General features: G+C 37.9%; 5 protein-coding genes across 17 annotated transcripts; 2 read left to right on the top strand and 3 right to left on the bottom strand.

The window, feature by feature from the left end:
• Nucleotides 1-2,851: 2,851 nt before the first annotated feature.
• On the bottom strand, nt 2,852-31,403 carry musk (muscle, skeletal, receptor tyrosine kinase). 3 transcript variants are annotated; one of them, XM_040053262.1, is made up of 17 exons: nt 31,104-31,403; nt 26,356-26,482; nt 25,747-25,898; nt 25,466-25,593; nt 25,022-25,163; nt 24,812-24,936; nt 21,774-21,933; nt 21,238-21,247; nt 19,238-19,501; nt 16,459-16,652; nt 14,768-14,791; nt 14,523-14,611; nt 10,085-10,259; nt 9,686-9,869; nt 9,395-9,589; nt 7,181-7,329; nt 2,852-3,660 (listed from the first exon to the last, which is right to left on the bottom strand). In XM_040053262.1, the coding sequence occupies exons 1-17, from the start codon at nt 31,216-31,218 to the stop codon at nt 2,954-2,956; spliced, it is 2,940 nt and encodes a 979-aa protein (XP_039909196.1). In that variant the 5' UTR covers nt 31,219-31,403; the 3' UTR covers nt 2,852-2,953. The 3 variants fall into 3 exon arrangements, with proteins under 3 accessions (XP_039909196.1, XP_039909193.1, XP_039909194.1); XM_040053259.1 differs by having other exon boundaries at nt 9,686-9,872; nt 31,104-31,402; XM_040053260.1 differs by having other exon boundaries at nt 9,686-9,872; nt 21,238-21,244; nt 31,104-31,402.
• A 2,442-nt stretch (nt 31,404-33,845) lies between these two features.
• rassf6 (Ras association domain family member 6) lies at nt 33,846-47,197 on the top strand. 7 transcript variants are annotated; one of them, XM_040053265.1, is made up of 12 exons: nt 33,847-34,003; nt 38,664-38,790; nt 39,535-39,606; nt 39,785-39,863; nt 42,086-42,246; nt 42,698-42,789; nt 43,043-43,242; nt 43,327-43,428; nt 45,042-45,093; nt 45,183-45,301; nt 45,446-45,543; nt 45,950-47,197. In XM_040053265.1, the coding sequence occupies exons 3-12, from the start codon at nt 39,548-39,550 to the stop codon at nt 46,023-46,025; spliced, it is 1,038 nt and encodes a 345-aa protein (XP_039909199.1). In that variant the 5' UTR covers nt 33,847-34,003; nt 38,664-38,790; nt 39,535-39,547; the 3' UTR covers nt 46,026-47,197. The 7 variants fall into 7 exon arrangements, 6 of the variants coding, with proteins under 6 accessions (XP_039909199.1, XP_039909198.1, XP_039909202.1 ...); XM_040053264.1 differs by having other exon boundaries at nt 39,532-39,606; XM_040053268.1 differs by lacking the exon at nt 38,664-38,790.
• A 1,675-nt stretch (nt 47,198-48,872) lies between these two features.
• si:busm1-57f23.1 (uncharacterized protein LOC368621 homolog) lies at nt 48,873-54,282 on the bottom strand. 2 transcript variants are annotated; one of them, XM_040053271.1, is made up of 5 exons: nt 54,149-54,282; nt 53,772-53,971; nt 50,631-50,782; nt 50,432-50,533; nt 48,873-50,243 (listed from the first exon to the last, which is right to left on the bottom strand). In XM_040053271.1, exons 2-5 carry the CDS (start codon nt 53,848-53,850, stop codon nt 50,148-50,150), a joined length of 429 nt encoding a protein of 142 aa, XP_039909205.1. In that variant the 5' UTR covers nt 53,851-53,971; nt 54,149-54,282; the 3' UTR covers nt 48,873-50,147. The 2 variants fall into 2 exon arrangements, with proteins under 2 accessions (XP_039909205.1, XP_039909206.1); XM_040053272.1 differs by having other exon boundaries at nt 53,772-53,995; nt 54,149-54,272.
• Nucleotides 54,283-57,888: 3,606 nt separating this feature from the next.
• il11ra (interleukin 11 receptor, alpha) lies at nt 57,889-112,069 on the top strand. 3 transcript variants are annotated; one of them, XM_040000228.1, is made up of 12 exons: nt 57,889-58,057; nt 93,537-93,633; nt 97,601-97,667; nt 99,372-99,538; nt 100,197-100,311; nt 101,073-101,233; nt 101,912-102,075; nt 102,471-102,615; nt 102,877-102,969; nt 105,011-105,113; nt 105,295-105,374; nt 107,657-112,069. In XM_040000228.1, exons 2-11 carry the CDS (start codon nt 93,537-93,539, stop codon nt 105,371-105,373), a joined length of 1,191 nt encoding a protein of 396 aa, XP_039856162.1. In that variant the 5' UTR covers nt 57,889-58,057; the 3' UTR covers nt 105,374; nt 107,657-112,069. The 3 variants fall into 3 exon arrangements, with proteins under 3 accessions (XP_039856162.1, XP_039856161.1, XP_039856160.1); XM_040000227.1 differs by having other exon boundaries at nt 105,945-112,069; XM_040000226.1 differs by having other exon boundaries at nt 57,890-58,057; nt 105,966-112,069.
• A 1,085-nt stretch (nt 112,070-113,154) lies between these two features.
• On the bottom strand, nt 113,155-118,965 carry tmem267 (transmembrane protein 267). 2 transcript variants are annotated; one of them, XM_040000233.1, is made up of 3 exons: nt 118,839-118,965; nt 116,709-117,173; nt 113,155-114,500 (listed from the first exon to the last, which is right to left on the bottom strand). In XM_040000233.1, exons 2-3 carry the CDS (start codon nt 117,114-117,116, stop codon nt 114,165-114,167), a joined length of 744 nt encoding a protein of 247 aa, XP_039856167.1. In that variant the 5' UTR covers nt 117,117-117,173; nt 118,839-118,965; the 3' UTR covers nt 113,155-114,164. The 2 variants fall into 2 exon arrangements, with proteins under 2 accessions (XP_039856167.1, XP_039856168.1); XM_040000234.1 differs by lacking the exon at nt 118,839-118,965 and adding an exon at nt 117,806-118,819.
• Between the last annotated feature and the right edge of the window lie 576 nt (nt 118,966-119,541).

Below are 119,541 nucleotides of genomic sequence, written 5' to 3'. Positions count from 1 at the left end.
TTCATTGGTGGAGAAGTGATGGAGATAGGGTTGAAAGACTCTGAGCCAAAGTGTAGATCAAGAAAAAGACGGATGAAAGTGCAAGGCCAGACTCCATGCAGTCTAATCTAAACAGTTTACACTTAGGCATCCCCCACAACGCACACAGATGTCCTCCATTTAACTTGTATACACACACACTTTTGCACTGAGATGCAAACGCAGACATTTTGAAGAAGTTGTACAAATGCAAATAAACAGGGCTTATTGCAGTCACATAGAAATTCATGGTGAAAATGCTTTGTGTAGCACCATTTCTCTAATGCATCCTCTTGCACTGAGACATAATAAGATACTAAGGGCCTTGTATAAAGAGAGACGTGCAATGAAATAAAATAAGATATAGTTTGGGCTCAGAGAGAGAAAACTCTACCAGTGATAATGTCAGTAGGAGCTCCTGAACCAGAGCAACACACCTTTGAAAGTGATTGTGGACATTTTTGGGTTTTCTTCTTTAGAGAGGTGTTTTGGGTTAAGTATGATGGCAAGTGTAAATATCCCTTTCTAACTGCCTGAATTCAGATGCATGCAGACCTTGTGAAAAAAGATTCATTGTACTCTAAAAAAAAAAAAGTCACATTTAGATCTGACGTACAAACTGTTCAATAATTCTGTTTATTTGCAAGCAATACAAAGAAATATACTTAATGTGAATTATGTATGACAAACAAAAGGGAAAAAGCCCCAAACATTACTGATATAATGCAACAAATACAGCAAAAAAAAAAGTAACAACATGGCAAATTTTAAAAGACAGTTAAGTCAGCCATTCTTAGACAAAATCAACATGTTTTTTTTTAAGATATGAATATCTTAGCTTTTTTTATTCTATTAATGTAACCAAAATGGAATTTTTACCAAAGAAAAAAGGTTAAAGAGTACAAGCACTAAGTATGATCTCTAACCTAGCTGACCTAATAAGCTTCCATTCTAGATTTATATTTTTAAAATAAGGATGCAAAGACATGTGGGCAGTTTTTCACTTACAAGAGTCTATTTAAGTCAGTAGAACGAGTCCCATTAATAATTCTATTCATAATATGTGAGTTTTAGTGCTTCAGTGAGGAACTGTATGAGAAATGTAAATGAAAGTGAGGAGAATTAATGAACTTATGCCTACTGTAATTTGCTCATATGTTCAAGAAATATCAATAACAAGCTAAAACACATCTATAAAACAAAACTAAAACCAAAGAAACACAAATAAAAACAGAATGCCCCATAGTGGAATACCAACTTGTCTACAAAACAATCATCAGTGATTTAAAGTGACTGTGTGCCACTGTGGAATAAGCAAGCTGACTTGAAGAGAAATGTTGTGTACAATCTTATAATAAATATTTCATCAATCCCTTTCTACGACACTGTTAAAGAAAACACCTTTCAAGTGTAGATTCTCTCTTTCTGTCCAGCGAACTTTAGGGTCACATTGAGCCTATTCAGAGCATTTGCTAAATTTTCATCAACGTTTACAAAAAAAAACTCTCAATGAGAAAAAGAAAAAAACAGATGAATGAGGTACAAGAGCAACTACTGCTAAAAATGACCATGGTATATCTGTATGGCTAGTTTCCAAGTATTTCAGAGACTTAGGGTCTGGGGTGAGTTAACTGATTCAGGTTTAACATTTTTCAAAATTAAAGTGAACCTGTCAGATGGAAAGCTCCCGGTAAACAGTCAGAAACTGAAATCCTGAATTCTGAAGTAGCAACATACAAATGACTACAATGTGGCCATGTTCAGTCTCCTGAACAGACAAGCTGCAAAAAGAAAATGACTGCAATTACTTAACCAGCTGAGCATGCAAAGTACAGTGCTGCTGTGGACTGCCTTTTTATTTTAGTTTTCTCTCCTTATCTTATGTACGGAGGTCAGTTATTGCAATTTGGTTATTTATTTTTTTTGCTTAGGTAAGTTTGATAAATATTTCAGATCGTTTCTTTTTGTTTGTTGTTTTGGTATAAAGGCCACCATGAAGTTACACTCAGCTCCTTATTAGTGTTCCATCCTAAAGAAATAACATATTATTAAAAACATTTAAAAATCATTGTAAAATTGTACCAACTGCGTGATGTGGCTGCTTGAAGTCTGATTAGGATGGGTCACCTTTATGTTGTGGTCTGGCTGGATCACACCAGACATGTTAAAGAAAAAAGAAAAAAAAACTTAACTAGAACCTGTTTGACTAAATGAAATAGGCTATAAGTCCTTAAAATGAAATAATTCATACCTTGATCTCAAGAAACCCAAGAATAAATGTGAACAAATTCACTGAAAAGAGTGAAAAGAGTTAAAAAGGGATTTCTAAGGCTTTGGGACTCCAGCAAATCACAGTTAAAGCCATTATCCACAAATAAAGAAAACTTGTCCTGACACTTACTAAGAGTGGCCAGCCCACTGAGAGCACATAGAACGAAGGTTTTGGAGTGGTATAGGATTGCCTTAGACTGCTCATACTAGAAAATCTTCCAATAAATTAAGTTCTGCAAAGAAAAGTGGGCAAAAAATTCCTCCACAGTGTCGTACAAGTTCTTGCAGCCAAAGGTGGTGCAACCAGTTATTAGGTTTAGGGGGCAATTACTTTTTTACATAGGGCCATGCAGGTTTGGATAGCATTTTCTGCTTAATAAATGAAAGCATCATTTAAAAACTGCATGCTTTGGCTATTTCTATTTAAAATTAAAATGTGGTTGATCAAGTGAAATATGTAAGTATAACAAATATGCAAAAATGAAATTAAATAAAGTAAATAAAATAAAATAAGAAATCATGAAGGAGACAAATAATTTTTCCCCAGCACTGAGTGCTTGGGCCCAGTGCTGGGCCCAAGCACTCAGCACTCAGTTTTAATGATTTAATGATTCATTAAATCATTAAAACAGCAAATCAATGCCTTTTGTACAGGGAAAACCAGTTAACAGTCAGCATCAGCTTCAGTGTGAGCATTCATGCTTAGTCTGTTTTGATGCATACGTTCTAGTATCCGATGTATGCTACTGAAGCTGGGCCTGTCTGATGGGTGTGTACTCCAACAGAGCCTCATCAGATTATAGAGCTCCAAAGGACAGTTCTCAGGACAGGAAAGGATGTGACCATCCCTCACATAGTAAATAACCTCCTCATGACCCATACCATAATATGGCTGCATCCCATGGGAGAAGATCTCCCATAACACCACACCATAGGCCCACACATCTGACTCTGTAGTATAGCGATTGTAGAATATAGACTCTGGAGGCATCCAGCGAATGGGGATGGCATCATTTTCATTGGCTTTGTAGTAATCAGCTGAGTAGATGTTTCTGGAGAGGCCAAAGTCTGCAATCTTTACTACCATTTCCTCTCCAACCAGGCAGTTCCGTGTCGCCAGGTCACGATGGACAAACTTGCGCTCAGACAGGTATGCCATTCCTGCAGCAATCTGCTTGGAAATCAATAACTGCTCTGTACAAGAGAGAAGCCCGGCCTCCAGCTCAGAGGAGAAACTGCGACCCGACAAGCTAGCACGACTGAGGGTGCGCACTGACTGGGTTGGAGATCTGCGACGCAGGAACTCGTTGAGGTCACCATGGGCCATATACTCAAACATCAGACACATTGGTTTACCCACTGCACACACACCTGAGGAGAGAGCACACAGGAAACTATTTGATGGCCTATTATATAGATTAGCAGGTAAATATTTGTGTTAGAACAAACACAAATATTTACCATAAACACATCAGTCCCATCAATGAAAACACTAAATTAACAGTTTTTCTTCTACAGTATCACATAATGAGTTCATTTACCTTAAAATGCCAAAAAAAAACAAAAAAAACTATTACCCAGACATAAACACAGATGGGCATGTACTCACAAATAAGTCATGCATAAGTTCTTACATCTACTTTAGTGGATCTTTGATATAAATATGATATATTTATTTTTGGCAAATTAAGTTTCTACTTTTTTTGGACTTTTTTCCTGAGCTGGGTTTGGGGAAATGATGGCAAATGAAGGCAGATTATTAAATTGAGAGTGTAATGACTGAGGCTGCTCATGTTATAAATATCACTTGTGATTAATACAAGTTATTTGAAATGTTGTGTTTACATTTTTAACAGTAAGGGCTTCCACGGGCTTTGGATGTTTGATGAGGACAGCACAAACAGTGCTACAGTATCTTTAAAACGACATGGATTTATTTGTTAAATGCCAATTTATACTGAATATAGTGGGCATGCGACCTTTATTTGACAGAACTTCCATACTTATTGGATAAAAACTTAAACTGCAGGAGTGAGATGTCAACTTTAAAAAACAAAACAAAAATCAAGCATATGAATGAGGTCTTTGGTGAAACAGGATCTTGGCAAAAGTGACAAAATTCATCCTACTTTATTTCCTCCTTATTTACTACAACTCTATAAAAGAGTGTCTGTCTGTTTGTTTGTTCTTCCATTCCTGTGAGTACTTGTTGCAGCTTGTGAGCACACACTGCCAAGACTAGCCCTCCGATCTGCCATCCGTATGGTTCACAAAAAAGTTTCAGTTCTTTTGAGCAGAAGTTAAAAAATATATTTATAGATGAACAGAAATACACCACTTTCAAACAGTGCCTTCAGTTCACTCTTCTTTTCTTCTCACTTTAGTGCACGAATAGTGTAATTTATGCAGTTAGTGCATTGAAATGTACCAACTTATTATTGGCCGCAGTTATAATTTTGATTGACTGCATTTACTATTGCTTCTGTTTTTCAATGAAAGAAATTGGAAGCTCAATGGCCCATTGGTAGGCCAGTTATTTTAAATCAGTTTAAACTTTGTTCAAACCCAGTAACATTTATTTCCCCTCCTTGTTGAGGTTCCAAAGCCACACAAATTATGAAATGTGTCATGCTGAATTCTGGGGAAATCAATGAAGGGCCTTATTTAGCTAGACGGAAAATCACTGCACAGTCAGCCCTTGGACTGCATTTGGCACTGCCCTCCAGGGATGTCCACTGCAAGTAAGGGAGCGCTCATATAGGTGCAGCTCAGTGGTAGAACACAGAGTTGGAACACTGTACTTCAGCGCACAGTTGGTCAGATGTAATCTTTTTTAAAATCTGATTGGATCAAAAATGTTGAAATAGATTCAAAATTTTCAAAATTGTGGAATGAGACAACCTTATGTAATCCAATCTTTTATCATTACTATTATTATTTCTCTGTTATTTTGAGCACACAGTTATTTCAGGAATTTAGGATTGAGAAAACTTGGATCCAGTTTTATTTTATGTAGCATCATTTATGAAACATCCATTAATCACATCGTTCTAATTATAATGACACCATGAACTGAGATAATCCCAAGCACAGTTTCTCTTCCTTAGCAGATGAAAGTGCACTGAAGACATTTTCAACTGGTAAAGATAAAGAAAAAAATTGTTAAATGAAGAAATCTGAATCTTTTTTGTTTAATTGAGTGATGAACTTTTTTTATTTATACAAATCAAAAAAAATTTAAAGTATGCACTCATTTGTTAAGATAATTGTACAGGCAGAAAAGTGGGACTGAATACCTGATCCTGGATCGTGAAATGTGAGATTTCTTAATCCAAATCCAAATTATTCTGATCTATATTAAACCATCTGAACAACTGAAGCCAGAAGCTAAAGTATTTGTATTTAGTTGTAGTTCACTTTTTTTGCGATTGCAACATGCTTCCAATGAACTTTAGGGGCGAGGAGGAGGTTGGAGGTCATGTTCACTTAATTCATATCCTGTGGGTCACTAGATAGAACAGCTCACCAGAGAACAGTTATCGTGTGTGTGTGTTTGTGTGTGAAGGTGGCTGGGTGTATATGCTTCTGTGTACAGGGTGGGGGAAACAAGTTGTAATTTAGTGCTAGTGACCTTTGCTAAAGGACGGTAGCTGGATTAAAATGTTTCCCTCATTGCTAAATATATAGAAGACAGAAGCCACACACGGTACAAGACACATGTAGACTTATGGTATATCTAATTCTGACGCATTCGTGTTTTGGATGATGTATATATTCCTGCACATGATTTACGGCTGTATTATTAGTCTAGAGGGTAATTAAAGGTTAAGGAAATAATCTAATCAACTCCAGTTTCATGCACACCAGAGTCTTTGCTGTTAGTGTGTCACTCTCCAGAGGAGTCATCTAAAATGAATGCCACTCAGAAAATGACAAAAAATAGTGAGTGAGGGAGTGACTGAATGCTAATTTTGAAGAAATATATTGCACAACGACTGGAGCTGCAAAAGAAAACTTATTTGAGCACAGCCAGTGATCAACAGCTCTGTTTACTCGCTGACCGCACCAACTATGCTGTATCTCCAAATGTCTTCCTGGAAATATATTTGGATGTGAGCTGTTTGTATTAGATTAGATAAGCTGCATTAGTGAAGATACGGAATTTTAATAGAGCACATTTGTTTTATGTTGGCCAACAAAGGCACAATAGTTGTCAGTCAGCACTTGTTTACTGGCAAACAGCACTATGTGGATTATTCTCGGACTTTGATAGGTCCACAGCGGGAAACAAACAAAAAAAAAAGCATCTGAGGAGAGTGAATTCTTTCAGAAAAATTGCTGTTTGGAAAATCAGACTCAGGGAAATACTAAGAGGCAATCCTTTCTTTTTTATTTTATTATTTAGTTCTTTTTAATGAAAGCTCTACAGTTTTTAGAAAGTTTATTGTTAAATTGTTGCTTAACATAAGCAGGTGAAAACTAACAACTGAATAGAAATATTATTTTAAATGACCCAAAAGACTCTTCTATGAGTTGAAAAGCATTCTTTTCAAAAGCTCTTTGTTTGGTCCTGCTTCTTTTAAATAACTGATTTATTTTAGATACCTAAATGCACTTTCAGGCCATAAAACTCTGAAACCAAATAATAAATGTTGATTTCTATCAGTTTTTACATGTCCAATTCTGTCTTTTCAATCTTGTTGGAGTTTTTTTTCTTCTTCCTCCATTTCCATGTTTCTGTTTTTCCACTTTACTTTACTTCTCCCTGAAGTAAACTCAGGGATTCGGCAATTATTCAATGTAAGCTCCATCTGTGACCGTTGTCTCTTTGGAAATCAGATTTTTCGTTGCACACTTTTTCTCTCTCGTTTGCACACAAGCACACACTAACCTAAGAGTCGAACTATGTTTGGATGGTCAAATGCGGCCATGAGTGCTGCCTCTCTCTGGAAGTCATTCTGCATGTCAGCTGAAGCTTCCTCCTTCAACATCTTCACAGCAACCATTGTGAAAGACTCCATGGGTAGCAGGCCTGGAGCTCTGAAACAGACACAAACAAAGATATTCATGAACTGAGCACAAAAATATTATATTATCAGTATTTGTATTGTATTGTTAATGTTTTTGTCACTAATGCATAAACCAGACTTTTGTTACCATATGTTTCAAATGTGTATTTTAGCTTTACCCAAAAGTGTCTAAGTAAACAACACAGCTATTTAAGCGTTAGAAATATGAATGAAACACATATATGAACACATATTTATGCTAATAGGTCTACAGAGAAATACTTCCTCTGTTGGCTCAGGCGCACAATGATGTTTCCTAAAGTAGATATAGTTGGGACAATAATAAAAACAATAAAACAATGATATCACACACACACACATACTGTAGAGTCACACAAAAAACAGACTGAAGCGCTGATGTCAGAGAAGAAGTTATTTTTTTCCTCAGGTCTATTTAAGTAACTATCTTTCACGTGGCTGTGTGTGTGTGTGTGTGTGTGTGTGTGTGTGTGTATGTGTGTGTGTGTGTATATGTGTGTGTGTGTGCGTGTGTGTCACAAATGATTAAGTGCACTCTATAGTCATGTATTTACTGAGTGAATGTGCACACAGGAAACAGCCTGTGTTTGCTTTTGATTTAGATTGAGATGCATACATTACATTGTACTAAAGAATGCACATACATACTGTGTACTTCATGTGCACACGAGTTTATTCCTGTGAAACTTCTGTTTTGGAGGTTTCATATCATAGTTGTATAATCATACAAGTGTGTGCGTTAGAGTATGTATTTGTGTTCATGTAAGTCAGTGTGCGCATTATGGTCCCAGAGGTGTCTATATACTGCACCTTTCTAGTTTTCAACGAGGGATTATCATCTAGCCCTAAGGACATCTCTCAGATTTGACTGACTATGCACTCAGGTGCTATAATGCTGCATGCTATTATTGTACTGCTCTGTGATCAAGCTATCATATGATGTGATTTGATGCCTCCGTTTATCTATTGCATTATATTTATGTGGCTTCTTAAATGTTGTCTATCATGTGTTGCTTTGAGTTGACTTGTTATAATCATGTTACTTACAACACAATAAGAAATTCTATTTAAATTGAGATTCCTTTTTTCTTGTATTAATCAAATATTTTTTTAGTTTTCAAAACAGGCAGTTGAGCATTGAGCTTTACATTCTTTATTTTGTAGCACAGTCATGGACGTCATATGGGTGACAAGGCTGTGGTGCATGAATAACAGGGAGTCTAACAAAGTTGAAAAACCTACATCTAGAAGATCTAAACTGATTTACTTCTGCTGTCCTGAATTCTTGGGTGTGACAGCAAACAATTATAGATAGCTGTGATTGTGAAATCCTGTATTCAGTAAACCTTGTAAAATACAACCAACAAATAATTGGATGTGGGTTATTTTAGTAAACTACAAAAAACTGTCAAAGACGTTTGATAGGTTCAGTGGCTCTGCTATATGTTTGCTTCATGGAGTCATGCCACTGTATGTCATAATGAATTTAAGCAGATTACACCAATATTACAACATTCTGACTGATAACGAGCGCTACAAACTTCTGCTATCTATCAAGCCTAAAAAAATTAGATTCATGCTCATGACCGATTTATGACTTTTTAGAAATATGACCCAGCTCTGGTATTGAGTGTGATTAAAGAGATAGGTTTGCAACATTCATGTCATGCTGTAAACAGGCTCTGGGTGCAGTGAAAGTGACACCTGTAACAGCTTGCCTTGTGACTTTGTGAATGACGCAGCAGTTCTCAAAATGACCAGTGACCTTGTTTAGCCATGTCATCCTTCTCAGTCCTGTCTCATTCCCTTGCCCTTTCCCTCTGCCTTAGACATATCAGCATCATCAGCTTAGTCCCTGGATGCAATTATGATTATGACATGGCAATATTAAATATTAGTGTGCAAAAGCAGTGCTGCGCTGGAAGAAAACATCCTTTTAGATCTCTAACCATTTGATGAGAAATACTCTTGCTTCCCCTTAATCTCTCTTTTTATCATATTTGTTCATCTCTTCTTTTGTCCATGCTGTCTTTCCCCAGTTCTCTCTTCTTTCTCACCTGGCTTGGAAAACTCGTCCAAAGGCTCCTTCCCCGATATCTCGGACGTATTGAATATTATTTCGGGGATACTCAAGGGCCAACAGTTTTGAGTTCAGCAGCAGAGGAACGCGCTGGTACATGGGGTTAGGGTGGAGTCGATCGAGCAATAGCTCTGATGGAAGGGCGTTCAACATCGGGGTCTCTATTACTCTTCTAATAAAAATAAATAAATATAAGCGTGAGCATTACAAGGATAAAAACAGACACTAGATAAAGAAACATATTCCATCTTTATCATCTTTCTTTTACCTCTTCCGATTCCTCAGTTGCTTCTTCCATCTGCGGCAGCCAAGAATGATAATGGCAAGAAATACTGCAGTTGCAAGAGCAGTCAGGATAACGACGATGACAGACATTGAGTAAGCTGGAGATGATGTTGTGGTCACGGGAGGGAAACGAGGGGTCTGGAGAGGGTCTCTAGACTCTGGCTTCACTACTTAAAAGCACAGATATAGGAAAAGTCACTAAACTTGGACAAATGACAAATCTAGAACTCTGTTGTCTAAAATCCAGATTGTGCAGTCAAAGTTTTGGCTACTGGGTAGCTTTTAGTCTACTGTAGGTGAAGTGTTGGTTTCAAGTGTAAGAAAAACAGGAAGTGTAAACAGGTGAAGTGGGGAAAAAAGTTCTGAATGCAGAGGGCAGTACCTGATGCTATGCTTGTTTCCCCACACTGTGGAACAGCACAGTACTCCCAGCGTATGTTCGGATTTAAGGTATAACACCAGGGCTTGTCACTGATTCCTCCTGGGTTCCTGCAGTGATTGCCTGAATTCTTCAACTCTGGAATGACATCCACTGACAAATGGTGCTGGTGGGGAACCTGCAGGATAAAGCACAGTAGTAAGGATCAAAAAAAGAGAAACACTTTCTCAGGCCTTTCCCACTAAGAGGAATAAAATAGAAAAAGAAAAATCACCAACATACATACTGCAACAAGGACGGTTAAGTATATTAATTGGTGAATAAACGTGGTTTGCAACCTGTGAGTACAGGGCTGGAGTCTGTGTAATGCATGATCTCTTTTCTGTTCTGCTGCTGACCCTGTATTCCGAGGGGGTAAAGAGGAAATCTACCTTTGCTGAGGGATCAGTTCTAGTGAGTTTTCTGTGAAAGAAAGAATTGATTTGGATGGATAGTTTTTAAAACTTGTGAGTCTCAAATCAAAAGTGAAGCTAAGATGACCTTCCAAATATTTCTTCCAGGTTCTGTTCTGTGTAGTAAGGTTACAGCTCCATAACCATGGGCTATTGTGAGGGACATTAGGGGTTGCATGACTGTTCCTGGAATCTAGACTGCCAACTTAAATATGGAACATCTGGTGGGCTTGTATGTCATGAGCTTTAATCATGAAAAGAGCAATGGCCAACTCTATCCCAAGAGACATGAAGACATGAACTGAAAATGTTGGGTTCAACACATGTTGCTGTAGCTGAACGTGTGAAGTCAACAGCATGGGGTTGATTCCTAACTGGTGCCAGGAATGCTTAAAACAACAGGTCTTCGCACTAGAATGACAAGTTAGGCCATTTGTCATCGCCTTTCAAGATAATACACTGACATTTGGCAGGAAATGGGATGCAAGCCTCCATTGTCAAAGTGTAACACTTTATACAACCAACCATCCTCCCCAATCTTCTTCCTGCAGGCATTTTGCATTTTGCAACACTATTCTGCAACACTCTAGATCCATAGAGAGAGGGGATTTCTAGCAGAAAAGGGGGTTTTGGAGCATAAACAAATGATTTCTGCTGGTAAGTAATCCCCAGCAGTGGATCAAGTTGCATTTCCTGCAGAGAACTCGACCTTTTTTAATGTTTAATTAGTGGCCACTGTGTTATTATTTTATGGATGATTCTTACGCCGAGTCATATATATACCATGAGAATGACAGTGTTGTATAGTATGTTTAGTTCGTTAGCAATGTTTTCCCCTGCAATAAAGTTGTGAATCATCGTCTGCAGTATTTCTATGACTCAGCACAAAATGGCACCAAAGTTACTCCATTCATGTATCATGTACATTTACAGTTTACATGTTTGTGCTGAACGGAAATGTGATTTTTATGAGAGACACAAGTCATTCTAAGCAGAATAGCATATGTTGTGGAGCATTACAGTGTTCTGCTCATTTCCTATAAAACTCATAGAGCTGATTAGGGATCATTTGTATTGTGAAAATATTTATGTAAAGCATATGCTCTCTGATGTGTGGAAGATAGAAGACAAAGCAAAGGGGTGGGGCTAAAGGCTAAAGCCCCAATCTTTGGGGCAATGAAAGCTACTGATTAAAAAAATAATTCACAACATTTTTTTTATTTATTTTTTTATTTTGAAAGATGGACTTTGGCATATGTACCTCAGTGGTTTGGTCAGTTGCCTACCATTCTTACTTTCCAATCTTTAAACAAAGGATGTGTCAGACCATACATACTGTTGTAACCAGACTATATTTTTTTTATTAACTCTTTACTCTGCGTCTTGTACTTCAGTGTGGCTGTCATTTTGTTATGGGACAGCTACTTTGCCCTATAATGTATCACACTTTGGGTGTGACTCTTAGTTTAACACCCTCTGATTTCACTCTTATTTTTATATTTATATATATAACACAAATCTTGTCTGATTTTCTATAATAAAATGACAATGAGATGCAAGTAAATTTATGAACTTGTAAAGTACACATCCCCAAGCACCAAGGTCTATCTGAAAACATCTACTGAAAAAAAAAATGGTTGTTGAGTTCAAAATTGTGCAATCACATCAACATTGCCTTGGGAGAATTGTTACAAGAGACATTACCCCAATAATGGTGGTATATGCTGCTTACAAGGAGGAAATGAAAGCTTTGGTGCTGGCCAGGAACTTCAGCTTAATCATCAAAATGATTCCATCATGTTTAACAGCTCACCTTCTGACTTATGTTCAGCCAGGACATTATATCAGAAAGTAACAGTCTTTTCCTGGAAGCAGCATGGACTAAAGCCTAACTTCCTGATGTCACTCTGTCTTCTTTATAGCTTCAATCCTATTGTCCTAGTGCAGACAACACACAGCACTGGTTTGCTAAGCCCTGCTCCCTTTAGTGCTTCTGCACTTACCACTTGCCAAGCCCTCTGTTTTCCGGTAACACTTACGAAGTTTATGATGTCAATTCAGACCTGCCTCTCAAATTTATGAGTAATTTGATGAGTCTGTGGTCACAATTCAAGATTATGGTATTAAAAAACACACTCGGAAAATCCAGGCTTCTTCATTTGTACAATATCATGTCTAAACAAAAAATTACACTAGTCCAATCTGTTGTAAATGGCTATGTAAAGGAGCTAACATTTCCCCTAATGTCTTAAAGATAAGAATTTAAAAAATCTTCTGGAATGAATCTAGAATTTAAACAAGACTATCTTAGAAAAGGAAAAATAAGGCTGGATAAGCATATATGTGGAATAGACTATTGTTCTTATCATAGTGCCATGCATAGAGCTTAGATGATTAGAACATTCTAATTGAAAGGACGGTGTGCATTGTTATTGAAACTATGCTATAACAGTGCAAAGCTAATTTTAATTCAAATTAGCAGATAGGATGCAAACTAAAGGGTATTTGTAAAGTCTTACAGTTCAAATAAAAAAAATAAAACAGTCAATGCCACCTTTTTACTTTCAGTATTCAACATTCAATTCCACGGGATTGTCTGCATTTTTCCCCCACAAATGGTCACACTTCATACAGTGCAGGTAATCTTATTATTCCTACATAACTCTCACCAAGCTCAGGCGTGATGCGGCGATTCTGTTTTTGACATACATTGAAATTTACCACAAAAGAAGATGAGCTCATATTACAAGTTGACACTTGTTTGTTGAATGTTTTATGAAATGAGCCCTTTACCACAATAGGATTCTGGAGAAGGATTTTTTTTCTTTTTTTGGTAATTTTTCCAGTGCCTGCCTTTAATTAAAATACATTTCAATTTTGCAGAGAAAGGGTGTTAACATTCTGAAGCTAAAATAACTGCACATTTAGTGGTATAGTGGTACTAGTCTTGACTTTCCCATAAATACATGTAATATACAGTGACTATATTTCTGCACAAACCAATCCATGCACACAGACACACAAGCATCTCTGGCCAATGTCATCCAGTATCGAGAACAGTAAACATGTCACTGGTTTTAAGAGTGAAGATGGTTGAACTGAATATAATTCTTGTAGAATACAAAACCGAACCTATGTGTTTATGTTTACTTGTTTACATCAGACACGGTTAAATGTGGTATTCATATGTTTTCTTCATGTGGTCTTATGCACACATAGTTTGGGGTGTTTACGAAGAATAAAACAACAACAGTTCAGTAGTAAACATAAGTGTAAGTACTAACATTTGAGAACTGCATTAGAAAGCAAGCTTTTTCGCAGTTAGCAGATAGTAGAGTTTATGTGCGTGAGCAAATCCAATATGCTGAAGTGGGAGTGGGTGTGTGTGTGCGTGTGTTTTAGTGACGAGCATGTGGAACATATGCGTGTGAGAGCTAATTGCTTCCAGAGGCAGGATGTGACATAATGAGTCCCTCCCTCTCTGCTGACCTGGCACACACACACACACACACACACACACACACACACACACACACACACACACACACACACTGCACAGGAGAGTAGTAACAGTTCACCCAAACAGACCCTCTCACTGAGCAAAGCCATAAAAACATAAAGGGGCTTTTGGGCTACAGGAAGAGTGTGTGTGTGTGTGTGTGTGTGTTTAACACATTTGTGTGACTCTGTATTTGCTGGTGTTTGCACATGTAAGCATTTTTGTATGCTTTTCTGCTTCTGAGTAAGGGAAAGGAATGTTTTAATATAAAACTGAACATACACAAAACCTAAAACACACACACACACAAAATATCAGTGAAGCATCTTTTCTTGGTTAAAATCAGCTGAAAACACTCAAGGGTGTACTGTTTTTTGATTACATGTGGTTATTTCATACTTTTGCTGGTTTTATACTTTAGTTATAAAATATCTAAGTAGTTTTGTAGCTCTAGGAACGTTTACACAAATGTACCCAAAGACAACAATACCTGTTGGTTCCATGGTTGACATGGTGTCCCAGACCTGGTTACATTCACACTACCCTGGTAGAAATAACCTCGGTCATTGTAACATGTTCCTGTTGATGTCAAACAGAACAGTTTACCGTAAGATAACAATGTTAACTGTAGCAGTTACTTTTTAAAATAATAGAGTAATTCATTTTTGCATTGGACTAATTATGGCAGCTAGAAACAAATTCATTGTGATGTACTGAAAAACATTTTGTACTTACTTGTAATTAGATCTTTCTTGATGTCTGAATGTAGAAAAGATTAAGAAAAATGAATCTAAATATTGAGAAGAAGAGGAACTATGAAGTAGGGCTGCCACAAACGATTATTTTGATAGTCGACTAGTCACCGATTAGTTTTGCAATTAGTCGACTAATCAGATCATGCATCCATTGGACGTAAATCGTACAGCTTATTGCACCAGCATACATCTGCTCTTATATAACTATCATTAGTTTACAGCTTTAAATGTTTAAGGTATGTGCTAACTAAAAATAAAGACAAGGTGATAGTTTCTTAAATTTTAATGAAATTTGCAGATTGTTTCGGTGAAGTTTAATAAACTCCTTGCTATCTAAAATATAACAGGACACCGGAGTATATTCTCCAGCATCTCACACTTCTGATAATCAGTTGTCTGCTCAGCTGTGTAAAAACTATAACTTTAATCTCAGCCAAACCGATTTACTCAGGAACAAATAAAATACTAAAAAAAGCCAAACAATAACATTTTTAAGTTATCTAAGTGACTTATATATGTTTAACCTGAGTAGCGAAAGACGGCGGTGGGTTTGAAAACAATTTTCTGGGAGTCCGGTGTTCTCACGGGCTCTAGTGAGCCTTGTCCCCGGCTAGCTATCGAGCTAGTGGGTAACAGACGTCTCCGAAAACGTCAGAGCGCTTTTGAAAATATGTGGTGTCTTGATAAACCATGCAGATATTTGAAGTTTACACAGCTACATTCTCGCCTGGAAATATGTTAAACGTTTATTTTGTGACCCAGAAAGAATAATAAGAGTAATATTAAAACTAACTAGCTGTTATATCCTTACTCTCATTCCCCTTAATGTATCTGTAACATGCAACTTCCTTCGGTGCTTTGCTACTGGAAACTGAATTTCCCGGAGGAACCCACCCGAGGGATTAATAAAGTTTCATCTCTCTCTCTCTCTCTCTCTGTCGCCATTGTTGGAAACTGAGCTGGGCTGCGCTATGAATTCTGGGACAGAGCTACTTCTTCTTCTTCTTCGGGGTTTAACGGCAGCTGGCATCCTTGTACATGCAGTGCTGCCATCTTCTGTTTCAGTCCGTTATTACACTCTTAAATCCTACTACTTATTCAAGCATCTTTTGTGATCTTACAAAGCTTCAAACGACGCGTCGACTATTAAATCAGTCGTCGACGATTTTGATAGTCGATGTAATCGTGACTAGTCGACTAATCGTGGCAGCCCTACTATGAAGTCATTTGAACCAGAAGATCAGTACTGATTCACTGAAACACACAAACACAGAGATACACACACCTGCAGCTATATATTTTGGCTCAATTCAGACAAACCCTCTTAATGACCTCATCAGTATCAATGACCTGCAGTGTAGCAGACCATGCTTTATTTGGCCCTTAGCACACACAGCTGTACCCAGCCAACTTTCTTTTACATAATGCTTCATTTACTTTCCATAGCTACTTTTTTTTTTTTAGTTTAATGAAAGCTGAAGTCAATGTTCTTTTTAAAAAACAAAAACAAAAAAATCTTTAACTTAACAGACTTGTGCAAAAGAACACAAGGTCAGTTTGCTCTTAAATATGTTAGTCTTTGCCCAACTTATTTTACAACTAACAAACTAACAATTCTTACAACTAAAGTGGTTCAACAAACTAATTAAACTTCACTTCAGGTTGTCTTACCTGCAAAAGGAACATATGTACAACCATCAGGGTCTGTGTAAAGACTTGGTAAGGTCTGACATTTTGGCAGCAGTGAAACGGGAGCCTGGGACCCGGTGAGAGAGCTGAAGAGTCCAGACTGGACTGAACTGCTGCCTTCTATTATCAGCCAAGCCTTATGGCAGTACAGCTCCTTCACTGCCAGGCAGTGTTCTCTGTTTATGAAGAAAAAGTGTATCAGATTCAGTGATTCTTTCTTTTGTTTAATAAATCTGAATGGGTCCAAAACTGTGGAGGGCCAAAAGTGCCAAACTGAAATAAATAAATACTTATACTAATAATACTAATTAATTATGCATCATTAAATAATGAGAATTTGAAATAAGTAAACAAGCTATTAAATCCATAAATAATTATTTAGATGTAATTAAACGGTTTGTGTTCTGCAACCCATCATTAATTTCTTTTCTCATTATTATTTTGAAAGGTCACAGACCAGACTGATTTTTAAAAAAGTGATTGAGAACTGTACAGCAGTATATTAAATTAAATTAAATATTACTGTTTAATCAACAGACTGTTAAGCAGCTCTTTCTTAAAACCATCATGCATGTATGTATAACTCTTACTGAAAAACAGATGCATATCACTTGTTAATGTTAGTTTATTAATTAATTTATTTTTACTCTAGCAGGCTTTTTCAAAACTTTCAAAACAGACAGCTCATGTTCAGAATTTAGTTGATTAAATATTAAATATAGAAAAATTTATCATTTCTGGAGCTCGCTTGAGATCAGTCACCGTTATGCTAGTCCACGTGTTTCTGATCCTGGTGAAAATGCTTGTGTCCTCATATTAAAATTTTTATTTTAAATTAAAAATAAGTTGTTCCAACTCATCTGAACATCTTGAAATAAAGATGAGATAATGAGTATTCAAAATATACTGAAAATGAGACTTTAAAGTTCACTAAAACTATAAAGTTATGAAGCTTAATTTTAATGTTAGCCTAACCAATTTGCTTTAAAATAAATAAAACACCAATTTAAACCAAAAACAAGACAAGCATTGTTAGACTTTAGAAGTGAATTATGCTACCCTTTAGTGACGTGTCGGTCGCGAACGAAATGGCTCTTAGAGCCGGGTCTTTGACGTGAACCACACGATCCGGCTCCTTATAGCGAGCCGTGGGGTTTTTTTTCTTTCTCTCACCCTCTCTCTCTCTCTCTCTCTCTCTCTCTCTCTCGCACTTTTTTTCCGCTTCACTCCGCACGCGAGCCTTGTACTTTGTGCTGGGCAGAGGGGGGAGGGGCGGTAGTTACACTCGCAGAAGCACAGGAACAGAGCGGGAGGAACAGAGAGAGAAAGAGAGCCAGGGACCACAATGTCACATTACAAAGGTATAGTAATCATCCACAACTATTTTCAGTTGCAGATGATAAAGGATTCAGAAAGTTTATTCATGCAGGCCCATATGACAGAGAATGTGCATCTTGTTTTTGTTTTCATATTTTAATTTATATTTAATTGTGTTGTGGTTTGCAGTGTTTTGTGTTGTTTCACTTTAAATTTGTTTAAAAGGAAAAAGCTGAAAATTTAAATAGTTTAAAGTTGAACTGTGACTAGTTGGTTTTTGTATTATATGATTTATTTATTACATTTTATGTGGAGTGAATAAATAAAAGTATATTTACAGTGACCCCTAGAGACAAAGCACGTACTAACTCCAAAACACGTAAAAACTCAGAAGCGCGTAAAAACTCCAAAACACGTACAAAACACAAGTGCTCCAGGATGCTAGGGCGCAGTGTTGAGCTTTTGTTACCTAGTGGCTACACAAGCCAGCAAGTACCAATGACCGGATTTGGTGTGTGGTAATAACAGGTAAATGAACTTTTTTTTTTTATTATTTGAATATATATGAGTGCTTGTGTATAAATACACAAACAATACACATATGCTTTCAATTGTGTAATTTAAGTCACCTAGGTAGCTCTGTTTTGAAAGTTCAGTTAACGCTAGAAATGTGTTTTGGAATTTGTACGTGCTTTTTGGAGTTTGTACGTGCTTTGTCTCTAGGGGCCACCGCATATATTTATATAAATAAAACCACTTTTTTTTTTTACATTAGTAATTCCTTTTGTGCATAATTTTATATTATTGTTAATAATAAATTAATTAAAGCAACAAAACAACCTGAAGAGGCGGTTCGGAGCCGAAAGAGTCGGCTCTTTTTAGTGAGCCGAGCCGAAAGAGCCGGTTCTTTAAAAAGAGCCGGAAATCCCATCACTACTACCCTTCACTCAGAGGGTCAGTGGAGGTTGAAAACATTGGAGCATTTTCAGAGATAGTCTCTATTTTTTCCAAAAACAAATCAAGCTAACTACTTCCTAACTAATATTATCACCATTATCTGGGATCAATCTGTCTAGATTCATTTTCTATGGTAACCCATCAAATATTAGGGCCTATGGTTGAGCTTCAGTGACAGTTACAGATAAGATACCCTGCAACACAGGAACCATAAAATAATTAAATATGTTGTCAATAAAATGAGTTGATATTTTAATCAATTGATGACATATTTACATAATTAAATTTGATTTTTTATGTATACATGTATTTCCAATTTTAATTAATTAATGAGACATTTAATCAAATATTTATTTATGTTTTTCTTTCAGCACTCCTGGCCTTCTATATAACCATATATTGTGCACAACTTATGTCAACCAGTTCAGTTTTATTTCTACACTGTGCAAAGACAAAGAGAAAGGGAGACCACGGAGAACAATACTACCTGCAGACAGGTTTTGGTGCAGGTCCTAGCCCTGATGGGTTGCAGTCAGGAAAGGAAGCGTGGCAGAGCAATGAGCGTAATGCAGGACTGCACACCCCACTGAGCCCTTCTACCTCTGCCCACCAGCTCTGAAGAAAGTACTCCTGCGTGTCCTCGGGGTTTGAGAAGGACGAGTTAAAGAAAACCAGCAAATTGTCGTGCAATATTGTGCGGCAAACATCTCCACGATATGCACTGCAGTAGCCTGCGATCCCCTTATAAAGTCTGTTTAAAGGAGACACACATACAAACATTTGGCAAATTAAAGGCAAAATCACAACAAAATAGTTCTAATGCTTTTTTTTTTATTTCTATACAGCTCCATTGTAGGCGTGTTATCTAACACATCTCTACCATACTAATTCCTGGGGAGTAAATTATCCTGTTTTATTTATTTATTTATTTTTGCTTTTTTCAAATCTCCTACATATCTTAGATACCCCTTCTCTCCTAGCAGTATGTGATGAAAAGGTTTATAACAAATGAGATGACTCCCAAATCACCATTTTTCAACATCTACTGTTATGGGGAGTGACGATAACCATGATCCTTTACTAATCATCGAATACCACATCATCAAACAGATTTAAGAGCCTAAACCTAACTAAGAACAGGGACTTGCGAAAGTAACTTTAGTAACTTTAATTCATTAATATGTATTTGGGATGGCATGTTATTTCTAATAGAAAAAATGCCTTGTGTGATTCAGTCATGCAGCAAAAACTGGAGTTTGACCATATTCCATACGTTTTCTAGTAATATTTCTTTGTGTAATTTGGGTATTTGTTATTTGCATATTTTAATTTAACAAAATCATTGAAAAGAAAACCAGTAAGAGTTGCATACTAAAAGTACAGAGAGTGGTGTGTTTTTACTGTCTTGGCTTATAGCAAGTGTCCACTAAAAAGTAAAAAGAAATATCTTCACTTGAAATATCTTCTTTAACATCATCCAGATGTTGATCATGAAACAGGTTGGAGAAAGTTTAAGTGAGATTGCATCCTGTCTGTTCAACTTCCTTGCTGGAGCTCAGTCATACCTAATTTGCATAAACATGAATGTCTGTGGGACAAAGTCCCTGTATTCCTCTTTCACCCTGTTTGCCTCCTTTTCTTAATGCTTTCTCATCTGTTAGTCCTCAAGCATTGCTATGATCCACATTTATCTCTGTCTGCTCCACACTGCTGTGTTTCTGACAGCATGTACTCTGATAACCTTCACTCCAGCATCACTGCTGCCTGTCTGCATTCTCTTACAGACTCCAGATGTTCCCTCTTGGGGAGGTTGGTGCTTCAGCAGAGTTCAAGCCAAACTATCAAACTCAAAGGTGCCCTGTAAATCTATCAATTCACTCTTTTCTTTCTTTCTTTTTTCTCTTTCTTCCTCACCAGATCTCTGTGCATCTAGTCCAGATGTGGTCACAAGTGGGCAGATCAAGATAAATGCAGCCATTAAACCTGCCTTTCTGTGACCTACAGCCCTCTATCCTTAATGTACTTCATTTTTCATCAAGGACCCTGAGGCCAACATTTTATTTTCCTTATTTTATTTCTATTTTAGTCTCTTTCTTTCTGCTTCCTTCTATGTACATCTTGTCTCCCTCTTTCGCTCCATCTTCACAGTTACATAGTCCAGATGTGGCAACAGCAGCTGTGTTAAGGTTCAGAACAGTTCAAATTCAACTCACACCATATGGGTGATTGAGAGACCCACTCTCTTCTTGGCATACGGGCATGTTCAGGAAAATGAATAGAAGCAGCAACACAGAGACCTTTATGGTGCTTACTTTAAAAAAAATAGTGGCAGGCAATGTACTGTGAAATTATTCTGATTCAACATGGATCAAATGAGCTGAAACATTTTCTATAATCAATTCAAATGTAATATATACAAAAAGAAGTAACAAAAGAAACAAAGCTTAGACAACTTCACACAAATCTGGCACATATCTTTTCTCTTACCTCCACTCTACTGGGAAGTGGCAGTATCCAGAGTACACGGGATGAATAGGAGCAAGTAGAAGAAGAGGGAAAAAGATGAGAGACAGAGTGATGAGAAATGGTTGATAGATGAAAAATAGTCCTAGCAGGATGAGAAAAACAACCATGATGTTACTCTCTGCAAGTCATCACTAACTGTGGAGAGACTGAGGGGCAACCAGGTGGAAGGGCAGTGTGTTTTTTTGGGGAACAGGTGTGTGTGTGTGTGTGTGTGTGTGTGTGTGTGTGTGTGTGTGTGTGTGTGTGTGTGTGTGAAAGAGTGGCTTTGTTTGAGGAGTAGTAACCAAATGGGGTAGGTAACAAACAGCTGAAACCACACAATGCACAACCAATATAACTGGCAGCTAGCATAACAGCAGGTAGTACTGACAGTAACAATAAACACCGAGATAGAAGCTAAAAAGAAAGCAGACATTTTTTCTCTAATATAGCAGCAGGCTGCAGCAAATTTGAAACATGTAACACCATAGTATAAGCTGGAAATCAAAACTTGCCACCTGCAATAGTGACTTTTGCAGTTGCTTTGACAGTGTTGGCTCCAGCATTGTGTCTGTTGGAAGCCAGGCACGTATATAGGGCTGGCTTAGTCACCGTCAGCTTAAGAACAGAGAGTATCACCTCTCCCACTAATGTCTCCTCTACTGAGGCTCCGAAGATCTGGAGGAAAATGACATTGAGACAAAAAGATAAAAGTTGTAAAAATCAGTCATTTACATGCAATGAGCAATTTGCAGAGATGCATGAAGACTTTCTGTGAGAGCATCCTAAGCTTAAATGACAGAGCTGGAAAAAATAACTGCACTTCCTGGAATGGCCACTTGAGGCTGAATTGAGTCCACTGCTGAATTAAACATAAATATCAGGTTTTGCTTTCTCTGCCTAGCTTTCCTGTTCATAACTGCTGCATGGGAGGTGAATTTTAACAATAATTTATATAATACAGGGTGCTGCATGACAGTTTATTTATATATAATATTACATATTTTTATTAAATATTTATATAAAATATTGATAAATACTGAATCTATTATAACTTTTTTGACAATTCAAATTCTGACTCTTATATATCTTAAATTAGATTCTAGACTTTATATAAAACTACTAATAATAAGAGTAATAACAGATTACTACAAGATGTTTTTCTTATTGACACTTTGTTCATTTGATATTTGATAGTGGTCTGAGTAAAACTGGTTAGTTAAAAAAAATAATTGTGTGTAAACTCCTCATACGCTGATCATTATAGCCCTTGTGTTAAGCTCATAAAATGAAATGCATTCAGTACGTGTCTGGCACCGATATAACCACTTGTATTATTTTAGCAGATTTGAAATTCCCAAAGTGTTCACACATTGTAAATCTAGCCAGATAAAATGTATCTGTTGTTTTTAGATTATTCATGTATGTACTTATATATTTATAAATGATATGTGAGGACCTCTAAAGTGTGAGCATGTGCGTGTATGTGAGAGGTGCTATTAAGCGGCTATGTCTATATTTGAAACTGCGTCTGACACCGCCTGCTTTTAGGACAAGCTCCATCCATCCATCCACTGAAATTAATGACCATACCAAGCTGCCAGAAAAACAACTCTCACAGTCATTTTAATCAGCACATGCCCACACATAGTATTTACAGGCATTAAGAGCATGTAATCACTTTGTAGCTAGCACCCAAGACTATTAAATACCCAGACATTATGTGGTATATGTCGACCGCAACAGCATGCATAAGAAATGTCTGCTGCCTGATGAAAAAAAGCCCTGTTTTAAAGGTGGTCACATACACGTTCAAGTTTGCATTGTTCCAATTTGAATTTCATGCATTTTAAGGTGCCGACCCCTTAAAAACCTTAAAAAACAACCCCATCTTTCAATACCCCTCTCACACTAAAAAAAACAAAAAAAACAATTAACACTAATAACAGAGTGTATTATAAGCTAAATGCAAGATCATCTCTTCAATCCTCTGTCACCATGATGATAATTCCTTTGCTGTGATCTCAAAGCCATTAAATAATGTCTGTGTGTGTGTGTGTGTGCGTGTGCGTGTGCGTGTGTGTGTGTGCGTGTGTGTGTGTGTGCGTGAAAGAGACAGATAAAGACAGCAAAGGTTAAATGTGTAATTTTACATATATATGCATACAATCTCAGGTAAGGTCTGGTTTGTATATTTGCTAATGCTCACTCTGCTTCATGACTAATTATTTTGTTGCTACATGTACAAGGATTGCACAAATAAATGTTTCCCTGTATGAGTAGGTCTCAGGGCAAAGCTCAAAGAAAAGGTGGAAGCTACTTTAGTATATGTTCAAAAATTGTAAGTTAAATGTTAATTTTTTACTTTGTGCAGTCTCTGATTTCATTTCTGATAAAGAAAAAAACAACAACCCAAAAACAAGGAGGAATCCTTATGTTCACTCAAACTGTAAAATGGACAGTTGCTTTTATAACCATAGAATATTGCTTATGACAGCCAAGACAAAAATATTCAGACCTGCGGGTACCCTTAGGTACCCACATTTAGTGTTGATCTTTAAAGTATAGCTTGTGTTCAGTTTCGTACTAAATCATTCGTTGTTTTATGTACAGGAGTAGCAGAAGTAGCTGCTTAATATAGCAGTACCATGTTTTTTTAGCTTTCCAGTGTAAGGGGGTTTTTTTTGTTTGGTTTTGGGGTTTTGTGTTTTTTTTTTGCTAGTGTAGCGATAATAAGGCCCAGCTGCAAACTTTAAACAGTACTCCTTTTACTTTTGTGTCATTTACTCAGTCATCAGCAGATGGACATATATCAATAAAACCGCTCTTATTTTGCAGAGCTACACACAAGCAAGCTTGTCTAAAAAGAGAAAAAAAAATGTATCCAAGTATCCAAGTGTATTATAGTATTAAAATGTATTATAGTATCCAAGTGGCAAGCCCACTTGGGTACTATAATTCTTACTGGAGAACTGAAACCAATGAATGGATTTGTTTCCAAGAGTGCCTTGTAAGCATTTGCATTTACCCAGTGAACTGTCATCTCTTTAGCTATAGTCAAAAAAGTGGGTAATGATAATGTGTTGGATTTAGACAATAACTATTTGTGTAGTTCTATATCTATGCCTACAGCAGAAAATAAACTATTAATTTGCTTTTGATATGGGGTTATAATGAATACAAATTGTAATCATAACATCACTCTCTCTTACATGACAGCTTGGACATTTAATCAATTATTGTTGCCGCTTTCCCATTATGTACGGCTATGCAGCTGACAATGTGTCACTATTTTAGCTACGTGCTAGAATTTCTCTTATGTTGGCAGTGTGTGACTGACATTTGAGCCAAATTCAACCACTGTTGCAACCACTGTGGGGGAGACAAGCATATTCCTGGTAGGATCACACAGAGGCCAAGGAATGGATATGTATAGCTGGCTGGATATTTTGATTAAATTTTTTTTTTGTTAAAAAATCAGTATACATTATAAAATTATCAGCATCAGCAGCTGTACAGGTACCCACAAACACACACACACAAGTTGAGTACTCACAGTATTCCCGTTTTCCAGCCAGGTAATGGTTGGGACTGGATTTCCAGTGGCATTACATTCTAGGGAAATCTGGCTGCCATACGCCACCCTTTTGTCCTTTGGAACCCGCAAGATTCGTGCTGGAGCTGAGGGCACACACAAACAACACTAGCGTAGACAAAAAACACACATGGTTTCACTGCAAGCTACAGCTTACATTAAAATACATACCTTGTACTTCTATGGTGACAGGCTTTGAAAAGGCCAAACCAAAGCTATTCCTGGCCACACAGCGGTACTGTCCTGCATCCTCTTTCTGTATGTTATGAATTTTCAATGCCCCATAGTCGAGAATAGTAACACGGTCATTGACCTGGAAGAGTTATTGTTTGTTTTAAAAAATGATATATTAGCATTATTTATTACCAACTATTTGTCAACACAGGCTATGAGACACAAGAAAGCAAACTGAAAAACACATAATGGATAACTTTCCTTTTTAAGTAATGTCTTGCAGTTTTGAAAACCTGAAAACTATCCAGCTATTTGCAGTTCTGGTCAAATAGTGAAAAAATGAATTACTCATGAGTATACGGTACTCTCAGACAGTTATTATTAACTCCATAAGTCAGTGAACTGCATGTATTTTACCTAGAAACCTTGCAGCAACTGTACCTTGATAAGCTCATCATCTTTGAGCCACGTGACATCTGGTTTAGGGTTGCCAAGGGTAACACAGGGCAACACTGCTTTGGATTCTACCAGTAGTGTTAGATTGGTGGGATGCCTTTTGATCTGTGGCTCTGGTGACGAGACCAACAAGACATAGAACAGTGGCTTGGAATGTGTTTCTTTTAATGATGCCTTGGTATTAGGTTATTTTTTTCAAAAATGTGAACTAATGATCAGATTCGCTCAAACTCCAGTCATACATCCTTGGAAAAAAGTAAACATACTCATCTTTAGCTGAAGCGCTCCACAGCTCTTGGCAGGTTCTCCAATGCCATTACTGGCAAGGCAACAATACTCCCCATTGTCTGACTCTCTTACATGTGGGATGATTAACATCTGACCCTTTTCCTTGGTAAGGTACCGTGTGTCATAGTACCTAATGGGACAAAAAGGACAGTGCAAAGCAAAGAAGTGATCACTGGATATATGTTCTATATGTAATACTCCTGGGTTAGACTACAGCCCCAACCCAACTCTAAACTGGATCAAAATTAAATAAATAAAAAACAGGGGGGAAAAAAGGATGGATATATAAATATAGATAGAAACGTATATTTAAGATTAATCAGTGCAAGCACCGTGTCAAGGATAATATGCATTGCAGTTCATTAGTGAAAAATAAGCTGTAAGATTAAACATATATGCACACACACATACACACACATACACACACACAGGCATTATTTAATGGCTTTAAGATCACAGCAAAGGAATTATCATCATGGTGACAGAGGATTGAAGAGATGATGTTGCATTTAGCTCATATATAAACTATCATAGCAAATTTCTTAATTAAACTACAACAGTGAACTTAAATAAAGCTGTAAACTTACATAATTTGGTGATTATTTTTGGTCCAGGTGATCTCAGCAGGGGGGTGTGACTCCACCTCACAGATGAAGGTGGCATTGTGATCCAGTAGAACGTCCACTGTCTCTAATAATGTGATGATACGAGGTGCTACGAAAAAAAGATCCAAAGGAAAAAAATCAAGATTTTTCTTTATATATGTAAGTTATTTATTGTTGTAGTTGCAGCAGTTTGTGTTTGAGTTAATACATAAACATAGTGCGCTGAATTATGTTTTATACTACATAATACACTGTTAAATGTTTATTGGTTATATGTTATTACCCTTAAAACCTGAATGAAGAACTGTAAGGATACTAGATTGTATTTGCTGTGATTTTGGGTGCAGAAGCTACAAAACTTGAATTAATTATTTTTTCATTTATAGGTGACTGCAATTTTAGAATTATATTGGCAGTTATTAGTTAGTCATTAGATACCGTATAAGTAAACTATGTCTAGAAATCTAAAATACTATTACAAAAGCTTTCATATTTTATAAGGAGCCCTGTTGATAGACAAAAATAGATATTGGACATTTCACAGTCTGTACACTTTTCTTTTCTGTTTTTACATTTATTTCAGCATGCAATATAATGATTCAAGCACATTATAATAAGTGATAAGGAGGTCTCAACAGTTGCATCTTTTTAGCTAAATTATTTGACATTCTTGGCATTCCTCTGTTGGACTGAGTCATCTGTTTTAGTCAGTGAGGATCCAGCTAACACTGCTGACTAATGAGACAGGGTCAGAGGTTTTGTGCTTTGTCACAGCTTTGACCTGAGTAAGCAGAAGAATTTGACCTTGAGATAATGAAAGAAAAAGAAGAAGCATGTTTATTGTCAGAATTAACATTTAGGATTTGGTTAGTTTTGGAGGATTAAGACGAGGAAGGGAGGATAGCACAAAAGGAGAGACCAGTATAGAAGCTGAACTTTATCTAGTGTTTAGAGGGTTGCTGTTAGTCGGGTGAGGTTAAAGCAAAGACAACAGAGAAATTTAACATTCAAGGAAAGCCTTTATCCCCACAGCACCCAATGTTCTCCACTATCTGATTTCAGCACATGGTCTTTGTCAAAACTAGGGTGAATAAGTCACCAATTGTGTGTACAAACTCTATGCAAAATATTACACATCTCTTGTGATGTAAATCCATCCAGACTAAAGATGTGATCAATATTTATTTGGCTACTCCGTCTTAATAACGGACAGGGAGTTGCAGGAATTTTGAGCTTGTATTTTCAACATTGTTTTGTTGCTCTAGGTTATTATATTGAGAAGTAGAGAGTTGGTAGTGGGTTTAAAAGAAAGATACAAAAAGCATACTTTTAAAAGACAAAGAGAAGTAAGGAGATGGAAACACAGGATTCAGATCAGAGAGTTAGGGTTGCTTTAAACTTTGCACGAACTAAGAAGAGAAAGAGGAAAAATATAAACCAGCGGAGGGATGAAAGGAGAGAGCAGAGGAAAGAGAAGAAGAAGAAGAAGAAAGAAGAAGCAATGATAGGATTAGGGCTTACAGGACATTGTGCTTGTTTTGTCTTTGGTGAAACCAAGATTTCACAATAACATAGCTGGGAGAAGCAGCCACATCCCCACCCTCAATTCAAGGTCACTGCTGCTGTGACTTCCTACTGACTGATGAAAACAAAACCTATTATAAAGCATACTCATGTACTGAAAAAGTCTTGGTCTTTAGAAAAATGATATATTTGTAGCTAAAGTCAAAGTAAGATGGAGGTCTATGAACTCAGTATCAATGAACTATTCTATGTATTGTCTTGTCAATTTGTGTGGACATTCATTGTCCCAAGAGAACAAATCCTAATTAATTCTGTGGTGAAATAACTTTCCATCTCATTAAAGGAAATTAACCACATGTTGAACTGCTGTTACCCTTGTTGTGGATTAAGGACTAGGCTGAATATCAGGAAACACTTCCTCTTAAGAACTTTAATTTTTTTTATTTTTTTCAAGTATTATGTTGTATTAAAGTTGCAGCAAATTTGGAGAAGACTGTTTGTTTCTGTCTGCAATGTCTTTCCATTGCCAATATTATGTCTGAACAGATGGGTAACATCTGAAGACTGAAGCCAAATGACTCACCACTTAAAGCAAACGAGAACCTCTGCGGATCTGACCCCGGCAGAGGATTTTGTTTTTCCAAAATCTCTGAATGTTTTTTGGACACCAGAAATGACTCAAGGCTGTCAAGGCCTGCAATAGAGAAGGCCACTTACAGTGATCACTTCTGGCCTTTGCTATAGGCATTACAAACCTATACAAACTAACAGCAAGTTCCTTTATTATTTTTAGTGTTGCTGTGTTAATGCTGATCTTGATTGGCTGAAGAAGTAGCAACCAGCTTGTTTATGCTAGTGTGCAGCACTTTAGAAATGTGTGTGTAATTCAAGAAATGTCCTGGTAAAATGTATCTTTTCCTAATCTTTATCCCATAAAATGTGCTTTTTTCATACAGCCTGTAACTCATAACCTTTGGTTCCTTTGGAGTTTGCCTTGAATAAAAGTTTAGCCTCCGGGTTTTTTCCATGCTCAGAGATAAATTGTAAATACTATCCTCTTTCTCTCACACGCACACGCACACACACACACACACACACACACACACACACACACACACACACACACAACCAGGCATACGTCAATGCTGTTGTGCAGACCAGATAGAAGCTTTTGACTTTTACTTTGGACAAATGAGAACAAAACAAAAAAAATAGCATTGTTCTCATGGTGTATCTGGTGCTCAGATGTCTGCAAAGGATTCTTCCATTGTTTATACTAGTTCAGTTACACAGGCATGTTGAGCAACATTAAAAAGCCTCTTTAACTAATCAGGCTGCTTTTGAATCCATAAGTGATCTTGATTCTGAGAATAGACAGTTAATTACTTAACAATTATACATTGAGTCTGAAGGTGTACATATCGAAAGTCTAATTTTGTTAACTTGACAGATGCAGATTGAAACCATAATCCAATGTGTAGATTTCTGCTACTAAAAAGCCTAGACTGGCTACCTGTGCAACCACCAACTATCAAGTAAACTTTTCGACTGTCAGTAACAGACACAACATATAAACTCCACGTAGAAAGGCCCCAGCTGACCAGGAGACTCAAACCAGTTACCTTCTACTGTGAGGCAATGCTGCAATGTGTCACCACAGTTGGTTTGCAGTCATTTCAAATTAAACCAAACACAGGAAAATAAAGACAGATCACCCGTAGCATGACATGAAAGTCAATATTTCTGTGCCAGCCATATTGGCTTTGGTCAATTAATCAGTGCCTGAAAAAACACAAAATAAAACAACCAATAGTAATAAGATAATAACACTTTTATAGCACTTGTCTGTCCAAAGTTGCTAAATATTCATTTACATATTCATCACAGTTTGTTATACTGTGGTCAAGCCAAACTCGTCACTTGATCTTAAAAAGTGCACCCATGATCATTTAATTTTCACAGATGTTTAAACTCAAATATATTTTACGCTTTTGTGCAAAAGTCTTGAGTCACCCTTTATTTCTTTATATTTAGCTTTATATTTAGGAAATAGGTTCAGTGATCTATTGAAATGTGTACAAACATCCCAGAAATACAGTATATAAGAGAAAATAGAAGCCAGTGTCCAAAGAGAAAATTTGAAAGACCTTCAGAAAGCTTGGAGAACTTGTTTTAGACCGCTTTAAAACGTACAAGAAAGTCTGGGTCCTTGGAAGCAAAAGAAAAAAATGAGGAGTGACTCAAGACTTATTGTAAATCCAGTGGAATAGTTTAAGATGTTAATGTGTTATAGATATTGTTTAAATCAAATCTTCAAGAAATACTTTTCTTTTCTTATTTGACTGTAGTTGATCTGCAATGACGTGGAAGAAGCTATGCACATCAATTCAACCTTCTGATCAATGACTTCCACAGGAAAAACCTACAGTCAAACCTAACCCTACACCATGTCAGTCCACCGTGTAGCTTGACTGTTACAATAGCCAACCAGGCAAAGAGAAACTGCATCTGTACCTGTTTCTATGAGACGATTTGTAGCATGTATAGCTTTATGTGTGTAGTCATTAAATAATTTCCAATGTGTAGTAGTGTATTATCGATGACTTCATCTCCATCTTGCATCTCATGACCCTGAAGCTGACCTTATTGGTTCAACAACAAGCCCAGGTTTGCTGTTTCCTCCCAGTGTGGCTCAGCAGGAGGTGTCCCAATCGGGCTGAGATGTGGTGAAGAAGAAGCAGGAATAGCTAGTTCCCCACCACCTCTACCATATGCTTCAGAGAGGATATCCCAAAGTGTAGGAAGGATGTAGATTTAATCACATTTACACTATGTTGACCTATAAACACCTTCTCCTTTTCCCTGCAGGATGTGCAGTGGGAAACAGGTGATTACATGTGCCAGGAAAAACTCAGACTGCTTTCTCTTTGTCTTCTGCACATTATATTCACTTACACATGTGCACCCATCCAAAGGCACGGTCTTAAAAGGTTTATCCTTTTTTTTTTCGTTTTGTTCTTCTGTTTACATTTCGTGACATTTATTAGGATTGCTGTTGTAACTTGGCAAGCACATTGCAGCTTTCATGCATAATTAATTCAAACTTCATGTTCTTCTAATTATTCACCACGTCAGTGTAATAAGACACTTTAGAAAACTTTAAAAAGACATGCTTGAAGGACCTCTGGTGCAGGAGTCTCACTTACCTGTCTGCATGTTGTAACATGAAGGGATCAAAATCAGCAGAAAGACCAAAATGTGTTCCACAGTCGTCATCCTTGCTCTAGAATTATTGGTCAGACCATTATCTAGCAGATACATAATGAGACTATGGTGAGATTCCCCCAGTACATATAGAGATGTTCTTGTTGTGTTTCTCTCCTATGTGCATCTGCGTGTGTCTTAGCCAGGGACAGCCATGAGCTCTGCGCTCAGCAAGAACCAGCTCAATCACTCTGCGTATGTATCTGTGTGTGCGCGCGTGTGTCTTTTAACTTTGTAACTGACGGCGGCAGCTGCTTGCTGTCCTCATGTACAGTCACTCAGGTTGTGTAGTTCTGCTCTAAGCTCCACAGGCTCCAGTGCTGGTGTGTTAACTACATTTAAAGTCATCAACAAACAGTGTTTATTTATCATATTCATATAAGACACTAGGTACAGGTTTTGGTCAGTATGGGCATACATAAAGACACAGAAATTCTGAAACTTCTACATTTTTTATATGCAGTGCAAATTACTTTATATTGGCATACTATCCTTTTTCTCATGCACCAATGGCTCCATGTAAATCTGGTCAGAGGTGTGATCCTTAAATACACAAGTAAAATAGCCAAAAAGCCACTAAAGTCAGCTCATGTCAACCATCAAAAGAAAAATAAGGTATATTTTATCTGCAGATGTATCCTCTTTAATATTAATGCTAAGTCATTAATATTAATATATAAAGAAATTTACAAATACGTATTTTTAAAAATATATAGACAGGCTTATTTTAGCACATTACTTAACATGCATTTACTGTTATATATTGACACACACACACACACACTCCAGAAGGAAGCCTTTGTGCCCACCTGTTGCCTGCCAGCCTGTACGTCCTGTTTTATTTTGGGAAAGGAATGGCATTTCAGTTCATTTGCTCCTTATCCATTCTGCTTCAGATACACTCTACTATTGTACTCCATCAGCACACACAGTTAGCTTCAGTCTGTCATCTGTGTAGGTTTAACTGTTGACCTAATGGATGTCACAGGGAGGTTTGTTTCAAAAAATTAATAAATAAAGCGGATTAAATTAAATGTAAAATACAAAGGATTGCTTGTTTGTGACCTTCTTGTTTTGTTTTGTTTTATTATTCTGTTCCTATGGGCTTTTTTGACTAATTAGAAAAAGCCTATAATATGAGAATTCCTTAACTTACAGTCCATGTAAACGTTGCGTCTGATGAAATAATTCACATCTGTTGATTGTCTAGCTCCATTCACCCTTTGCTATTTCAAAGAGTACATTAGCCTATTATATAGTAAACAGTATACAGTAAATATTATATAAACAGCAGCCCTGCCAAAGCACAGGATTTTATTAGTTTACACTGCTGCTTGACAGAACTGGGCTGTATGTAGTGTAATGAGTCCAGTTTTTTTAAATCAGTTTTATTGTTTCATGAAAGTGTTACAACACCAAAGTATCCCAAACACATCAAAGAGATCAGGTTTTAACCTGGTATCAAACCAGGATAAAATTGAAAAAGATAACAAGATCCCTCTGAGACTGATAGGCCTGGAATCTCTGACTCAGCATTACCAGATGTCTCTGTTAAATATTTGCACTAATACTCTGCCTCCCTCTGCTGACAGAATCGCAGCAGTGGCTCCAATTTGCATGAGACTGAGGTTTGCAAACATACTTTAAAGACGTCCATTGTTTTGATAACCGTAAACTTTTTAACTTTTTTTTCTCCACATAGGCTGTACTACCAGGTTTCTGCCCTACATTTTAGTATGTATTCATATGTATGTATTTGTTCAAATGTGTTTGTTGGTGCTCACATGCATGTGTATTTGACACAAATTGCTTATTTGAAAAGATCATTGCTAAGGCTTTTGAGATTATGACAGTTGAACAAAACGTCTGTTTTCTTTTGAGAGAACATAAAATATTACATTAAACTCCAAAGTCACATTTTTCAGTTCAGGTCAATTCAATTTTATTTATATAATGGCAAATCACAACAACAGTTACCTCAAGATGTACTATAAGTTAAAGAGCATACATTAATACAGCAAAAACCAAACAATCAGATGACCCCCTATGAGCAAGCACTTGGAGAAAGTGGGCAGAAAAAACTCAGTTTTAACTGGAAGAAACCTCCAGTAGGAGCATGCTCAGGGAGGGGCAGTCATCTGCTCAGGGCACTCAGGGCATCGTGGGAACCCCCCAGTAGCCCAGGCCTACTGTGCATAACTAAAAGAGGTTCAGAGTCACCTGATCCAGCCCTAACTATAACCTAATAAAAAGAAGGAGTCAAGTTCTATTTTAAAAGCAAACATACTGAATGTTGACTAGTGGGATTTTGTGATGTTACATGCTGTAACCTGAACATCAACAAAGTAGATGTTTGATCCTGGCAGTGTAAGACACCTGGTCTAAACTTTTAAAAGGACAAATGTGCAGGATGTGAATAAACTCTGTATTTAGAATGTTGAAGACTTTCTAGATGGTTCAGTCCAAATGGTACAAACATCAACAGTGTTCCAATCCCACTACAATCTCAGTTGATTTGTAATTTGTAAAATTGCCCAGCAGGCAAATGCAATGTGTTATGCATAACCCCCACTCTCACTCTCTCCGGGCATGCATGCACAAACGTACAGTTAAGTCGAGTCATATCTGGTGTCAGTCAGCCACTCCCTATGAACACTGTCTCAACATGTTCTGTAATAATTAACCAGCTGCTGTGGGGTGCTACACACGCTCACCTCCTGCCACATGCACCGTACTCTGGACCTCCTACCACAAACACACATGTACATTATGCACACATGAGAGCTCGAACATGGAGTGAACTTGCTTCATTCGATAGAAGATTAAAAGATACACTAGTCAGGTAAGAGGAAATTTACTTTTGGTACATCTTTACTTTATACTTTGGTTTGTTAACGTGTTCTTTGCAGCTGTAAAAGAACCAAAGAGTGTCTGGCTTAACAAAATAGAAATGAAATGCGTTACACCTCTTTCTGAGCAACACTTGCCAGTCACATTAAGAAAATAAAAGACTGTAATAGTTGAATTCTTTATATTATTTGTATGAAAAGATACTCATTCTATGTTAGCCACATGGGGTGGACACCAATGTCACAGACTAGAGCTCATGTGACTCGAGTCATACAGTAGCCTGATACAGCACAGTTTATCTGTAGGCTGGAGTAGAACAAACCTGGGTTCTTTGTCACGTTTGCCAAGTTTTGCAGCCCAGGTGCAAGAAACAACCAGAAGGTATATTAAAATGACATAATCAGGTCAAATCTAGGGAGAAACAAAGAGCAAGGGCTATGTATGAAGACAGATACAGAAAGGAGTGGCAAAATGGGGAGGAGCAAAAAGTAAAGTAAAGGAAGTAAAACAAATACATGGATGTGTGTTTGTTTTCTTTGGCCTCATTCCGTTTTTATAGAACCACAGCTGACAATCTGAAAAAGGCTTTTACTGCATACACACACAAAATCATCTGTTCGACCTCCAGATAACATCGTACTAAAAGTAAAGTGAAGCAGTCAACTGTGGCACTGAATTGTGTGAAGTGTATATGCCAAAGAGTTGTCAAAGTTTCCGAGTGATTATCGCATGCTATCAGAACATATGCCCTCTCAAAATATAAATAAATAAATAAATCTATTTCCTGATGGCTTGTTTAGCGGGTTAGCAGAGAGAGGGCTGTAAAGTGCTCACCTACAGCGGGATTTTTACTCACCACTAGCCTCTTGAGAGAACATAAATATATGTCATGGTTCTATTCAAACGTCACATTTGATGCTGGCGATTTCTTTCTTCTTCTTCTTTTTTCTTTTTTTTTTCTGCAAGCAAGATTTACAACTTTAAAGGTCACTTGTCTTCCAGTGGATGTCCACCCTCAAAGCATGCTTTGTATAGACTTTAAGAGTAAACTTTTGATTATAATATGCAAAATATTTTTAAATGAAGAATTAATTCTAAAAATGTATAACTACATTGTAACAAAATGCAAAAAACAAAATTATTTAAAATAATTACATGTTTGTGAATACACTATAATACTGTGAATGTGGATGCTGTGTGAAATGGTGATAAATTGCTGTGCATTCTTTATATCCTTCAGTATATATACAGTAGTTGTTTCCTTTATATTACAAAGGCTTATAAGAGGTCAGTGAAAGAGCTCACATTATTATATGCTAGAGCTTAAATTTTCTGCAGCTTACTACCATGTATCACGTTTTTATGACTAGAAACTGTTCTTGTCGATCACATTAGTGCTGTGATTTCTTAAAGCAAATACCACTGGAATGATTTAACCTTTGCATACTGTTCAGGACAAATTTGGACCATTTCAAGATTAAATATAAAAATAAAATACTTAAAAATGTCTAAATGTCATTATTTTAGCCTGAAGAGTGTCTTGAGAAGTATTGCCATGGCACAGATACAAGGTCTGAAATATGGTTGGATTATGGAGGTCCAAAACCCAGTTAGGGCCTTTCTGTGTGGAGTTTGCATGTTTGACCAATTCCAGAGCACTTGGGTTATTCTGGCTTCCTCTCACAGTCCAAACACATGCCTGTTAGTTTAATTGATAATTCTAAATTGGGCTTTTGTATGAGATATTGCTTGAGCTGCACTATGAAGTGATAAAGTGATATATATATATATATATATATTAATTTTAAATGGTTAAAACAAAACTTGTAGCTAAAAGTGCTTTGAGTGGTCACAAAGAACAGAAAGGTTATATATAAATGAAAGTACATCCTGTGCTTGTTTGTGCTGTGTAACTACAAGCACAAATATCCACAATGCAAGGAAAAAAATCTAAAAATAAACAAATAAGAATATTTTTATACCGCGCAAACTGAGATTAAACTAACTGAGAGCTAAGATTAAAACAGAGCTCATAAGTGGGGTGGTGGGATGATAAGATTAGAAAGGCACGTGACTTACCAATGCTTTGAATGCACAGACTAGTTTGCAATAGGCAAGTTTTTGTTTTTTTATTTTTTGCTTTAAGATTTAATTATAAATGTTTTTTTGTGAAACAAGTGAAGACAATGATTAATGATTATAATAGTTCAACACGGTTATATTTGTTCTTGCGATTTTTAATCTCAGTAAAAAATAAATTACTATGCTTGTAATGGTTAAATCTCTTAGGTGAGATGATGTTCTCAAAAATGAGCGTTATTAGATTTAAAAAATGAAACACGTATTAATCTTAATAGGCAATTTATACATTCTAAAAAGAGTTGCTGATTAAAATTTGTTGGAAACCCTAAACTCTGCATGTTTAAGAGGGAAAACATACAAACTGGTGGAGTTAACTCAAACTCGTAAGCTGGAGTCAGCATGATGAGCATGATAATACTTTTTTTAAAAACAATTTTAGCAAACATTATTATAAAAGTACATTTGCTCTATGCCATGTACTTTAGTACTTCATTCACACAAACATGCCCACCTGGGAGTTGTTACATAGACCCTGGATTTTCAAATGAACTCCAACTCCAAGCTGCTATCATTATGATAACCATTATTATTGTAATTAGTAGGAGGAGGAGTTGTAGTAGTAGTAGCACACGGTTATAAACAACCTACAACTTAACATCACAAAGACAAAGGAACTGATTATGGACTTTAGGAAGCAGGCTCCTCCTCCTAACCCTGTCACCATCAGAGGGGCTGATGTGGAGATAGTTGAGGACTACCGGTACCTGGGGGTACACTTGGATTGTAAACTGGACTGGACCAAGAACACCAATGCTATCTTCAAAAAAGGGCAGAGTCGGCTTTTCCTACTGAGGCAACTCGGGTCCTTCAATGTTGGTAGGAAAATGCTGACCATGTTCTACCACTCGGTGTTGGAGAGCGTCGTGTTCTTTGCAGCTGTGTGCTGGGGAAGTGGGGTGAAGACAGCTGATGCCAACAGGCTGAACAAACTGATTAGAAAGGCTGGTTCTGTCCTGGGTGTCAGACTTGAGAACCTGGAGGAGGTGTCTGAAAGGAGAATGCTAAAAAAGCTTGTTTCTATCATGGACAACCCCTCCCACCCCATGCACGCCCCCATGATGGACCATCGGAGCAAACGCAGCAAAAGACTCATTGCCCCGAAATGCAGAACTGACCGCCACAGTAAATCCTTTGTACCGGGGCAATAAGACTGTATAACTCTTCCTCACTCTGTAGGTGATTTTCCTGAGACGATTACCAATGTTATTCTGTTCCCTTCCAGACCGTGCAACATTACCCAACAGTACCTTATTGAATATTTGTTTCATCCCCCCATCATACGCTGCTACTCCCTTTATTCTATTGCACAATATTGTCACTTTCTAGAATCGCCAGCACTGATAGTTAAGTTATTTATTCACCAGGATATAGTTTTTTTTTGTTGTTTTTTTTGCGCCTGTCCCGTTTGGCTCTTTTGCCATCAGAATTATTGTCTAAAGGCAAAGAAAGATGCCCAACGGATTTACTTTACCAAATTGACCATCTCAGCCTTGCCATAATGGTCCATTTGATTCACCTTTTATTGTTTATTTTATTTTCACTTGTTGAATACGGGACAGACTTGACTGGGGGAAAGAAGGGGAGAAAGAAAGAGGGAAAGAGAAACAGCTGAGAAGAGGGACGGGGGAGAAGGGCAAAAAACAAAAACCAACAGAATGGGCAGAAAAAAAAAAGAGGAAAAAAAATGCATCTATCGATCACCTGGATCACCTGTTGAGAAAGAAAAAAGAAAACAAGCAGAAGAGAACAAGAGTAATAGAATAAACAACATCACAATGATATATGGGAATATGACAGTAAATACTAAATATTAAACATTATTGTGCAGCACATAAGATCAACAGAACACAGTGTGCTTTGAGGTAGGAGCCAAAAAGGGTGTAGTTTGTGGGTGTGATCAACCGTGTGTACACCTGTGAGCATGGACGCGCTTGTTTTTTTAAAAGGTTCCTTCATGTAATGATCTGCTAGAGGGTGTGGGGGGGCCACAGCCCTGTCCTCCAGGGCATGAAGCAGGTATGGAGGAGATCAAAACTCCAGACATCCAGAGGCCCCCAGAACACAAGGATATAGTTATATATATTACTTGTTAGAGTTATCTGATACTATGTCTTGCACTATCCTACTGTATATTACTGTACACTACTATTCTTATTGTATATATTGTATATCTCATGTCTTATTCATCTGTTCCTCTGTCTCTCCTGCTGCTTTGAGCATGTACATGACAAAAGAATTTCCTCGGGATAAATAAAGTTATTCTTATTATTATTATTATTATTCTTAAACATAGTGTTTTCTATCAGAAAAGAGTAAAAAAGAGTCTTTACTGATTCTTTAATATATTAGGGATTGTACATTGTGCTTTACTGTTACAGTGCCTAAATGCAGTTTTACATTAAAGTTTGTTGCCAGATTCAGTCAAATCTTCATGTGCACATGAGATACAAATACCAACGTTTTTCTGTAGAAACTGCGTGCTTAAAGTTTTGTTATTGTTATTGTTGTAGCTGGCACGTCTCCCTGTGCAAGAGGAAACAGTCAGTCAGAAAGAGGAGTGCCGTGGCTTCTGGTATGACAGCTGCTGAATAACTGAGATATTACTTACCAGCAAACAGGCTGAGGCAGAGAAAACCGGTAAGAATGAAAGAAATAGGCATATATGACTGCTGTTTTCAGACTGCTGGGAGTTTTTGCAGGATTCCAGAAAATAACAGGAGAAAGAAGTTTTTGCTTTTTTGTTTTTTTAAATGAGGCAACATGAATATTCCAGCAGTCCTCTTTGTCGGTCACAGACTTCGGCGTCTCTGACCAAAGAATAAACAAATGGTTAGGTCTACACTGTCATCACGGGTTGCTGGGTGGAGTGCTGCTATAAAATCTCTTAGAGACGAGCACAAAAAAGAAAGTAAAAGAGTGAATGCATGTTAGAGAGAGCGAGAGAGAGCAAGAGAAAGAGAGAGAGGGATAAATATAACACATCAGAGAGAGAGACAGAGAGACTGGAAAGAGATATTTAAAGCACAGAAGGAAGAAAGAGGCAGACACAAAGACAGTGAGAAGAGAGGATAGCTCTGACTCACCATGTTAGAGGAGGTAAGACTCGATTTATTTAATTTGTTCTTGGAAACACTGACAGCTGGTTGAGGATTGTAGAAGTGCACTGTAGCTCCCAGTGTCTTTCCTTGCTCAAGTTGCTCATAATGCTGGTTAACTATTTTTATGGAGCCATATGCACTACTACGCAATACTGTTCAACAAGTTGGCAGCATCTGGTGTTAGTCACCTGATTTTACACTCAAGCTTACATGTATATGTTTGAGGGTTTTTTTATAAAGTTTTCATTAACTTTATAAAATTGTTTGTTTGTTTTCACAGCAGTAGATGACCAGACATGAATGAAGCAGCTCTCCTCCCAGTCATCAAGGCAGGGAATGGGAGAACACTGTCCAGGTGAGTTACTTTGTATACTAAATGTCATTTATGTATTCTGTATTTCATGTTCCCTTAAGTGGTTCCAAATAATCTGACAAAGAATACAACATATAAAATAATAAACTAATAAATATGACCTGAACATTGTCGGGCTGTGCTGTGCAAAACCTTGCATTTAGTTTTGTATTAATTTTAGAGCGGAGTTTCTCTCCCTGTTTAATACCTACAACTGCTTCCTGAAGGACCAGACTCAACTTCGCCTCACTTACGCTCAGGTATGATTTAATAAGAATTTGAAATAGGTTTCCATTTTGTTTCCCAATTCTTGGGATATTCACATTGCTAGTTAGCAATGATAATTAATAGGTAATATACAAAAGCACCATGATTCAATGGTTAGTGCTTTGGCTTCCTGGGGTCAAATGCACCTGCCTGTTTAGGCCTGTCTGTGTGGAGTTTGCATGTGTGTGGCTTCTCTCACACTACTCTGACAGAAAAAGATTGTTTGTCCTTGTCTGTGGTAGCCAATAGACTGCAGACCTGAGGCCTGTACTTCAGTGTTAATCCTGGGTTTTTAGTACTGTGAAGGTGGATCACTTCTTACAGGTGTAGATGGTAGCTTACACTGCTAGCCTAACCTGCTCAGGAGCAGGTTATGTTCCACATCATAGATCAACAGGTATTTAACCACCACCTACTAGCCAGTTTTTCCTGAAAATAGCGTCACCATTCCTGGAAGATCTCCCAGACTTCTTTGCACAGAAAGAAGGTGGGCCTAAAGTTCAAGTAGTTTCTAAAGTCTCCGTGTTTCCCCATTGAGCATCAGTATTAAATATAGATTCCTATGCACAAATTTATTCCTTGATTTACTGTTTTCCTGTTCACAGTGAACAAATTTAAAACAGTGTTATTATTCTATAAACTTTAATTTATAAACCTAAAACAAAGCACCCATTTGTACTTGCTGCTCTTACTGCGTATTGCATTTGCTTGTAGAATAAGCCTATTTTTTATATTTATTTGTTATTTTCTTGTTTGTTTCTTAGACCATTAAATAATAACCAATTATAACCCATTAGATTCCCCCATGACATAATGATAGAGCTGTAATTTTGATAATTCTGTTGTCTCATGCAGTCTCCAACTTTATAGCTATATGCAGTCCCGATCAAAAGTTTAAGACCACTTGAAAAATGGCATAGTTGAAAAATTTTGCATAGTTGGATCTTAACTAGGTTCCAAGGTTCCCACTGAAATAGGCTGTTTTAGAGTTGATCAAAAGTTTAGGACCAAACCTCCCCAAAAAAAACCTGTAAACCCCACCAAAACAGAAATCAAAGTTCCAAACATGAACTGAGTATCGAATAGCTCCACCATTATTGTTGATCACTTCAAAAAATTGTTGTGGCATGCTTGATGCAAGCGTTTCCTTGAGGTGAGTGGGAACATTTCTTCATGTGGTGAAGACAGCTGCACGAAGGGCATCTATTGTCTGGAACTGCTGTCCAATTTTATAAACTTCCCTTGCCATCCATCCCCAAAGCTTCTCAACTGGATTTAGATCAGGGAAACACACAGGATAGTCCAAAGAGTGATGTTATTCTCCTGGAAGAAGTCCTTGTCCTGTGGGTGTTGTGTACTGTTGAAAAATCCAGTCGTTACCACGCAGACGAGGGCCATGAGGGATGCTCTCTGCAGCATCTGGATATGGTCAGCAGCTGTTTGACACCCCTGCACCTCCTGAAGCTCCATTGTTCCACTGAAGGAAAAAGCACTCCAGACGTTACGATGCCCCTTCCACTATGGCGTATAGAAAAATATCTCAGGTGGGATCTGCTTGACATGCCACTAATGTTGGAAACCATCAAGACCATCAAGGTTACACTTTTTCTCATCAGAGAATAAAACTTTCTTCGACCTTTCAATGTCCCATGTTTGGTGCTCTTTTGCAAAGTCCAAACAGTCAGTTCTGTGGCTTTCAAGGAGACGAGACCTTTGAAGACCTTTTCTGTTTGTGAAGCCCTTCAGTTTCAGATGCCATCTGATGGTTATTGGGCTGCAGTCGGCACCTGTAATGGCCTTAATTTGGGTCAAGGATCGTCCAGTGTCATGACGGACAGCCAATTGGATTCTCCAGCTCCGTGCTGGTGAAATTTTGGGGTCTTCCACTTGAGTTTTTTGTTCCATAACCCTCAGGATCACTTAGGAAATTCCAAATGACTGTCTTACTGCGTCCCACCTCGGCAGTGATGGCACGCTGCGAGAGACCCTGCTTATGCAGTTCAACAACCCGACCATGTTCAAAAAGGGAAAGTTTTTTTTCCTTTGCCATCAGAACAACATGACAGTGTGACTACCTGACAGAAAATCCACATTTTTGCACAGATTTGGCCTTTTAAAGGCATGTGGTCTTAAACTTTTGATTGGGACTGTATCTAGCCATATAGCTAATAGTGAAGCTTGTTTTAACATGTCTGTGTATGTGTTTCTGTAACAGGAAGCAGATGGCACGGTGGTGGTGGAAGGCATGCTGAATATCTGCTGGGGAGTACGGAGACCAATCAGGCTGAAAATACAGGATGACAAGCAAATGTTTCCATTTGTTCCTAAGACCTCTCCAGATCCCACCAGTCCAGTCAGCCCACTGGAAAGCAAGAGGTTAAAATCAAATTTTGTACAATATTTTTAGTACTGGTGGGAAACAGTGGCTCTGTGGTTGCCACCATTGCCTCACAGCAAGAAGATCCTGAGTTTGCCTCCACCATCTGACCGCGGGCTTTGCATGAGCTCCCTGCGTCTGCATGGGTTCTCCCGAGGTACTCCAGCTTCTTCCCACAGTCCAAAGACATGCAATTGGTGGGGTCAAGTTAATTGGTGACTCTAAATTGGCCATAGGTGAATTAGACTCTAAAGTGAGTGCGACTGGTTGTCTGTCTCTCTCTGTTATTTCTGCTTAAGATTGGCAACCTGTCCAAGGTGTACCCTGCATCTCAACCAGTGGTAGCTGGACTAGGCTTCGGCTCACACGCGACCCTACACACACGACCCTACAGTAGTTATATAGCTAAAGTGTTGCAGGTTTTGTTTTCATAGTCAATCTTTCTTTCAGAGGAATGTCACGATGGGGAGAATATGTTGACCTTCACCAGATAGATGAGATGGTTGAGACACCACAGGAAACAATCAAAAACCCTTTACCAGGTGAACGCTTTTTTCTCTTCACTAGCTCTGTCATTTCTCAAAAATGCTATCTTAACCATTAAATTGGAGTATATTATAGATGTTGTTGGACATAAAATCTTGGCTTATGGATTATCATCAAATCTTATTGTTAGCTTTAGTTGAATGTTATGTCTACTTGTTTACACACATTTAAAACTGTCTTGTTTATTGTAGTTACACCATATGTTGAATGTGAACCTTTTTTCTCTGGGGGTGTTTGCATAATCTAAAGGACCGCCTGTTTATGAGACCTCAACCCTGCGCCCTCCAAAGCAGAAGAATCCAGAACAGGAAGCAGAGTCCAACCTGTTCCGCTGTATGAGTGATGCCTCGCTGGTTAAAAGAAGGAGGAGCACGGGAAAGTCAGCAGCTCAAAGAGAAAAAGAAAGGCAGCATCGCTTTTCAATCAATGGCCACTTCTACAATTACAAAGTGGGTTTCTGCTTAAAACTGCCCTCAGGGCTTCTTTTCTTCATCATGAGTTTAAGGTCAGTGTCGTTTCACTCTGTTCCACAGACCTCGATCTTCACTCCATGCTTTGGTACACCAACTAAAGTTCGTATCTCTAGCAGAATGACCACAAACCAAGTCATTGAACAGCTGCTGCACAAGTTCAAGGTAAGTTTGGTGCCAGAGGACTGGTACAAAAAATTGTTGTAATTTATTTTGTGTACATGCAAGTGCTGTGAAAAAAAGGATTTTCACCTTCTTGAGTTTTTAAAGATACAGTAAGTTTATGAGGTTTTTAATAGACAAAACTCCAATTTTGAACACACACACACACACACACACACACATATATATATATATATATATTGATTAGTGTGTAATTAAATCTTTCAAGAAACTGATTAAACGTAGAAATAATGCATTAAAAATACTTTGTTTTGGGCACCATTTGTGGATGTCGCGATGTTGCGGCTATCTTGAATACAGTGTCCAACATGGACATCACCAGTCCATCCTTTTATGCATGTGACTAGAGACCAGGCACACATATAATGCACCTCATAACTTTTCATTCGAAGGTCACAAATAACTTACACACTGTACCTTTAAATACAAAATGCAGTTTTTAAATGATGATTTCATTTATTCAGGAGGGAAAAAACAGCAACCCAAACATATCTCTGCATTGTCCCCTCTTGTTAAATCATTAATTTTTATTTATTTTTTTGGAATGCTCATGTTCATTTTCAGCAGCCACACCCAGGCCTCATTACTGTCAGACATGTTGAATCAGGTAATCATTTAAATAGAACCTGTCTGAGAAAATGAAACAGGCTAAAGGAGCTCGGAAAGCGACACACATTGCCTAAACCTAACCTACTTAAGAGCAGATAGGAAACAAAGTCAGTGACATCTCAGTATGGAAAGGGTTACAAAGCCATTTCTAAGGCTTTGGGATTCCAGTGAAACAAGGTGATAGCCATTATCCACAAAGGGAGAAAACTTGGAACACTGGGGAAACTTCCCAGGACTGGCCGCCCTACAAAACTTACAACATGAACTCATTCAGGGCATAACAAAAGAACCAGGTTTATATCCTGTCACATCAAAAAAGAACATTATACCAACAGACAATGGTGATAGTGCGATGCTCTGTAGTTACTCACAGAGCAACTACAGAGCACAGAGCAACAGACCAACTCCAGGTCCTTGCTGCTCTAGGACCTGGATGACTTCTTGTAATTAACGGAATCATGAATTCCTGAAGGAGAGGTTTGGATAGCTTTTGTCCCTTAAAAAATGAAATCATGATCTAAAAATTGTAGTTTATATTTGCTCAGGTTACCCTTAAATGAAAATTATGAACACAAATGAATATTAAAATTTGCTTGATGATCTGAAATAAATGAGTGTGACAAATATGCAAAAATCCAAGAAATTAGGAAGGAGTCAAAAAAAAAGAAATCACAGCACTGTTTAGGGAGGGAGGTACACTATATTGGCAAATGTATTTAGTCACCCATATCAATCACTGAATCCAGGTGGTCCAATCACTTCCAGGGCCTCTGGTGGGTAAAATCAAGTCACTAGGCACATAGAGTTCTTCTACAAACATTTGTGAAATAATGGGTTGCTCTCAGGGTTGCAAATATCTTATTAAACCTCATGGATTAAGCATGGGATGTAAATAATGTATAGTCAGAATTCATCAAACCATAATAACTTCATCCAAAAAAAAATATGTATATATTTATATATTTCTTTGGCTGTATGTTCATCAGATACAGAACGATCCCCAGGAATTTGCTCTCTACTGTCTTCATCAAAGTGGAGGTGGGTTCATCTTTTCCACAAGAAATGCAATAATTAGACATAGCACAAGAAAATGCTGCACCAATGTGGCACTTGTGTGCTTTGTCCAGAAAAAAGGAAGCTGAGTAACACAGACCAGCCGTTATGGGAGCGCACACTGCAGGGACCCTCTGATGACATCATGAAGATTTTTTTGATGGATGCAGATGAAGAGGAAGTTAGTGATGATGTGAGTGTAGTAGCCATGCTTTAACTTATGGTAACATAATGTTACCCTTTAAGTGTTTTAAGGTACCTTCATTTACTTCTAATAAGGAGTTTTCTGCTTTTTTTATTTGTTGCAAACTATATGGTAACATATTTTTCTTTGCAGGTAGCTCAATATCTGAACTTAGAGCTTCCAATCCTTGAAAAAGTTTTACAGAAACTCAAAGACGAGGAGAACAGAGAGATACAAACGATTGAGAACAAGTTAGTATACAATTTTATTTGCTTAAACGCTCTTGAAATGCTTTCTCATGAGTGCAATTAAGTTTTGAAAATAGAAAAAATAAATAAAGAGCCTAACGGTGCGTGCTTTACCACTTATGCATGACTACATCTTCCTTTACACCAGTCAAAATGATGTGCATAACCAACATTCACCAGTCACGTATAAAAACTGTAGTAACGTTTGAGGTCAGGTGGTGGCGCCAATATTTAAACTTTCTCATTTATTTTTTTGCTTGCTTATGGTGTCTGTATCTCTCTCTTAATCTATCTATCTATCTATCTATCTATCTATCTATCTATCTATCTATCTATCTATCTATCTATCTGTGTGTGTGTGTGTGTGTGTGTGTGTGTGTGTGTGTGTGTGTGTGTGTGTGTGTGCCAGGTACAAACGCCAAAAGAGAGTCCTGTCCAATATGTTAAACTGTAAGATGTCACGTCCCATTGAGACCAGTGTCTAACAACTCACCTGATTTCCTAAAACAAGATTCAACATTCAGTACAGCACCATTTCCATGTTCAACGATAAAAGATCTACAGAAATATGAGGAATTCTTTTCCCTTGTTTTTTTTTCTTCACGCACTCTTTAATGTTATAATTCTGAATCTCTGATACATGATAAAGATGAACAATTTGGGATATAAAGCATGAGGCTGGTGTATATCCCATACAAAAATAGATCATCCTTCCAGTCTTATGTGTCTTTTTCTATTTTAAACTGTAAAATAAATTAAAGATGCAAATGTAAGTTGCTGCCAGAAATTGTAGTTCACTGTGTCTGTGAATAAATATGGGACCAGCATGGCCACTTCTGTTTGTGCTTTCTGTTTGCTATGTTTGAGTTATGTGTGCCACTGGAGCTTTTCAAGGGTTAATTGGACTCTGCTCAAGGTTTCTATTTTTTTTTATCAATGATCAATATATGTGTATATAGACTTTTGATAAAACTATATTGATTGTTAAAAACCTGCTGAAACCATAGTGAAATTATGACCTTTACTCTTTTTTCGTGTACTTTGTTATTTTATATGTGGTTGAGTTGGATGGATTTTATTGCTGATTTCTGGTATTTATTTTCCTGGTTTGTAATAAAGTGTTGATTGGCTCAATGACCACAATGGAAATAGTTCTTGTATGTGGTGTTCGTCAAATTTTAATCCAGACAAAACTTTCCTTGAGTCTTAGCATTTGCACGTTCCTCAGACTCCTGCATTTTCCTCTCTACGTAGTTTTCCCAGTGTGTTTCTATCTCTTCCATGAGAGTCTGCATAATACTTTGTACTTACTGTAGGCCTCTGTTATTTTGTTTCTCTGCCTCCACCCTTTTTTTTTTATTTGTTTGCCTTCATCTGAACCTCTCAAAGTGGCTGGTGGTTAATTTGTCACTTAGTCACTCTGTGCAGCCAAACATCGTTCCAAAGATGCCACACATGACAGGTTGAAAGTGGGGGAAATATGTCTAAGATGAATCATAAAATGACGACAATGCCACTTTAATTAAATATAGCAATCATCAACAATGGTACAAACAAGATGACAAAGAGTGAGTACAATAATAAGCTACTTTAGGGGACAGATAATAGGAAAACTGGATGACAGGAGATAAAACCAGTAAATAAAAGTCCTCTCTCATTTTGCTTCTCTGTGTCTGTGTGTGAAAGATGGGAAAATGCTTACAGATGGAAAACCTTGTCTTAATAGTTAAATAATGAATGTGAAATGAGGTGAGCACTGCAGTTTAGAGGCAAAGACTTTGTAATGGCTTGCCAGCCCACCAGACAGCCTTATATTACTAAGCAATTTTCCTTTGCCATGATGAATGACTAAATGAGAATAAACAGATGTTTTATTGTAGGATAGAGTTTCCATGTGCACCAGTTTCCAAATGGTAGACTTTTAAGAAATGGAAAATGAGTGTTCCCAGTGGCACAGTTTTGCTGTTCCATCATGAAGGAAGTCCATAGATGTTAGCTGTGCAAGCCCCAGAAGAGGTTTTACATTTCTGTTTTTGAAAATTGGGTTTTACTCAAGAGGAAGAATGTATTCTTATCCACTAAATGCAATTTTTCATTTAGTTCATTCATTTAATTTTCTTTTTTTATTAAAAAAAAAAACCATACAAGTTTGTAGTTTTAACTGAGATAATATTGTACATGCAGAGCAAATATGTGATCTATGTAAGTGTCTGACAACTCTGGGTGTAAGCCACAGGTTTAAAGAGTGAGAGAGAGAGAGAGAGAGAGAGAGAGCATTTTAGCAATACAGATAAATAGATTATTAGTTGGGTTTATTAGCTCGTTTAACTGCCCATTAACAAACATGCACAAATGTCTAACCGGCCATCCACATGATAGCAAGGTCAAACTGGTTCATCAGAATTGAGAAGAAAAGTAATGGTTTCTCATTCCAGATAGATGCACACCAATGATTACAAACACACACACACACGTGTGTATTCGGAGACTCTTCTTTCTTCTTAGACTGATCTTGTAGTAAGTAAACACGACAGTAAACCATTAAATTCTTATTTTTAATCTCTAATGTGCTATTATTGAGTGACTATTTAAGGAGGACCTGACATGATGACAATCAAGGTCAGCTTTTGTTATATAAAAAAAATCTCTCATGAATCTTAGTTTGTATTAAAAAGCTAGTAAGATGAGACAATAAAAATGAAAACGAAAAAATGAAATTCTTCAATATTCATGTTTTATTTTACTGCTAAAGATTCATTTGTGTCTCTGGAGGTGCGTCCACAAAAGAAAGGTGATTGAATATTCTGATCATGGGTCTTTAACTCATTTTATGACTCCGTGCTTCTTCATGTTGGATAACTGAATCATTTAATTTTAGACGTGAAGTTTGAGGACACTCAACATTTAGGCTTAATGTCTAAAATTCTGGCAGCCAACAAAGGTAATCTTTATTTATTCAAAACAAAATGTTTCAGCTGCATCCTTAACTGCCCATACCATGCCTGTGGGCAGTGGCTTACAACCTACAGTGTTATTTTGCATTAAAAGTTAATTATTATACATATTGGCTGCTCAGATGAGATTTATTTCAACTTGTTTGAGGTTAATGATTCCCCCCTTTATGGATTCAGATTTATGTTGAATCTATGGAAGAAAAGGTTGCTAGTAGTTTCATTTATAAATCGAATTTCAGAACAATACCTAGAAAGTCTGACCATCCCATTATATTACATTTGGTTAAAATCTGATACAAAGGTCACAGAGAACTTGGACTGAAAACAGGACTGTCTCCAAAAATACCTCTGAGACAAAACAAGCTCATATCTCTGAAATGAACAATGATAACTGTTTTTATTCTTTGTTCAATACAGAATGCATTCAACTTGCATAAACAGGATACTGCCAACTTACACACTATATGACTGCTCCTCTGTGATGTATCATGGAAGGTAAGATTACTTTCTATCAATAACATAACTGTTTCCAGAAAAGTACCAAAATGGTTTTGCTATTCTTTTTTTTTTCTTTTTTTAAAGAAGTACCTCTGTTTATGAGTGTAATGGTAGCTTGCCTAGCTGCTAACTGTTACATTATTTTCTACGTGGCAAGTTTCTGACTTCATCTCTTTGCATGTTGGTGTTGGGTGTGTATAGTACTGTGGTAGCAGCATCTGAATCACATTACTCTTTAGCAGGAGAAAAATTAAATATACACTGGATTTTGGTTTATTCCTAGTTGTTTATGAATTTTAAGTGATGAAGTCATTTCTTAGGAATGACTTTGCATGAGTGCCTGGAGAAGAAACCATTACTGCCATTCCCGATCATTCTGTGCCAATAGGACAAACAGACAAAATGTCTAAGATTGATATAGAAAGGATCAATAAGTTGTACAAATGCAGTGAGTACAAAAGGCATGGAAGAGACAACCCACTGTTTCCTAAAATGTATAATGAAATGTGTTTCTCATTCCTCATGTATTTTTTCATTGGAAGATATTTCTACAGAAACAGGTGTAGGAGATGTTATTTCCGAATGTCAAATCATTCTAATGACTCATTTCCTATCCTTCTTTTCAGACATTTGACAGAGCATGAAGAGAGATTGACTTGTGAAAAACTTCATGACAAAATGTCTAATCAGCTGATTTAGCTATAAAACAACAACAACAACAACAACAAAAACCATCAGTTAGATAAACATGAATAAATCATGAACACTTTGACTCTTACCTGCATGCATATGATTGAGTCTATTCTAAATAGCCCACAGTAATAACTAAATAACTGAATCAAGTTGACATTTTGCACAAATGGCACACACATATTTTTTTTAAGCTAAAGTAAAATAGAAAAAGAAGGCATTTCAATCCATGAACCACAACCATGGTAAACCAAATTATAATTGCATTCTGGCAAACCTTTTTAATCTTTATTTCAAATTTATGATTTGTTCATTTTGAACAATCCTCCACATCCACCATGTTTAATGTGCTGCATTACATAGTATTGAAAATATATCTAAATTACAAAGACAGGAAATAAGAACACAGAAATTTGCCATGGCGATAAGCCTACAAAAGCAATTCAAATTAAAGCTGTTCAAAGTTTAAACACTGTCTTTAACTTTCCTGCACTTTTGTTTCTGCAGCTCGTGTTTGTTGTTGCGGGGGTTGTAAGTCACCACAAAGCGGCACTTCAGATGCTGTGAAAGAGGAAACAACAATGAGCATTACATGAGAATCAAAAGGGAGCGTTTCTCTAGATTTCTGTTTTTAACTTAATATTTATTAATATTCAGCTTTTCACTTTTTTTGCTTTGGAAAAAAATATTGTTGAGAGACTTTACAAACTATACAGACTTTTACAAATGCAGACAAAGAAAACATTCACCTTTTTCACAGCACTGCAGCTCTTCAAGTCTTGGTTTTCAGACTTGGGACACTTGGTTTTTCCCATGACTGCATCAATCTTATAGTCGATTGTATTGGTCACCTACAAACATCAGCATACATAAATGTATATTTTACGCTGTAGTGGGATTGCAATAGTAAAACGCTGATTCATTTTGTTTGTGAAAGCTGATTCTAACCTGACTCTGAGCATCAGTCACTTCAATCAATTTGAACATTTTCTTGCCCTTGGGCTTTTCATTGAACATCTTCACAGCATGTTGAGCTGCCTCCTGAACCTCAGCTGAATCTGGATTCCTTTTAACCCAGCCACCCAGAAGAGGCTTGTTTTCTTTGATGAAATTAAACACACGAAAACACACAAACATTTAATTTACACAATTTCATCAAGATATCACATCAATGATTAAAAAAATGATGAATGGATATTATTATGAGGATGCATTTCCTTATTGCACTAAACCGTGTGCCACTTAATGCATCTGCCAATTTAGGAAATTATTAAAAGTGCTTACCTTAGTAATCCTCTTATATCCTAATATTAACTTGGATCTGCTTCCATTTGCAAAGTCATACACTATGCCGAACTCCATATTTTAGTCCAGAAACCACAAAACCCTGCACTGAGCTCGTCTTATACTGCCAAACTACACTGACTTCTAGGCCAAACCAAGCATTGCTCATTGCTCTATATGCAGATGCAGCCGACTTCTCATCTTTTCACTGCTCCACCCTCTTACTTTAAATAAGAAGTGAGCTTCTGATGTTGTGGAGATTAAACTTTGGAATATTCTTCTTTGGCCTGTCAGATCAGCTTAATCAGTGTTTTGTTTCAAATCACTCCTGAAACTAATTTCTCGAGGCTGACTTTCTTTTAATCTTTCCCCCATTATTTTTCCCCTTAATGTACATCTATTTGAGTACTCGGTGAGTAAAACAATGGTTTTCATCTTAACAGATTTAGCAAGGAGTTGCCCTTAAAACACAAGTTAAAGTTACACGCAAGGAAAAATGCAATTTTGTCAAATGTATGTCTGAAAACAAACACTCCAAAGTTATGAAAATGATAAATCACATTGCATTCCAAATTCTGCGTAAATTGCATCCATGCTGCAGATTTTACTGCACTATATATAATCTTCCTTACATACTAAGTACTGGTACTGAGTTTTCCTGATGGATTACTCGTTTATTATTTTTATTCCTTAACACTCTGCAGCTACAACTCCACCATGCCAAATTAAACAGCACTTGAGCAAATACATCTGTATCTGTCTTCTCACTAAGGTAAACATGACTCACTGTAGCCAACCAGACTGCAGTACAGAGTCATCAAATATGGTGCCATTTTGGTGCCGTTTTGACTTTCAAAGACTTACTAAGAGGCTAAATGTAAGCTCCCTGACTGTATGAATGGTTTTAAACAATGTTATTTATTACCATCCAAAGTATTCTGACCATATTCTGCCATGCTGAGAAATCTGTAATGCAAGACCTGACACAGAGACACTGAAGCTTCAGCTGTCACTACAACTGCTATTTTATTCAGCATTTGCACACATTCTAACACTTTGTTAGCCCAGTGCATAACTTCACTCATGGTGCAACATCTCATTTCCACAACAACAACTGTAAGCCATTAAAGAACACAGTAGCATTGGAAGAAACAAGCGTATAACAGCTACGCAACCATAATAGCAAACACAATTCCCTTAAACTCCAACAAACACGACATCCAAGGAGCACAACAGAAGATCACATCTAGCCTCTCTCATCATGCCACAAAAATATTTAATGACTATCATATGTTTTTCACTATTAGCATTCGTATCTTTCTGTATTTTGTCTTGTTATTACCCTGGGTTGGTATCTGCATTTTGTTATTGTATCTTTTCTTCATCATTTGTATAAAAAAAATACAGATGTGTATATGCACATTTCATCTCATCCTTTCTTTAATTCTGCGATAGTAGGCAATTTACTAATACATGTTTTTCATTGTGGCTAAATGTCATATGAATACACAAAGTCAAAGTAGCTGAATTGCAAATGTTTTGTCTGACTCGTTTCTAGACTGATAGTCATGGTTCTGACACAGATGTCTACGCTCCAGTGCAGTCATTGTTATATACCTCCATTGTACTTTATAAGAATGGCTCCCAATTCAAGCCCAATGTTGTTTACTGTCACCACATGTTGAGGTACTAATCAGAATCCAAGAGACAGATTCTGTCGACCCATTTAAACTAATTTGTTGAAATAGATGGATGCCTCTCATAATGTATTTAGATGAAGTTTAAATTAACATAATAATATACTGATGGCTGTTTTTATCCATGTAGGATTTGCATCTAAAGAGCAAGACTAATTCAGTTCTGTTCAACTGAGTTTTATTTATATAGCCCCAAATCACAACAACCAGCCAACACTGCATGCATGATCCGTTGGGTCTAAATGGGCACTGAATTGGGATCAGACAGGGAAAAGAAAAACAACCTTTTTTAGGATCAAGTGCATTTAAAATGGGTTGACTTGAAAGGAAATGTGTCCTATGGTTGGAAATCATGGACAGTATATCTTTATTGGGTTGCTTGATTGTACATGCTGGGCAACACGAACAGTTTTGGAGCAACATGATGCTGCCAACCAGACAAGATTTTGTTTTTCAACTAAACACCGCATGATTTACAACAGCATAACTAACTGTGTAATAAAACAGTCCTGTTGCTAAACTGGCCAGAACCCATTGTTACTCATTGGAAACATTGAACACATTTTCTTTTAAAGGAGGACAAATGACATCCATTATCTGACAAAAATAGACAAACATGATTTCAACAAAATTCCAGCTGATCTCATACAGTTTTGTTAAAAGGACAGATGTTACAACATAGGGTTAAACATCTGCAGATCCCAGCTCTTTCACAAAGCATGTTGCTGGTATTGGTTTTAAAATCAGCGCATACTTTAAGGAAACAATCAAATATTTTTTAACTAGATATTTATGTGATCTGCAAATATTTCACATATTTATTTTACACAGCTTCTTAACATTTTTGCAAATGTCCCTGTTGGAAAGTGATATTTTTTCATGAATTTATATATCCAGTGTAAGGCTCTTTTGAAGCACAATAATAAATACAGCCACTTCAGTTGTCATGAAACTTCACATTTAAAAAAAATAATGTGCGTGTATTAGATAGTATTTCTGCAGTATTGCCCCCAAAATTTCAGAAGCTATTTTTTCTGGCTCGCTTGCCTATGACATTACTCCACATTTGCTTTTGCTTCTTATATTTCTTATCGATATAATTACTTACCGGCTTCCTCCACAAGCTGATCTCCCAAGCCCAGCTGGATAACTGATAGGCATATCAGCAGTGACAATGGAAGAGACATCTTTATACACCAAACTCTGCTGTGCTCCTCACAAGAGAAAGACTGGTTTCCAGAAAAACACTTCAGATGAGCAGAACAATTTACTTGCCAACCAACTTGCAGATGTCCCACTCGATTTGGTCTGTCCAAGTCCACAAAGAGAGCACTCAAATGAGGACAGAGATAAAGAGGATTTACTCTAGAAATGAAACTTTAAATAATATAGCTGAAAGGAAAAAAGTACAAAGTACTATATATAATCCATATAGATTATCCATCCGAATAGTTTATGCTACAAAGAAAGTGGAAATATAAATACCTTTTTGTTAAAGAAGTTGAATACTGGTGAGTGCTGGAGCAACAGAGGGTGAAACAGAGAAATGTGAGGCAGGAGAGTGAAAGAGGGAGAGGGTGGTGTCAGTGAATGCCTGTGACTATTCAGCCTTTCAGCTGTGCCCTGTATAACAAGCCAGTGAAGACCACACCCAGCTAATACCACATATGACTGCATGCATAGATTTAACCTAGGGTGTGAATGCCAGAAAAGAAATATTCAAGTGGAAGAGTCAGTTCAGATAGGTGTCTGACAGGCATTGTTGTGTGTATGTGCGCGCTCTGTTGTTTCTCTTTGAATGCATCATGTGGGTGTGTAGTCTGTGTCTATTTAGATTTGCACATTTCCATCTTCTCATTTTGTTTTAAAGCACTGAATAAGCCACTTTGTGGAGATCCAACACAAGCCAGATGATGACATCAGTCGGCATACAGTGAGTAACAGTGAAAACCATGGCACACAGCAAAACCACATCAGGTCCAAAATATCTCTTATCATGGAACAAACTGTTCTGAAAGTTTTGAATAGATTTGCCAATATAAGCAAGTGGAATATGCTAAGATTACTCAGTTAGTGAGCTACACCAAGTAAAAAAAAGAAAGTAAAAGAAAGAAGGAAAGAGTGACATCTTGTTTTGTTGTTCAAGACAATTATAAACAATATCCAGTGATTTTCATTGGATATCAAATAGTGTTGCTTTTACCAGCCTCAGGTCAGACATCAGAGAAAATTCAGAAAGTGCATTAAATTCTAATTTATACAAATGGGAAATCACAGTATTTATAATCCTCATCACTTATGGGAGGCTCAGTTTGACAAAAACCTTGACCCAGGCTGAAATATTAACAAATATTTAAGATGGTTCAGTCAAACAACTCACAACTTTAAATGATTTATTGCAACAATAGAATAATTACAGTTCTGAGCTCATCACTCTGACAGCGTGTTATATATAAACATGTAGTATGATGAGTAAATATGCCCTTAGAGAAAACTGGAAGGGTGTGTGTGTGGAGCCCCTATGGCATATTGCATCTGTGCTAAGGGATTGTCTGGCTTTTCCTTTTGCACCACCACCAGGTTAAAATGCCTAAAAGCATAGGATATACTGACAGAAATCTTGGGACACACATTGCTGTATATCAGAGAAAGATTGCGATTACTTTTGGTAGTGGTATGCACAAGTTACAACTGTGCACTGGTGGTAGAGCTCAAAAACACAACGAGGTAAAGACTTGGTTGTAAAATATGTGTTGCTAAAATCTAATAACTGACTGCATATGAACTGAGGTTTAATGTAATCTTACTGAGAGACAGCGAGCAGGCCAGCACTGGTGGATTTACACTGGCTTGCTTGAGTATTTGTGTTAAAGTGTGGTAAACTGTGGTATACAAAATGTGGATGATGTACACAGTCTATAGGACTGATCCCGTTCTTATTTTAAACTTATTGAACTCTGTAATGAGTTAAAAGGCCCAGCAGAGGGAAGCAATACCACAGAACATAAAGCAACAAGTGGTTGACTTTTTTTTTTATATAACTGTAGAGAAATAAGGTAAAGTTTTCTTTCTTTAACATTCACTTCATTGAGATGCTCTAGTGCTATTTCACATTATGAGTCCTGAGTGCTTAAATGTAAGCTCTATGTAAGAATTTGAGTTTGAGAAACTGAATATAGATTATTGGTCGTCGTCAACAAATAATAGCCTGCATAATATATTTAAAGTCTACACTTACTTTAAAGTTTGTATTACAAGGTGCATTACTGTAACAAAATTAAAGAGAAGACACTAGTATAATTTCAATCTAAATTTGAATATGTTTATCATAGAAACAGATATTTAATTGCTAACTTGAAGCCTAGTTTTCGGATGCATGAAAATACAGAAGTGTCACAACAGATGGCTAAATGAGCTACGGAAAAAAGACCCAGATGAAGGACGGACACATACAAACCAATGAGACAAAAGATAAGGCAGATGGGAACAGAGTGACAGGTACATTTCGTCCAGCAGTAGTAAGACAGATGCCAGGCAAGATAATAGACTGGAAGATACAAACCACACAGATGGATAGGTCATCAGAAGGCAAAAGTAGTACACTCCAACAATGCCACAAACTGCTCTTTCAAAAGTATGAAAGATTTAAATTAACAAACACAATTTAAACAAACAGTGAATGCTCATTTTCAGGAAAGCAGTATTTTTGTAAAGCTTGTAGTGATGAGGAATTCACTTCACAAGTGTTCTAGGACAAACATTAAGCAGGTACACTCTATAGGAGAGAAAAAAATCTCATTGCAAATATGTAAACACTGGATAAGCTGATAAATTAAGATGGACAACCAGACTCTTTCATATCTCTTTTACGCATGCTTGGCAATCACTGCTCTTCTGCTCCTAATGAGATGTTAAAATGTAACTCTTCCAAGCTGCAGCTAAAAAGGTCAGGGTCAGTAAGGGGGGCTGGCTGAGCTTTTGGAAATTGGAAATCCCCTTTTCAATGGAATAATTGATGTCACCCTTGTATGCCTGATGAGCGGACTGGAATCCAACTGCCACAGTTTGCACTCTAATTGTTCTTGACTGTTAATCATAAAACTGAACGAAAAGCTGCACAAGTGGCTGTTTTATTCTCTGTGGAGGAGATCTAGGTGAGAGGTCAAAGTTAGTTTACAGGAAAAAAGAGTGTAAAACAGACTTTGCACGAGAATTTGTTATGTCAGAAAGCTGTTTTGTCATGTGGTAAATCTGTCCCTGTGACAAGCAGTGGTTTTTTTTAATATACTGCATTAGACCAACAGATGTGTTTTTCCACCTCTACCATTCATGGGGGAGGCGAAAAGGGAATTATTTCCAATAATTAGCTGTTACTGTCATGTAATTTATTGCTGCTGAAGCCCAGAGTACTGGAACCATTAATTGGTTTAATGTGTTATTTACTCATTAACAAACAGGTAAGCCCTAATATAAAAAGAAATAAGTAAATCAGTGGTGCACTTGATGAGACGGGATCAACATTTTAGCTGGAAACCTGTAAAAGGCTGTTTTGCTTCCATCATTATAGACATGTTCAGTTACTTTGACACATAAGAGCTTATTCATGTCTAAACAAAACATTTAGCTAAATTAAATAAAATAAAAACAGAACTAACGTAACAATATTATGCCTTAAAAATAAATCACCTTAAATAAAATTAATATATCCTGTGAAAATCTTTTGTCAGTTTGGTGAAATCTGTAATCAAAACCTGCCTGTATGCAGCATTACTTTGCCATTGAAAAGTGTTGTGCTTTTATTGTTTATATTGCAATAGCTATTCCGACTACCTATACCTATTTTATGCTATGTGCATAAAAAAAAATAAACAGGTAAACCATGGAAAAAAATTTATATACATAAATTTCATTAGAAATTAAAAGAGGCAGCTTTTATAAGTACATTTTTTAAAAAGTTACAACTGCCTGAAGTTGAGTTTTGATTATTTTCCATTTTTTTATAGTAGACACACATTTGAAATAAACCTGCATACATTAAAAACAGACCAAAACATTCAGACTTTCATAACCCTGCTGTTGGAGACCTCGCTCTGTTTTTCATCCCGCATTCCTCATTAGACCTCAAACCTATAGCTCAGCCTCCATAATCTCTTTACAGTTAGGGGCCGCCCACTCAGTCAGGTGATTGACATCCGCCGCCTCCAATGGCGCAGCAGCCCACTTTCCGGCCTCGTTCCTCTCTCCTCCTCCTGGTTGCTGTCCGACTTTGTTGCTCTCTTGCCCCGCTACTTCGTGTCTAGTGTCATCGGTGAGTCGAGGAACAACTCGTTGAGGTACCAGCCATGGAAGGCGACAATATAATAATGCCTGTTTGACTCGGGGATAGTTTCCAAGGTAAGTCCGGCCATTTAAAGTGTTTAAACCGGGCGGGAGAGGATTAGCGGCTAGTAAACTGCCTGTGTGTGTGAGGGGTGGTTGGTGAGGGATGTGGGGACGAAAAGTTTAATCCGCCTCACTACACGGGACAGGAGGGAATGAAGGGAAATGTACTCTACTGTTGTTCACATTGGGGACTTGTCGTACTAGCCTCAATGTGGATCCCTGTTTAGGCTGTTAAACATCATACCACAGTCTTTTTTTTCTCTAATTGTATTTTAACTTCATGCCTTGTAATTATGGGTAAAAAGCTGGTGGTACCCTGGACAAAAAGCACTGGTTACAATGTGTTGTTCTTTTATTATTGATAAACTGAACATGGCTGCTTTTTTGTTTCCACTGTTAATTAAATGTCTTTCTGTTGCTGTGTTTTAGTTTTAGATTTCATTTAAAAATGATGCAGTGAGAACAAGGTGCTGCATGATATTTAAATGTGTAAATATTGTTGTGATGGGTGGATTGTAGATTGGTGTGGTTTGGTTCTAGTGTACTTTTTGTATTATTGTTGTGGAAAGCGTGCTTGTGATTCGTGTAATTATTTTCTAAATATAGTAAAATAGTGTGATTAATGTAAAGAAAAATACTTTCACTGGCTTTCATTGACATGCTTTGGTTCCAGTTCTGAAAACCAAGCACGGGAACTCACTTGGCAGAGTATAAATGAAGCGTTGAAATCATGGCCACTGAAAGCACTTGTTGATGTAATAAACAAGATTAGTCTTCATCCTGCCCTTTGTTGTTGTATATTTATATCTGCAATTAGTTCAAGTTCCAGGTCAATAGCAAAAGCTAACGCTCTGAGAACTCAATCAGAAACAAATACTTACTATAATGCATAAGCAGACAAAAAGAGAAAAAGATGACAGAGACACTGGGATGGGGTCTCACTGCAGATGTGCATTCCTCTATCCAGTGGAGTGATCAAGCTTTTAAATAGAGCTCAACAGGAATGCAAACAGATGAAGCAGAATGATGAAGCCTGGAGGTGTCTCAGGAGTAGGAAAGGGAAGGAAGGTGGGAAAAGAAATCGGAAAAGCAGGCAGCGAGCCTTTTGCTTGAAATTAGCCGTTTCTTGAATGTTGCCCCGCTAAAATGAAAATGTGGGTCAAAGTTCATGCTGTAACATCTGTCTTTATGAGCTTAAAGGCTTTAAGAAACTCATAGTTGCCCACAGTGTAAGCAGTACTTCTGTATCAGTGGAAACATTTGAACCTTGCCAATAACTTTGTGTATTCCAGCATCAGTGTACGTCTGTGATTCTTTAAAGAGGTGGATGCAGCGAAAAGTAGGATCAGAGTCCACTTTTATTAATCAAGGATTGCACTGGCTCAAGTACATGGCCCTCAACAAAAATAATTTTTACATGTACTGAAAACGAGGAATAACTGTAAGAGCTGTTGAATCGGTTATGATTTGTAGAAGTTCCGTGTTAAATTCTTGGAGATAGTTTTCAGGAGTCTTAGTACTATATGTCAAAGACAGTAACAAGACAAAACTGCATCTGCTTTATTGGCTACTATTATTATTTGAATTTTTCAGATATCTTGTATTTTCAGAAAAAAAAAAAAGACTTCTCATTAGTATCATTCGTCATGTTGTAAATTGTCTTTTGACTCTGCATGCTGTGTCTGCCTGTCAGTTTGCTGCTGGAACACGTGAATGTCCCCAATGAGGGACAATAAAGGATATTTCTATTCTAATTTCTTGTGAGGCGGAAGCAACTGTACTGTTAGCTACAGTTGGCCAATAGGAGTCCATTTTTTCACTTCACTCCCATGTGGCAGTAAAACAGAAAACCGGGGTTGCTTAAGCCAGTCTTGTGATGTTAATTTGTCCCAGGTTTTCAGTGGTTCCCTGTTTGATTGCTGTTTATTTTTCTCCTTTAAAATCCATTCACCTAATTCTATGCAGAGAGACAGATCGTGTAATTGTTGTTTTGTCGTAGCCAGACGCACAATGGGCTGTGTCGAAAGAGAAGCCAAACACCTGGCGTAGCATGCGTGTCACTTACAGCAGTGTTTACTGTTTTTCATTCGGGAGGATGCATCTCAGTTTGGACACCTTTGCGAAGAACCAGATTTCTTGACCACTTCACCACTGTGAAACTAAATATACACTGACTAAGAAAAACGAGGCACACCGGGCACCTTGTTGTTTACCTCTGGGATGTTGGGCTACCCACGGATTAAAGCCTTCTGTCTCTATAAAAGGAAAACTTGATGGTATTTTTTGCTTTCTAAACATTGTGAAAAATAGTGGGAACAAATTTGCTTTTTGGAATCACAGACCACATACATATCCAAAAAAGAAAGGGAAATCCAGGATCCTAAGCAGAGTAAAACAAGTCGACTGTGGCTGACACCTGCGTGTTTTGGCTAATGAAAATACTATAGAAAACATTAGTAATCAATTTAATCGTTCAAGAAATACACAGGATCCGAGGCAAGGTTTAACTTAACCCAATCTTCCCCATTGTTGTATGAAGTATTCATTAACTCGCAGCAGGTTTATAAAGACAGACCCCAGACTGTATAGTCTAACTTTCTTCACTTGAGCACATGTTCTGTACAGCTCAGTACAGTTGAACTCACCTTCTAACACCTCATTTTAGCCAGAGAAGGGTACTGTTATTCAGCTCGCTTTCCCTGCAGACGTCTTTAGCTGGAAGTCCAATCTCTGCTCTAGCTCCGGCCAAAAACCACACGAGCACACAGATACGCTCTGGCTCCACACAGACCTTGACGCAGACTTCTGCATGCACATATATGTAAACGATCCAATGGCTTTGTGCATGCACACTCACACATTCACATGCACGCGGAGCCAAACGCACATCCAAGCCTCCATACTCTTCTCCACACTCATATTTCACTAGTCACTCACAGAGGGCCATGGCAATCAACTTTAAATTAGAGAGAAAGCTGCTCCAAGAACTTGAAGGCTGTTTGCCAGGTCTGAGGCCATACTTTTGGTGTGTGTATGTGTAAGTAAAAGAAAGAGCAGAAGGAGCCAGCCAGATATTAAACCAACATTGAGGGGCCTAGATAGGGGTCTCTCTAGTCCTCAGTGCTGCTGTTTAAGCAGTTTATCCCCACTCACCAGGAGCTGTGCTTAACTGTGCATTTGAAGAGTTATTTTGCAAGCCTCAAACTGGCAAACATTCCATTTCAACATATTTTATGAATTTCTGCTTTTGGAAGAGTTCCCACAGCTACAAGCCACAAGATCAAGCCACTTAAGAGAGATGCGTCCTCTCTGTTAGGAGCTATGACTCTCTTCTGTGGTCAGCTGACCAATAAGGGCAATGATACTGTGGCGACAGCGAGGGTGAAAGTGTAATATTTGCTAGCCAGTAAGGATTTTTCCATCTCAAATAAAATCGGGCCTATTCTACAATAATTGTTTCCTTGTTAATGTATAATGGACTGGAACTTGGTGCTTTTCTACTCATTCATGCACACACTTGCACTCCGATGGATGCATCAGGAGCAACTTGGGGTTCAGTATCTTGCCCAAACATACCAATAGACCACCCGCTCTACCATCTGAGACCCAGCTGCCCTGAAATGTTAACATACACACTCTTTGATAAATGGGGCCTCATGGTGAAAAGCTGAACTATGCTGGATCTGTTTTAGATAGCAGAACTGAACATAAGAATGCCACATCAATAATGGAAACAAATCTGGCAGATATTTACACAAGTTTATAAAAAAAAAATAAAGCAAGTCCATAAGGACGCATGATTTTTGACATGGCTGTCAACATCTTCTTTATTTTTTATATCAGTTGTATCAGAACAGGTTTTATATCTTTTTATGCAGGGTGGAGACTGGACCATTGCGACCATTGGTACCTTGTTTTCCATCCGTGTAAAGAAGTGGCAGGAAATGAGTAGTTTCCTGCCATTGAGACACACTTTAGTAGTGTCTCAATTACCCAATGCAAAATAGTTACTACTGTATCTTCCGCACTATAAGGCACACTTAAAATCCTTTAATTTTCTCAAAAATCGACAGTGCGCCTTATATATGAATTCTGGTTGTGCTTACTGACCTCAAACCGATTTTATGTGGTATGCTTGCTCAAATGACTTTGGTAAGCTACGAAGCCGGACCACTTGATGGATTGTCAGAGCATTACCGTAGTCAGGAGCCTCGCAGAGTAATCTGGGTACAAAACTCTGTCCGCTTCAGGTCCCAAAGTCAAACGAACACTGCGGCATCACTGAGAGTTTCTCGAAACTTTCTAAATTATTTCATCTTTAATAAAATGATCAGCGTTGCTGCTTTACCAGATGTAACAATTAAGTTTAACATCCAGGCATCCATGAAAACAGAATTTATTAAATTTAACGGAGTTAGAAGTTAGCTTGCTATTTTCCACCTAAACATGTTATTGCATGTTCTGACTGAGAGATTTCTGAAAAAATGAAAACGTACAGCTCTGCTATCACTTCCAACATAAATGAAGACAAAAAACTAAACAGCAGTGTCTTTTGTAGGGTTACTGAAGTTGGGCTAGCTGGTATATAATAATGTGCTACGTGACATAATCCATCCACAATACGAGGTTAGTCATTAATATACTGCAACAACACAGGAATGGAGCAGCGGTAAGAGAATTTAACATTAATGAATTAATGGTATGGAAGTGGAGGAAGCAAGAAGAATGAGTTGAGTAAAATTTGACTTATCTGACTGTTTTGTTTCGCTTAATGCGCCTTATGTATGAAAACAGACCCGTTCATCAACAGTGTGCCTTATGGTCCGAAAAATACGGTAGTTGTCCTTAATTGTGGTCATAGGTAGCTGTTTCCTTTGTCAATTTTCACAATACATTCTATGCTGCATACTGTTTACATGATCTCTGGCATACATCTAAGTGTAAAAACTTGTCATCATGCCATTGAGGATTTATAGTTGTTGGTTTGGCTTTAAGTATGGTTAACGGAGAAGGCAGTGACGGAAATATACTGCTTATGATTGTGATTGTTCCTGTGCTTTTTCTTCGGCCCGTGTGTCAAGGATTAAGCCGCTTATTGTAACAATATTTCACAGAAAAAGCTAATAAGATAAAATGTCGTGAACTGACATTTGAATTCAAACTTTGTTTGAATTAAGGAACCCAAGTGGAAAATGTGATCATGTGTTTCACATTAGACACTATTATAGGGTACTGTACTCAACCCAGCAGCATCGTGTCTTCAGTGCTGTTGGATTGAAGGCATGTGTGTGAGTAAGTGTATTTACAGCGTCCACATTTTAGAATTTATAGCAAAATAAACACTTTGTTTTATCAGATCACTGATTGGTGGAAGCCTAAAGATGCAAGGTTGAAATTCTTATCTAATTCATTGTGTTTTTAAAGCAATTTCATTGCAAAGTCATTGTCTTTGCAATGGTAGCCTCTTTGTAGAAACTTCTGTGTGGCAGGGTTTTTGTGGATCCAGGGAAGATAACTGCTAAAGAATGTACTTCCTTCCCTTGCAAATGTACTGGATGATCTTCTGGACCTCGGCAGGCTCTCTCAGGAAACTATGCTTTCTGTTTGTCACAAAGAACGATAAACCCTAATTTTACTGCGTGCTTTTACTATGATGATGAAGAAAGATGCTGTGAGGTGTGTATGCTTGTTTTACTGTGGGCAGCATATATCAAATATTAATGTCCATGTGACTGAAAAAATGGGTACTTTTGGCACCTTGCTGCCATTTTGCCAGTGAAAATAACATCTATTAGGTTTAGCTGTATAAACAGTAACTCTTCTTTCCAATGCAGTGTTGACTCTGAAAACAGAGCTCACTTGGGAGATTATTAGTGCTTGGCAGAACCTTAGTCTGTTCTAGAAAAACACTATATTGATTGCAATTCTACCTCCACATTATGCATGGTTATTTGCCAAGCCATCATGAAGAATACAGTGGATTGATTTACAAGCTGGTGTGGAAAAGTTACCAAAATTTTACCCTTTTTTTTTTTTAAGCGCTAACTTCCACCGAGCAGGTGGTCATATTTAACATGACTGCCATGTCAAAAATATTGTTTTGAAAGTTGTGAACCTGTTGTTTTCAGCATTCGAAGAGGTCCTTGCTTTATTCTCTCTGCAGGGTTTATTTTCAGAGACAGGGAAGAACTCTAAGGGCTAAAGGGGAAAGAGATGATTGGTGCTCTTATTTTAGCCTTTGGTCAGTGTAAGTAGTGGTGCTTTCAAGTCTGTCTCCAGTATACGTTAGGTAGCTAAAAAACCTTGTCACCTTGCAATTGACCGTAGTTGCTAGTGAAATGAGTACAGTTTTTTTTTCAGTGAAGTGTAATTTTTGTATTTTCTCTAATAAATGTATGGATTTTGAGTGCAGTCCAGTGTGGAGACAGCAGCCTTTTAAGGGAAACTTGCATAGACAACATTTGCCGTGCACATATGTTGTTCAGGCTTTGACCCAGAGTGGCTATGGCAGAGGCTTTGGTAACCTGTAAAGTTGATAAACATAGTGTTGTTGAAGCTCACAGTCAAAAATTAAAACAAATGTTTTAAAAAAGGGAGATTTTCTGGTGTGAATAATGTATGTGTGTTTTTGATAATCCAAAACAGTCCTTAGTGCTCCCTGTGTGTTCAGTTATTTGCATCAAGTGATTCAGTGATTCCACTGTGTGGCGGGGATGCGGGGGGGGTCATGTTTGTGTATTCCACATATGAATTGCCATTCATTTGTTTGTATTGGTATTTGCATGGGGTGGGATTTGTTTTGACGTATCATTTCTCGAGAAAAGCTCATCACTTGAATAGAGGTGCAACTCTTAATTTATCAGTTGAGTCACTGGAAAAATAAATAGCAACAACATTTAAATCATTTCATGATTTCTGTAATTTTTTTAACCAGAAATGTTAAAATTTTCATTTTTCTAATTGTGCTAATTTGAGGCTTTTATATATCAAGCTATCAAACTTGCATCTATAAAAACATCTATTGCTTTCAGTTTTGATTTCCTTTCATCAGAAATGTAGTTTCAAAGTTTTGTGTGATTAAGTATGTGCTGATTGGAAGGTAGTGTGAAGCTGGGCTGAAATACTTTGAAATGGTTTGAAAAAAATTTCTTTCATTGGGTTATTTAGTTTTATAGCCACTCTCTTATTGCTACAAAGTATTAACACCATTAAAATGTATGTCCTTATGTTTTACTCTGTGTAATTGAAGTTGTTTTGCATTAACTGTCATCAGTTAGAGCAAAACAAAGACTTTAGGATTTGTTTCATTTTATGCTTGAATATTTGGCGCACTCCAAAACAGTCCTTTACCTCTTTGTGTCACTGGGGACAAGGCTAAAATCCAAAACTGTCACTACTGATCCCTTTAGGTGACTATTTTTACCTTTCTCCTCATACATAATGAATAGACTTGTCTGTTTAAATTATATGACAGTTTTTATGTAGCCAATATGTCTCTAGGGTCCAAAAAATGTATGTGTCTCTGTCATGACCTAATTCAGTTGGAATGTCTATGGCAAGTAGGTATGAACTTGCCCCCAAATCATAAAATGCGTCTTCTCCCTTTGCTGTCTGTTTTTTCCGCTTTGTTTAGGTTTGTTTCTCCCTTGTTCTTATTTTCCTGCCTTTTTCAGCTTTCTCTTTCCCTATCCAGTTTTATTGTTTTATATGCCCTCTGTCTCCCAGTATCTATTTCCTCCCCTCACCCCCTCCCACTGTGTTGTTGCTTTCATGGAGTGTTGGCAGTCTGAAAGGAGAATAAATGGGTGTATCGAGCATGTTGATCTTATCTTATTTGGCAGGCAGGTGACAGAAACAAATGAATATGAAACTGAATACACTCCTAATGTTTCTTAAGCAGTTTTCAGGGCAGAAATCTTTGTTTTTGCAGGTGACGAAGCTTTGGTTATATCCTTGCTATCAGTGTAAAACTGAATGAGAACTGTTGTCAAGCAGTAAGGCTTTGGCTGCCTGAATCTGATCAGCTTTCACCATAAAGATTGCAATATGTAATTATCATATCAGTATGATGATGTGGTTTGGCATTTGGAATTGTTGCTGATTGTTGAATATATGTCACATTATGCATTTGAATTATATGGACTATGGCTGTGCCATTAAATTTTTACGTGAGATAAAAATGCCAAATTATGATATCGCTGCTATAGCAACAACTTGTATTTACGTTCCATAGTGCATGTGTCAGTGAGGCAAGCCGGGCACATGCGAGATGTTAATGAGAGTGTGGGGAGTGAGTTGGAGGGTGGGGTGGGCTGCTTTTAACCATGTAAAGCACTTTGTGCTACATTTTTTTTGTATGAAAAGTGCTTTATAAATAAAGATTGATTGATTGATGAAGCAAGAGTCGGCCTCTTGTGATGAATTACTACTTAAAAAGAGAACTGTTTCAATAATATCCAACATTGTCTGGTCCTTTGCAAAATCAGCATTAAATTTATTCCCGCTAAAGGAAGTAACAACAAATGTGTCCCATCACTTTAGGCAAAAACACACAGTTGAGTACTACCATGCTATGGTGGAGTAGATGCTAGTAGCACGTAATGCACAACCTTAATGTAAACAAATAACTTCACTGAGCATTACTGGAACACTTGATAGTTGTACTCCATATGACAGGAAGAGCAAATAGTGTTTATGGTAGAAAAGCAGGACTTTAAGCAACTGGTTAAAAGGCTTGACCCAGATGAATCCCAGGTAGAAAATATTTTTCAGTTTTATATGGTACAGTATAAAGAGTTACAAGATTGATTGAAGTTGCTTCACTTACTGTTAAACTGGTGTCAACCAGTTATTTTATAGTTTTACCTAAAAATTCCAGAGAAAACACTACCTAGGATATTTTTGTGCTTACCTTTGATGGAAAATACCCTTCATTCACACATAAATGATACTGCCTACAAGCAGTTTCTCTTGAAATGTGATACAATTTTGAGGCTATATCGCCCAGTTTGACTATGGGCTAGGATCACAGCAGTGGTTGTCCTACGTGGAAGTAGTAAGAGCACACCTGATCCTCTGCCCTTTCAGCGTGTGTACTCTGAACTCTTTGGTAGTAGGTGTCAGTTCTTAGGAAACAATGGTAATGCATTGCAGCTTCTGTGTGTCACTACATCAGTAAGATAATATTAATACAAGGCCTTAAAGAAGAAGCTGGAAAAAAACAGTTCAGCAGCTCGACATGTTGAAGCTTTAATGGAAACTTTATAAATACATTTTAATGATGAATTAAATCTTGCTTAACACAAAAATCTGAATACAAACCACTGCATTCTCAGTGGTTCAGGAACCAATAAGGTCATGTTTGTTTGGCAGTTCATGTTCATCCATCCAACTGTAGTAATATTATCATATATAAATAAATAATAGTTATATTATTTATGTGTATAATTCAACAGTTGAGTTGTTTAATGGCTCTTTCACTGTGAGACAGTTTGAACACTAAATGTTTGCTTTTTCTTCTTAGAGTTCCTTCATCTAAAAAAGGCTTAAATCATAAAGATCCAAGTCTCTCTTCATTATATTTATCTTAAATGCACAGTTGATCATAGCTTGCTTAATATAGAAATGTCTGCCATCTAAAGTTTGTGGATTGTGTTTTTTAATTGTAATTTTCATTTGAAGACAGTTTTATAGTCATTTATCATGGTTGGTTGCAATGAGTCAAGAAAATGCCATTGACATGAATGCATTTCAACAACATTGCTCTGGGCTTAAGAAAATTGGCTGGCGAGAAACTCTGAAAATATCCAGTGATCTAGAGTAGATGGATGTGATAAATGATCCTTAGACTTTGGTTTACTTTGGCAAATCTTCAGCGCTAAACACATCAGATTGAGGTTGTTTGTAGATGACAGTCAATTAATGTTAGAGGACGGAAATAATGCAACAGATCAAAATATGCTTTAATATTTCTATACATGTTTTTCACCATCACTCAAGGAAGAATACATTCTGACACGAAATGCTTTGCATGTTTAGGAACATGTTAAGAACATAGCTTTTGAGATTGATCAGAAAACACGATACAGGCAGTTAGTAATGAGCACTTACTACTTGATGACCATAGGGACTGTGTTTGCTTAAATGATTTTTTCATCAAGGCTTTTCCCTGAGTCAACATTAGGCCATTAGGTTAAATAACATTCAATGGGACACTGCAAAAGCATGGGTAGAAGTCTCTGTGTTAAATTGATTTCACAAAATGGCAGCAAAGTCCAGTGCACTGAGACAAATTATCTTATTGTCAGAAGTAGGGCTGCCACGATTAGTCAACTAGTCACGATTACGTCGACTATTAAAATCGTCGACGACTGATTTAATAGTCGACGCGTCGTTTGAAGCTTTGTAAGATCACAAAAGACGCAGGAATAAGTAGTAGGATTTAAGAGTGTAATAACGGACTGAAACAGAAGATGGCAGCACTGCATGTACAAGGATGCCAGCTGCCGTTAAACCGTGAAGAAGAAGAAGCTGTAGCCGTGTCCAAATTCAGTAACCGCATCCTCCTGTGCCTGCATTTGTTGTCGTTGCTGTCGTTACAGCGACACAACGAAGACTGTCCAAATTCGAAGACTCCAACAAATGTGGCCGACAAATGCGCCCTTCATTTCCCCAGATTTGAAGGATGGGTCGGATGTATACTTCGAGGCCCAACCTATCCCAGAATTCATAGCGTGGCCCAGCTCAGTTTCCAACAATGGCGGCAGCTAGTTAGTTTTAATATTACTCTTATTATTCTTTCTGGGTCACAAAATAAATGTTTAACATATTTTCAGGCGAGAATGTAGCTGTGTAAACCTCAAATATCTGCTCAGTTTATCAAGACACCACATATTTTGAAAAGCGCTCCAACGTTTTCGGAGACGTCTGTTACCCACCAGCTCGATAGCTAGCCGGGGGCAAGGCTCACTAGAGCCGATGAGAACACCGGACTCCCGGCAAATCGTTTTCAAACCCACCGCCGTCTTTCGCTACTCAGGTTAAACATGATATATAAGTCACTTAGATAATTTAAAAATGTTATTTTTTGACTTTTTTCAGTATTTTATTTGTTCCTGAGTAAATCGGTTTGGCTGAGATTAAAGTTATAGTTTTTACACAGCTGAATAAACGTCAAGCAGACAGCTGATTATCAGAAGTGTGAGATGCTCGAGAATATACTCCGGTGTCCCGTTATATTTTAGATAGCAAGGAGCAGACGGCTGAGTTTATTAAACTCCACTGAAACAATCTGGAAATTTAATTAAAATTTAATAAAAATATCATCTTACCTGGGTGTTCACCTCAACAATAAACTGGATTGGGCTACAAATACAGACATCCTGTATAAGAAGGGCCAGAGTCGACTCCACCTGCTGAGGAGACTGAGCAGGTGCAGGACTCTATTAAGGACATTCTATGGACACTGTGGTAGCATCTGCCCTTTTCTATGCAGTGGCCTGCTGGGAGAGTGGATGCACGGACAGGGACAGGAGCAGGATTGACAAACTGGTGCGGAGGTCTAGCTCCGTGCTGGGATGTCTTCTGGAGTCTGTGGAGGTGGTTGGCGAGAGGAGGATGTTAGTAAAGCTGACATCCATCATGAACAACCCACATCACCCACTGCATGAGTATGTAAGTGTGCTGAGCAGCTCCTTTAGTCAGAGACTGAAACACTCTCGCTGCAGGAAGGTCGCTTTCGCAGATCATTCATCCCAACAGCAGTTAGACTCTATAACTCCTCAATCACGATTTCATGACTCACTGGACACTGTGAACATCCACGGTCACCACTTCATGCATAATGGACCTTTAATGTGTATGGACATGGGCAGGTATATATGTATGTATAGGTATACATATGTATATTTAGTGTGTATATGTGTGTGTGTACATGTCTATACATAGGAATAGTAGTGGTACAATAGTTACGTTAAGCTATATAGTTTATGTCTTGCATAGTTCCACAACCATATCCATAATCACATACTGTGTGTGCTACCGTTGTATATAATGTATTATCTTACTTTTTTTTCATTGTTTGCACTTATTTGTATTTTTTGTATTTCCTTCTGATATCTGTACCTGAGCTGAGGTAACGCAGAAATTTCCCCGTCGTGGGATCAATAAAGTTTTATCTTATCTTATCTCGTCTTTATTTTTAGTTAGCACATACCTTAAACATTTAAAGCTGTAAGCTAATGATAGTTATATAAGAGCAGATGTATGCTGGTGCAATAAGCTGTACGTTTTACGTCCAGTGGATGCATGATCTGATTAGTCGACTAATTGCAAAAATAATCGGTGACTAGTCGACTATCAAAATAATTGTTTGTGGCAGCCCTAGTCAAAAGATCATAAACTATACCTCAACATACTAAACTAACATATATATATATAATGTATGTGGAAGAGGAGACATCGAAACTCGTACAACCCCCCCCCCCCCAAAAAAAACCCCAAAAAAAACCTTTTGGTGGTGTCACATTGAGCCGGTTTTTGGTTTTAAAAATCTCCTTCCCTCTGCGTCTGCCTTTGATCTCAGACAGGGTTCATAATCTGACTCCTGGATCACTAAAGAGGCACACACACACACACACACACACACACACACACACACACACACACACACACACACACACACACACACACACTAGACATGAACACACAAACATGGACTATCTGAAAATCAACAAACTTGGGAACCAAATCATGGTGGTGCACTGTAAATCAACCTGCTATCTGCCTTACTATCTGAAGAAAACCCATTTGATAGTCTGCTGTTTGTGATCTAGGTCTGTGCAGCAGAGCCCTGCAGTCTGATGAGGGCTTTGTTACTCAGTTATTCTGAAAGAAACTTTGTTATAGGTTTCTCGCTTAGTGCTTCCAGTAATTAAGGAAGAAAAGGTTGTTAGCCTGCTGTATCTTTTAGAGTATTTACTTCATCCTGACACATATAGGGTCTGTATACTCCAGTGTCTGGCTTGACTGAATAGGTATACTGTAAATCTTCCAGTGTACACTGTAGCAGAACTCTGTATATGATTGTTGTTTATTTTACTGTATTTTTTTCCTGATTTAGTCTGAGAGACCTTGATTTAAAGCTCTACTTTCAGCTGTTTCCCTATTAATATGGGGATTTTTTTTTTAATGTCTCGAAGGGATTTGTGTCTCATCCCAAGATCAAACCGAGGCATCTTTCACTTGTTAGGCGAATGTGTGAACCTTCATCTATGGAGCCACTCTGAGAGGACTTGATTTAACTGTTAAAACCCAGGATCAAAAAGACAATAACAGTCATTCTGTTCTTAATGGTAGTGTGTAGCAGATGTTGAGTATAGCATAATACATAATAATACTAAAAAAAAACATACATGTGAGCTCATAGGTGGCAAATTAACCCAGTTATTGACAGTTCATACTGGCTTTTTAGCCCATTTCACTTCCAAACAGACATCAATCTGCTTTTTCATGTTGTTTTTGATGCAGGTGTCCAGAGATCACAGTTCAGGGCCTTTAAGTGCTGTGAATAATTTGTTTTTCTTCTGCTCTGCTTTACTTTCATTGCATTTATTTTCCTTGTTGCCTCCTTTCTCATTCCACATCTCTAAATTGCTATTCCATCACATTCCAGCCTGCAATGAATTAAACGTAAGCAGTCTTAAAATAATATTTTTTAAAACTAGCCCCCATCACTCAGATAAATTACACCCTGCAGGCAAATGATGAAACGTATGCGTGCCTGCAACTTATTTTTGCTTTTGTAGAAATGAAAAATAAAAACATCTGGCATACAGTAACTAACTAAATGTAACAGCTTTTTTGTGTGTGTGTGTTTTATGATTTTCTTTTTCCATTCGTTTGTGAGTTGTTTCCTGTGGTGCTAGGTCAAGTGCACATTTATTTAGCTTTTTTGTTATGAATTGGTATTATTTTATTTTTTGATTTCATAGCTGGTGTTCTGTTTTTTTTTTTTTTTTTTTTTTTTTTCTTTCTATCTATCTACAGTTGCTATAATTGGTCTATTGCTTTCAGGATAGAAGACTTTCAAGTACTGGTCAAATTTTGTTTACCTCTTCTCTCATCAGATATCTTAGAGTTTAGTCAATGTTTAGCCAATTTAGGCAGTTTGCTTCCAAGTAAAGGCCTTTGTTGCACTTACACATGTTAAAGTGAAATACGAGTGTTCAGTCTCCTTTTAAAACAGTTTTGTCCATGAAAACCTTGACAGACTTTGCATTTAGTTAAAGATCTTTACTAATAGTCAGTTGCTGTATTTTTCAGGGAAGTTTTATGACTGGCAGGAGAGGCATTCATCATATAAAATGTGGATTGCATTAGGATCGTTCTTGCTCTGTGCCTTTCTTTTTGTTTGTCTCTTTGCCAGAAGCATTTTTGGAAGGGCAGTCAGACAGTAGTAATCAAGAAAGCATGAGTTTCTCATATTTAAGCACTCATAGGATTTTCTTTCCTTGGTTTCTACTGTGTTGTGATTGGAGGTAAAACTGGCTGTTTCACTGTGCCCTTGTGTATAGTAGAACAACCACTGAGGTTTAACATGGAATGATACTGTTTTTCTTCTGTTCTTTTGCACACTTATTCTTGTGTTTTGTTTAGTTTTTTCTTCTTCTTTTCTACTTTCTCTTATCACTACACTATAAAATCTACCGTTTTTTTCTTCTTCAGCGTGTTGAGACAGTCAGTCAGCCGGTCTGTAGTAATCGGAAAAGCATGGAGTTCCCAGCACAGTGAGTCATCTCCAGCGAACAGGGGTCGCGCATGTGTGTAGGATGGTTGAAATGCGAGTGGGTGGCAGGGGGTGGGATTTCTGTTCGTGTGGGTGGGTGTGTGTTGGGGGTGGGTAGGTATGGTCCACATGTTTGTGTAGTTTGGGTGTATATGTTCCCTCATGTTTTTCCTTCCTGTTGAACAAGTTAGAGGTCTCTGCTTGCTGTGTAATGGTCATCAGTTAGTGAGAGCCAGGCAAACGTAAATTGGTGTCATAAAGAAGAAAACAAAAACTCAAGCTTTATAGCACCTACTTATCTCTTGTTTAACATTCTTAAGTTTATTGGGCATTTTTATTTGTTTTGGTTAATTGACAGTTACATATGCTCTATGTTATCATTAGAAATGCTTTGACATCAGACTGATAATAAACATTGAGTTTTCATTCCGTTTTAGATGTTTGTTTGTTTTTTTTACAACAATAAATTGGGTGCATGTATAGTTGGTTGGAAAGTGGGTGAGTAGGTATGTACACGCCTAGCCCTAGCTATTTTTTAATATACAGTGCTGGTTAACTGTTGGTTACACAGCCACCTTCCAACTGGGTTTTAACATTATTCCTATCTGTCTGTGATGGGAAGCTCTAAACTAGCTTGACATTGTGTTTGCGCCGTGCTATGCACGCTGCCAAGTGCCACATATTTGAGCTACATTGACAATACTTTTATACCAATAAAGACTAATTAATGGTTTCTTAGATAAAAACATAAAAATACACAGACACAAAATGTCTTCTGATCTTTAATTCCATCCATTATAGTGCGCTCAGTTTTAGTATTTTCTGAGTGTTTTCTTATTTTTAGACTTGCAAACTACTCCAACCTGCCCATATTGTTTGTTTTTTTGTTTGTTTTTTAGCAAATTTGCATTTTCTTTCTAAGAAGTATAACTGACAGTGTATACAAACTGTTTGTATTTTCAGCTTTAAACAAATCCTAAAATTAAGTGCCCCACGTTACTGGACGGTGCATCTTTGTACAACTAAAATCCAACTGCTCTGTAATTATACCTCTAAAATGCTGTTTGGTAGAGCAGTTCTATACTGCCTTGAATGTCTTCATGTGCTTAAAACACTGAAATGGCATGAGGTAGTTGGAGCAAATCAAGTTGGAGTTGGTGCTTACAAATGTAGAACAAAAGGTAGCTTAAATTTCATTTAAAAACCTGTGGAATAACCAGTGGAGTCTATACATGGGTTTTAAGCCATATGGCAAAATGCTAATGTTGTTTGGCGGGCTAATGCTATCTACCATTATTAGAAAGCCAGGTAAAGTCACAGCTCATTACATATATTTCTGCAAATATATTATAGTGTTCTTGCAAAATATTTCATGTTTGGATATTTACACATATATACATGGCATATTTCTAACGAGCAGACATGTACTCATATTTATGGCTTATTATGTGCATGTCAGGCTGCTGCACAGGCTAATTGAATTGTTACAGTATCAGATATATCAGAGTTTAATCTCACCGGTTCTAGTCACTGGATGATCAATTGCATCTCTAATTAGGCTAATATTAGTTTCGCTGCCACAACAGACACTGGAGTGTAACAAGCAGGCAAGAGAGTCATGTGTATCTATCATGTTCATTATAGCTGAAATTTGGGTCTTTTTAATATTTAGAAGAAGAAGAAACTTGAGTTAAGTGTTTTGATTCTATGCTAAACTTCTGCTCCATTAGACTTCACAGTTGTTTTCTTAACTAATCATTTTTCAGATTAGGATTCTCTAAAAAGCATTGGATGCTAACCTGTTATGAGGGTAAGGCACTGCTATCTGAACATTTCTCACTGTAATGAAATAGTGTCAATGGGAACAAATTACAATATTCAAAAAGTGTAAACAGTCCACTTCATCATAATTTTTTTGTGTATATTCATGCACTTGTGTGTTTCTCAGTGTTGAACAAAACACAAATCTTCAGCTATCTGCTTCATGTCTTTATAATTGTTCCCAGCCGTAGAATGGCGCCAGTCAAATGTACATGAACGCGCACTCACACATACTCAGATGCAGAAACTCTCAGCAGATTATCAGAGCAGTGTGGCAAAAAACAGAACTGGGCAGTGGTTCCTGGTCGGCGAACCTGCTGGCTTATTGACTTGGACTGAGTTAGATAAAGCTTTCATCAGCAGCATATGTGTGCAGACGCTGTGTGTAAATGTGTGTGTAGTTGGTATGATATTTTTTGGGTCTTTGACAGCAAGCCATGAAATGACACATGACTTGCTTATTTTCTATTGCTGTTAGAATTCAACTGCTTGTTCAGTTAGCATAAAATTCAAATGGTATTGATCACAATGTCACAAAAATGTCTGTCTCATGTCCGTCCTTTCCTTTGGTCTCTGGCTGTTTATACATATATCTGTGTAAGAGTTTATCTATATATTTCTATCTCTTTTCTGCATATTGTTACAGTTTCTGATGATGGGTTGGGTATGCTACTAATTGATCACATTTGGCTGTGTCTGTGTGTAAGGCTTTGTTGGATAACAGAGAGCAGATGTGGGAGGGTAAGTGGGTGTATGTTTAAAGAGCTTGTCATTGGCTCATACAGAGCAGATGTTGTTGGGCCATCATCTTCTTCTGGCTACTAGCAGTAATGATTCAGATGCTGGACCGAACGGTATAAAATGGAACTCACAGTACAAAAAGCATACAAAAGCTCATTGTTGCAGCCTCTCTGTTAGGATGTGTAGTTTGTTAGCAGAGTGATAGATGCATTGACGTTTGTTTAGGTCAATATATGGTTGAATGGAAGTTCTAACTAGGACACTAAAGCTATGGAATTTTCCAAACCACAGCAATAAAAGACTGCGGTTTACGGTAATATTCTTGTACTGCCAGCTGACTCCAGCTGAACGTAGTCCAGACGGTTAAGCGTAGTTAAGCACAGCCAAACATGTTGAGTGGTGAGATCACATCTATGCTTGATTTTTGTTAGTGGAAAGGTTTTCTTTGTCACCTTTTTGTATTCAGTTTATTTTAGTTCACTCCGTACATTTACAAGAAAACCACAGCTTGTAAACAAATGTCACCAAAACCTTTTTTTGAATTTGGTTAGGTTGACAGTCTTATTTTAGATTAATTGCACCTTTTTAATGTTTAAAGGCGAAATCTGAAACTGTTCAACCATGCAACTTTTTTGGTGTATACAACAGCCCTAGATACAAATATACATTACAAACACCTAATTAAACTAAAAAAAGTATGTTGCACAACTCATGTGTACATTCATAGAGAAATAGGAAAAATAATTTTGTGTGACGCATCCAAATATGTTTTGTTTTTTTCATGTCGTTACTTGATTGAACTGTATATGAGTGGTGCAATGGGGCTTCCACAATACAGTAAAAATGATAAAATTCTTGAAACCATATTTTATGATTGAAAGGCTTATTGTGCTAGGCGACGAGTCTGACCACAGTTGAGGAGTAAATGAAATGCACACATGCATGTCTGGTTGCATTTTCTAATCTCTTAGATAAGCAAATGTACATGACATGATGACTGGGAGTTTTCATTCCACTTTGTACTACTTCAAACTGAATAAAGTTACACCCCTATAAGAAGGTTTGTTCTGACTGGTGCTGGCAGGGAGGTTCCACAGGACAACATCTGCTTGGCTACTATGTTTGTGGTCACTTGATTCTACTGAGAGCTGCTAAGCTAGAACAAAATGTCTTGGCTTATATAAGTTGGTTACCAGCAAAAGAGAGGCTGGATATTTAGTTGGAAAAATCTTTAAGTCACAGGAATGATATCAGTCTGGGAGATCAAGCCATGTTTTGTGTCCTGTAAAAGAATAGGCTTCTGATTCTTACCATGTTCTTTGAAATCATCTAGATTATTAATGGTTGAAGCTTGGCAATCATTGGTTTGCTTTTTTAATTTAGTCCCATAAATAATATTTCAGTAGGACTGATGAGTTTGTAAAGGGTTATAAAAATATTTGTATAGATGGTTGTATTTGCATATAAACCTGGTTGTGTATGGACCAGACCATTGTGACAGATGTTACATGTAAATAAATGATCATGGATTCTTTGACAGTATGTTACAAGCTAGCAGTTTGCTGTTTGCCTAAAAGGTTTAGCTAAAGATCCTCAGCAGTTAGCAGTGGGACTGGTTTTGAATCACAAGAGTTTCATCAGATCTCTCTTTTTTTGGATCACTATGGTCTTGCATTAACCAAGAGACCAAATGCTGGCTGTGGTTAGCATCACCACATGGTGTTTACTCTGACTCTGACTGCTTGTATATTTTTTACTAATTCCTCTTAAGGATCGAACACCACGTTGTGTGCAAGAGGCTGATGATTATCTATGGATGGGGCTAAGCAGGTGCCATAGTGTACAGTTTAGATTCATGGTTTCTTACTTTGTTATAAACTTTTCAAAAAGAAGCAGTACCAGATGTATAACGATACCAAATGTGCACACATTTTCTCCAGAAAGAAGAACTAGCAGAAAAATTTAGCTGATGCTTTGTTACTAGACATGGCTTAAAAGGTCCATTATCAGCAAAACTGTTATTGGTCATCCATCAGTATCTAACTGGATTGCTTTTTTTCCCCCCTCCAGCTGATGCAGCGTTTGAGCCACATAAACACTGGTTCGATTTGATTGGAAAGATGATTTACTACAGCCTCCATATAAAAGATTAGGCTTGGATACAACTTCAGGTTTTGGATTAAAGAACCCAGACACAAACAAAAACAACCATCTGAAGCAATTGTAATTTTTATTTCCACCTTTAAAAGAAAATAGGTCACTTAGAATTTTTCTAAACTGAAAATTATTATTATTATTTTACTTTGTTTCTACTCTAGGTTCATTTTTTGTGTGACTGTATACTGCTGTAAAACAAAACACAAATATCAGCATATTGCGGTGCTTGAGAAGCTGGAACCAGCCCTAGTCTAAAAACAATAATCAGTTAACAGATTTACTGTTGATTCATTTCCTGGGGATCAACTGGTTGTTTATGTAAGAAATGGCACTGTTTTTATCCTGATCTTTAACTACAGACCCAAAACACGCTGGAGTGAGAGTGCTCACAAAAGAACTGTTGCTGGGCCGATACCAGAATACCAGTCTTTTCTTTTTCTTGCATGTCGAAAACTTCTTTATGACATACTGGGAGAAGTGTTTATAAACCAGTTTGACATTATGGCATTAGCATTGCTTTTCTGTCATCGTTAACCCACTCCACAACCACTTGTTTACTGATAAATCGCAACTAAGTCACAAAGCAGTTCAAAGGAGCAGCTAAAGGTGCATGATGTTTTACTTTACGATTTCTTTACAGTCTTTGAATTTTCACTGTGACTTTTATCACCCACATGCAGAAGTACAATGACAAACAAAAATGTACTAGTACACAAAACCGAGTGATGTGTGTGGTTATGCGTGTCTGTGTATTTGTGTGTGTGTGTGTTTAGCTCTGACTTCACCCCATTATGCCTTTCAGTACGTGTTTGTTTGTATGTGAGGTTGGCTTCAGTATTACAAACTTGTATGCAAGCAGGATTGCGGTCTTCATTCAACTGTGTGTGTGTTTGCATGTGTGTGAATAGCTGGCATATGGTAGCCATCTAGCCCTGGCGGCAGTGCTGAAGGAAATTCCAGCGTCGTAGAACTAAGCCAAGATACTGGTGCTGCCACACACACGTACGCGCATACATGTATACACACACACACACACACACACACACACACACACACACACACACACACACACACACACACAACCACACACACACAGAGAGAGAGAACAGTACAAGTTTTTGATACTTCTGCCAAAGTCATGGACACAGAATAATATCTTACATTTGAAAGTACTAACAAGTTGATGGAAAATTCTCTTTTCGGCAATAACCCAAAATGACTTAAAAAATTACTCCCACTCTTTCCTCCTAATGAACTCTTCTTGCTTTATTTTGCACACACATGCATAAAATGCACACCATCTCAGGCCTTGGTCTGTGGATTGGCTAGGTGCTATCTCTGTACACAGATGGCAGTCATTATTTCTTGTGTGTTTAGGCTTGGGCAAAAATTGGAAGTAGGCCTAAGCAGTTTGACTGCTGGGTAGTATTACCAAGGTTTAGTTTCTGTTGGGTCCCATGCTCTGTTTTCATTGTCAGCTATAACTAGTTATGGTACTCAAAAAAGTATGTATTACACATAATGGTTTACTTTTCTTAAAAGTAATTTTCTATGTGATTTAATTACTTGATGGAGAAAGTAATTTGTTACTTTTGGATTACTCCAGTAATACACACACACACACACACACACACACACACACACACACACACACACACACACACACACACACACACATGTGGGAACACATGCATCTGTGTGTGTTTGTTAAGTACTCTGGTGATGCAACTCAGATTTCGTTGTGTTTTCAAATGAAGTGACAATAAAGGCTTTGAATTTGAATAAATGACCAGAAACACATTTTCACATAATTACCAGTTCCATACACTGACACAGATTCTTATCTTAATGAGGCCACATACTGTCTTTCTTTTAGTATGTGAAAAGCCTTCAAAACAAAGAGACTTAAAATTGCCACAATGATTCTAGACACATTTACTGGCACAAACGGAGTCTACTACAAGGCTGACGGCTAATCACTGATTTTATTACCTGTCAAAGTTCAGCTCTGGCTGCTGGGCTGGGGTCAGCAAACACTAAGCTTTAAGATCACTTTGGGTTCCTCACTATTATTACGTTAGCATGCTTTCTGTGCAGATGCTTGCTAAGAACGGAAGCGTTAGCAATAAAAATACATGTAAAATCCATATTTCTGCTCCGTAAAGGCTGTAGACCCCTCCAGACCGCAGAGCCATTGTAATGCAAGTAATGACATTGTAACTGTTTTGTAATTAGTAAATTAGTACAATAATGCTCTACTTTACGTCCTGACTGTAACACATTTTATAGGTCTATTTTTCATGTATGTATGGATTGAGCTATTTTAAAGTCCAACTCTATATTCAGAGCTCCTCTCCTGGTCTCAGTATGTCAGAGCACTATTATTAAAAAGATGTCAAAACACAGAAGAATAGTGTTAATTAATTTCCAGCTCCACAATGATTGAAGTTTTAAATAAAAATATACTTGCCCTATTATTGTCCTATTTTTTCCTCCTTGTAAAGGAATAATTTCCCATGCTTATCACTTTTCCTATTTTCTCAGGATCATGACACCTCCTCTGTCCACTTCACTTGTTTTCTTATCTTGTGCACTCAAGACACGTCTGCATTACATGGTTTTGGTTTTGATATGTGACTGAACACGTTTCCCCTCTCTGGGTACCTATAACATTAGTGTTTCTCCCTCCTATGCATTTTTAAAAATATCTTTGTAGTTTTCTCCTATTTCATTTTAAACTCTTATTAGTAGTTGCTAGAATCTCTTTTGGATTAGTCATAGCTGTAAGGTGAGACATAGCTTGTACCTGGCAAGCTGGGACCAAAAAAAAACAAACTAAAAACAGAATAGGCAAAGGGGTAAAAATCATAATGGGCCAGGTATTATCTGACCAACTTTTATGAAATGGTTTGTCTCCATAGTTTAATAGTTGAGTATGTCTAAGAGTCTCCTAAGACATCAAGAAATATGATATGAAGAATATGAAGAAATTGGTGTTGGGATAACGGCAAATCAGATAACATTTAAATTCTGATAAATTGTTGTGCCAGTAAGATGTGTGTGGTATCTTACTATTTCTTTCATATCTCATGCATTAACCAAGCAGAAACATCATAGGGGTTGCAAATGAACTCAGAACTGGAAATCTGTATAAAGTTATACAGGAGGCAACCTGCTTCTGTCCAACTCAGTGACTGCAGTCACTGTGAAAATAATTGGTGAAGGTTTGACCCGTCGTTCCTGATGTGTGGAGTCTTCATTGTCTGTGGCTCACAAGTCCATCCCCAGCTCCAATATAGCACTACATGTCAGCTGTAGATGCCAACAGATGTTAGATTTATCACGGTAAGCCCCAGTATTATCACAAACAGATTGGCTGTAAGTGCCAACTTGACTCAATTCATTCAAGATCTGACTCTCTTATTGCGCTTTTATCCCTGTTGTATTGTTGTCTTGACCTACCAAAGTTGGTTTGAAGTTGGCAACGCTCTTCAAGTGGTTTCACACTTGGTTCCTGTCTTGGATGTGACCGTTTGAAAGGCAAGAATCTTGATTGCACATCTGTTTTCCTTATTGCGACCGTATCCTTATTGTCATTTAATAGCACCCATGTTAGTTTTTACCCTGGTTTTATGTACCTTAGAAATGACCTTAAGTACAATTTAAAAATATAAATGTATATCCATCCATCCATCTTCATCCGCTTATCCGAGGTCGGGTCGCGGGGGTAGCAGCCTAAGCAAAGAGGTCCAGACCTCCCTCTCCCCAGCCACCTCCTCCAGCTTGTCCGGGGGAATACCAAGGCGTTCCCAGGCCAGCCGAGAGATATAATCTCTCCAGCGTGTCCTGGGTCTGCCCCGGGGCCTCCTCCCGGTGGGACATGCCTGGAACACCTCGCCCAGGAGGCGCCCAGGGGGCATCCTTGCCAGATGCCCGAACCACCTCAGCTGGCTCCTTTCGATGTGGAGCAGCAGCTGCTCTACTCTGAGCCCCTCCCGGATGGCCGAACTTCTCACCCTATCTCTAAGGGAGAGGCCAGCCACCCTTCGGAGGAAGCTCATTTCCGCCGCTTGTATCCGCGATCTCGTTCTTTCGGTCACTACCCACAGCTCGTGGCCATAGGTGAGGGTAGGGACGTAGATCGACCGGTAAATTGAGAGCTTCGCTTTTACACTCAGCTCCCTCTTCACCACGACTGACCGGTGCAGCGTCCGCATTACTGCAGCCGCAGCCCCAATCCGTCTGTCGATCTCCGGCTCCCTTCTCCCATCACTCGCGAACAAGACCCCGAGATACTTGAACTCCTCCACTTGGGGCAGGAACTCATCCCCGACCCGGAGTGGGCACTCCACCCTTTTCCAGCTGAGAACCATGGCCTCAGATTTGGAGGTGCTGATCCTCATTCCCGCTGCGTCACACTCGGCTGCGAACCGCTCCAGTGCGAGCTGGAGGCCCTCACCCGATGAAGCCAACAGAACCACATCATCCGCAAAAATCAGAGATGAGATTCTGAGGCCATAAATGTATAAATTAAAAAAAAAATTAAAAGATTTTGGGGGGGAACCCACACATAGAGTGCTTCACAAATTTATTAGACCACTCCTATAAAAAAAGAAAACACAAATATTTTAGCAATTTGTCAAAAAGTTGTTTGAAACCATAAATAAACTGAATTCAGGTTTTATTCCCAAATTTGAGCCAGCACACTGCTCAATTACTCAAGCATGACAGTCAACCACTAACTCTAATAAAATTTAAAAATAAATGCAAGTGCTTTACTATTTTTTCTGCTTTTTTTTAATAAAACAGTAAATTGAAAACTTCATAGATGAGAACAAATTGTTTATTTTAGTATTAAATAATATGTATTCAGTTAAAAAGCTTATTTGAGCACTTATAATGCAACTATTGAGCACTGTATATTTAATAATAGTAATAATTCATGGAATGATTGGCTCCTTACAAAACAGGCTGGTAAAATTTAAAACTAACATTAAAATATATCAAATATTTAAGCCTCTGAAAGGAGCTGCCTTTCAGAAAAACCAAAATAAATGAAGAAAAAAGCAACAAAAACACAGTCCTGCAACACACCTTTTCTGTTTCGGGTGCACTTGTGGACATCAGTATCTTCTGCTCACACTTGTACCACCAACTCAGTTTCCCACACTTTCACAAAGGGATAAATCGACTGGGATACACTTAGACTGCATGCATCTCTATTTCACACTGACATGGGTGCGCAATCGCATCCATATCAGTGAGTATTTTCCACTTACTTGGATAGGCATACAAATAAGCTGAAAGATATATGTCCACAAACTTACAGGAAGCCTGACGCATAATGAAGCTCTTGACATGTGGAAATACAAACACACACATGCCAGTCGGCAGTGTTTTTGTCACTGGAAAGGTCAGACAGAGTGGGTGTGCGGTGATTGCCATAGTGACCTGGGTAAACACCAGTGTCATTGTAGTCCTTGCCCATCATCTTGCAATAAGCCATGTTGTTGGTTTAGCGCACACTGTGTACTTTTTAAACTCTGTCTCACACAGACACACACAATATACATGCTTAGGTTAGGTAATCCCTCAGTTGGTCATCATTGTTTTTTTGAATGAAGTGACACACACACACACACACACACACACACACACACACACACACACACACACACACACACACACACACACTCATGTACAAGCTGATGACCTAACAATGCAGGCAATATTCTAAATTAAACATCATGTAGGTTAATGTTTGATTCATGATATCGACTCCAGTGACTCGTCTTTATGAACAGGACATCCTGTAATATTGTTTTTGTCACTGGACAGTAAAACAGTGAGTCTGTATGAGAGTGTGTCTAATCGTTTTTGTGCATTTCTTTTTTACACTTAACATTACCATTTATTTCCATTTGTTAATTTTTGCCTACATTTTAGCCTCCAGTCGTTTGCTCTTTGTCCTTTCTCTCTGTTTCTTCTGCTCTATTTTCTCTCTCATTCTCTGTCTCGTTTCTTCTCTTGTAAAGCTGTTCGAATGTGCCGTGGCATGCCAGAGTCTGAGTGACTCACCATGTGGGATTGTGCTGCCAACGAGAGGACTGGCTAATAGAGATTCCTTTTGGATTGGATTATTCACTGTCAGTGTGTGCACGCCTCATTTTACTATGAAGTTCTTTTTATAATCATATTTTTAAAGTAAAATGACACATCTGTGTTTGGCTTTCCTTATTTTAGAGCTACTGGAGTTGCAGTTATTGTTTGCCTTTTTGTCAGGATAACTTGACTTTCAACTTTGAACTGGTTATCTCTGTTGGATGGGTTGGAAGAAATTTCTACAAGTTCCCTTGTATCAGTTATTCTTAATCACTCTGGAATGCACTAAAAGGCATAGAAGTCTACAAAAATAGGAGCAGTTTCATTTTCAAGAGTAAATGTCTCATTGATAGACTTAAGGCAGCTGTTGTTTTGCATCTTTGGGCATGTGGGAATACTTTCTTCACGGGTGCATCCTAGTGACAGAATCCATGGCTACATTCCCCTGTCTATTCTAGGTCTTGCTGGAAGAGTTACAGTAGAAAGGTGACTGGTGGTGGTGAGTCAGAGAACAGACACAAATGCACGCATGCACACTCTCTCTCACACACACACACACACACACACACACACACACACACACACACACACACACAACCTATGAAAAGAAAGAATAGAAACTGGAGAATCTCTTAGTGGTCCTTCGGTTTTTTCAAGGCGTGGTGGTAATTTTGTATTTAGACTTGTGTGTTCCAGTAACCACTAGACTAAATAAGCATTGTAGCACATCATAGTTCACTCTAACTCATAATGTATACACTAAATAAAAGCGTAGTTCTCCACTTATGTATTTGGAAGACAACTTCAACCTGCTCAGTAAGTGCTTTGTGGTAATCCCGGGCTTGTACAGATTTTATCAGTCAGGTTCCTTCAGCTGTGGAGGTCTAGTATCACAGAGATTGGTTGAAGAACGAGGTCAGCTGTGCTTTCAGTGGCAATAATGAACTGTCATTAGTACCTTTTAGCTTCACCTTGAAAAGTTTATCATCACAGTTCATGGTTTTTCATGAAATTTCAGAAGATTGTTCAAATATTTTTTTCAAGCTAATAATTTACATTTGAAAAATAACCAAAGAGAGAATTTCACTTTGGCATAGAAGAAGGGGTGAGGGACTCAAAAGTTTCACTTATTTGTATTATTATACTGTATTTATTATAGCAGCTGTAGGTGCAAGGTAGGGTTTCTTATGTTGTTTTTTTGTTTGTTTTTTATCTGTTGTCACAGCAGTATACATTCAAATCACACATTTACTATAAGATTAAACAGCTGGGAACGTTCTCAAAAAAGGGAAGAAATACCCAAAACAAAATAACAACATACAGTTGTAAATCAGTTTTCACTTTTCTTTGGCTAAGGAAAGAGCTTTGGTCCCGAATAATCCCTAGTAATACAGTAGCCTAAGATATTAGCTTAAGGTACTAGGATGAAATTTTAAACTCAGTTGAGAAGCGTCATCTAACAGAGATGAACTATTATTTTCTATTATTTTTCAGTGACATCCTGTCCCTCACTGACTCAAGACACCTCCAGACTCTCAACACTGACCTTCTGAATCAGTTTGTTGATTCTGCTGGCATATCTGGCACTGTTGCTAAGCCCACCAGCAGAAAACAGAAAAGTAAATAGCACTTGCTGCTACAGACTGGTCTCCAACATCTTGAAGATCTGCAGGAACAGTTAACCAATTTCAGATTCACACTTTAAACTAGGGATTCAAACAGTTAACTGTTTCGAGGGTATGATGCAGCCTTCCATAATAGAGTGACTTATTAACCACAGCTAACTTGTGGAAAAAATGTCCACAAATGAGTGACTTGTTAACTACAGTTGTGGTGAAAATATTCTTCAATGAACAAATGTTTTAAACCCAGGAAATCATTCATAACCAGCCACAAATACTGTTTATTTACTCGTGTAGTTGAAATCCTGGTCCTGGATGTCAACACAGAGAGTGAGCAGGAATGTGTTGCTTATTAATGAGAGGACAGATTAGCTTTTTGGTCTCAGGGAGAAGCATTGTCTCCAAGTATTAGGGAAGAGGAATTAGAAATGTTTGCGTAAATATATTTACTGGACCTTGTACTGTCTGGCAACAGAGATGGAAAATGCCTGATCAGGAAAACACAAGCAGGGAGGGAGAAAATGAGACCTCTAAAGTTTTGAGAGGGGTAGGCAGAGATAAGAGGTGTGAATGGAAAAAATTATGTGGAAGTGAGTTCAGCATTATCTGCTCTGGTGGCTATGGATAAAAGAAGGACGTGGAATATGGTAAGATATTTTAAACAATGACATATTTATGTATAGTAATCCTTGAGCATTCTAGCACCCGAGGAAGGCACTATAAAACAGGAAAAACCTGGGGAAAAAAGCAACAAAAAAGACAAGGCAAGCAGTTGTAAAGACCTTTTAAGTTTCCCATATCTGAGGCACTGTTTACATCTACTCAGTTAGTTAAATTGATAGCACTTAAGTGAATTTAAAAACGGTTGTATTATTCCAGTAGAGGATTAAGCTGGTCTGGATACATATTTAAACAATTGCTTGAAGGGCAGTGACATTACAGCTGTATGGACAATATATTGAAATACTCAACACTCATTTTATATATCTGTGCATTACTTAATTTGTTTACTTTTGTGTCACTTTTTGCATTACTTTTCTGCTATTCTTGCAATTATTAGTGCAAAGTTGATTAAAAACGAGCCCAACTTTACTCAATGTCTTTGTGACCACAGTTCTACTGTAGAAACAGGCAGCATTTCCTTTGGTGGATGCCCATTTCAGCAAGACTATAGTTACAGTGGGTTGTTATTTTAATTTCTTGGATGGGTTGGTCCAGTTCTTGGAAGGACTAGCCACTTTTTGAAGAATGCCACATGATGCAAGTACTTCCCAGCCTTAGAGCTGCATGCCCTGCTTTTAAATGATACTAATCCACTATCCCACATTTTTCCCTGTTTGATTTTTAGGAAATCGCATTATGTATTCATAAACTTGGTAGTTTAGGTTAGATGAGCTTTTAAGCTCAGTCACAGATTTTCTGTTGATTGCGCTGTTAATAAACTATTTTGGCAAGGCTCAGTTTTCTTAAACATTTGCTCACTCAACTCAAATTTGGCCTTTTTACAGTGTGGAAAATGTGGCCAAGGTCCCATTGCTGAGCGGAGTAAGGAAAACAAGCATGTGTCAAGGTCTCAAACAGTAAGCAACTAGCTTAGAGTGTTGTATAGATAACACTGCATTGCCACATGATATGCATCATTGGGAATAGAGTGCTTCTATGTTCCTTTATAGAGTTTTAACCTCCTAAGAGGAGGACCTCCCCGAACTCTTCCACGGCATGCATTTTTAATTTCTCTTTGATATTTGGGCATATTGGGGCCCGATGAATGTACAAACAAAGAATTACCAGATTTTTTTTTTTTTTTTACCTTATTTTTGTTTTTATGAAAAATCAGAGCCACATATGAGGATATTCGTTTCAAATTTTGATAGAACAGTAGCAGTATAATGTCCTCGTAAGTGGATATCAGGCACTTGTAGAGCAAAATTGAGTATTTTGGTCCAAATAACCCAAAATGTGATGTCCACATATGTGGACGCCAGGTCCTGGGAGGTTAAAGGACGTTTAAATGGTAAATGTATTTGTATAGCGCTTTACTAGTCCCTAAGGACCCCAAAGCGCTTTACATATCCAGTCATCCACCCATTCACACACACATTCACACACTGGTGATGGCAAGCTACATTGTAGCTGCCCTGGGGCGCACTGACAGAGGCGAGGCTGCCGAACACTGGCGCCACCGGGCCCTCTGACCACCACCAGTAGGCAACGGGTGAAGTGTCTTGCCCAAGGACACAACGACCGAGACTGTCCAAGCTGGGGCTCGAACCGGCAACCTTCCGATTACAAGGCGAACTCCCAACTCTTGAGCCGATTTATGGGTGATTTAACCTGGATTTTATACAGATATGCATGCTGTACTTCTCCTTAACCTCCACTTTTCAAATGACTCACTGTACAAATTTTTTCTTGTTTATACGTTTTGTTAAAAAAATTGTTTAAAAACTTGAACAAAACAAAACTTGAACAAAATGATTTAGCCTATGGTATGATGAGGAGTGGGCAATGAAATATTTACTCAAACAAACAAAGGTGTTCAGAATATGGATGTTTTACTGTGTAGAGAGTATAGCCAAGCACTCACTGAGGAGTAAAGTAGTTAAAAAAACAAACAAAAAAAACAATTTATTCAGGTCTGAAAAAGCTAGCAGGCTAGAGATGGTGGACAGTCATCAATATGAATACCTCGTGTGAGATATCAGGTTAGAATTTGTTTTATCCAAGGATCTGAATAAATATTCCCTTTACCCATTCATGCCTGTCAACAAATATTTACCTTTTTTCACATTAGACAACAGTAAATATGACAATGTCGCCCATGAGAAATTAAAACTGTTTCCAGACACAGTGTACCTAACATTGTTGACTTTGTTGATCTCATAAAGTGATGGCTTTAGACACCAGTATCCATTCTCAAATAGCTGCCCAGGGTTTGCACTAGACCTTATTTATGTTTGTTTTTTGAAATAAGGAAAAAATCCTTGGATGTCTATAGTGGACTTTGGGTTTGTGTGTTTTGTCTTACAGTAACATTCGACTTGAGCATGCTACACATGTTGTGCTAGTCCTCCACCTGGTAGTTGGTAATGTGTTCTTCTAGTTTTGTTCTTTAGCGGTGGTAGGCAGACAGCTAATACATGCATCACAACCACCTTCTGCTGTTAGTATCTCATTAAATAATAGTAAAGATTGGTAAAACATAGAAAATACATATTTTAAGACCATTCCTGCATAAACCACTGCTGTGCAAAGGTTGAATTGTCACTACACTTTCGAATGTGGGACCTCCATCATTGGACTCTTCAGCACATACTGTAGTGCAATAGGCAAATCATAATATAGTGTAAAGTTTCATAATACTATTATTATATGAATTAGTGTTATAATACCCGAGTGTTGGGTAGCTGCACCTAAGTAATGTAGCTAAGTCTGTGTAAAAATGGAGATCGCAGTCTGAGGTTTAAAGTTGCTGAGTGTGTGATGTGTGACATTACGGCACTGAATGTAACACTGCTGTGCCAGAACACCAGTGGAAAGTGGAGTCTTTGCTCCCCTATCTGGTTTTCAAAAACATCTTTAGGGGATTCAATTTTGCAAGACACTGATGGTGCCTTAGTTTTTTGGCAAACACACATGCTACACTTACTAGAAAGGAAGCAGTACCAATGGATCAGTCTGATATTTTCCTTAAAAATTTTGATAGTTAAAAGATGTTATGAAAAAAACATATATAAGATGATTTAAATCAGCTGTAAATTTCTGATAAATGAGTTTGTAATCATGGGTTTAAACTGTTTTAACCTGGAACTGAGCTTGTGCCAGTACTAATAAGAAGACATGGCTGAACATATAAAAGTAGGACTTCTAAATCGAAATAAATGGTTTCTGATTATCTGAAATTATGTAGAGCTAAAACAAATTTACTTTTTTTAGGGTTTACTTGTCTTTTGTGACAAAGTAGTCAGCTTTATAGTTTTGCATAAGTTTCGTTACTTAAAAATATTTTAAAATTGTGTCACATAACTTCAAATAGATAGCAAATGGTCTTTAAAATGGAGGCATTACAAAGTACATTGTACAATACTTGGTGCAGCAGCTTGAATGTGTGAATCCAGTGAGTGAATATGATGAACATTATCTCTTCGAGATATTTGATCTGCACTGATGCTGCTTAACGGCATAATTAAGTATCTTTAGTCCAATGGTGTGGGTTTACATGGCAAACAATAGGTGTGATTGTTTCGACACCACTACACCCTACCATTGTGTTTTGCCCTGTGTATCACTATGCTTTTGTTTTGCTCTGAGATCATTATGCAGCCGTCATCCTATTTGGCTTACATTAAGTCCTACCATTAACTGTATTATTTTATTCACAACACTCTAAATCAGTGTCTAAAATTTACTAAACACATCGTAACCATTGCTTAGACATTGGCAAACTCGCAGCACTTACATCAGCCAAACACAACACCTTCTTGTCCAGATGAAAGCTGATTATTTATTTTATGGTTTAAACAAACATATGATCTCTTTTGCTGAGATGCCAAGAACCAGAGGTGAATGGTTTAAAGTGCTTTTGAATAGACATCGACATATTTGTATTGCTAGTATAACACAAAATTATGATGGAAGTATTGTGATTCCTCAAAATCTGCTGTAAATGGTAACATAGGGAACTATGAATTATTTTTTCCACTATTTACAAAAGTAAAATAGGATTCATTATTAAATTGATTTGTAGTCTCAACAAATGATATTTAGCAACCTATTCTTTTTTCATGTTTGTCTAATCCACACACATGCTATGTTGAGAATTACGACAATGATTGAGAAGGTAGCAGTGAAAATGTCTGTTGTCTAAATTTTGGCGCACAGTGAAATTAAAAAAAAAAGAAGCCATTAACTAAGAAAAAAAGACATTGATGTCAAATAAGAGCTTATGTCATGTCTTTTGTGTCATGTATTGCTAAAATCTTGCCGTAGGTGTTATTATAGGAACCAAAAAGTATGTCTGAAGCTTTTTGGAACAAACTTTTTTCCCCCCTGAAACGAAACAGTGATTCCTAGACTCCGATTGCTTTTTTTAAGGTGGTCTTTGGAAAGGATATACGATATTGTGCAGAAGTCTTGAATCACAGCTCATTTTTAGGGTGAATTGTTCTTTACCCTGTGAAGAACTTTTTCTTTTTCTTTTTTCTTTTTTTTTTTTACAGAGTTTTACAAAATTTTTTTTAAAGGGCAATTGACTAATAGCTCCCCAGACCCTTTGATAGGAGCAGCCTGTCATTAAAGTACAGTTTGTTTCCATTTAGTTGAACCTGTCAAAAATGTGAGATAACACAGTTTGACAGGCAAATAGTATTTTTGTGCCAACAAGATGATTCTCAAAAAGCTATTAGCTTAAAACTTGGCACATCTTGTTATAGTGTGAACTGTATCCTTACAAAACTGGACAAGTGCAAGGCGAAAGAAGTTGCACCAAAAAAAGAGCCAAAATCCTATTTACAGCTAAGGAAATTGGGGGGGAAATCCAGCAAAACCTGACACAGGACCTGAGAGATGCACCTTTAGCTGGTTCGTCTGCTGTTCACTGAAGCTTCTTAAGAAAGGGCACCAGTGAGAAAAGACTGACGTATTCCAAATTACACAAGAACTGGATTGAAAATCAGTGGTAACAAGTGTTAAGGACTGATTCTAATTGTTGTTGATATACACAGAAGAGGTAAGGGGAGAGGAACAACAGTGAGTGTCTACATTCATGTGTAGACTCTCACAGTTGGAGGCTCTGTCTGTCTCACAGTTGGAGGCTCTCTCACAGTTGGAGGCTGCATTTCAACCAGTGGTTTTGGGGATTGTATCAAAATTGATATAATTATGAACTCAGAAAAGTACCATGAGATTTTGATCCACCATCTGGAAACCATCTGATTGGCAGCGGCTTCATTTTCTTCAGTATGACAATAATCCCAAACACACTGCTAATGCAATAAAAGCATACCTGGATAGAAAAACACAGTGGAGCACTATCATCCATGGATTGGCCTTTCCAAAACCTGGATCTCAGCATTGTTGAAGCAGTGTGGGATGACCTTGGCAAAGATTGAAGCAAAATGCAGCCAAGATCCAAAGAAGAGCCCTAGAAAAACATCGAGAAAATAGGGTGCATTTTGCACAACATTGTATATAAGCTTAAAAGTCAAAGAACTTCTAACCACTCTCTTTGAAATGTTTCTCACTGTTATGCTATTCTATAATGACCATGCCATAAAACTGTAAATATTAAAGAAACTTGACTATAAGGTGGTGATGTTAGTATATGTACTCATGGAAAAATCTCGAGTGTACATTAGACTAAAAAGAAGAAAAAAAGAAATAGTCCCCTGGATTTGGAGGTGGCAGTTAATTAATCTAGCACTTGATTTCTCCGCCTACTCCCTTCTTTGTGTTTCTTGTTATCGTCGGATTTCATACCACGAAAAGACTGTTAGATAAGCTCACTGAAGGTCACTGTGGCCTTCTAACTCGCTCCTGATATTTTCTTTCATGAACCATGTTTCTCTCTGACATTGAAAGAAGTGCAGTTTCTGTACAAATAAAAGAAGTTTGTTCTTACCTCATTGTGATGACTTCACCAGGCAGGATTAACCCACAATCAACCCTACATTTTCATGTATACAAACATGACATCGAGCAGTTCAAAAGAGTGAAGTTGAATTATGAGTAACTTTATAACATTATAAAATCATTGTGCTTCTTATTCTTTGCTGTGGGTCAAACCAATTTTTCTGGATTTATTTTTAATTTTTTTTAAACATGCCTGATTAAACATTTTTATATGTTATTTACTGATGTGTGTCTCATATGGATAAAGAAGCAGTCAGGAAGGGTTCATGTGACTGATCCTGAGCTTGTGTGGAGTTGGAACTTTCTTTTTCTTTTTTCTTTTTTTTTTTTTTTTGAAGTCCTTGCTTGCCTTGTCTGTTTTTTAATCGCACTACACAGGAAGACATCCATAGTTTTGCGTCTTGTTGTTTACAGTAAAATTGTTGCAAGTTGTGTGGTTATGTAACAAAGGATAAAAGCATTTAAAGCTCGGTGCACTTTCTCACATTCACACATCTGACCAATCATTGTGTGAAATATAATGAGAGGGTTTGCTGAAATGATCTGGTTTCTGAAAGTTCCAACAGGAAGTTTTTAGAGAGTATCATCCCCTTATCTCATTTCGCAGTTTCTACATATTTGATTTTTTTTCCCTCGCCTCCTCTCTGTGTGCGTCAGTCCCTCCTACCTCAGACACAAGAGGAAGAGATGCGAGGAGATAGGAGTCGAGGCAACTGGCATTTTACAAAATGAGACATTCTTGGTTGGCAGCCGTCAGTTTAAAGCAATGTCAATTAGCTATGACGGGTGGCACGGCTGCACCATGCTTTGTCTCTTGAATACACTTAATAGCGTTCCAAAAAATTTTATAGATTTAATTTTATACACAATGCTAAATTGCAATCAAGCTGTACTTTGCATGTAGTGCTAATTAGGAAATGTAGCGTGCCAACAGTGCAGATGCAGACATCATCATGCCCCATATCTTAGTTTAAGCATGCCAGCAGATAATTAGACTTTAGCTCCAATCATCACCGTGATTGGAGCCTAAACACTGAACCTTCATGGTCTTAAATTCAGAACATCTGGGAAAAGAAATGGAGAATTTATAGAAAACTTGAAGATAGATGACTTCTCCAACACATGTGGAGCTGACGATCTTTTTTTTTTTTGGCAAATGGAAACCTAGAGTCTTGTCCAACATATTTTCACTTTTGTTTTATTTGGGAAATCTGTTTTTAATTTTGAGGAGAAAAAAATCTCTCAACAGTTCCACCACTGAGAGATGGAGGCAAACAGTGGTCTTGGCCAAGCTCTATGCATTTTTGGACTTGGATAGTTTCTGATACTGAATTTTCAGTAATAAGGAAGAAGCATGTACGGCATGATTTGTCAAGTAATTGCATGGAACATGTTTCTAAGCCATTTATACATCGGTATGTAGTTTCTGCTGTGAGGAAACTGACAAAAGAAATGGAAAATTCAGGTTGTTTATGGGCGCATTTTTGTTTTCATACCAATTTTCTTGTACAAAATGGACCCAGAATGGTGGTGGTGATGATGATAATGCTGCTGCTGCTCATGTTAATGCTTTAAAATAACTCCTAATCATAATGCTACCTCTATTCCTGACTCAATCTCTCTTTCTTTCTAGATGCCAGGCCTTTTGTTCAGCCCTGTGTGTCTGACAGTCATCTGGTTTTTATCGTGGTCACTGTGTCCCAGTTGTGCTCAGATCTGGACCGATGAAGGTGAGACACATGCGCACACACAAACTGCATTTGAACACTTTGCGGAAAGACCTTTTCTGTTTTAACAAGAAGATCTGTGACAGTGCACTTTCAAATTCATGTGCAAACACATGTACTTACACACATATTGTGTTAAGGATCAGGGACAGATTCCTGTGTCAGCTATTTTGGGCGCTCTTGACTTATCTTCACTGCAAGTACTTGTGAGATATAAAGCTCCTGCAACAGAATGGAAGAAGGAAACATATTTTTAATTTCTTTTTTTTTTTTAAACCCAGTGCATTTACTATGAAAAATGAAATTGTTAGAAGAGCCGTGACCAGAGAACGTCTCATTACTCACTTTTGTTCCAACAAGAATTTTATTGTTGAGCCTTTTTGGCTTTAGTGCACAGATTTCTACGGCATTGAGATTCTTTCTTTCTCACTTTCTTTTTTTCTTAATTACTCCAACAAAATGAACAGCTTGCCCATAGACCTTCAGCTGAAACTGTCAAAATGTTTCCTTTTCAGTTCTCCTTTTTTTCCCCCTTCTTTTCCCTGCAGCAATTCCACACTCAGTTTTTATTGTCTGGAAAATACTAAGTTTCACACAGCTTGCAATCTCTGTGTCCACCCTGCCACCTGATTTCAATGTTAGGAGAAACCTGCAACCTTCCTGTGTGTGTGTGTGTGTGTGTGTGTGTGTGTGTGTGTGTGTGTGTGTGTGTGTGTGTGTGTGTGTGTGTGTGTGTGTGTGTGTGTGTGTGTGTGCCTATGCACGCGTGTCCATGTATGTGGGTATGTGTACTTAAATGCACATTTATGTGTGTGGTTTTATGTCTGTGTGCGCCTGTGCACATGTCTGGGTCCTCTTGCCAGAGGCAGAATCAGATATGAGTGGAACGCTGCGGGTTTGGGGAATAATGTACTTCACTGCCAATAAAACATGAATACACACATTCAGACCAGCCAAATCTTTGAGCTGCACCAAGGCCCCAGGTAGGACACATACATGCTCACACACTCACAAACGCAGAAACAGAGGGAGGATTTTGTGTCTGCGTGTGTGTGTGTGTGTGTGTGTGTTTTCAGTGGTTGAAGGGGAAAAGAAAATCTGGGTAAAGCTGTTGGGAGAGGCTCTACAAGAACAAAAGTGGAGGGAAGGAAAGTATTACACAGAAGATGAAACAATACGAAAAGATAAAGGTGAAAGGTAATATTTAACCTACTACGGTTGTTTTGTTATATGGACACAAGTGGGGTTGAATGATTAAACCTTTTTATATAGAAGTTACAGTTAAATGGCTACTGGTTTAGCTTGCAGGTTAAGCAGGTACCCATATCCCAAAAGGCTAAATGCAGCAGCCCAATCTCAACTTGGACCCGAGGGCCTTTGGTGCATGTATGCCCTCACACGCTTTCTCCCTGTTTTCCGGTTTTCTGTTCACTGCACAATGCACACGTATCTAATCAAGGTGGAAAGCCGAAAAGCATAATTAAAATAAGAAATTGCAATGCAATATATTCATTACACATAAATTGAAATGTTGCATATCTTTTCTTTTCTTTTGATAATTATGACTTGTAGCACATGGAAATTAGAAATCAATTATTTCAGATTATTAGAACATTTACTAAGATCAATCAAAAAAGGATTTACAATAAACAAATATATAACTTCTAAAAAGTATGTCTTATTTGCTTGTGGCTCCTTTACCATGAATCACTCAATCACTGCTGGGTAGCTTTGATAACATACCTTAGCTCAGCTGTATTTTGGAGTTGGTTATTTCTCATCTTTCGGACAAATACCTCTGGCTGTCCAACAAAGCACAGTAGTGACATCAGGAAACAATTTGGCAGTAGTTTGGGCACCATGGGGAAATGCCAAGTCCTACTGGAAAAGGAAATAGTTGACTTTAGACTTTGGATAAAACCAACCACCACCAACATCGGTTGATGGTATGGCACGCCAAATCATTAAAAACTCCAGAAATGTCAGTCTGTACTTCAAACACCTTGGATTCTGTGCCTTCAAGTCTCTAAGACCTTGATCTAGAAATCGTAAAAGTAAAGTATTTATTTATTTTTCAGAAATCTGTAGTTTTGTTTTTTGGATTTTTTTTGTTTGAGTTTTGCCTGAACCCTTACAAGCTTTTTTTCTTTTAATGTTTCCAGATCTTACTCATTAAGTTGTTGATTGAAGAGCAATTAAACTGATCAAATTAATTCAAACCGTAAATAACAAGATGCAGGCTTATTTTTATTTCCATTATTGAAACTGGAGAGCGTTTTTCTCATTTTGAAAGTTTTAGATGTATCTTTCTATCACAGCTCTGTTTCTAATGTCACTCAGCTTTGTACTCTCCTCTTTGAGCATTTATCTCCTACGCTCAAAAATATAAATGCAACCACGAAGTCACTGTGGGTCATTGTTCCTCTTTTCCCAGCGGTCTCATTTTGCACAGCTACTAACAGCAGGAGTGCCAGTGAAAACCAAATATTGAAACTGCTGTCAGTAAAGTCGTCATCTTGAGTATGTGTCAAATTTAATTTAGGATTTACTTAGTTGGTCCCCAAAGGGCATACGCAGTTGTTATGGGAGTGGGAAAAATAATATATGTAACAACATATAGTAGATGCCTCTTCTTCTCCATGTGATTTCTGAACATAAAAGGAGGTTTTAGCTTAATGAAGCCACTTTATTAAGTTTGTTACAAGATAATAAGATACAAAAAAGCTGAATTAATGGAAAATGCAGAATCACAAACCTGGGGTAGATTGTTTGCTACCAAGGGAGGAGAGGTCGGCAGGGAGTATGCATGCCTGAGTGATTGAGGTTAACATTAATGAAGGTGTGTTCGTGGCAGACTGGCAGTCAAAGTGTTTTTGTTTTGTTTTTTTCTTTTCTCCACACTGAATCTACTATAAATGCTGGCATTCACTTTTTGTAGCCAAGCTAAACATACACACAGATACTCATACTGGAGATAGTGTATCAAGTTTGCAAATCACTACAGCCACCTCAAATATTTGCTCAGGTATACACTAGTCTTAGTATTCCTTCAAATCTGCACCACCCTGCAATTTTGTGTGACAGCATGTTGTAGTTTTGCAGATTACAAAGAATATTACTGATATCAAAATTTCATATCCAGAGTCATTAGTATCCATTGTTGCTGGATTTAAATTGGAGAATGATCTTTAAAACTACAAGGTTACATCTGTATCTAATCTTACATTGTTTAATAAATAATATACCAAAAAGCCCTAAACTGTTAGGTTGCCATAGTTGTCTATGGATTAAAGCATAGCTGCAGCAAAGCTGGTGAAGAGGAGGATATCAGAGATAAAACCTAAAAAATCTCAGCAGATAAAACTAAAGTTATCTCCATTATTCAATACAGCAGTAATTTGAAATAGAAATAAATACAAGTCACCGTGAAATATGTTACTGTGTCTTTATGAAGTTAAGACTGGGAAACCAAGGTGATTTTGAGTCTTCTGTAATCAATGAGTGAGCGTTATCAACAAGAAAATTGAAGGTTCCATATTGTAGAAAGTGAACACTTTTCATAATACAGCACTTCCAAGTTTAAAACTCTCACACGACCTGCCGTACTGTCTCCTTTTGTAGAAGCCAGTACGGCAGGATGTTTCTGGTATTTTGGTGAAACGTTTCACTGATCCTCTGTCCATTATTAAATGGCTCCCAGATTGGATTTGCTGATACACAGTAATATTACTTTAATGATGGAGCAGCTTTATACTGTGAGCCAAAGTCTCCTCAGCCTGGTGTCTGCAGGATCCCTTGCCTTGTATGGTCATGTTATTGTGACACGGCAGAATATACTGTAAATGGTGCCGCTTGAATCACATTAATACAGACAATGCTGACACATGGTATGTTAGATTGTGCAATGTGCAGATACTGCAAGCCAGACAACACAGTGCTTTAATATTTTATGCGATGTCTGTGTTTGCAGTGTCAGGCGAGCAGTATGGGCGCTTGGAGTCGAATGTGACACTGGCATGCAATAATTCGGAAATCAGGTAAGGAAGAAAAAAGAGCAACACACTAGCACACTTGTTGTGGTGTTTGAAAGAGTTGTTCAGTATAGCATCTCCATGCATTTGCACGCAGAGCAAATTTGTCATAAAGGTGATGATATTTTGATGATATTAATTTATATACTGAAAAACTGTTAGACTCATTGTTTTTCTTAGTTATTTTCTTACCCAGAAGGTTCATTTTTAATGTTGGTGTCAAAAGAAGTTTGCCATAGTCCCCAGTGTCATCGGCCTAGAAACCAGTTTGCGACCATCTGTTAACTACCAGTCATTAGGGAAGCTGTTTCAAGAGTGGTTGCTGGAGTGTGCTGTGAATTCAATCGCTAAGCCTCAGTCATATTGGCTTAAGGCCAGTCAGTCACTGGTAACCACTGGTCGCTGGGGAATTGTGCGTGTATTCCCAGAGCGGTTGCAGGAAATTGCTTGCTTTTGCCAGGTTAAATTCATTGCAAAGAAGTACATGTTAATGCCCCCAAAACCTCCTCTGATTACTTTGGTCACTTCAGTTTGCTGCTATTTCCTGTAGTATGTAGGGTAGACATCGAATTGACACACAGAGACTTGCCACTTACTTGCTAAGATGCAGTGCAAATCAGGAAAATATAATGTTGCACCTTTTTAAATGTGCTGGTTTCAGCTGTAAAGCACAATTTTTCAAGTTTTACTACCATTTGGTGGTTTGGTGCAGATAGGCCAGGGTCTTGGGTGAACCATGGGTGAATGCGGCAATCCTCTAGCAACCAAAGCAATCACAAGGAGGTTTTTAGTGCTCCTTCCTCAACCAATTTTAGCCAACAACCACTTGCCAGCCAATAGGAATATATTTTTCACTAGTGACTGGAGGTTGCCAAGTGGTCTTTAGGCCTGCTTAACCGAGGCCTTAATTACAACAAAGAAACTTAACAGCAGATATCTTACTTAAAAGAAAAACCAGTAAGCTTTACAGAGATGAGACAAAAATAAGATACTACACATAACTGAAGCATAATGCCAGCAAATTCCATCAGAAAAGATTCTGAAGAATTAGTTGATTATACGAACATATACTGTGTCGTCCACAGGACTATAGAAACCTTATCTTTTTATGGCATATACCTAATTGCTCAAATGGTCAGTCTCAAGTATATTCATGCCTTTACTCTACTGCTAAAAGTGTTCATTGTCCTGTAGTGTATTGTATGTGCCTTCATCCTGTTTTTGTCGTGCTTGAGTGAAGCACTGGCGTGTTTAACAGTAGTTTTCTGCCCATACAGTTACTATTAGCTTCAATAGCTGCAAGTTAACAGTTATCATTAATTTGGTTAACTTTACTTGCACCTTTCTTGTCATAATGAAGCTAAATAATGTACATGACTTGACATGAATAAGGACGGCTTCTTAATGGCATCAACAAACTGTGCATTTTGTTATTGTTTGACTTACATAGCAGAAGAAAGTAGTGTGTTGCTCAAAAAAAGTAATAAGATGTACTTCTTTATTTTAAACAAAAGGGGGGCTGGCACAATAAAAATGAATGTAATATAACCTGTACTGATGTTGTGTTAGTTGTAGTTTCTTTATAAATGAATGTTGTAACATGTATGTTTTTGATATTAGGTGCTTACTGTTATTGTTCTAATCTAGGATTGGAGTTGAGATAAAGTCCTCTAAAGCATAATAACCAAAGTCTAACATGTCCCTGACTAGGTTACCTGTGTCGTGGCATCTCAGCCACAGCGCAGTGTTACCATGGCATCAAGTGACACCAAATGGAAGCTTAGTCCTGCTGCGTGTCAACCATTCAGCGCAGGGCACCTACAGCTGCTATGACAACAGTGGGCGGCTCCTCCGTTCTATAAAACTCAGGCTGGGCCGTAAGTGTTCCTGTGACTTGTTAAGCTTGCTCTTAATTTATGGGTTAGCACCATTAAAAAGGTCTGTTCTGTATCTAGTCTTTTGGCATGGGACTGCAGCCTTCAAAAATTCAGGTTTCTAAGCAGAAACCTGCTTGCATCCCTGTGTTACAGGCCTCATGTATACAGTAAGTCTCCCAATCCCCTACAGATCTTAGAGGAAGTTTATGTTTGTGCCCCTGAGAAATTCTCATCTCTTTTACAAATTTATCTCAACATGTTTTTATTTCCCTCTGGATCTGCATTTTTAATGAAGGAATTTAACAGGACAACTTACTGAAACAGTGATAATCAGAGCACCAATGCTGGTCCTCAGAGGAAACTGGTCTTATCGGTCATCAATTAGACAAAGCCCCCCACTTCCTATAACTGTCTTGCACAGGAAGCATCTCCCTAAGTAGGCTTCCTTTTGAAGTTCAGGGAATTTTTCCATGGTACTGGTCATTCAATATTTTGGTTAATGTGCAGGAAACTAGGGCACAGACACCGAGCTGTTAATTTTAGACTTGAAGACAAGCCATATAAACTTTAAAATATATAACAACTTATAACAGAGCTCTGAAAAACATCACTCCCTTTCTATCCTGAAAATGATCTATGCCTTACTACTGTTCCCCAGATCCCCCTGGGCGGCTGACCATTTCCTGTCAAGTGCCCAATCACACACATGTTCGCTGCTCCTGGGTAGAAACTGTAAAGACCTTTCTGCCAGCAGAGTATAATGCCTCCTTCAGGTAAGAGCTAGTTACTGCACAGAGTTGAATTTTGAATGCAGTGTGTATAGTTTGCTAATATATAGTATATATCAAATTATCCTTCTTTGAGTCTGCCGTTCTTCCTCCAACTTGTCATATGGCTCTTAAGCTGGGCACGCTTACTTTTGCAAATTGTAGTGTTCTTAAACAGGAAACAATACACATTTAAAGTGTTTTCATGGACTGCAGTAGACACTAGCAGGAACAAGACTGACTCTTAAGGACTGCTGAGTAAAGATTAGACATTCAGCTGGTGGACAATTCAACAAATAAATAATAAGTGTAAACAAATACAGTCACAATATGACTTTTCTACTCTGAGATGTAAGCATACTGAAGCACTGAACCACAAAAGGGCTATTAGATCTTGTACCTTTTTGCTGTTGAGGTAAATAATTTCACTTGTGCCATTGTCATTTCTGTTCTTTTTATCTTTTGTCTCACTGGTAAATGTTTGGCACACTTCGAAAAAATTCTTATTGGGAAACACTAGAAGAGACTGATTCTTAATAATTCATCTGGAATTTACAGACCACACACTACACAGCTTTATCTGGTCACTGTAAACACCATAAGCCTTGGCGAAACAGACTCTCAGAGCATGACATTTATATCAGCCTGACATTTATTTAGAGGCTTCAGTATTGAGCTGTGGTGAATTGGTTGTACTATCTTTGCTGTCTTTAGCACATATTTCAGTTGTCATTAACTCTAAATAGCATTTTTTGTGTGTTTTTAAGCAATGGTAAAGAGTGGAGCCCATGCGTCGTGGACGTCACCCAGAAGCACTGCGATGTAGTTCACCCTGCTTTCTGGCAGCCCATCCATACCCTTAGAATCACAGAGACGAATGCGCTTGGGTCTAAGAATACAACCGCCAGTGTTAAATTACATGAGCTATGTAAGATCACGCTAAACACACTTGTGTAATATAGACCTCATATATACATTACATTTTAAGGATTTTTTTTCCCATTTCCGAAATATTACCTGCATTATGAATAAACACACAAAACAAATTCTGGGAACACAAAGTGGAATTTCACACATGCACAGGTAAAGTTAAAGCAAACTGGTGTGTACAGAAGACAATGCATCATCATATCTAATGACACACGTCTGTCTTTGTTACTGCTGTTATGACAATGCCCTTGTGATTCTCATATTATGACCTAATTCATCCTGTTTTGCTGCATCACTGTCTACATTTTCACTGCTCTCGAATAGAGGCGTTCATAGCTGTTTGAGATCAGTGAATGGCCATTAGATGTTGTGATGTTGTTCACCATTTTTCCCATTCTCTGCATTTTTGTTTAACACACAGGTGAGGGCAATATTTAAAACAATGACAATAGTTAATGAAATCATTGAAGTTAAATTGGATTCATTGTACCAGTTGTACCAGGTCATGATTTTGTTTCAACATACTTTATTTCATTAACGTCATTATTTTAGAGTTTTTGATCACCAATAGTAACATCAAAGTAAAACAGCATGAGAGATTTTGTATGTTTTTTGCCCAGTGAAAATAACAAAATATAATACTTAATCAAATTTGATTTAATCCTGTGTTTTCCAGTAAAACCAGACCCTCCAGAGTCAGTGTTGGTGAAGGAACTTGAAGGGTATCCAAAGAAGCTACTGATCTCATGGAGATTTCCCTCTTCCTGGCCCCAGCATGATGCTTTTCCTTTGATATTTCATATCAGATATAGGCCACAGGGCTCTATGTTCTGGTCAGAGGTTCGTAAGCAAGACCGTTGATTTCACTTCAATGTCGATGGGGTTGTAGTTAGGAATAAACTTGAACATGCACATTGGAGAAAATATAACAAATGTTTCAAATATTTTACCAGCAGTTGAAAATAACTTTTTGATTTCCAACTGATAAAGCACAACTTTCTGCTTTTATAAACTGAGATAAAACATTAAAAGCCGCACAACTGTTTCACTGTTTTTGTTTTGGTAAGTCACTTTAAACACACTACAGCTAAACACAAGGGGGGAAGTGTTGGTCATGAACTTCTGCATTGCGGTTTCTTTGTTTTAACTTTCTAAGTTGACTGCTACCATCTTGTTTGTGTGTGTGTGTGTGTGTGTGCTCCTTCCCTGACATGTTTCTCTCTCTTTTTAACCAGATTTACTCTTTGGATAATTCAATTGTAATATGGGACGCTCTGGCAGGCCACCTTCACCAGGTTCAGGTGCGAACCCGTGATGAAATTAACGCGGAGAGCCAGTGGAGTGAATGGTCTCCTCTGCTACTCGGCAGGCCCTGGGAAGGTAGGAGGAAAAATTAAAGTAGTCCGTATCAGTCATTTTATTTTGAGAGCAAATTTACGGTGCAAAAATGCGATCAATAAATTAAGGTATTATATAGATTTGATTAAAAGGTAACACGATCAAATAATTATCTTTAAATACACTTAAAGTTGAATCACATTCAGTTAAGAGTAGTATTAGAACTTTTATTAAAGGCTTTGTACTATTCCTGTCTACTGACTAAAGTAAAAAACTTACTCTGGGCCTGTGTTTGCCTTACAGACTATACCACCCCTGAGCCTGATGTGGAGCCAGAGGACATCTTTACTCTCCCAACCAAATCAAAGCCTGAAGCCTCCACTCCAAAGTCACGGGGTAAGACACCAAATGAAAACTGTTATTACAATCAGTTATGTTGGGGGTCAACTAGAGTGCAGCTAATGTCACTAGATTAGTACTACACCACCTAGGTTGCTACCACAATTACCACAACCCCTTCTAGCACTACTAATATTAGACCTGCTCTGTAACAGTTGCTATTACCGTTTCATTACTAAGTAATTTTAACCATAAATGATTTTCATTTATTAGCATGTTTTTAGCAGCAGGTAGCACAACAGTGTAGCGGCTCAAATCTTGGATCAGTTCTCGCATACTGATGTTTCTTGATTGTTTTTTTCAGCTCTCCCTCTGTCTAGATTTTACTCAGTTATCTTCAACAGCTGAGAAGCTGAGGCATTATTTACAGTTATTAGAGGAATTAAACACATAGCAGTAGAATGAAAATTATGTTTATATATGCATTTTGCTTTCCTATAGCACTTAGAAAGGTCTTTCTGGTTCTTTGACCCAATAGCCCCTTGAACTAGTGTGGATGGCCTGACCTTATGTTTTGTAAAAGTTTTACAAAACACAAGACATTTTTAACTCGAGAGTCCCAGACTCCGGGTTAGGTTCGGAGAGTAGTCTGGCACTTAGTTGTGGTCGTCAAACTTAAGGGTAAGAGGCTTGGGGATGCGTTAATGTCTGCGATGTCATCACAAAGACAGCCAATTATACATTTCCCTTGCGTGTATGTGTGGTCCTCCTCCTCCCCCTCACACATAGCATGGGGTAGACAGCAGTCACTGTGGAGGAAATACTACTATCAGAGAACAATTTTTAGCCAAAATATGAGCACCTCTTGTCCAAGTGATTTTAAGTGCACTTGATACTGCACTTACTCCAGTTTCCAGTAACACGCCCAACAAGTTTGAAGTGGATCAGATGAACAGTTACTGAGATAGAGGGGAAAAAAGAGAAATATGTTTTTTTAATGATGTAGGTGTCCTTCAGTGTATCTATTGGCCCTTTTTTTGAGCATATATTAGATGAAAATGATTGAAAACCACTGAACTATGCGAATCATAGCCTAATAAGCGCAAGACGAGATGTTTTTACCTTGTGTTTTGGTGGCGTTGAGAAGGCTCATCGGGCATTGATGCAGCAGCAATCTCTAGGAAGGCATTTATTATGGTTATTACTTGTTACTTGATAGAACAGTGCAAGTAGCTTGTGCCTGGCTTCATCACCAAATTACATATAATTGCAGTAATTGGCACCTGTGGGTTGTCATGTTTTCTACGATGCTGTGTGCACACTGGATGAAAGCAAAGTACATGGCAAGCTCAGGTATACATGGGAAAAAAACAGAGTTAAAAGCAGCCTGCAGCTGCAAGCATGCCGTCTAAAATATACACATCCAGGATACGCACAACAAGTATACACCCACCCACACGCAGTATATACAAGGAGACAACTACAGGTTTGGCAGTGGAGGACAGGCTAAAAGCCTGTGACTGGTGCTGTTGGATTATTTAAACTGGTGTCCTGTGAAGCAGATGTCTTCTTCTATTTGTGTCAGCGTGTGAGAGAAAGCACTGTCGTTTGCAGATGTGCTCATAAATCACCTTTTAATGCTGTCAGTAATATGCACTTTTGCTTTTTCGTTTTTGGATGTGTTGGTACTTTTACAGTTCGGGGTGATGTTTTCTCTCATTTGTGTATGTGAAAGCGAGTTGTTTACTCCTCTCAGTATAATAAATGCATGTTTGGGTGAAAAGCCATAATGGCAGATTTCAAATTAGCTTCTCACCAGGGAGTAATTAAATCCAGGAACACACACAGCTTTTTTTCTTTCCATTTTTGTCTCACATAGATGTGTAAACTTCTTTTTTTCTCTCCCCATGTTATGCCAATTTGGACTTTTATTGTATTTATTTCACTGCACTTTTACATCTGCTTATTCCATCATGTGTGCGTTCGTCTCTCTGCAATGTCCTGTGTGAATTCTGTCATCTGTCCTTCTCTGTACCTCCCACCCTGCTTGTTTTGCTGAACCTCCCTTCTCCTCTGCTCCTCTTCTCTTCCCACCCAGGTTCTAAACACGGGGATGAAGGTAATTTAGGTCTGGTGATTCTCCTGGTTTTGTTCTCTGTGGTCATCCTCACCACCATCTTTTCCCTCATCTTTGTTGTGTGGTAAGAAAAATACACACACAGGCATATCCCACATCCACAGTCCATGACTGTGTGGTCTGTGTCTCTGTTTTAGTTTGAGTAACATTTTTTTCTTTGTTTTTTTTTTTTTTTTTTTTTTGGATAGCCTGGCATTCTTAAAGTTTTTGTCAGTCAGTGTTGATGTTTCATTTTGTATATCCAGGATGAGACAGAGGCGACGTGATCATGCCACCAAACAAGAGCTCACCTCTATGGTCAAGATGAAGTCCATCCCAATCTAATGTAAGAAACTGTTACTCTTTTTTTTAGAGGCTTTTTGCCATTTTTATTCCCCCCTTACATAAACTATGCTGCATATATGAACATACCTGTCTGTTTTTGTGTTTAGATGAGCACATTTGGGAGTTTTGACAGTTTCAGACATTTCAATGGTGAACAGATTCTGTGGCAAGGAGATAATTAAACTCCTAATTAAATGTCACTGCTTTCAAATTTGTATAAGTACAGCAAAATGCCCTCAAAAGAGCACTAAGCTAGTGAGCCACTGCCTAAAGAAGAACCAAAATGGTTCAAAAGAATGCTATAAACAACATTCAGACAACCCTTCAGATAGCTAGCCAACTTGTGATTATAAGGCTAACACACACACACACACACACACACACACACACACACACACACACACACACACACACACACACACACACAGATTATAACCCTCTAAGTATGGCTGCATATTTGTCATCTAACTCTGCTATTTAAATCTGTGCTTTTGTAAAACCTTTTTCCCTCCTGCTTCCTTCTACTCTGCTCTCCTTCACGTGCTCCCTTCCCATCTTCATTTTTCATCAGCTTTTTCTCCTCTCATCTCAGGTTAATTTGAAACATCTTCAACCCATCAGCCCCTTCTGGGGTTTCACCAGTGAGTCAGCCTGTACCATTCCCCGCTGTTAACATGCTGACCATTCATATTTGGCTACATTAACCACAGAGCGTCATTCAAGAGTCCATCCAGAATCCAAGGCAGCAGGAACTAACTCATGTAAAGAACTTGACAAAGTAAGGTCATTACCAGTTTATATCGGCTGACTGATGGACAGTTTTTTTTGAAAGATTTCCTTGGACATATTCAGTGACTACAAGTGCACTACCCATAATGCAACATGAGACTCCTACCTGCCGTCCATGGGTATAGGGACAGTCCTCTTCACTTCAGCAATGCTCACTACTACACACGACTGTAGGAGCAACACTGCACAGGGACATATGAGTTCACTCATAACCAGTGCTCTGTCAAGTCTCCCCAAACATTTTTTTTTAAACTTTTAAGCAACAAATAAGGAAAAACAAGTGCAGCTGCCAAACAGGAGCAAAGGGGAACATTGTTTCTGGAACAACTCGTCACCCAGAACTCCTCACACTCTCAATCACTGTGAGAGGTAACACATATAGCGTGTGTTCATTCTCACCTCGACTGATTGACCGACTCAATGCTGTGAAGGAAGCAACACTTCTGCTAATTTCTGTGCGTGTCTGATGCCAAAGAAGCAATGACGGGCATTATGGGCTCAGGTGGGAGGCAGGGAGCAACCTGTCACCTGCTGCTGGCATGAGGGAGAATATGGACATAGAGAATGAGGTCCGGGGTTTAATAGACTTTGTTTCATTTATGACAAGTGATTTTATGTTGCATGATATCCCTGTTATGTTGTCTGGCATATTAAGTAAAGGTTTTTTTTCTTTTGTTGTAGTTCTTTCTGTCCATACATTCACTGTTTCTAAATGTGTGCGAATGAAAGACTCCCATAAAAGAAAGAGGGAAAGATACTGGCCTTTCACAGATCACCAGCATTATGAAAATACATGGATTCTTAGTCATCTAGAGAATATTAGAGCATACATATTCAGCTGTTTTGTCTAGATGCCAATAATAATAACCCCAGGGTCATTATGTTAAAAAAAATGGGAGTGTGTTTTGTTCAGATTCATTATTAAGTCAAACCATGAAATCATAAGAAAAAGAGGAAAGTAGTGAATCTGAAGAGCTGGAACTTAAAATTTTAATTGGAATAGATGAAAATTGTTGTCATAAACTGACTGGTGTAGTCAGCCTTTTAAAGACAAAATATGACATAATGAGGCCATTAAAAAAAGTTTCCTTATCATGTTTTTTTTTTTTTTTTAATAAATTACAAGATTAGAGTGATGTTACTAATGAAATGAGGGCAAAGGTTTAGATCAAAAGGGGCCCTCAAAGGGCCTTTGAGGGGACAAAAGCAAAAAGTGCTACAAAGTAGCTTGCTTTATTTTAACACGAAACATGGAAAGTGATGCAGAAAGTGCTGCATTTGATATCGTTAGGAACAATGTGTGTACTCGCACGCCTCATAACTGTCCATACACGAGAGAGGTGCATTCTGGGTGGTTACTACGGTCTTGTTCACCATAGTAACTAACATCGAAAGGGGTACGCAGCACTAGGCTTTCACTGCAGTTACTAAAATGAATGTAAACGATGGTTTTAGGATGCTGATTTTTCTTGGGGTTTTTTGTTTGTTTTTTAGGGGACATTTGGGGAGAGGAAATAAACAGCGGGGCATTGGCACAGATCGAATAGTTGCCATCAACTGCAGAGATTGTACAGATCTAAGAACTACCTGCATCAGCTGCTCAGTTAACCTTTGAGTTTATGAGGTAGATCAGTGCATGCTGGGCGGTGGTGGAGATGAGCACGCACGCAATAAACTGACAAGAGTAACTCTCGCTCACTGTACATCTGTCTCAAAACCCATCGCCTCACGGAAAACACTCGATTTCTGGGTGGCCAACACTTAAAAATACCTCCGATACAGCTTGTCTGCTTTAGTCCTGCTTTTCACACCTGTGTCTATAAACCTTGTGTCCTGCTAGCTTTGCACCACAGATGGAACCGAGAGGCTCTTCTGCTTGAGAAGCAATTTTTCTTTCTTTCTGCTGGTTTGGTTGTTACATTCTGCTCATCTAAGGCTGTGTAGTTTCTTTTGCTGGCTGTCATTTCAGAAACACAAGGTGCATCTAAGTCCAACTTTTTTTTGTTTTTCCCAGTTTGGCAACTGTATTGTCTCTCAAGCTAGCTCCACATATTATGCATGGATCCAGTTGAAGCTTTTTTGTATATTATTGTATATCAAACTTAAAAAAATGCATACCTATGTTATATGTGGTGTTTATATGTAAGGAAAAAACATAATCTTTGGGGTAGATTGACAGACATGGTTTAGCTCAGTCTTGTGTTAAGGACATTTATTTTTAATAAATCTGTCATTCTACACCAATATTACATAGGTAAATACATTACATGCTCCCTGTCAATCACTCTAGGTCAATACTAAAACTCACTGGACGGATTGGAAGTGAATACAGTGTCAATGAAGGGAGACTTCAATAGTATTAATAGCCTGAGCTAAGCCATTTCTTGTGAGTCTTCCCAGCATTGTGTATGTGTGTTTTTCCCCCCAGTTATATGAAGCTGTGTTACTGTACGATTACTGTATGGACAACGTGTTTACTGAGTTAGTCCTTATCCAATGTTTAATTCCTTTTTTTTCTTTTTTTAAATAGAACCACAAATGGATGTTTTCTTTTCACTGACACTCTCCTTCCTCCATTCTTGTGGCAACATTCACAAAGACAGTGAAATATTTTAAAAATTATTCGCAGAGTCAATTTGAGAACCCGCCCTTTACTTCCTTTTTAAATTGTGTTCCAGTAAACTCGGGGCTCTGATGGATGTGAGATATAAAAGGATGCATTCGGAGCTTTTGTACTAGAATGTGCACACAAATTTGATTTTAATTTCTTCTGTTTTTTGTTTTTGTTTTAAATATTACTATTGGTGCAATGAATGTCATCTTTTTGTCATTTAAAACAATCTTTGTAGCTGAATCTTTGTATAGTAAATTCTTTTTCTTATGCTTGTCTTGTCCTTCCAAGGTCCAGTCAAAAAAAAAAAACTTTAATCAAGAGTGAACCCACTACCTGCTCTCTGTGTGACTTTTATACTAAATATTCAGTTTTATAAGGCCAAATTAGGAATTTAAAAAAGATGGTAAATATAACATAGAAGCCACTTTGCCATAATTACTGGATTTACAGGTAATAAAGTTAATATTTTTCCAATCTACACAGTAATGTAAAAGTGAAATACCTGTTTTAAAGATATTTTTATGATAAATATTCAAAGTAAACTTTGATAAATTGTATAAACCATCCATCAGATTCAATTTTCCGGGCACAGTGCCATATATTTTAAAAGGTGCCTATAAATAAGATGTGTTTTTACTATTACTATTATTATCATTATTATTGTTATATCAGTGACTGTTGTTCACCCTGTCTATTTTGTTTTTAAGGGTTCAATGTGACATGTTTTCTGTAAGTGTATGCCTATGGAGTTCTTTCTGTGTCTTTCTTGGTGTTTTTGTTATTTGTTTTGTTTTTTTCTGTGTGGACAAACTTCATTTACAGTCTGTTCCTCTGCGATATGTGACAGTTAGAGGAGCCTGTTGACTTTTAGTTCTTGCAACTCCGATGAAACTCAGGCATCCATTCTCAGATGTACATAGTCATTTTTGTTTCCTCGTGTTCAACAAATATCACCATAAGCTGTTTTTTTTTTTTTTTCTTCCTTCCTGTCCTGGTGTCTGTGAAATTAAAAAAAACTATTTTATCACACTTCTATTCCTTTTTTTTTCTCTTTTGTTTCCCATGAAAATTCAATGTTATGGTTCACTAACCTTTTGTCCGTAGTTTCCATTATCTTTTCAGTACAGCTGTGCATTTGTTTTATAAAGTTTATCTACTTCCTTGTGTATCACAGTTTATTCTTTGGTTGTTTGATGGAAAAAAAATCCGATTGTCTAGAGTTACTCAAAAAAAAAGATGTCTGTTATTGTTTGGTCCTTTGCGTTGTGTAAAAGCTGAAAGAATTTCCCCTTAAGGCCTTTTCTCTTTGAGGCAGTTTCTGACGTCTAAATGCTTAAGCTACCTTTTCTTGTCTTCGTGACAAGGAATTTTAAGATTAATAATTAGAAGGAAATAACCCCGATATTCTGATCACACTTTGACAACAGTCTTATTTGTGGTGCAGGGGGGTTTAGCGCAAAGATACTTTGTCGTAGACAGACAAAGTTGGTGGCACCAGGTAGTGCTACTAATAAAGTCAAAGAAGGGTGATGAATATCTCTACACCATGTAAGGAAATATAACATAAAAGGCAACGTTTGTGGTGCAAATAAGACAAGTCTTCATTGTGGCTCTCAGTGCTTCTGTTTATGCCTATCATAACAGCCGTACATTATAGCTCAGAAACCTTTGATATTTAAATCTCATAGTGTACTCGGTGCAGTCGGGCGTGACACTCTCAGCCAAATAAAGAGCTATAATCTTGGTGATAAAAGGAAAAAAAATGTACAGATTCATTTTCCAATCTGCGCTTCTGTTTGAGCAGTGTAAATCAGTTGGAGCAAGTATAAACATACTGTGAGTGGAATACACACAGTATTGTATTAGCACATTAGCACAAGGGCTTTGTACTGACCCTATAGGTCAGTTTAAGACAATACCACTTAGAAAGATAAAAGCTGTTATTGCTCGTGTTTGCCATTGTTAGTTTATAAATGGAGGTAACTGTCTTATGTTACCAACAGTGAGCTTTGCCAAGTAAGCCTTTTGGTTAATGTATCTCAGACCAGACAATTACTGTATATGCTTAGTGTTTCATAGCTGTGCACTCAACTGTGCTTAACGAGGGATCTTAGAACATTTATCCCACCAGGCATGCACTGTGAAGCAGGATTTTGTCTCCGGTAATGTCAGGGTTAACCTTGGCTTTTTTAGGACTATGAAGGTAGTTCGTTTCTTATCAGGGTTTGTCACTACAGTAACTTATGCTGGAGCAGGGCCTGAAAAAGTCAACAATCCTTCACAGATACAAACATTCACAAGCAGTTTTGAACCAAACTTCCTTCGTGAGGTTTGAACCCAGGATCTCCTTGTTCTAAGGTGACAGTACTAACCACTGAACCAAAGTCTTATTAGACCAAAGGCTGCATTTATCTGGTTTTTCTGGGACACTTCACTAAAACTTTTCTGGTAAAATGCTGCCTCCTGGTGGTGAAAGGTTAAAACTGGCAGTTTGCACATTTGCCTTTCACACAAAAAGATCTCGGAGGAGGCCTGAGCTAGTGTACTCCTACTGCTGGACGAAAGCCCAGAAAAATAGGATTGTGTCAGGATGTTAAATCAGTGCCAAATCAAACACGTGGATCCTCTGCAATCCTGTGGAAAACAGGGGAACAGCTGAAAGTATGCCCACCCCCCTCATTTCTTTATTTTTGAGCAAATAACCAGACCTTGCCCCGTGACGAAAAGCTTTCAGAGCCCTTAGAGAACTTCAGAAAGATGCAAGTCATTATACAAAAACACAGCAAATATACACAGGATACATTTTATTGAGATAAAATAACACTACATTAAAACTATCTTGTTACTATATACTTTACTATTAAACAAAAACATATTTGTCCAAAAATACAAAACATCATTTTAAAGCACAAAACTTAAATAGTGCAAAATCCAACACTTAAAGTCATATGGCAAACATAAAAGAGAAAATGACACTGGCAGTTAAAGTGGGACAACAGCCAGCGTGTAAATTCCTTCCATAAGCACTAAACTTCAAGTTAAATAGGTGTAAAGTGGAGGCCGGTGCTCTGTTTGCCCCTGTTAAAGCTGTTTTTCCGCATCCTGGTAGTCATAAGCAAAGCTTTACAATGCCTTTGTCTTCTATGTTGGTTTTGTTTTATTTAAAACTCCAGTGTTACTCAACGCTTCTGTTACTCAAACAGTTGTTTCCGATCCGTTCTGTGACCCTTCCAAGAAAGTAGCAACAAAACAGACAAGCCTGTAATAAATCAAATAAAGAGCACTTCAAACTATTATGTACCAGCAAGTTTGTTTGTTTTTCTTCTCCCAAACAATGAGAACTTTCTCCCCCTCATCCATTATTTTATTTCACAATCACAACTAAATATTCCTGACTTACCTCCACTTACTAATGGAAATAAATAAATAAATAAATAAATAAAGATCATCAAAAGTGAAACTACAGTAGCCACCTAGTGGACAACAGGCACAACTACAACCTTAATCACCAAGCACCAGCTTTACAAAAATGTGTCCCTGTTTTCCATCTGGAAACAGACAATTCAAGTCCACCTTCTCTAATACTGAAAGCATGTTGCTTATATTCAAATACCCATTTCTAAACCCACTATAATACAACATTACTAAGCATCATTTAAACCAGTGTATAATACTGTTAATGAGTGTTTGTTATTTGGTCTACATCTAAAAACAGTGTAATGACAAAAACTCTATATGTGGTATATCTTTGCTGCTGATAATGCAGCAAAGTGATTATAATGAGTGAAAACAAACAGTCCTGCAAACCCTGTTTTCACCGCTGAAAAGCTAAATTTCAGCATATAGACCAGGGGAGACCAACTCCAGGCCTGAAGGGCCGGTGTCCTGCAGGATTTAGATGTGTCCTTAATCCAACACAGCTGATTTAAATGGCTAAATTACCTCCTCAACATGTCTTGGAGTTCTCCAGACGCCTGGTAATGAACTAATCATTTGAGTCAGGTGTGTTGACCCAGGGTGAGATCTAAAACCTGCAGGACACCGGCCCTTGAGGCCTGGAGTTGGACACCCCTGATACAGACTGTACCTCACACTGTTAGCCATATAAATATGGCAGCATTATGGGAGGAAAAATGCTGGAACCACGCACAGATAATTAACACAGCATGTCCCCTTTCTTCCATTTTGATGATTAAATCTAAACTCAACTTTTTTTCAAGTTTCACTCCATGCTGTCCTCTTTTCTGCTCATGTTTAGTGTAAAAACAAGATGTCAGTCAGGACACCGAATCACACCGACTTTACTCGTCCGTCACAGTTTTTGCTCCAACGACGAGGGCCGAGCTTGAAGCTGTCAAAGAAATACATAACAGCAGGAAGCCAAAACCTAACTGAGCATCTTTACTACAGCGTGTCTTAAAAGGGGATTCATTCCCTTCCTGTGATGATTGACGTGCACAGTAAAGAAGCCTCAGAGCCACATATAACTCACTGTTGGCAAGGTTTCACCTTTGGAATAAGGAGACTTGATGTTATCCATTTCTGTGGCTGGCTCAACTTACCCTACAAACTGATTTCTAAAAACTGACCATTACCGAAAAGTTATGACTGAGTGCACATTAAGGCTTCTCCAGGCAGGAAAATGAAAGTTGCAGTATGTTGACATGCTGGATATTACAAGCATTAACAGCCAAAGACAACATTTTGTTTAGCTGCTGGTAATAGACATGGGAAATAAAGAACCGTATGTGGGCAGATTTTTAAGGTACTATAAAGAAAAACAGTTTTGAGGTGCACTAAGAGTGAAACTGAAAGACGTCTCGCAGAGCCTGGAGTTGATTTTGCCTTTGGTTGACGTTTCCTTCAGCGCCCTTTGAATGAGGCTGGATAGTGACAGTAAAAGTGATGAACCTCCATCGGGGTTTAAGTCTGTGAGGTGTTGTGTAGGTGAGCAAAAAGTTGGGCAAGCCCTGGTAAAAAAGATATGACTAAAAAGAGGGTTCACATCTTTACATTTAGTCCCCAGGTTATTGAAGAGGATTCTGATACAAATCCATGCCATGAAAAGGAAAACAAACAAACAAACAAACAAAAACAGTGATTGGCACTTATATTGGGATGTTCCCATTTCAAAAAGCTAATTTAGTATTTTACAGCCATCTCCACCAATGAAAAGTCATACGTTTACTGTTTCCCTTATAATATAATGAGCTTTCTCATTCTTTTGTGAGAAAAGAAAACAAAAAGTTTTCATTATTTATGTCAAATGAACTGAAAAATGTCTTCATAGCCATATATACGTGTTCTTCAGAATTTAAAGGTATTTGATAATTATTTTAAATAGCTAAGAACATTTTTATCCAAAGGTGATCCAAAGTTGGTGATGCCTTAAACATCGATGGCCACCCCGTGTTTAGTGAATATCACATCTCTGGTTCCCGTCAGGTACATGAGCACTGAACACAGGTGAGGGAGCGTCGCCGTGGTGCTGACGTATAACCAGTATGGGATCGGCGCCGTGTTGCCGAATGGGCACACCCACAGGCCGTGGCGCACTGCATCCCGGACGTGGTGTGTCACCATGGAAATGAAAAGCATCCATGGCAAGGAGCACCAAGCGTCTTTGAGGCGCCCGAGCCACATGAGGAAGCGGAGAGTGAGACAGATGATGGGAATGAGAGAGGAACAGTGCAGCGGTGGACGCTGAGGGAGTGAGACAGCAGCCTGGAAGAGCAGTGAGAGACGGCGTTAGCACCACGTATATCCTTTGGAAACATGTCAATCCATGTCAACAGTGTTCTGTACTGTGGAGATCCTGTCATGAGTCATGCTCCAGCACACACACACACACACACACACACACACACACACACACACACACACACACGTGTATGAGGTATAGGGCTGCCACGATTAGTCAACTAGTCACGATTACATCGACTATCAAAATCGTCGACGACTGATTTAATAGTCGACGCGTCGTTTGAAGCTTTGTAAGATCACAAAGGATGCAGGAATAAGTAGTAGGATTTAAGAGTGTAATAACGGACTGAAACAGAAGATGGTAGCACTGCATGTACAAGGATGCCAGCTGCCGTTAAACCCTGAAGAAGAAGAAGAAACTCTGTCCCAGAATTCATAGCGCAGCCCAGCTCAGTTTCCAACAATGGTGGCAGCTAGTTAGTTTTAATATTACTCTTATTATTCTTTCTGGGTCACAAAATAAACGTTTAACATATTTTCAGGCGAGAATGTAGCTGTGTAAACCTCAAATATCTGCTCGGTTTATCAGGACACCCGGCAAATCGTTTTCAAACCCACCGCCGTCTTTCACTACTCAGGTTAAACATATATAAGTCACTTAGATAAATTAAACATGTTATTGTTTGGCTTTTTTTCAGTATTTTATTTGTTCCTGAGTAAATCGGTTTGGCTGAGATTAAAGTTATAGTTTTTACACAGCTGAATAAACGTCAAGCAGACAGCTGATTATCAGAAGTGTGAGATGCTCGAGAGTTTACTCCGGTGTCCTGTTATATTTTAGATAGCAAGGAGTTTATTAAACTTCACCGAAACAATCTGCAAATTTCATTAAAATGTAATAAACTATCATCTTGTCTTTATTTTTAGTTAGCACATACCTTAAACACTTAAAGCTGTAAGCTAATGATAGTTATATAAGAGCAGATGCATGCTGGTGCAATAATCTATACGTTTTACGTCCAATGGATGCATGATCTGACTAGTCGACTATCAAAATAATCGTTTGTGGCAGCCCTAATGAGGTACATCTCTAAATGTTTGTATGTATGCATATGTATACATACTTACATATGTATATGTAGATGACAGGTCAGATGCGTCTCTTAGATCTTTGCTGGAACTTTTTGTATTTATATGACTTATAGATGCTGTTCAGTCTTTTCACACTGCACACCATGCTAAGATATACCAAGTGTTTAGCTAATTGCTCTTTGAGAATCACTTTGTTGGTGCTGACATACAGTTTTATGCCTGTCAATTAAACTGTTATCTACTGTCTGTGTGTGTGTTCTCTATCAGTAACACAATGAAAGAAGTTACTAACATTTTTTTGTAGATTCAACTAAAGAAATGAGAACCAATGCTGTGTTTCTGCCAGTGAAAGTGTCTAAAGATACAACTTAAATTTTTGATACATTGCTACACTGTCTGGCTGAAAGACCAAAAGAATAGTCAATATTTCAATGATGTAATGGATGACAGTCATTTTTTAACATGCATATAAAATGAAGTAGTATTTTTCTTGGTGCGTCACCATAGCTCACCCTGTGGCTTGTGCTATGTTCCCGGCATAAAATCCATATCAGAAAAGCCCAGATTGAATTCTGCCCCAGGCCTGTTACTGCATGCCACTTACTTTCCCATCATTTCTTCTGTGTCTAACTGTTGTTATGTAACAAAGGCAAAATACCCCCCAAAAAATCTTTTTCATAAGGATCCAAACTTATTAATATTCAGTGGCCATTTGGAGTAGAAACCATTTGCACTCCAGCAAATGGTTCTCCTGGCTCGCTCGTTTGATTTAGCATCCCCGTGGATTATCTGACAAAGAAACTGAACACATTTACAAGAAAAACATGGCTGCTGCCAAACACAAACACCTACAATCCCTGATAAATAGCAACTTATGAGGCTTAAAAATAAAAACAAGTCTGTGAAATTAAAATTTTCTGCATGGGTTGTTTCAGTGTTTTCTCTCAGTGGGAAGGTTATAATGAACATTGTTTCCTGTAATCTACTATAATGGCACATGTATGGGTGCATTTAAGACTTAATCACTAAATAATTAGCTCTCCAAGAGAAAGGTGAAGGACTTAGGGAATACTTTGTACCCTATCATTTGTAAGCTTATTAAGCATTCCGATTAACCCTCTATGGCGAAAGTCTTACCTTGAGTGATAAGGATCCAGCCATATAGAAGTGGTCCAGGTCTATGATTGATGCCAGGAGCCCTGCGAGTAACACCTCATATAAATCGCTCTTTTTCCTCAGTCCAATAACAACCGCCCATGACCACAGCCCCACCAATCCGTGCGTGGCGTTGTCCAAGACAGCACGCAGCCACAAGTGTTGCTGTATGACAGACAGCTGGAGGGCGTGGTCTGCCACCACACAGAACATCCCGAGTCCTGCCGACGCCAGCAGGGAGGCGGAACTGAAAGTCTGCAGGAGGGCCTGAGCTCTCTCCGTCTCCAGAGCCAGGCTGAGAGGTATGGGAGCACCATCTCCTCTGAGGCCAGGTCCCAACAAGGGGGACGAAGAAGGGGAGGAGTCGAGCTTGGAGTAGAATCCTTGCATGTTGTTAGATGGCTGGAGGGGCCAGTCAGCATTAAAGGTCAGCAAGATTCAGGCAAACTGGAATAAAGGAAATAAAATGTTCATCATTCACTGCTTATCTGAGCAAACGTGAAGCAATCACACACACACACACACACACACACACTCTAATGCATGTTCATGGACACAAATTTTATTTTATTTACTTATTTTTGGTGACAGACTTTGACACTGATGTATTTTAACAGGAAGCATATTTTGTGTCTTATTTAGATTCTTTAGAGGACACATGTCAGCTGTCCTGAGGGCTTTCTAAAAGCAGCTTCCACTGTATTGCAACTCAAACCTAACTGGGGAATTTTTATAGACAAAACATAACCAAGGAGTTCTTAATGATAATAAAATAACAATTAAAACAATCCAACTGTAAAATTCCCACTACCACCACCCCCATCCTGTCTCCAAATGTGGACAACATTGCCTTTTAAAGGTGAAATATATTCATTTGACATGAATCAGTGCATATGAAACTGGAGAGATGAAAAATTGAATATAAAGGCATAAAATAAAGGATAATTCATTTTAAATTAATTCATGTATGAAAAGCAGAAAGAAAACCACCTGAAAAATGTGTGTCTGATAAATGAAACTATGGGCTCATTTAACAAACTTCAATGTTATTATTTATTTATTTATTTAAATTTTCATACCTATATTGTTTCTGACCATGTCTGTCCCTTTTTGTTGGCTGGCAGGATAAGATGCAACGTTACCAAGCTCAGATCATCAACCTGGTTTCTTAAACACAACAATGAGTTCACTGTACTCAAGTGACCTCCACAGTCGCCAGATCTCAGTCCAACAGAGCACCTTTAGGATGTGACTCACACCCTAAAGGAAATCTCGGAGGAATCTTTCCAGCACCTGGTTAAATCCATACCAGGTAAAAGGGGGAACAACCCAATACTAGCAAGCTGCGCCGAATAAAATGTCCAGTAAGTGCACGTATTTCAGTTACAGATCATACCTATATGAAAAGAGCATAGTATTAAAAACAAAAACCACCCCGCACCTTCCACATAGGAACAATACCTAATAACAACACATAATAAAGTACTGTGGAGAACTGAACAACAAATACAAAGTTCACACACATAAGACAGTTTGAGTTCCCTGAAAATCCACAGCTTTCCAACACCCAGATTATTTTTTATTTTTTGGACCATGGGGGCATGCAAAAATAGATCTGATGCGTCTCATGCAACTGAGCGAAATGTAGGACAGACTCAAAAGGCGCCCTGCTTTTGTCTTTTACTACCAGCTGATGATGCAACAGCAGTGCTTCTCTTGAAGATGCTCCTATGAATGAAAATTTAATTAGCTGGTTATTTTTGTCACCGGCTAGCGGCTCCAGCTCAAGTCCCTGCCTGCAAAGCTCCTTGCGGTCCGCGTAATGTTTGTTTGACTTGACATTAAAGTCAAACAAACATTAAAGACATCTTAATTAGACCCCATATACGCGAGCTAAAATAACACCACAGACAGTGCTAGGCGCTACGTGGCTAGTAGTGACAGAGATGCTGCTATGTGTAGGCGGACAGCAGCTGTCACGATTAGCGATGGATTGCACGTCATGACAGGCATCGTCCCCGATTTAAAATTAAGAACAAATGTATAACCGATCAATAATAGATTTTTTATGTCATTTTTGATGAAACGCTTGAAAAATAAACCAACACTTACCCCATTTCCCTGCATCCGTAAATCTACTGAAGTGTTCACACTTCTTCTGCTGTGTTGTGTTGTAGCGCCAACGCTCAGCGGTGCTTTGCTGCCACTCGCAGGTCATGAGTGGGACCCACCAGCAAAGTATCGCTGGAAGACCAGAAGGGTTCAAATCCACTATATTGCCAAAAATATTTGCTCGTCTGCCTTCATACGCATATGAACTTGACTGACATCACATTTTTAATATGATGTGAATGCATGCTTCCTTTGCAGCTATAGCAGCTCCAGCGCTTCCGAGTGCTTTCCAAAAGGTTTAGAAGTGTGTTTATGGGAATTTGACTATTCTTCCAGAAGCACATTTGTGAGTCAGACCAAAAGTATTCTGTCAGGTTGTGCGTCAGGACTCTGTGCAGAGGTGTCAAGGTCTACCACACCAACAATTCTTCAAAACATGGATGGCCTTTTTCTGTTCCAATTGTCATGTTATAACAGGGAAAGGGGCCATCCTGAAACTGTTTCCAGAAAGTTGGGACCATCCCACCTCCACTTTTCACTTGGCACAATGCAGTCAGACAAGTACTGTTGTCCTGGCAACCACCAAACCCAGACTGGTCTGTTGAATTGCCAGACAGAGAAGTGTGATTTATAAAAACACATCTCCATTCTTAAGTCTAGTGGCACCATGTTTTACACCACTACATCTGAGGCTTTGCATTGC

This window comes from Simochromis diagramma, unplaced genomic scaffold (genome assembly GCF_900408965.1).
Source record: "Simochromis diagramma unplaced genomic scaffold, fSimDia1.1 OVJJ01000596.1, whole genome shotgun sequence".
Classification (NCBI taxonomy): domain Eukaryota; kingdom Metazoa; phylum Chordata; class Actinopteri; order Cichliformes; family Cichlidae; genus Simochromis; species Simochromis diagramma.
Note: the sequence above shows the minus strand (reverse complement) of the source record. Positions and strands in the feature narration are given on the sequence as shown.

Bases quoted from the DNA above. Each gene is read 5' to 3' on its own strand.
- musk (XM_040053259.1), bottom strand. From the start codon at position 31,218: ATGTATCTGCTAGATAATGGTCTGACCAATAATTCTAGAGCAAGGATG. The intron at 14,612-14,767 runs GTAAGTACAAAA...TGACATCAACAG, and splicing joins CAAGAAAGATCTAATTACAA to GAACATGTTACAATGACCGA. The intron at 9,590-9,685 runs GTAAAAGAAAGA...TATTTTTATTAG, and splicing joins CAACTGAGGAATCGGAAGAG to AAGAGTAATAGAGACCCCGA.
- rassf6 (XM_040053268.1), top strand. From the start codon at position 39,548: ATGAATGAAGCAGCTCTCCTCCCAGTCATCAAGGCAGGGAATGGGAGA. The intron at 39,607-39,784 runs GTGAGTTACTTT...TATTAATTTTAG, and splicing joins AATGGGAGAACACTGTCCAG to AGCGGAGTTTCTCTCCCTGT. The intron at 45,302-45,445 runs GTGAGTGTAGTA...TTTTCTTTGCAG, and splicing joins AAGAGGAAGTTAGTGATGAT to GTAGCTCAATATCTGAACTT.
- si:busm1-57f23.1 (XM_040053271.1), bottom strand. From the start codon at position 53,850: ATGTCTCTTCCATTGTCACTGCTGATATGCCTATCAGTTATCCAGCTG. The intron at 50,783-53,771 runs GTAAGTAATTAT...ATTTCATCAAAG, and splicing joins TCAGCTTGTGGAGGAAGCCG to AAAACAAGCCTCTTCTGGGT. The intron at 50,244-50,431 runs GTGAATGTTTTC...CCTCTTTCACAG, and splicing joins GCTGCAGTGCTGTGAAAAAG to CATCTGAAGTGCCGCTTTGT.
- il11ra (XM_040000228.1), top strand. From the start codon at position 93,537: ATGCCAGGCCTTTTGTTCAGCCCTGTGTGTCTGACAGTCATCTGGTTT. The intron at 93,634-97,600 runs GTGAGACACATG...CTGTGTTTGCAG, and splicing joins TCAGATCTGGACCGATGAAG to TGTCAGGCGAGCAGTATGGG. The intron at 97,668-99,371 runs GTAAGGAAGAAA...GTCCCTGACTAG, and splicing joins TGCAATAATTCGGAAATCAG to GTTACCTGTGTCGTGGCATC.
- tmem267 (XM_040000233.1), bottom strand. From the start codon at position 117,116: ATGCAAGGATTCTACTCCAAGCTCGACTCCTCCCCTTCTTCGTCCCCC. The intron at 114,501-116,708 runs GTAAGACTTTCG...CTGCTCTTCCAG, and splicing joins CTGGATCCTTATCACTCAAG to GCTGCTGTCTCACTCCCTCA.